Source organism: Phascolarctos cinereus, unplaced genomic scaffold (genome assembly GCF_003287225.1).
Source record: "Phascolarctos cinereus isolate Bilbo 61053 unplaced genomic scaffold, phaCin_HiC Scaffold_5;HRSCAF=322, whole genome shotgun sequence".
NCBI classification, from domain to species: domain Eukaryota; kingdom Metazoa; phylum Chordata; class Mammalia; order Diprotodontia; family Phascolarctidae; genus Phascolarctos; species Phascolarctos cinereus.
In genome coordinates this window covers 278,686,262-278,822,502 of record NW_027555958.1, presented here as the reverse complement: position 1 = coordinate 278,822,502, position 136,241 = coordinate 278,686,262, and the positions used below count along the sequence as shown (strand labels likewise).

The following is a 136,241-nucleotide window of genomic DNA, read 5'->3' as shown; positions in this document are numbered from 1 at the left end:
GAAGAAACTGAATTAGCATGAAACATTCAGAAATTCAGGGAAAAAAATAAAATTGTGTATAGCTATATTAAATGTATGCAGCAATAATGCAGGAAATTCGCTAAAAGAAACAAACTATAGAATTAGAATATTATCTAAACCTTCCAATCAAAGGCAGTGAAATTAAAGTTAAAAAAATACCAGGTATAGTTCACACTTGTAACCAACAGATACTAACAGGAATGATGCTAAAACTATGCAGGAAAAGTAGTGGATTGTGTGCCAAGTATGCTAATTAGGTGAAAACATACAACCTTAGTCACAGGAATTATTTACTACTGGAAACCGGGGTTGGGTGGGGTGCAGAGTGTGTTCCTAAGGATGTAATTTTGGTCTGCTATGTCTGTAACAAGATAGCTTCGGGAGTTGATGTGTATAACTTGACCTCTAGATCATATATGATAACTGTGGGAATCAGATAGTTTTGTTGATGCAGGATAGTCTCAATCATACAAGGGCAATTCTGTAGAGGTCAGCTTGTTTAGAGGTAGTTAGATAGTTCACCTCACTGGGTACACTCATGAGTTATTGCCAGAAATAGGGTCTTTGGGCTGGGGAGAAAACTGTCAGGGATAGTATTTTGAGGCAAGGGAGAAATATGGGCTTGGAATTGAGGTCTGAGTACAGGCACCCAAGTGCCCCATCATTCCCCCTTTAAACAGATGGGACCCAAAATCTTTTGGGGTAAGCACTGGGAGGAGAAAGTGAGGCTGGTGACTTTGGACAGCTCTCCCTCACTTAGATCCAATTCACTTGCAAGTCATGGCATCATCTTACTGATATCATGGTCCTCCTTGAGAATGAAGGAGAAACCACACACAAGTCTTGCACAATGTATTGTCTTCTGCTATTAGGCAGCTAGGTTATACAATGGGTAGAGCAGTGGACCAGGAAATCAGAAAGATTTGAGTATATAATCCTGCCTCAGACACTAGCTATGTGACCCTGCATCAGCCACAATTTCTTCAGCTGTAAAAGCAGAAAAGTAGGGATAATAATAGCATCTACCTCTCAGGGCTTGTGTGAAAATCAAATGAGAAGTTTGAAAATCACTTTTAAAAATCTTAAACATATATACTAGCTATTATTAGAGTAGGGAAAGTGATGTTTTCTTGTGTCTATCTCTAGCTGTAGTACAATAGTAAGTCCTTAAATGCATGCTCTCTCTGTCTGTCTGTCTGTCTGTCTTTCTTTCTGTCTCTCCCCCTTCCCTTTCTGGCCTTCCTTCAGTTTCCTGTGCATTTTTTTTAAGGCATCAACCACCCTTATAATTTTTACCTCCCTCCTTTCCAAATCTTCCTCTCCCCCATTAAAAAAATAAAAGAATAAAACTTGGTAACAAACACACATAATCAAGAAAATAAAATTCCTGCATTGGTAATGTCAGAAAAGGGGTAAGTTGGGTGATGTAGTGAATAGAGCATTGGTCCTGGAGTCAAGAGGAATGAATTTCAAGCCAGTCACAGACACTTACTAGCTGTGTGATCCTGGGCAAGTCACGTCACCCTGTTTGCCTTGGTTTTTTCACCTGCAAAAAGAGCTAAAGGAAATAGCAAACCATTCCAGTATCTTTGCCAAGAGAACCCCAGGAGTCGCAAAGAGTTGGACACAGCTGAAAATGACTAACCAACAACCACAAGTCTGAAAATATTTGTTATTTTTATTTCATCCCCTAGAGTCATGGTCAATCACCATGTTCATTAAATTAAATCTTTCAAAGTTGTTTTCCTTTACAATGTTATATAAGTTAATTGTCCTGATTTTACTTGCTTCACTATGCCACTAGATTCTGTAGTTGGAAGAGATCTCAGTGACCATTAGTTATTTGAAAAAAAATCCCTCTGCCACAAACTGAACAGGTAACCTTTGCTTAAAGATCTCCAGTGAGAAGGAACTTGCTATCTCCTTAGGTTACCATTTCCACTTTTGAGAAGCTCTAGGTGGTGCAGTGGATAGAGTGCCAGGCCTGGAGTCAGGAAGACTTATCTTCATGAGTTCAAATGTGGCCTCAGATACTTACTAGCTATGTGACCCTAAGCAAGTCTCTTAACCCTGTTTTCCTCAGTTTCCTCATTTATAAAATGAACTGGAGAAGGAAATGGCAGACTGCTTTAGTATCTTTGCCAAGGAAACTCCAAATGGGGTCATGACTAGTCAACTAAACAACAAATGTTAATAAATATTCTTATTTGAAGATAAAACTTTTCTTGTGGAAAAGAGGGGTTTTAATAAATTACAATCTCAACGTAAACTTAAAGTGGGAGCCAAAAGCAATGAGGCTACTTCAGCCTGTGTTAATATAAATATTTTGACCAGAAATGGGGAGATTACGGTTCCACAATTCTGTTTTTCTCAGACCAGATGTGGAATACTATGTTCAATCCTTGATAAGACCTTTTAGGGAAGTATATTGACAAGCTGAAGGATAATTGTAGAGTGATTAGACTGGGGTTAGGGAATCAAAAGCCATGTAAAAACATGTTCTGTTCTTAACTTGTATCTTAGTACTGCAGCTCAGGACTCACCATTCATTGGATTCCATCTTGAACAGCTCTCAATAATTATTTCTATGGCTTATGACCCACTCAGGATCTCCTCTGGGAATTTCAGAATTTGGGTTTGGCTCCTGTTTAATTCCCCATCAAGAACAAAAATTGTTTTCAACTCCATTGCAAACAACAAGGCTAACAAGGCATGGACTATGAGAAAGGTTTCATTTAAGCGAACAGAAAACAAACAAAAAAATCACACCTCAGTCTGCTTCATATCCTTTAGTGGTCCCACCTACCCCAGGGACTCTCATAGTCCATATGATGCATAGGCCTAGTGAAAGGATACTTTCAGGTTCTTCCTTCAAGCCTTGACTCCTTTTTTCCTGAGGGATCACATGGACATCTAGTGAAGAATGATGGCTGAGCTCTTCCTGTCTACTTTTAGTGGATGGGTCTGTCTGCTGCTTTACTTTCTCTGCTACTCTCTCTTCTTCAGATATTTTTGCCTCTAGTCAGTTATTGTCTGTCTCCTTTTAAAGAATCAACTCAAATGTGTGAACTTCTTTGAGGTGCTATTAACTCAGTGCTTTTCATGGTCTTGTGATACTTTTCTACTCAAAGTCATTACAAAGGACAGAACAGTGGGACAACAAGTACCCAGAACAAGGGAGAGTTCATGCTTTTCAAAGAGCTTGTCTAGTTCAGGACATTTCACACCTTGTTCAGGAGACAGTAGAAGGTTAAAGAGGTTCATGCAGTATACCCATACATATTTATTTAACATTTTGTTTTTCTGAGTCCCAGAGCAAAAAGCTAGGATGAATAGGTAGAAGTTGCAGAGGTAAATTTAGATAATTTTAAGGAAAAACTTCTAGTAGTTAGTGTTACCGTGAGGTGGAATGGACCACTTTTGGTGGAAATAGTTATTTATACAGTACTTTAAGGTTTTATAGTATCTCATTCAAGCTTTACAACAACCATGTGAAATAGTTACTACAGTTATAATTTCTATTTTACAGATCAGGAAACTGAGGCTCAGGAGGTTAAATTACTTGCCTTTGGTCACATAGGGCTATCAAGGGTGGGAGGCATGATTTGAACCCAGATTTTCCTGCTTCTAAGGTCAGTGCTCTATCCACTGTAACATGCTGCCTCTCTGTAGCTTTCTAAGTTGTGAGTGTCTTCATTAGTCCAGTGGATGCAGGTTGACCATTTATCAAGAAAGTTGTAGAAAGGATGCTTGCCTATATACACATTTGCATAGATAGGCTCTGAAGTCCCTTTGAATTCAGAGATTCTATCTATACCTCTCTGAGAGGCAGCTAGGTGGCACAATAGATAGAGTACAGGGCTTGGAACCTGGAAGACTCATCTTCCTGAGTTCAAATCCAGCCTCCAACTTAATGGCTCTGTCAGTTAACCTTGTTTGTCTCAGTTTTCTCCTCTGCAAAATGAGCTGGAGAAGGAAATGGTGAACCACTGCAGTATCTTTGCCAAGAAAACCTCAAATGGGGTCATGAAGAGTCGGATATAACTCAATAAATACCTTTTGGAAATACAAAAATCAGTGGTTGAGAAAGGACAACTTTAATTAAAAAAATACTAAGGTAAAATATAATATGTCCATTATTCAGCAATTATAAGTGCCAAGGAGCCTGATCCAATCAGCTGGGTATTAAATTGGTACCACTTTGAAGGTAAAGGTACCTTTTTTTTTTCTTTTTTCTTTTTTCCATATGCTTTTGAGTTGAAAATTTTTCTCCCTTTTCCTCCTCCCCATCCTCCCCAAGATGGCACACAATCTGATATAGGCTTTACATTTACATACCCATTAAACATATTTTCACATTAGTGAAGTTGTAAGTAAAAATTAAAACCAATAGGAGGAACCATCAGAAAGATGAAACAAAACTCAACAGAAGGTAAAAATAAGTGATAGCAATTTGACTTCCATAGTTCTTTCTTTGAATGTGGACAGCATTTTCCATCCTGAGGCCTCTGGAGATGTCTTAGATCCTCATAATGCTGAGAAGGGTTCAGTTTAACAATCTTAGTCATTGCATAACGTGGCTGTTATTGTGTACAAAGTTCTCTTGGTTCTGCTCACTTCACTCAGCATCAGACCATATAAGTCTTTCCAGGTTTTTCTGAAGTCAGCCTGTTCATCATTTCTTATAGCACACAATAGTATTCCATTACATTCATATACCACAACTTGCTCAGCCATTCCCCAATTGATGGGCATCCTCTCAATTTCCAATTCTTGGCCACCAAAAAAAGAGCTGCTATGAATATTTTTGTACATGTGGGTCCTTTTCCCATTTGTTTGATCTCTTTGGGATATAGCCGTAGAAGTGCTATTGCTGGATCAAAGGGTATGCACATTTTTGTAGCCCTTTGGACATAGTTCCAAATTGTTCTCCAAAGTGGTTGGATCATTTCACAACTCCACCAACAGTGTATTAGCGTTTCAATTTTCCCACATCTTCTCCAGCATTTATCATTTTCCTGTTTTGTCATGTTGGCCAATCTGATAGGTGTGATGTGGTACCTCAGAGCTGTTTTGATTTGCATTTCTCTAATCATTAATGATTTAGAGCATTTTTTCATATGACTACAGATGGCTTTAATTTCTTCATCTGTAAAGGTACCTTTTAAAAATTGGACTGCTATAGCTCAATTGTACAACCTTGAACGTTATGTCACTGAGTTTCCGTTTGCTTGAAAGGCTTTGTTTTTACTTATAACAGGATAGCTCTTTTCCCAAGTAATTGGTAGAATTGGTTCCTTTGTGGTTTTAAAGACACAATTTCTGAGGCTTTGTGACAAAACACTCTGAGAATTAATGAGAGATATCTTATAATGCTTCTAGACAGACAAGGGACTGTTGTAGTTATCCCAGCTAAATATAGGGCAAGGCTTAGAAACTGAAGAGAAATGTAAGGAGTCAGTCAGCAACGAGAATAAAACTCAGAATTACTTATTTCCTTGCTTGTGCTTTTGACATGCAAGGCTCCTTGCCTTTTCTACAATTTTCATAAGCATGATTTGTAGCTTGGCTGTTGTGTCCAATTTGTTATTACACTGGATTCATGGTAAAAAGCAAACCTCAGATGCTGGGAATTTGATCACAGCTGTCTAAGCAATAACACATCCCAACTGCAGTTACTAAAAGATCTGTGAATTCTTTTTGCAATATTTTTATCATTTCCCATGGAGAGTGAAACTTGATTAAGAAAAGATACTTAAAGGAAATATAAAATAAACACTGGAAAATTAGGTTATTTCCACAAGGGCACAGATTTCATAAACTCAATATTGTCTACTTCTCTTTTTTCCTCTTGTAAAACACACTGATAACTTCAGTAAAGATGTTTATATTTGTTTAAAACATATTTTGTTTGCTTACAGATTTAGGAAGTAAAAGGATCAAACCCCTTTAAAAAAGCAACAGAGAAGTGGGGCAAAATTACCAGAGAATTATATTATTTTCATCTAGGAGGGCCTCTGAGAAGGGTAATTGTAGTGAATTGCAGAGGAACAAAAAAGGTATATTTACATTTTGTGGAGGATCTTAGGGAGTTCCTGAAGAGTTTTAAACTGGAAGTGCCTCAATGAAAAAGAACTTTAGTTGATCTTAATATCTATTAAGAGGCCTTAAGACTGAGAAAGGCTGACTCAGTAATTAGCATCTACTTATAAACTTCCTGCTTGATAAAAACTAGTGCCTTGAACGCATTAGGTTTTTGTTCTTGCGTGCCCAGAGTCACATAGCTAGTAAGTATCAACTGTCCGACAGACACTGTATTTGAACTCAGGTCCTCCTGACTCCAGACCCAGTGCTCTATCCACTGTACCACCTGGCTGCCCCCTGAATGCATTAGTTAACAAAAGATGTCAGAAATAGTTTAATAACACTAATAACAATTTTCATTTAAATAGCCCATTACAATATACAAATGTGCTTTGTTCACAACAATCCTGTATGATAAGTATAGCAAATATTATTATTCTTATTTTTACAGATGAAGAAATTGATGCTGGAAGACAATTAGCAACTTTTTGGGGCAGCTAGGTGGCACAGTGGATAGAGTACTGGGCCTGGAGTCAGGAGGACCTGAAATCCAATTCATCCTCAGACCAGATACTTGACACTTACTAGCTGTGTAACCCTGAGCAAATCACTTAACCTCAATTGCCTCAACAAAAAGAAAAAAAGAGAGAGAATTAGTAACTTTTCTAAGTTATGACAGTGGGAAGTGTTTATTCTTACCTAAGTCTTTTTGAACCAAACTGGCTCCTTATTTACAAGCAGTTGTTAGAAATTTAGGGTTAAGAATACACTAGTAATATGAAAAAGGCTATTTTGTTTTAACCTTGAGTATAAGAAGTTTCTTGTTGAATGAAATTTAAGCTTATCTGGACTATTTTATGATAATATTTCTGTATAGAAAGTACAAGGGAGTAGACCATTCATGATATTACTGTTATTAACATTTCCTGAGTTTGGGTGGTGATAGGCTCTAAGCCACAGCAGGGCAGTTTATCCAGGAAAATTGCAGCCATGGAGTCCAATAGGAAGTCTGTATAGGAAGGTCTTAGATCAGTGTAGTTTGGCAGTAATGACTAGGAGGGAGCCAGACAGTCAGGAGGTCAACGTCCATGGAGGCTAGGAGTGGTCATTCAGATGAAAGTATATTGTTAAGGGTTCTGTAGCTAGGCCAGAGCAGAGGTCCAAGCAAGTACATACGTCGTATCGAGGAACATCTTGTGGAGGAAAAGAGTCTTGTCCCAGTAGGTGTATAGGGCATGGTATCTAGGTACTGTAGTGTTTGGCCCCAGGAAGAAATATAGTCAACCAATCAGTGTTGATGGATCTGGCAGCAAATACCAGGGAGCTGGCTGTTGAGTCTGTTTTAGGGTCCAAGTTTCCTTAAGTCTCTGGAAAGAATGGCAAAAAAGTAGACTATAGGGGCAAGTTAACATAAGAAGGACTTCAGCACCGAGGAGATACCAAGACAAAGAGCTGATAGAGGGCATGGTCCTAATGAACAGTTATTAGAGCAGGACAAGCAAGTGACAAGGCTGACTGTGCTGAGTTGATGACTGACCTATATGGATCTCTAATGTCAATGTCCTCATCACTATGATAAATGTTAGAAAGTGGTTAATATCCAGTCAGAGCAGCAGCTGCATGAGAAAGGGGTGGGGCCTATTTGAGCTCTGTAGCCCTTCACTATTTTTCTTAGGGTGCCAGGAGGGTACTATGCCAGAACCAGAAACATAGTTGAAAATGATCAGACAAAAACAGAAATGATTTGAAGGCCATAGCTAGGCTGAAGCTCCTAGTGGACAATCAGGAATAGGACGAAAATCAAATATTGAAGAATCTCACAGGAGGAACAGAAATGTAAGGGATTCAATTCAAGAAATAATTAAGTGTTTATTAAGTCCAAGGAGTTATGCCAGTCATGAGAGAAGAAAATACAAAGAAGAAAAATACCCAGCCCCTTCAAAGACCTTACTCACGCTATTACTTCTTTTTTTGGGGGGTGGGGGTGGGGGAGGGAATTATGGTTAAGTGACTTACCTAGGATCACAAAGTTTGAGACCATATTTGATTTTAGGGCCTGCTGACTCCAGGGCTGGTTCTGTATCCACTGTGCCACCTAGCTACTCCCACACTATTAAGTTCTTAAAGGAAGTGGCTCTTTGGAAGTCAGTAACCAGATATGTGGGTCCTAATTTCTCCTTCCGTAGGGGTTGTGTTGATTCCAAAAGCTAGTGGGGCTAAGTGGCTAACCATATTTCCATAGAACAAATGTAACACCTTTAGACTAAACCAATCATGTAACATCACGGAAATACACACATTTTAAGGCATAAATGTTAATTGCTTTTGATAAGAAAATAAAGCAAGATGCCAAATGGCCAGAGCTGACAGTGGGAGGATATTTGGAAGATGGATTGTAAGATGAGTAAGATTTTAAAGCTACCACTATTACACAATAAAAAGGGAACACAAAATAAGGAATCTAGTTCTTAAGAGTGCATACAGAAAGAGTTTGGTAACAGTGACTTACTCTGCATTGGGGAATATATATTTTGGATGATACCAGATGAACTACTTACTCAATTGTAACACTATGGTAATATAAAATCAAAAGAGGTGGACTCCTCATAGAATCACCTTAAGAAATTCTAAGTGCACCAAGATACACAAAGGCCAATACTTGAAAGCTAAGAATGTCTTTGCTAAGGTGCACTTATGCATAACTCATTGGCATATTCTTGCAGAAATCAGAGGATGTAGAGTTAGAAATCATCTGGTGTTACAGGCCCTACTTTTTTTTTTAACTAAAAGAACTGAGTCTCAGAAGACTTTGGAGAGCAATCAGAAGACTTTGGAGAGCAATTTGGAACTATGCCCAAAGGGCTATAAAAATGTGCATAGCCTTTGACCCAGCAATAGCACTTCTAGGGCTACATCCCAAAGAGATCATACAAATGGAAAAAGGACCCACATGTACAAAATATTTATAGCAGCTCTTTTTGTGGTGGCAAAGAATTGGAAATTGAGAGGATGCCCATCAATTGGGGAATGGCTACACAAGTTGTGGTATGTAATGGAATACTATTGTACTATAAGAAATGATGAACAGGCTGACTTCAGAAAAAACCTGGAAAGACTTGTATGGTCTGATGCTGAGTGAAGTGAGTAGAACCAGGAGAACATCGTACACAGTAACAACCACATTGTGCAATGACTAATACTGATAGACTTAACCCTTCTCAGCAATACAAGAATCTAAGACATCTCCAAAGGCCCCATGATGGAAAATGCTATCCACAAAGAAGAAGAACTATGGAGCTTGAATGCAGATCGAAGCATACGATCTGCTATTTTTTTCTTCCATTGTGTTTTGTTTCCTCTTTCTGGTGGTTCCTCCTATTAGCTCTAATTCTTATTTACAACATCACTAAGGTGCAAATATATTTAATAGGAATGTATTTGTATAGCTTATATCAGATTGTGCACTGTCTTGGGGAGGAAGATGGGGAGGGAGAGGGGGAAAAATTTGAAGCTCAGAAGCTTATGGAAGTGATTGTTAAAAAATTTAAAAAAAGAACTGAGTCTTGGAAGACTTAGGTGACTTGCCTAAGGTAACACAGAGGTAAATAATAAAGCCAGAATTTGAACCTGTGTTCTCTGTTTCTAAAGCATTGGTACTTTCCATTGAACTATGCAGCCATCTACAGAATTTAGAGAAGAAGGGAAGTGAACAAGTATGTGTGAAAACAGCTTATTTCATAATATGAATAATGGCAGAAGGGTTATAATACATATAAAATATGAGTAAAATTTGAAAGATAGTTCTGGGTAGTAATTGTTGATTTAAGAACGCTATGTATTTGACAATCTGAGCAAGAAATAAATATGAAGTTGGTTATTTCCTATTCCTGAGCATTTGTTGAAATTCTACTCTTGGCAGCACCCATTTTTCCCTAAAAGGGAAAGAATCCTCTTTCTGTTTTAAAAAATAAAACAAACAAACCCCTACAGTGTGAAGGATTATCCCCAAATAACTCCAAGTCCTACAGTATTTTATTCCTTCATTACGTCTCCATTGTGCTCCTACCATTCCACTGGGATTCTTTTGGAGGAGAAAGATGGATGATGTTTCCATTCATTTGTTTATTCAAGCGGAATAACAGATGCTCTCAAATTGAAGAAATAGTTTAAAGAACCTAACAAGAAATTATAGTATCTGTGGAAGAAACTGGAACAATGTGTTTATTATTTAGGTTTTCATACATACAAGCTCCATGTTATTTCTTTGCTGTGTGTGACATTTAACAGTTGGCCCTTGAGGGCTTCCAGAAATTTATAAAAAAAGTACTCCTTCCCAAAACTTTATTGTCTTGCTTTTTCCCCCCACTGGGAGTTTTCAAATCTTTATCCTTTAGGACATTATATTTATTCCTTGTTTTGTGTCTTTTTTGGAGTCTCAGTTCATTTTTCCTTTTTTCTTCATGAGTCCCACTCTTTTTTATATTCTTGAGAGTATGGCATCTACCTATCTTTTTTTTTCTAGCATTCTTGCCTTCTACCTTCTTTTCTTCTTTTCCAGGTATCAGGCCCCATCACTGTTTGTCCTGTTCTCCTATCCACTGATACTGCCTTCTGTCTATTGTGACCACTGGGTCTGGAAGTCTTCAATGCCTTCCTTTCAGAAGTGAGCATCACATGGAGAGCAAATCTCACTGTATTCCTGCTTCACAGAGACTCCGTGTGGAGACAGCCATAGCTAGATTTATGCCTTCCTTCCCTTTTCCATGTGGAAGACTCTTTTGTCCCGCTTGGTTTTGTACCGATACACTTCTATTTTCCTAATTTCTCCATGGCCAGGCTAGGTGAGTTCAGTGCTGCTGCTCTCTCCTTTAAGGAGTTGACATGAGGAAAAGATTAGGTCACTGTCACAAAGGGACAGAGTAAAAACCGCAATAAAGTCAAGCCAAAGTTTGAACTCACAGGCCTATCAAGGTCAATTGCGCAGCTGGCTGGGTGTGGGTAGAGGAAATGGCCCTTCATATAGCCCTCTGTAATTACTTTTGTAATGTGACTTGTAAAGAGTGTGCCCAGACGAATATTCCCTCTCTACATCTAGATGACCACATGTGTGACTCAGAATTTAGTTATGTTGGAAATGAATTCTCTATCTGCTTCCAAACTTGCAGTGATCCAGATGTGCTGGTTAATGTTTAATAACTAGCCCCCCCCTCAAAAAAAGTAAACTTGACAGAGTTTTATGTTTGATCTGCATTATTAACATTTTCTCTATTACTTTAAGTAACTTTAAGCAACAGGTAACAAAACAATAAATCAACCTTGATTTGTAGTGAGGTATAAATGCTAAGCTGAGAATTTAACAATTGGCTCTTGAAAAGCCCTGTGAACTGACTCCAGTATACTACTGCTGAGGGCTGAAAAGATATGGTCTTTTGGTATATTGTGGCAAACCTTGTATTTCCCTTGGTTCTCCCCCTGCCTTGTGTTAGTGGTAGAGGGATAAGGTGCAGTATCAATTGAAAAAGAGATCTAGCTTCTGTCTCATTCTCATGCTTCAACTCTCCTATGTAGTTAGTAGTGTATTCTGTCTCTAGACTCCTTATGAGGGAGGTGGAGGAATGGGATATGTGCTCCTTTCCCCAACCCTGTGCCTGCTCCCAGATGGAACATGGATTCAATTACTTGAGCATCTTCCTGGATTCCTGTCTACCTTTTCTACTTTATGATTTCTGTTCCTCAATAGGTGACTGAGCATCAAAGTCACAAGGTGAATGTGTTCAGGCTTGGGAACAACCATGAGAATTTAAGAGATGGAGACATTATAAGTTGCTTATGGAAGAGACCCATTCAAGGGGAGAGGAAAGAATTTCTCTCTCCTCCTTTCCCTTCTTCTCTCCCCTGTTGGCCATATAGCACTGAAAGAGACCTACCTATTCAACTAGCAGGACATTACATTTGACAAGAGACACACTCCTAACAGATACAGAGAGGCAGTTACCAAAAGGAGGAAATGGTTCAAGAATGATGACTCCTGGAAGCAGAGAAGAGAGTTGGACTATGAAGAGAAGCTGATCCTGAGTCCAGCCTGACAACCCTCAGCAGAGATACTATATACAAGGGGAACTGTGTGAGGACCCTGTTAAGAGAGGCCCTGCATTAGCAGTAGCTGTGAGTTATCTTTGCCATATGTGTATCCTACATGTATGTCTCACTGCCATTGTGCTCTATTTGAACCTCTTATTAACATGGGCACTGTGCATATTTTGGGAGAGTGCACCCTAAATTTATAGGAGAATGTTTTATAGCTGCTGTTTTTACTGTGCCATCTTCATACATGCCTTTGCTAAGAGCTAATTTTGCCTAGTGGTTAATTGTTAATGTGAAGCACAAGGATGGGGGCTTATGAACTTCAGTTTTTAAAGGGTGATGCCACAGGGTATACCCTTGAAGGCTGAGAGTAGTAGAGCTACTCTCTGGGCATCCAATTTGTGAATGCAAGTTGAGAGAGCATCCCAGATGTGATGCTACTTTTTAGAAGCCTTTATATTATGTATAGGTGTTCTTTTTATTCTTGCTGTAATTTGTTTTACATTCCTAAATATATTTCTTGTTGTTTAGAAATGATAGGAAGTAAGGGAGGATTAATTAAGAGCCACTACGTGCCAGGTACTGTGCCAAGTACAGTTAATGTAATCTCATTTGATCCTCCCAACAAATGTAGACAGAGGTTAGGTAATTTGTCCTGCCACATTTGAACTCAGCTCTTCCTGACTCCAAGCCCAACTCTCTGTATATGGAACTACCTAATTGCCTAAAGTCAAATAAGAGTTGGAGTTTTGTCATTGAAAAGCAGCTATCTACTGTTCTACATTATTGGAAATTGTCATGTCTACATAAATAAATTCTATATCGTGGAGCATCATCATATTAGGACTTCACTTCCTTAAGAGAATTAGGAATGCAGGAGGAAAATTTTAACTTGATTATCTCAAAATATATATATGGATCATGGGGTAGGGGGAGGAAAGGGCATGTCATAGTCCTTCAGGCACAGTAGGAAACAAACAAAATAACCATTTTACATGGCAAGTGACAATAATTTGGTCCAGATGTTTAAATAATAAATGGTAAAAATTTTGAAAATAGAATATGCCACTTGGGATTAGAAACTGAAGCTCAAATGGGGTTTTGACTAGCCAGAAGTCACATGATTAGTAAATAGGAAAACCTAGACTTTTTGAGTTGAAGCAAAATTCTCTAACACTCTAGTGATATGGTTGGTTTATTTATTTTTTTGGGTATGATATTTTTTAAAGAATCATATTTCCAACACTCTGAATGTTTAATAATTATCTAACAATAATATACTTAATGTTTGAATTCCTTTTTACTTGTAATTATTCTTGCTAGATGTTCCTGTTATCCCTTTGGCAGAAGGTGCTGTTTTGTAGTGTTCTTCTATTAATGGTTGAAGTCCTAAACTTCACAATTATACTTCAGTACTATGATTTTGTTCTTGTGAGTACTCCCTCCACTGATGCAGATCTCAACCTCTTTTACACTTTAATAGATTGTCTTTAAGGTTTACTGTGACTTAAAACTTCATCATCATGTTTTATACCTGTAAGTAAATCTTTCCAAAATTATCTGACCTGGCATGACAGACAAGCATCTATACCTGGGCCTATACTCAAAGCCTTTCTAGCTTGGTAGGACCTGAGAGAGCTCATGTGCTCCTGGCTGGATCCTTTAAAATCACAGAATTTGAAAAGTGCAAGGGACCTCAGCAGTCATCTAGTCCAATCTATACCCAAAAGGAATCCCCATTACAATATGCCCAATAAGTGGTCATCCAGGCTCTTCTTGAAGACCTTAAAGTAAGGAGAGCCTACTATTCTTGAACTCCTTTCTAGTTCTAGAGCTGTGATCCTGGTATCCTATGACCTCCTGAGGCAGCTCAGTCCACCTCAGGAAAGCTCTAATGGTTAGGAAGTTTTTCCTGACATACATCAAGTCTAAATTTGCTTCTTTTCTACTTACACCCATCGTTACTGGTTCTGCCCTCTCTGACCAAATTAACAATTTTTTTTCACCCTTCCAAATGGCAGCTCTTCAAATACTTAAAGACAACTATCATGTACTCCTTGATTCTACTTTTTCTTAATTTAGCCTTTCGGCTAAATTTCCCTGGTTTCTTCAACCTATCCTCAAATGAAATGGACTCAAGGACCTTTACCATCCTGGTCACTGTCTTCTGGACATCTGAAGCTTTTTAATGTCTTTCTTAAACTGTGATGCCCAGAACTGAACATAATATTCCAGAGAAGATCTGACCAGCACAAATTACCATCAAGCTATCTCCTCCTTATTCCTGAAGCTATGTTTCTCTTACTTCAGCCTAAGATTGCATTCTTTTTCTGTTTGTTTATCTTATTATGATTTTTTGGTGACTGTATTACACTACTGATTCATATTGAGCAAATATTTGTACCTTTTTTTTCAGACAAACAACTATCTAATCACGTATTTCCCTATAGTCATCTAGGACATAATGAGACTATCTGAGAAAACTATCTTTAGTGGAGGAGAATTTAATTAATCCTCAGAAAATTTAGGAGTAAGACCAGCTGTTGTATTTTTTCTAAACTTGTTGAGCCTTATAAAAGAAATTATATTTTAGTGGCCTCTAAATAAGATAGTCACATTAGTGTAACTTCAGTATTTGCCTGTGGCTCTATTTTTTTTCTAAAATCTTTGAACTGCCTGTGTGTAGCAAAAAAAAAAAAGCAACACCATGAGGCAAGATGAAAATGGAACTCTGATAGTAGATATATGCATGTATATTATACACATATATATCTTTCTCTAATTCTGGAAATGTTGCCTATTATGACACTGAAGTTCATTTCTCCTATCTGCACAATACCCTAAATATATATTTATAACTTTTGCCCAGCATTTCTGCCATCACAGTAAAGCATTCCTGTTCTCTTTAAGAAAATAAGATATTTTTGATGTATTGGTATTTTTTAAAAATTTCTTGTAAGGAGAACAGGGATGTTTTGCTGTGGAGACAGAAATGCTGAGTAAAGGTTATCACCTCTGCCTACCCACTTCCATCATTCTTTAGTGCCTCCTTAAGGCTTCTCTAAGCTCTAAGGCCATCATCATGGCCTTTAGGGCATTGCCACATTTGAAAAGACAAATGAAAAGTTGTGTTTACATTGGTCCTCAAAGTAAGAAAAACTCAATAAGAGATATTGGATCCATTGTTGGGATGGGTGATGAAAAGGGGGACATAGCCAGTAGAGAGAAGTGAAAGTAATTTACCCACCTAGATACAGTGAAGATTGAGGACCTTTCTCTGAGGGGTGTAGTAAGGTCTTGACAGACATCTGCGGGACCCTTTTGTGTGTCTAGATTTTTTATACCACTAAGAAAAGAGCTGAAAAATATGTTGATTAGGATCATATCATAAATTTAGAATTAGAATAGATGTCATCTGGTCCAATCCCCTCATTTTGAGGAGAGTTGAGAAACTGAGGCCCAAGTGTATTAAGTGATTTGGCTAAGATTAAGTTATTAAGTGGGAGAGGTAGGTCTTTCAAAGCAGGTTCTGTAACTCTGACTTCAGGACTCTGCACCACACTGCCTCCCCCAAAACATGTTGGCCTGGGACAGCCTTACAAAATAGTAATACCATCCTGAGGAAGAAACAGGAGTGGTAGTAGCAACTAGCAATTTCAGCAGATGGTGGCATGTTAGGAGAGAAGCAAATAATAACTACAGATGGAACGGACCCGAATTGAGCCAAAGTCGGTTGCCAGCCCTGTGAGAGATGTTCCAGATAAAGTGCAGCCCTTCTGATTCACAGAGCATGCATTTCTAGAGAAGTGCTTCCTTTTTCTCATCAGTGAAGAAGTCTGTGGGAGGCTGTTCCTGTGTGTGTGTGTGTGTGTGTGTGTGTGTGTGTGTGTGTGTGTGTGTGTGTGTGTGTGTGTGTGTAAGAGTGTGTGTGTAGTGAGGGGTAAAGGAGGAAGGGGGGGTACTTTGAATGATCTCATTCCTAGATTTTGTTATTTACTTTACTATTTTGTTCCAATTTCTGTGCAATTGATTTTTGATTCCAGCTGGGCTGATAGGCTGAAAATATGACCTGACTTGTATTTGTATTATTATGATTATCTGAAATATCCCACACTGAAACTCATGTTGCAAGGTATTCCAGAGTCAGGAGTAACCCCTGTTACAATTTATTTCTTGATCAACTTTTGTTTCTGTCTTTCTCTTGGCCTCTTTTTCTCCCTGTCTTCTACTATGGATACATACGTTTCATCCGTAGTGCGAAAATCAGTTTGGCCAAGATTATTTACTGGATATAAAATGTAAGGAATCTCATCAAACAGTGCCTCCTTTAAAGGGGCTTCTAAGACTTTACTCAGAAGGGAGCACTCTAGTCATAGTAACTGTAAAGGGGCCAATGCTTACTCATGTTGAGGCAAAAATATCTCATTGTGGCAGCCTGTTTGAATACCTGCTGTTCCACTTGGATTTGGTCAATCAGTCAACTAACATTTATTAGGTCCTTACAACATGTGCAAGATACTATGTTGAGGGATAGGAAAACAAAGGTGAAACACACACAAAAAACATAAATTCAGTTCCTTTAAATTTTCACTTTTAACTATGGTTATAGTTAAAAGGGCCCAGTTGAGATAAACTCTTGGTGGACCCAGTCTCACAGTTTTGTGATTTTCTACAGCTTTATTCAGCAGCATATAAGTAGGAACAAGGGCAACAGATAGTGGGAATCATTGAAGGCTGTGGTTTGGCAGGGCAAGATGGGTGATAAGATAAATGGGCAAGGGACGAGAGAAATGGAGAATGTGGAGCTAAACTGTTTCATCAAAAGTTAAATTGGGGAAGGGAAGACAGTATAATTAGCACAGGGATGATGGGCCTGGAAATGAACTGAATGGGGTAGAGAGTTTGGAAGTCAGTGAAGACAAAGAGCAGCATTTGGAGTTGAAAAATAGAGGTAGAGGTTGAATGACAACAGATTATGACAGAAAAAGGATTTTCAGAGTTCACCAACATGGATATTGAACACTTGTGGGTGATAGCAAGATCCAGAATATGACCATCTCCATATATAGATATGGCGAGGTGGAAGAATAGGTCATGGAAAATGAGTAAATTGAGGAAGTATCAATGTGTATGTTGAAGTCCCCTAGTATGAGGGCAGGAGTTAGGGAGGAGAAAAAGACTGTGAACCGGGCATGCAACTCACTGAGGAAATGGACGTCTGTAGACAACCAGCTACCCAGAATTTTGAGTGTTTGATAAATAAGGATTGAATGAACCTTAAAGGAGGAGAAGTTACTGAGTGATTACGGTTAGGGAGAGCCCAGAAGTGGCAATGGAGAGCAAGGAATATGCCAATGCCCGTACCTGCAGCGGTGAGGAAGAGAGGCAGTATGAGTTAAAGTTATGGAAAAGGAAGCTAGGGAAGCTGTGTCATTAGCAGGGAGCTAGATCTAAATGAGTGCAAGAAGATGAAGGAAGTTAGAAAGGGAACCAGTTTGAAAGAGAAGTGAATTGTTCATTGTCAATTTGGCAAGAGCTCTCCAGGTGATTACACCAATTATATTTTTATCAGTGAGTTGCGTAAAGGCATAGGTGACATGCTCATTAAATTTTCAGATGATGCTATGCTGGGGAAAATTGCTAACACAATGGACAATATATCCAGAGTCCAAAAAAAGCCTTGACAAGCTCAAACCGTGGATTGGATCTAATAGGATATAATTCTATATGAATAATCTTAAAGTCTTAAGGTTGGGTTCCAAAAATCAACTTGACATTTCCAGGAGAGGGAAGGAATGATTAAAGAGAAGTTTGTCTAAAAAACATCTGGGGGTCTGATTAAAATGCAAACTCAATATGAGTCAACTGTGTGATTCAACAGCTTTGAAAAAGAAAAAGTGCTCTTGGACTTCGTTGGGAGGAATATCTTCTAGGACCAAGGAGATGATAATCTCTTGCTACTCTACCTTGCCAGAGCTGACAAAATGTTATGAGCACCACAATTTAAGTAGGACATTGCTGGAGAGTGTTCAAGGAGGATAGCGAAATTTAAAAAAAAATGAGAAAAGAAGGAGTATCTTACTACCATAACCCAGACTGTTCTACAAGGCAGAAATCATTTTTTAAATTTTAAATTAATTTATTTTTAACATTCACTTAAAAAATTTTGAGATCCAAATTATTTTCCTCCTTCCCAACCCTCTCCTACCCATTGAGAAGTCAAGCAGTATGATATTAATTATACACTTGAAGTTATGCAAAACATATTAGTCATGTTGCAAAAGCAAACAAACAAATACGCAAACAATAAAAAGCAAGAAAAAAGTGTGTTTCAGTCTTCACTCAGAGTTCATTGGGACTCTCTCTGGAGGTGAATGCCATTTTTAAAAGAAAACATTCAAGCTATCACCAAGTATATTTGGAAAATGTTCCAAATCACTTATAATTAGAGAAATTCAAATTAAAAGAACTCTTAGATTCCGCGTCACATCTATTAGACTGTCAAAGATGACAAAAGAAAAAAATGACAGATGTTGGAGAGGCTACCAGAAAACAAGTACCTTATGTTGTTGGCAGAGCTATAAATTGGTCCAGCCATTCTGGATAGCACGTCAACTCAATTCAACAAACATTTATTAAGCACTTATTGTGTATCAGGCACTGTGCTTAGCACTGGAAATACAAATAAAAAGAAGAAAAATGAAAAGAAAGAAAAATTACTCCTGATCTCAAGGAGGTTATATTCTAGTGGGAGAAGACAGCACCTAAAAGGATGAGGAAGAACAGCAAAGTACTCATCAAAGGACATGGTTGAGAGAGTTTGGAGAGTCAGGGGTACAGCCTGGGGAAGAATGAAACATGCTTGTTTGGGCATCCTTCTTAAAATGGAGATTCTGAGAGGAAGCAGCCAATCAGAGGAAGAGGATGCAGGGATGAAGAGTACTTCCAGTGTAAGAAGTTCAAAGGTAGATAAAAGTTACAGGGTGACGAGATTTCTGTGGCGTGGTAGAGAAAGTTTGGGTAATTGAGAATGCAGTCTGGAGAGAAATGAAGACAGTAATTTGGAATCTGCCCCCAAAGTTACTAAACCGTAGACGAAGATACACTTTGACCCAGTTATACCACTACTAGTCCTATGCCTTAAAGAGAAAGAGGAAGAAGAAAAAGAAACATTTATTTATAGAAGCTTTTTTCATAGTAGTCCAAACTATTAACTAAGCACATCTCTTGGGTTATGGCTAAACAAATTATGGTCTATGAATGTGATGGGATATTATTGTGTCAGAAGAAATGATGAAATGGATAGTTTTAGAAGAAACTGAAAAGACCTCTTTTAATTAATTAAATTTAGTTAATTAATCTATTTTTAGTTTTCAACATTCACTTCCATAAGCTTTTGAATTTTAAATTTTCTCCCCTTCCTTTCCCTCCTCTCTCCCCAAGATGGTGTGCAATCTGATATAGGCTCTACATTCCTATTAAACATATTTTCACATTAATCATGTTTTATGGAAAGACCTCTTTGAACAGACTAAAATAAGCAGTGCTAGGAGAACAATTTGCACAATGACAATAATATTTTAAAGAAAAACAACTTTGAATTACCTTAGAACTCTGATCAGCACAATGGCGAACCACAAGTCTAGAAGATGGAAGATGAGAACTGTCATCTACCTCCTTCTAGAAAGGTGATGGAATTAAAATGAAGAATGAGATATCTCTTTTGAATCTTTTGCTAAATTATGTGTATTTGTTATGACTTTTCATTATCTTATTGTTCGGTTGGAGGAGGCAGTGGGAGGAAGTGATTATAAATAGTTAAAAAAATAAATTTAAAAAATGAACTTCATGAGAATATAAAGCAATTTCCAGGACTGCTAATTGGTTATTTTATGTTCTACCTTAACTTTGCACAGTATAAACACTTCTGGTACACTTCAGTTTGTAAAACAGCCAGGCTTGGGCCAATCCTCTTGTGGGTGGCAATCTTCTTTGAGAGTACTAGAGCTATTGCTGGGGACTTCTCTTTTAGCCATTCAGATCCAACCTGATGAGACCTTTGGCTTCTCAAACTCCCAAGAGGACCTCCCTGGCTGGCCATGTATGTTTTATGTATGTCTTGATACTCATTCACTTAACATCAGGAAGGAACAAACAAGAGATATAGCTCAAACTCCAGCAAAGCTGAGACTTGCCTAGCCTGGGCACGTGCTTTAGATACCATATGTGCACCATTGCATGTAGAATGGAGGAGGGCAAGCTACCTCTTTCCCTCTACCCACTTCCTCCCCTGCTCAGGAAGACACTTAAAACAGCCCCCGACATAATTCATAGCCATAAAGGAAGAGAGAGGCTGAAGGTGCGGTGATATCTTTTTATAAATCCACTGACTCATCAGGTATTCCAGCTCCATAGTCAGTATGAGGATTCTGTCATCTCAGAGTAAAGTTGTTCAGCCTGGAGTTATATGTGGTTAGAAGCGGTCTCCAAAGCTTCGCAGTGGTCAGCTGGAATGAAAACCCTGCACATACTCCACAGGATAGCTCCTCGAAGTCAATTGAACCTCACAATATATGCATACATCCTTTCGTTACATTTAATTCAAAAATCAACGTCTCAGAGATAAATATTTCTTTTTAGCTGTGCGGCAAGGATGAAAAGGGTTAATTCACAATTGTGCGTCTGTTTGGTTTAGGCAATTATCCAAAGCCAGTTGAAGACTGAATGTAATTATGGGGCAATCATTAAGGTCTGGCATTTTCGTTCATTTACTCTAAACCATTTAAAGGAATAAGTGGGGACTGTGTTTTGTTATTTTTATTAGCATCGTTTGCCTGAAGTGCAATTGAATCTTAGATTAAACTTCATGCAAATTGTCCTCTTCTTTTATTGGAAGCATGCTATTTCTTTCTCGCTAGTCATCTTTCTCCTTTTTTTTTTCCAATCTGCACTATGTCTGATTTGGCCATTTGTGTTTGAAAAATTATGTTGGAGTCTCTGTGTTTTTAAATTTTAAATTATGTGACTTTTTCCTTGTGCCTGGAAGAAGAGAACCTAATGAACAAAAATGGGATTTCTCTTTACAAGAATGCCGTGCTTAGCCAAACATCTGTAACTGCTATCTCCCTGCAGAGGAAGTGACTGGGAGAGAAAGAAATGGAAAACAGCACCAAAGTCATCATGTGAACAGTATATTTTGGCAGCTTGACTGAATTGAGACCATAACCCCCCTTTCAGAAAGAAGTCTGAGGAGGAGTTCTTCAAAAAAGGCAAACTTTTAAAGCATTTTGTAGAGGAGACTGTGAAGGAATTTGGACTGTTCTTGTGGATATAAAGAGACCAGAGGATTAGCATTTTTCCTAGATTTCTTGCTCCAAATTTCCTGCAAGTAAGTTAAACTCTATTTTCTTGTTTTATTTGCATAATGACATATTTTGAATAAAAATGGCATAAAGATGATGTAAGGAAACATCTACACAGATATTTGGCTGGAAGTTATAAAAATCAGTAATTTATGCAAGAATCACTGTCTCATTATTTGATATTATATGGATTAAAAATGTGGAAAAATAACTAATTTTAAAATGATCAACTAGGAGTATACACATGAACTTAGATCTTGGCTATTGAAATGAAATTTGCTAATGTATCTATTAAAGCAAATTCATCTGACTTATGAATTCACTTACAATTCTGACTGATTTTTTAATTTATTTTTAAGATTAAAAAAAAAAGACTACCACAGTATTTGGCAGCATTCAGGCAGGCTGCTTTTCCTTTCATTGTGATCATCATTATTTTACTGACTTTGAAAGTAGTTCACTGAGATCTGTAAAGAGATTTTTCTGTTCAACAGATTGGAAATATTTTTATTTCCTCTGTTTCTCAGTCTCAGCATAAAAAGACTAGATTAATCTAGTCTAGAGTAATCCAATATTTATTATTTTCAGATACCAGGCATCCAGTCTGAAACAGAAATAGATAGTTTTTGTTATTATTACATAGTTACACAGTTATTATTTCTAGCTGACATGACTTCCTCTGAGGTTTCTTGAGGTAATATGATATGGAGGGTTTTATGATTTCAGCTCTGGAATTTTCATCAGAATACAAAGAGCAAAGAATTACCAAGTAGAAGCAGGTCTGTTAAGATGGAAAACTACCATTATTTTGCTAACTCGTTTCATGATTTTAGTGTTTGTTTAAATACATTTTTGCCTAGTGCCTGTATACAATTGGGAAGGATCATTAGCTCTCCCAGACCCTGAGTACAACCTATTACTAATACACTATAATAATAATTTACTAACTGGTCACCTAAACTCTAAAAGTTACTACTCCACCCAGAATGAAAACTTAACTCCCAGAGGAAATACTGCATGGCTAGAAACAACATTGAAACACTGTTTCATTCCTGCAAGATTGTTTTCTTTTCCTTAGTCAAAAACTTGCATTATCTTGCATTTTCCAGTTTTGTTTTTCTTTTGGTAAAAGTGAGAAATTAGGTAATGAAGAAAATGATTTCAATGTCACTGTGTGAAAGAATTCTGACCACTTCCCTCCCTCCCCCCGAGCAAAACATCCCACAATAAAAAGTCCCTTGAGGGATAAAGTTATTAATGCTATCTAGGAATCATTTAGAAAAGTCCCTCCTCCTATTTTTGTGGTTGTGAAAGATGTCCTACAAAAGATAGAGAGCAAATATTGTCTTCTAGGAAAAGATTTACTCATGTAATTGTTTCCTGTTACAGTTTGGGGGGGTGGGCAGAAGGGCAATAATGTTTTCCTTAAGGCCACATTCCATTCCATTGACTTTCTCTTTTCCCTCTCTTTCTTAATAAACAGGCAAAAATGAGTGAGAGACAGATAAGTGTGTGTCAGCAAACTCAGGCCCTACTGCATACAAACTTTCTTAAAAAATGGAGGATGAAAAGAGAAAGCTTATTGGTATGGTTCAAAATATGTTTCTACTCATCTATAAAATATAAAAATGTACTCCTTTTGGGTTGCATGTATCCTTTTCCCTGTTTGCTCTCTGTTTCTAATGAGCAAACTGGCTTGTTTAATTTTGGCTGTGCTATAATGATAAATGTTCCAGAACAAGATTGTGTTTATTAATTGAAGCTACTACCAATTAAGGAAATCTAATCTCTGAAAAATAAGGCACTTAAACTTAAGAGTACATAACAACAGTTTCCCAAGTTATTAATCTACCAGGCACCAGCATTTCATTAAATTTTTCCATTTAGCAAAAGCCCAAAGCTTTGGGGCTTGCAATAAAGATGGTAGCAACACTTAGCAAGTGGATTATGGTTGAGACAATAGTTATGAAAAGGGCACATGATAATATTGACTAGCAGAAACTGAGAAAGTAATAGTTTAACAATAACCTTTCTAAAGTCATGCATTTTAAAAATAGAAAATGTTTTTAGTTTATGAGCTGTGAATGACTAGACACAATGAGATTCTTGGCACACTATTGAAATATTAGTTGCAGGTCCTGGTCACTGTGTCAAAGATCTCTGTTGTTTCAGAAACAAAGAGGTTTCAAGCAGAAAAAATGCAGCAGTCCACTTACTGGTGGAATGTTTCAAAGGCAACAGCATTCTTTTTCTAAGCTACTACTACATAGTTTATGATCCAATTCAAATACTTTGGCAGTAGTATTAAAACAGATTCTATACTTTCAGTCTCAGTGAGACCTTAGTGGAGTTATTGCTGCCATCTTCATGGTCAGTACATACATTTTAAAGAATCTATAGTAAAGAACCAATGAAATTGATAATAGGCAGAAAGAAAAAAAAAGACAGCAAATGGAAGCCACACTTCCAATAAAATATCTTCCTTGCTTTTAACAAAAGTATTATAGTGTATGTTCTCAATCTTTTGTTGCTTTTCTGTGCTGTATTTGTATCAGTATATTTCACCTTAGAATATGAGCTCCACGAGAGCAAAAATGATGTTTCTTTTCTTTTTTTTTTTTTATGTTTCTTTTAAAATTAACTTTTGTGTACAAGTTCCTAGTTCAAAATTAAGCACACTAATGAATTAAATGGATTGGTGGATCCCAACCTGGTTGTGGAGGGTGCCTGCTGGATTGTGGGGAGGGGTTTGTAAGTAGTCTGACAATCCATATGTACATCAAGCATTGTCATTTTGATCTTTATTTTTTTTTCTTTTAGCTTCAAGGTAATATGCATCATGACTCAGTACAACAAATAAGCAAATATATCTTCTGTATGCTGAATAAATCATGGGATCATAGATTTAGAGTTGAAAGAGACCTTAGAGAACATTGAGCAAAACCTTATTTCTTACATATGAGAAAACTGGGTCGCAAAGATATTAAGTGACTTGCCCAGGGTCAGTCAGCTAATAAGTATCTAAGGCAGGATTCAAACTTGGGTCTTCCTGACTCCGAGTCCAGTGCCTGATCCACTATACTATGTTGCTTTTGTATGATATCATATACACAAATATGGTTATTTTTCAAATGTATTCAGGTGCTGTTGTGATTAATAAAGTACAAATTTGTCCAAAAGTGTATCAGATGGCATTAGCTGTCAGTGTGACCTGAGCTGCCAGTGTCTTGGCAAGATGTAACTTTCTGTTTGCTCTCTTTCAAGGGCTAGTCTTTCCTTTCAAACCCAGATCACCAAGAAAAACCACTGGTGGTTTGAAAATGAAAATACCTTCACTCATTCCTTGCAGTCTGCTCTTTTACCCACTCATGATTTATTTCTAGTGATAACTGAATCCTGAATTCGTATGTCAGCCTTGTCCAGTCTAATACCTCTTTCCTACTTTTAGCTCAACTGCTTTAGTCCTCAGATCAGCTCCTGATGACCAAACAACTTTATTCTTGAAAATCTTTCTCTCTTAACCTCTTTTTATTTGTAATCCTTAAATAATATACACATGGAGCTTAGCATTTAAGCTGGACAACTGGATTTTGTGGTAGGCAATGTATAGTTAAATTCAAATAACAGTTAAGAATGAGACAAGTTAGCAACCCAGTTTACTGAAAGAGGGAGGAACTATTTTTGCTTATATGTAGAAGAGGTCCCTAGGAGCCCTGGCTCAGGCATTCCCATTGGGTTGAAGTACAGGATCAGTCTAATATTTCCTGGTAGACGATCATGACATCTCTCGGCATGCTGCCTTCTTCTGTGCTCAGCTCTCTAAAACTTTCTTCCTGTTTTCCCAATGCTCTCATGTCTCCTTTTCCCACAACTCCTTCTTTTCAAAGGAAGGATAGGGTAAGTCAGAGAGTCAAGGTCAACCCCTTTCCCAAATCTCTTTGTCCCAAAGCATGGATGTAAAAGTGTTCTTAAAAGCTAACATGAGTTAGCTTTTCCCCATTATTTATTTTCGTAATGAATGGATACTAGCTGTACAGTACAATAAATAAAAGGCAATGTAATATGATGGAAATGAATGCTGATTTTAAGTCCTATTTCTTCCACTTACTTCCTGCATGACCGTAGCAAGTCAATTAACATCCAGGCCTTACTTTCTTCATCTTTAAAATAAGGAAGTTGTACTAGACTATCTCTTCCATCTCTAAATCTAAGAGACTACTGCTGGTGGGGGGGGGCATGTAATTTTATTTTTTAATTTTTAAAAGAAGCATTCATCCTGGAAAAATGTTGGGATCCACTGAAAAAGATGTTTGATTATAAATGTCCTATTTTTTATTGACCGTAGTCAGTTTTTTAAAAAAAACGTTTTCTCTTGTGCTTTGTAGGAATGGCTCATCTCGTTACTTCTATTATTGTATTTATTCCTCTTTTCAAAATATAATCAAGTTAATCACTTTTCTGAACTGTCTCCCATGCCCCTGGGTCGAGTAGATAAGTTTAATGACTCTGACTTAGTAGTGGCCTACACACCGATCTCCAATACAACCCAGAAGATCATGGATAAAATGGCAGCTGCTCCCTTCATGAAAGGTATGTTGTCTACCAGTTTGAGGGTAATATCTGATATCATTGTTCAATTTTTTCAATTCAATTCAACAAATACTAATTAAGTACATGACAGATACAAGGCACTGTGCTAAGAACTAGGGATACAAAATTTTTTTTAAAAGGCGTTGCCTATTCTCAAAATTACTGGGAATGTGGCTACAACATGTATACCATTAAATGAAAACAAGGTGATTTCAAGAGGAAATGAGCCTGACAACTAAAGACAATCAAGGAAGGGCTTCACAGAGGGCATAGGGGTCTGAGCTGAACCTTGAAGAAAGGTAAGGAGTCAAAGAAGTAAAGATGAAGAGGGAGTGAATTCTAAGCTTGGGAAGTGCTTATACAAATGCCTAGAGGTGGGATATTGAGGCCTTGTAGCTGCTTGTGGGTGAAATATACTGGAACATAGAATGTGTGAAGGGGAATAATATAATATAAATCTGGAAAGGTAAGTTGCAGTCAGATTGTGAAGAAGTTTAAAAGCCAGGCTGAGGAGTTTATGTTTTATCAAGCTGATGAGGAGGTACTGAAGGTTTTTGACTAAGGGGAACGACATGGTCAGACCTATGCTTTGGAAAATGATTTTGGTAGCCATGTAAAGGATAGATTGTTTAGGAGACAGTCTGCAAACAGAGACAGAAGTTAAGATTTTTTTTTAAATAATAATCCAGGTGAGAGACAATGAAGGCTTAACCCTCAATGGTGAGTATATAAGTGGAAAGGTGAGGCACTGTGAGAGAAACAAAAAAGTCAAAGATGATTCTTAGGCAATGAATTAAGTTACTAGGAAGATGGTGATGCATTCAACAGAAATTTGGAAATTGAAAGGAAAGGAAAGGTTAGTAGAGAAAATAATGAATTTTAATTCAGACTTGTTGAATTTGATATGCCAACAGTACACCTAGGTAGAAATGTTTAGTGATTAAGAGAGAGAAATAGGGAGGCACAGTATTAAAGAACAAAAACAAAATGTGCGTGCGTGCATGCGTGTGTGTGTGTGTGTGTGTGTGTGTGTGTGTGTGTGTGTGTGTGTGTGTAGGTTGGTTAATGAATTCCATGGGAATCTCCATCAGATTCTTTAGACATCTTCTCTTCGATGGCATTGTTCTTTCTGCCTTCAGAATTTTATTTCTGTCATTTCCAGGCTGACTTTTTTTCCCATCAAATATCATTTCTCTGAACCTTTGAAATTTTTTCTTCTCAAATCTAGGGTGCATGTCAAACTGTATCAGGCTTTCCACTCTTTCTTAATCACAAATTTCAAGATTCAGTTCCCATTATTTTCATCTAGGTTCCTATAATTTCCACCACTAGCAACCAGATCATGCTTTTTGGTAGGAATCTTGTTGGTAGAACTTCCCCTGATTAGTTACTCTACCTTTTGTGGAATGGAATTCTTTAAGGTATCAAGAAATCAATCAATCAATAAGTATTTATTTCATACTCACTATATGCTAGACACTATGCTAAGTACTGGGAATACAAAAAAAAAGCTTTGAAAAAAAGGTATCTACCCTCAGCCTACTTTGTGGAAGAGACAATATGTAAATTCACTTCACACAAACTACATACAGAGTAGATGGAAGGTAAGGTTAAGAGAGAAAGACTAGCCTCTGGGAGGATGGGAAAATGACTCCCAGTGAAGGTAGCATCTGGGCTTGAAGGATACCAGAATGATCAGGAATATTGCTTGGAAGTAAAGATAAGAAAACAGGGCATTTCATGTGTGGAGAACAACCGGTATAAGCACAGGGAGATAGGAGATGGCAGGGACACTGCCATGTCTGGGGAAGAGCAAGTAAGCCAATAAGGCAGGATTGTGTTGCACGTGGATAATAAAATGCAAGCTGACTGGAAAAGGAAGGAAGGTCCTCCTTGTGAAGAGCTTTAATTGTTAAATATTTGTTCCTCTAGATAATAGAAAGCCACTAGAATTTTTTGAGCAGGGAGGATGTGGTCAGACCCATACTTTGGGAAGATCACTTTGTTAACTGTGTAGAAGATGAATTGGAGTTGGGAGAGATTTGAGGCAGGGAAGTCAGAAGACATAGCAATAGTACCAGAATGATTGTGTTAGTGGAATGAAGGGGGCGTATACAAGAGATTTTCTGAAGGTAAAAATGACAAAACTTGGCAACAGATTGAACGTGTGGAGTCAGTGAGACTGATGAGTCAAGGAAAACAATAAAGTTGTAAGCCAGGTGTCCTGGAAAATCATGGTGTCCTCAACAGTAATAAGAAAGTTGGAAAGAGGGAAGGGTTTGTGAGAAAAATAAGTTGTTTAGGGCATGTTGAGTTTGAGGTGTCTCTGAAATGTTCAGTTTAAGATGTCCAAGAGGCAGTTAGTGATACAGCACTGTAGTTTCAGGAGAGATTAGGGCTGGATACACACACACACACACACACACACACACACACACACACATACACACATTTTAGAACACCACATTTGTATATTCACATGTATGTATACATACACCTGCGTGCGTGAACCTATATGGACATATGTATATGTATATATAGTACATGCACATACATATATGCATACCCATAAGACGTTCCAAAAGTCTTAATGTAGTCTTAAGTTTTTAAAGTTTAAATTTAGGTTTGACAATTAAGACCATTGGTAACTTTGGAGAGAGCAATTTCAGTTGTATGATTAGATCAAAAGCGAGAATGTATAGAGTTTAGAAGAGGGTGAGGAGAGAGGAAGTGGAGGCAGCTAGGATATCAGCAGTCTCAAGTGGAATTACTGAATATATCAGCTGCTCTGATTTGGGCAAAAAGGATGATCCTTCAGACATTTGGATAATTGAAGTCCCCCATTGCTACTAACAACATATCCCCCCTGCTAGTTTTGTGATCTGCTTTCCAAATTTCCCATCTATCTCCTCTTCTCTCCAGGTGGTTTGTAATATCATCCAATGAAAATATTGATTCTGTTTTTTGCCTCTGTTTATCTTTGTCCAAATCCTCTCCACTGTATTTTCCCATCTTTGTTTTCTGGAATGAGTGCATTACATGAGTGTATCTTCTTAACATATAATACTACTCTATCTACCCCACCCCACCTCCACAATCCTTTTATCTTTTGTCTTTTTTTTAAAATAAGATACAACCTTTCAGAGTCATATTCTTGTCATAGGTCCCATCTTACAAGTTTTAGTGATACCTATGATTTTAAATTTCTCACTAGCTCATTTTGCTCATTCACAGATTTTATGCTTATATATATATATATAACATATATATGTATGTGTATATATAGTATGTATGTATTATATTTTGCATTCAAATTTTGCTAAATAGATTAATTATCAAAGTGTCTAGGTCAGAGGATTTTAACCTTTTTGTATGTCAAGGATGCCTTTGAGAATCTTGTGAAACTTATTTACCCCTTCTCAGAATGTTTTTAAATGCATAAAATAAAATAGATAGGATTTCGAAGGAAACCGATTATATTGAAATATAATGAAAAAAAAAGTTCATAGACCTCAGATGAAGAATCCCTGGTCTATATAATATAGAGAATTGCATCATTTTCATCTCTAACAATGAAGGCTTTTCCCCCCTCAGTTTGGTGGTATCCAATTTATGAAAGTTCAGTGCTCAATTTGTTTCAATTCAACAAATATTTATTAAGTACTTACTATATGCCAGGCACTGTGCTATGTACTGGTACTTCTTAGACAAAATAGAAATTGTCAAAATTAAAATGTTACATGGAGGGAAGATTTGGTTTCTCCCTATTCTCAGTTAATAGGATATAATAGTCATAGGATATAATCACAGAAAATGAGGTGTTAATGTGTTAATAAGGTATCAGCATTCTGTTATCTTTTTAGAAATATGAACTCCTCTTTCTAATTGAGTCCAAAGGGGCAATGCTATTGGTGATCAGTGACTGACTACACCCCTTAAAAGATATTGTCAAGCAGATAAGGTCAGTTTAGTTCAGAGATGTCTCATGGAGTGTAATCCCTGCAGAGAGAGGAGGTTTCTTTCTCCTCCCATCCAGAGGCCATGGCGACTAACAGATGATCTACTTTCCCCAAAACCCTATTCAGCAGTTGAAGAGTCAATTGCAGAGTTTGAGTCACAATTAAGAGAGCAAAGACATACATTCTCCAGACAGACATATATATATATATATATATATATATATATATAAAGAGAACAGAGGCTCCTTTGAGGAGCAGGAATTCTGGCAGCAAAAAAGAAAGCTATCTGGGTACTCAAGAGAGAGCTAGACCTGACAATTGAGATCCTCTTTAAGGAATGAGTGTCCCTTGGGTGCCCAGCAGAGACTTGGTACCCAGCAAGGAGCATTGCGAGGACTCTGAAGGAGAGAAAGGACATTGAGACCCAGCAGTGAGCTCCCTTGGCCATATGTGTTCCCTCACTACCATTATAACGTTCTAAGTTTGAGCACTCTGTCCTCATGGCCACTGTGTATTTCCAAGAGGACACCCCAGGTTTATGGAGAGAATGTTTTATGCTTATGTTTCTTCCTATACTTTGAACTAATTGTATTTCCTGGATGACTGTTAATGGAAAACACACACATTTGTTATTGTGAGCAAGACTTTTAGATGTAGGAATCAACATGGAAACCTATGACCCAAGGTAGTTAGTTACCACCTTTTGAGGACCGCTTGAGAATGAGTGCGAGTTGGAAAGTATAGGAGTGGTTGGATGCAGACTAAAGAATAAATACGGGGCAGCTGGGTGGCGCAGTGGATAGAGCACCGGCCCTGAAGTCAGGGGGACCTGAGTTGAAATCCGGCCTCAGACCAAACACTTGACACGTACTAGCTGTGTGACCCTGAGCAAGTCACTTAACCCCAATTGCCTAAAAGCAAAAAAAAACAAAACCAAAAAACAAACAAACAAAAAAAAAGAATAAATACAACATATACTACAAATAAAAGAAATACAAAGTCACTTTGGTGGTTCTGGAAGAATCAGCAAAGTCCTCTTGGAAGAAGAGTCCTTTGATGTGAAACTTGAAGGGAGCTAGGGTTTAAAAGAAGCAAAGGTTAGGAAACAGAGCATTCCACATATGAGGGATAACATATGTGAAGACTTGAAGATGGGAAATAGAATGCAATATATAGACCAGTTTGGCTAGACAGAAAGTGTATGAGGAAGGCTAAGTCTAGAAAATTTAGGCTGGAGCCAGCCTATGAAGGGCATTAAATGCCAACAAGAGGAGTTGGTGTTTTAGACAATAGGGAGTCACTAAACTTTTTTGAGCAGAGGAGTGATGCAGTCATCCTGCTCCTTTACATATATCACTTTGGGATCTGTTTGTTGGTGGCTTAGAGAAAGGAGAGACTGGATTCTGGAAGACCATTTTGGAGGCTGTTTATATAGTTTACATGAAAGATGAGGAGTCTCTGAATAGGGTGGTTATGGTGTGAGAGGAAAGGAGGGAACAGATGTGACAGAGTTTTAGGATAACATAGGTTCCTGCCCTACCTGTGACATTTAGTTGTGAGACTTTGGGCAAGTCTGTTAACCTCTGTGCTCTCAAGCAATGCTCTCGGATTCACCTACTAAGTCAACAAGCAGTTGTTAAGCACTTATCATGTGCCAGGTACTCTGCTATATGCTGCTGAATTATTGTCACAGAAAGATTGTGATTTTCAAAGGCAGAAAGAGTTGTTATATCAGGAGTTACAAAAAAAATCACATATTCACATATAAGCAAAGGCAAGAAAACATGGGTTAGTTTTGGATGTTTCAATTGAAAGTGTAATGTTTGAAATCTGTATCTTAATTAGGAATTTTTAAAATTGGTCAAAGTTCCATGTTATCAGCAATTATGTGACAATTTAGTCAAAAGAGAGGGAGGTTCTTCAGGGTATTCTGCAAATGCTGGAATCTGTAAAGATCAGGCCATGACCTCTTGTGTAGACCTGTCTAGTAGGTAAGTTAATTTAATTCCTTGGTGATAAATTGTTACAAAACAGTAAAAAAACACATCTCCCTGGTTGAATCTGTTAGTAATATTTGTCTCTCCCACACCATCTCTTCTGTCTAGTGTACTCATTTATTCTTGTTTTGGGTCTGTGCCGTATGGAAGGAAGTACGTCAGGAGTCTTGCATGATCTATCTTGGTATGATACTAATCAGGTTAGTTTTGTTCCCAATCCTTTTCTTTGTCTGTTTTCTAATCTTTCAGTGTCTAAGGATGGATTTTCTCATGATAGGCAATACATGTTTGTTTAATGAATATCATAGTAGCTCTTAAACCAGGGCCCTCTATAGAGTGAAGTGCCTGGCCCACCTTTGGATGATAATTCTCTTGTTTATGGCTCAAAATCTTGGGGGGAAATCTCTGTAGTGTAAAGCTCTACCTGGTTATCATCCTGGTTATAGTCTATCTGAAGGAGCTTTGCTGTAACAAGTAACATAGAAAAAGAATAAAGAACCTCTCTTCTTTCTCTCCCTCCAAATTTAGCTTACTGTGATGCCCATGTTCACCAAATCTTCAGATGAGTGTCTTCAAGAGTCCTGATCTTAACAGAAACTGAGAGCCTCTATCAAGACTACTTGTCCATGAATTTTGCTACTATTCTATTCTTCCCAAATCAGTTAGTTATTCCACTCTCCACAGAGGCTGTTCCAAACATTTTCATCTTTCCTCTAACTTCCTGCAGTGTAACAAAAGGCTTCCCATGGTGATCTCAGCTGAGGATCTTGTCTCATAAGGAATAAAAAAAAATGAGACCATTCAATGAAAGTTTCCCCCTTTCCCTTCATCTCACATAAATCTTCACTATCCTCCTTCACTCATTTTCCATGGAGATGATCCTTCTCCCTGCAAAGCAAACCCCTCTGTAGGTACTCTTGATCCTATCCCCTTTTGATTCTCCAGCAAACTGGCCTCACTATTCTCTTCACCATCTCTTTTCTCTTTTATCTTGCCTTGTATACTGGCTCCTTCTGTGCAGCCCACAAATATGCCCGTATTTTCTTCCATCCTAAAAAACAAAACAAAACAGAAACCTTACTTGATCCTACCATTCCTGCTAGCTATCATTCTATATGATATTTCTATTCTCCATCATGGATAAATTCCTTGAGAAAGCGTTTAGTGCCTCCACTTCCTCTCCTTACAAAACTCTCTTCTAAATCTCCTGCAATCTGGCTTCTGACTTCATCATTCATCTGAACTTGACCTCTCCAAAGTTACCAGTGACTTTGTAACTGCCAAATGAAAGGACTTTTTCTCAATTCTCATCCTTCTTGACCTCTCTGCAGCAATTGACACTATTGATCATCTTCTCTTGGATTTTCTGTCCTCTTCAGGTTTTCATGGTGCTACTCCCTCCTGGTTCTCCTCCTATCTGTCTGATTTTTATTTTTATTCTCCTTTGCTGGTTCTTTATTCTTGTTTTGCCCAGTCATAGTGGGTATTGTCCTGGATATATATATTTTTTTGCTCTATACTATCTCATTTGTGGATCTCATCAGGTCTAATAGGTTCAATTATTATCTTTATGCAGAAGATGCCCAGATCTATATATGTAAATGTAACCTCTCCTGACTTCTAGTCTTGCACCACCAACTGTCTATTAGACACTGTAAACTACATGTCATCTAGACATCTCATAATCTTATGTCCCTCTGCCACCCCCCCCCCAAATACCTCTTTCCTCTTTCGTATTCCCCTACTATCAATGAGGGTACCACCATCCTTCATCCTTCCAGTTACTCCAAGCTTACAACCTCAGGTTCAGTTTTAATTCTTCACTGGCACTCACTGCACTTATCTAATCTGTTCCCAAATCTTGGTTCTAATTTCACAAAATCTCTCATATGTGAACCCTTTCTCTCCACTCATATAGCCATAATCCTGGTTTGGGCTCTCATCCTCTTTCAACCTCTCACTTGAACTGTTGCAGTAGTATTTTAATTGGTCTTCCTGCCTCGTCTTTTCCCACTCTAATCCATCTTCCACTCAATTACCAAAGTGATTTTTCCTAAGTGTAGGGGTAATCATATTACCTTCTTTCTTAATGATCTCCTATTACCTCGAAGATTAAATATAAATTACTCCATTTGGCATACAACCCAAACTGCTTCCTACACTTTACTTCCCTCCACATACTCTATGATCCAGCAGTACTAGCCTACTCAAGGTTCCTCATATTTGTTGCTCCACCTTCTGTCTCCATGGCTTTTTATTGGCCACCCCTAATAACTTACAATGCTTTGCCCCTTCACCTCTGACTCTTGGTTTCCCTATCTGCCTTCAAGACTCAGCTCAAGTCCTATCTACTTTAAGAGGCCTTTTTCATTCCCCTCCCCTTCCCCCACCACCTCACTGCTGCCTCCTCCTCTTAGATTACTTTCCATCTACTTTATATGTATCTCAACTGTAATTGTTTGCATGTTGTCTTTCCAATTAGAATGTGAGCCCCCCCCCCCTTTTTTTGTATCTTCTGCACTTAGTTTAAGTAATACCTGGCACTTAGTAAGAGCTTAGTAAATACATATTGACGAATTGGCTAATGTTTTCCATATGGTTCTCTCATACTGAGCCCTGATCTTGGCTTCCAAATGCTCCCTAGACTGTTGTCTCTTGTCTCTTTTTGAATCCCCTGGTATCACAGATATTCTGCCTCTCTTGTCTTTTTGTTGATGGCTTACTCGCTTGCTGATACTTTTCAGCCAAACCTCATTTTGATGAGTCATTTAAGAGAAAAGTTTTGGCAGTCTCCTTCTTGAAAGATCTATCATGATTGAGCACAGGGCCTAACGAGACCCTCTACAATTCGCATGGGTTTCACAATCTTACTTTTTTGTTCTTGCTACCAGCTTTTCAGATCTGGGTTCTGATTGATGTCAGCTCAACTCCCTATAACCATTATCCATTTAGTTTTGCTAGCTGGTTTTGAAATCCGTGTCTGTGCCGTTTCTTGTGGTCTGGACACTCTAATTATGTTTTGCCTTTAGTCCATTCTTTCTATTGCTGATAAAGGCTGGCACATTCTTCTATTCCTGGATTCCTATAATTGCATCTCTAGGATCCTTGCCTTGGTTCCTATTTCCTGCTTGATCATCTCCAAGAAAGGGACCTCTGCCTGCCTGACTCAACAATACTACCTGTCTCCAACATACTAACTGAACACTTATGGAGGCATACAGACCATTTGTTCCACTTGACTGATTTCAGTGCTCCAGGCTCCAAACCTAACTTGTTCCACTGGACTTCCATTGTGGTCAGTTTAATTAAATATCTGTTTATGAAATGCTTACGATGTATAATGGGAACTATGCCAAGGGTTAGAAGTACAAAGACATAACAATTTCTACCCTGTTGGAAGTTGTTTTCTCTTGGGGGATATGATATGTATGTAACAACATGAATCAGGCACTGTGCTAAGTGTGGGGAATACAAAGAAAGGCCAAAACACCATCTCTGACCTCAAAAAACTCACCTTGTAGTGGAAGAGGCAAACTTTTGTTGTCTACAACTACAAACCAAACGATGTGTAGTATAAATGGGAGGTAATTTCAGAGGGTTGGGGGGAGGGAGGAAATGAGGACTGAGAAAGGCCTCCTCCAGATAGATGTTGAGATTTGAGCTGTATCTTGAAGAAGTGAGAAGGGAGCACATTACACACATGTGGGACAACCAATGAAAGAATAAGTGGAATCAGAAGATGTAGTGTATAGTTCAAGGCACGGCAAAAAGGCCAGTGTTGCTGGATTGAAGAGTAGGTGGTGGTGGTGGGAGTGGGGAACAGGAAAAAGTAAAGTATAATAAGGTCAGAAAGGTAGAAAGGGGCCAGGTTATGAAGATCTTTAAAAGATAAATAGAGGATTTTATATTTGATCCTGGAGATAATAGGGAGCCTTTGGAGTTTATTGAGTAGGGAGCTAATATGATCAGATCTGTACATTAGGAATATACACAAAATGAAAATTAAAGAGAAAGAGTACTGATACATGGAAGGGGTGTGTGTGTGTGTGTGTGTGTGTGCGCGCGCGCGTGTGTGTGTGTATGTGTGAGATCAGGAGGCTTAAGAGTGAAGATAACATCTAAACTGAACATTACAAGAAGACAAGAATTCTGAGAGGTAAAGGTGATGTAGGAGTGTATTCAAAGCATGAGGAAGGATAGGGAGAAGGGAAGGGAGTAAGCATTTATGTAGAGCTCCTGCTAAGCTCATTTGGTAGGTGGGTGCTATTATCGTTCCTTTTTGGTAGTTGAAGAAACTCATTCAAACAGAAGTTAAATGACTTGCCCAGGGCCACAGAGCTCGTAAGTGTAGGAGGCCAGATTTGAATTCAGGTATGCCTGACCAAAGTAGGCTAGGGGGCTCTATCCACTGTACCACCTAGCTGCCTCACAGTGAACACTTTGCCTCAATGGTCAGAGATAGGAGATGGAGAGTTGAGGTTGCAGAACAGCTGAAACAGAGGGAGTAATGCAGTGGAATGAAATAAGTTTGGAAAGTTCTGTGGGAGTCAGATTTTAGAAGGCTTTAAGTGTTAGGATAAGGAATTTATATTTTATCTTGTTGACACTAGGAAGTCACTTTAAGTTTTTGAGCAGAGAAGTGACTGGTAGAACCTATGTTTAGGAAAAATGATTTTGACAGTTGTGTGGAACATAGATTAGAGGGGAGAATGAAGTTCCGAATTTTTTTTTTGCTAGGCAATGAAGTTAAGTGACTTGCCCAGGATCACACAGCTAATAAGTGCTAAATGTCTAAGGCTGGATTTGAACTCAGGTCCTTCTGATTCCTGGGCACGGGCTCTATCCACTGCACTACCTAGCTGCCCCCAAAGTTCCAAATTTATGGACCTTATGTTCAGCCTGCCTATTTAAAACCTACTTTAAAAAAATCTTGGTCTATCCCAGCCTGAGTCCTGGTCATTGGATCCAGTTTAATAAAATATACTTTGTAATATCTCTTCTCCTTGCAGCTTGTATAATGAGATGATGATGCCATATAGTATATATGCTATAGTATATAGTAGTGCTTTACAAATATCTCATTTTATCCTCACAATAACCCAGGGAGATAATTGCTATTATTATCCTCATTTTGCATAGGAGGAAGCTGTAGCATGTAAAGGTTCATTGACCTGTCCAGGCTCACACAGCTAGTAAGTGTCTGAGGCTGGATTGGAACTCAGATCTTCCTGACTCCACATTCAGTGTTCTATCCATTGTACCACCTAGATGCCAGATTATTTGTATGACACATACTCTTGTGATTCTCAGTGATCCCAACGGGCATGCCCCTTTCATCTCCAGAACTAAAACTTCCATCAACCTTATGAGTTTGCTGGCTGAAGTCCAAATTCTAGCTGAACAAGTCATTGCATGTGTCTCAGTCCTGACTGTGGTATTAAAAGTAATTATATTGGGTTAAGAGATTCTTAGAAAACAAATAGAATAGTTTAGTGGTGTTAGTGGTGTTAGTACTGCTACTGTGCCAAATTTGATATTTTTGTACCAGGGGAATTGCTTAGAAAAGTGTGAAGGTACCTGGCAAATATAGGACTTTTTTGATTTGTTACTGTTATTTCAAATGTATCATACTCTGAATTATTTTGTACAAAACTGAATTAGATTGGCATATCTATGTGACCAAAGTTGGTTCATAAGGTTGGCTGATTGAATATTTAACATCCATTTCCTATGTACTCTTACCAATCCTAGAAAATTAGAGTCTGAAGCTCATATTCAGGGCCTGCTGTTTAACTTGATTTGTTTTAAGAAAGCATTTTACTTAAAACAATTGGTTACAACATTCTTTCATTTAGCAATAATCTAACATGGCTAATTTTTCTTGCAAATGTCAGGAAGAAAAATCATTGGGATGCCAAATCAAGAGGCAATGGATGCGATAATTCCAAAAAATTATTCCGAAATGGTGGGAATCATCTTCACAAATAATTTCTCCTATGAGTTGAAGTTTAATTGGGGATATAGGACACCTGTTTTGAAGGAACATTTAGACCACTCAGGTAACTTTCTCATTAGAAAATCATACTGATCCTTTCTCTGTGACAGTATATTACAAATTATAGCTGAAGATAAATGATAGAAATTATAATATTAACAGGGAAGTATAATATTTATTTCATTCATTATCTCAGATATGATGTTTCTTGTCTAAGGCAAAAAAATGTCTGTCTGCCACAGTGGAATTCAATGAGTAATTGGTTGTTGAAAGAGCAATTTTTCTTGCTAACTCCATCTTTTGTTCTTTAAACACTATAATTTTTTTTTACCATTTTCTTTTTTATTAGGAACTTAACAGATATCAACAAATGAGAACCTTTCAATATACAAAGAACAGAAAAAGGGGTTGAAATCAAAACTGTGAATACTTATCCATAGTTTTTAAAGTGTATATTTAATTTAATAGTAACAAACTGACCTGCTTGCTGGACTCCATTTTGCTCTCTTCTGTGTATATTTCTAATTCTTTTTTTTGCTGTTCTTTTCTCTTTTTTGAGTCATCATCACTACCCATCATCTCCTCCCAACCCGTATAACCCATATTCCCTTTAACTTATAATCAATGTATCTAATCAACAAATTAATTTCTATCTTACTTCTGGTGTTTGACTTTGAAAAAAATTGTTCTCTCTGTATCATGGGCTTTGAGATAATTTTTAGATACTTTTGAGCCAAAGTAAAAGGACTTCACTCCCTATAATGATTAGCTGTGCTTTTCCTTCTCTTAAAGCTCACTGTTTTGAGATGTTTGGGGAAATCACATGTTCCCTTACAAGCTACTGGGAAAGAGGTTTTGTTGCTTTTCAAGCTGCCATTAATGCTGCCATAATAGAAGTAAGTGCATAATTAAAAGAACCTAATGATTAATATGAATTAGTAATATCAGAAGCATCAATATTTTGGTACAACAATAATAGCCACCTGGCATTTATGTAACACTTGCTATGTACCAGGCACTGTGCTAAGCACTTTACAATTCTAATCCCATTTGATCCTCACACAACAACCCTAGGGGATAGGTGCTATCATTATGTTAATTTTACAAGTGAGGTAAGTGATTTGCTTGAGGTCACACAGCTAGTATGTGATGGAGGTCACATTTGAACTCAGGTCTTCCTGACTGCTGGCCCAGCTGCTCTGCGCCACCTAGCTGCCTAGCTATAAAGTACAAGGTTATTCTAGTAGAAAGCATTTTAGATTTGGAGTCAGAGGGACTGGTTTAGCATCAAAGAGTCATAGATTTAGAGCTGAAAAACACCTAGTCCACTAGGACAGATGAGGAGACTAAGCCAAGAGAGATTAAATAAATTGCTGAAAGCAGCTAGTAAATATTTAACAACCAAATCTCAAAAAAAAAAAGTTCCTTTGACACGCTTTTAAGTTCAATGAACTTCGTTACTGACATTTTCCTCCATCACTTTTTTTTAAAGGCAGTTGGGGTTAAGTGACTTGCCCAAGGTCACACAGCTAGTACGTGTCAAGTGTTTGGTCTGAGGGCAGATTTGAGCTCAGGTTTTCCTGACTTCAGAGCTGGTGCTCTATCCACTGCGCCACCTAGCTGCCCCTGCTACATCGCTTTCTTAACTCTAAAGCATCAACCAAACAATAACTTGAGCCTTGATTCTGTAGTGTTTGCCAGTTTCTGAGATGTAAATGCTCACATTGAAAATGTAATAATCACTGTTGATTTGACTTTAGCTCACCAAGGTGATATAGGTAGTAAGTGGTTGAGGTGGGATTTGATCCTGGGTTCTCTGCCCTCAGATGCAATTGAACTTTCCACTGTACCACAGTGCCTCTATTTAAGGTAGGCCACTTACTGCCTATGTGGCCTTGAGCAGGGTACTTAATTTCTCTGGGCCTCAGTTCCTCATCAGTGAGCTGAAGGAGTTGAAGTGATTACCTCTGAAGTCTCAGCCAGATTTTTCAAAACGGTATTTTATTTTTCCAATTATATATAAAGATGATTTTTAACATTCATTTTTTTTTTTTTGGCAAGGCAGTCGGGCTTAGGTGACTTGCTCAGGGTCACACAGCTAGTAAGTGTTAAGTGTCTGAAATCAGATTCAAACTCAGGTCCTCCTGACTCCAGGGCTGGTGCTCTATCCACTGCACCAACTAGTTACTCCTTTAACATTAATTTTTACAACATTTTGAGTTCCAAATTTTTCTTCTTCCCTTCTTTCCCTTCCATTTTCCTAAAATGATGAGCAATTTGATATGTTAGATATGTTCAGCCAGATCTTTGCAAACAATCTTATGATATACGTGAATGATCTGATGTTTAAGGAATGCAGCATGTATGTGACTACTAAAAACAGAAAGAATTAACAGGTTGTGCAATTTCTTGATATCTGCTACTGTTCAATATAATGATTTTTTTTGTGTTAACATTCTAATTTAGATTGCTACAAATCATTCTGTGATGGATATGCTCATGGCTGTATCTGGTATAAATATGAAGACATTACCCTTTATTGCCCAAGGAGGATTTCTAAATGAGATCTTTATTTTCTTCTGCATAATTTCTTTTTCACCATTGATATATTTTGCATCACTCAATATTACAAGAGACAGAAAAAACATTAAAGAGTGGATGACGATGATGGGTCTCCAAAGTCCAGCATTCTGGTAAATTAATAATTTTATCTATGAGCGGCACAAATGAATGATGTATAGGAACCTGGCTCCAAAACCAGAGTTCTTGTCTAATTAGACAATACACATATATTAAGCACCTACTATGTGCCGGGCACTGTGCTAAGCACTGGGGAGGCAAAGAAAGGTCTCTGCTCTCAAGGAGCTCATAGTCTAATGGAGAGAAAACCTGAAAACAACTATTTACAAACAGAGCTATGTACAGGATAAATTGGAAATCACCAACAGAGGAAAGGCACTAGAGTTAAGGGGGAATTGAGAAATGCTTCTTGTAGAAGGTAAGATTTTATGGGAATATAAAATATTGTTATAATATTATGTATTATATTAAATTTTATGTAAAATTATTGTTAGAATATCATTAATTTAAATTTGCTCTATTTGTTATTTCTTCATATGTACCTCCCTGGATTAGATGGCTCTCCTAAATATTTTTTGGGTTGGAGACAAGAAATGATAGTAGAATTTTTCTCTACTTCTTTGAGGTAAAAGAAAGAATGCAGTGCTTACTCCGTAGTTAAAGGAAATGTGAGGAAGGCAAATCCATATTAAAGTGAGAGACTAGGAACCTGAATGCTATCGGCAGCTTAGGCCTTTGGAGGCAAGGGCAGCTATATTTCCCTTTTAGTTGTCTTATCTCCAGTGCCTCACCATTGCCAACTGTCCTAACCTACGTCTTGCCACTGGAGTCAGATGCTCTGGAGGAGAGAGTGAGGCTGATGATTTCATGTAGCTCTGCCTCACTTAAATCTAATTCACTTGAAAGTCAAGATATCACCCTCATGATGTCATTAGTCCACTTTGAGAATGAAGGATGAACAGTAATAATCCAATGCCTCCCAATATAGAACTGCAACATAAGGAATAATAAGCTTAAAAAAGCAAGCAGGCAGGAAGGCAGATAGGCAACACATGTGTATTCGGCCCTTACTATATGCATTACCTGTTGTCAGGGCAACAGGTTCAGTTGTTCCCACTCAGAGAAACCCCAAGGAATGATTGAGATCAGCACACAGGATCACCAGTTTAGAGCTGGAAGGGACTTCAGAGGCCATTGAGTTTAACTCTTTCATTTTGTAGGTGAGGAAAATGAGGCCCAGAGAAGTTAAGAAACTTGCCCAGGATCACACAGGGAGTGTCAGGGCCTAGTATCTGAACCCAGGTTCTCTAATTGCAAAACCAATGCTGTCTTCAATAGGTGACGATGTAGGGGGTAGGTGTCTAAGGTGAGATCTGGACCCTGGTCTTCCTGGCCTTAAGTCTAGTGCTATCTTCTCTTCCTGCTACCTCTAGTCCAATCCCTTTAAATTAACAGAGGAGGAAACTGAGGCCCAGAGAGGTTAAATGACTTTGCCCAATATCACACAGGAAGCAAATGACAGAGGAAGGTTTGAATTCAGTCCTGATTCCAAAGTCAGTGTTCTTTCCATTGTTACCTCCAAAAAAATAGTGGCAAGACATTACATATCACAATATTGAAACATTTTTCATAGGCAACATTTTTTAATCAGATTAAGCACATAGAGCAGCTCCTGTACTCAGTGGTTTCCCATTTCTACATTTTCTCTTATGGAAGTTTTTCTATCTCCCTAGGGTTTCCTTCAGGGATGTTAAAAACCTATGAGTTTTTCTATTTATTTCCAGGAAAAAATAGCTCTCTAGAGATTGGCTTCATTGATCTATGTCTGTGGGAAAGAGTCAGGAGCACAATCTGGCTTGGTCAGATCACAATGGGAATGATTCCCTGCTGACATCTGGCTCTGGGCTCTGCTAGTTCAAAGCATCCTCAAAGGACTATGTAAGACTTTTTTTCTTCTCATGAAGGAAGATTATTACCATACCACAGAAGAGTCAGTCCATGACAGAGGTTGTTGGTATACAGGGAATTGCCAGCTCAGTGAAAAACTACCTCTACCATGGCAGATCATCACTTTCTCTGTGATCTATAGACTTAGAGAGTTGCTGGGGTTGAGTGACTTCCCCAGGGTCACACAGCCAGTATGCCTGAGGGGGCCCCTGGACCCATGTCTTCCTGGCTCTGTGTCCAACTTTCTATCCATTAAGGAACACTGTTTCTCAGATCCTCTTGTATACGTGACCAATTTTTATTATAAACTGAAAATGAGTTGTTAGTGGAGTGGCACTGTGAAAAAAAAAAGCCATCATGATACAATGACATACATTGATGCTTCAGGGACCTAAGATAATCGGTCTAAAATGTGCTTCTGTTCTCATACTCTGCCAAATGTAGTATGGACCATTTTGAGACATTTGAGTAAGGATATGGGAAAACTACTGGAAGATCTGGGTATAGTGAAAAGAAAGTTAGATTTAGAGTCAAAATAACTCAAAGGATCATCCCAAGCCTGTCAGTTAACTACTTGGGATTTTTTTTAGCTACAAGAAACAATTTCCTACTGCTATGTCACCTCAACTAGGTCCCTTCACCTCTCTGGAGCTCAGATTTCTTGACTGTGTCACATGAATTTCCTTATCAATTTGAACTAACTAAAGTGAATAAGCCAGAACTAATCAGAAACAGGTTTTATTGTACTTAGAATGCGGCACATCCCACTGGTGGTTGAGAAATCTGTCATTCACAATTTAGCAAGAAATATCTATACGTTATATAAAACAAAGAAAGACTGCTATTCATTAAAATGCAGGTGGCCATACAAAGAAACAGTATACTTGTTAAAAGGAAACTTCTATCATTTGCTATGAGAGTTATCTTCTTAGGGTAGCTAGTTATATACTAAATCCAAGAAAACTGACTATCAGGTCAGACAAGAGAGGAGGATGTTCTCAGGACCCTGGAATCCTCCCTTTATCAGTTAAGTCTTTTTGTACAAATATGGGAAGAAAATATGCTCCGAAGAGCACAAGCCACCGTGTCTGGTTTTGCAGTTTATGAGGGGTTATATACAGCAAAATGGTGAGCACAGAGCAAAATGGAGTCAGTTATGTTCTTCTAGAAATTAATTTTCGACAAGTATAAAGTGAGGGGATTAGGCCAGAGTTTCTTAATCTTTTTTCAGTCATGGACCTCTTTGGCAATCTGGCAAATCCTATGGACCATTTCTCAGACTAAATTTTTTTTAAACAGATTGTTAAAATGTAGTCTTATGAAAAAAACCACAAATGTTGAAATGCAGTTATCGAAATGTTTTTTAGATTAACAATCCAGGTTATGAACTCCTGGATTAGATGATCTCCAATGTCTCTTCCTGCTATAAATTGATGATTTTATGCTTCTTTCCAGGTTTAAGATCCTATGAGTCTATGAAAAGCAAAATTAAAAAAAGTTAAATTTTAAAAAATGAAAGGATGGAAAATAGGACCTTTTAGTATAGGGTAGAAAAATTTAGATTGGTGGCTACTTTGAAAAGAGAAATCTCATGGGTTCTTTCATTGTCTGATATGAACAGCATGTAAACAGTTTTCACAAGAAGAGAAGAGATGTCTGTCCACATCCACAGAGGAATTAACAAAACAGGCTTAAGTCAAAAGGGTAGAGATTCAGTCTAGCCATAAGAAAAAAGGTTTCTGCTACTAAGAGAAATTGTGGAGTCTTTTCCCGGCAGTTTTCAAGAGAAAAATTATTTATCTGTCCTTGAGAATAGATAGAGTTATTTCATGGGAAAAAAAAGGAACTATGATGAAGTTCTTTGATTTTACATTTCACTGGCGTGTGGAATTTTGGAATAATGCAATGTCTTTGCCTTAGGCTTTCCTGGGGTTTGCTGTATGCTGGCTACATCTTTATTATGGCCACATTTCTGGCACTTGTGACATCTACTCATCTTGTCATCATGACTGGCTACTTTGTGTTATTCACCCTTTTTCTTCTATATGGTTTGTCTACGGTAAGTTGCTGAACTACATGTTACTTTCCCTACTTCAGAGTCAACTATTTGAGCGAATAATAACATCAATAAAGGCTGTTAATGGAATCCGCCTTTTTTTTTCCTACTTGACACAATTGCTATGAGGACAATGATGCATGAACTTCAGATATGAGCTGCTTCAATTCTCTGTCTATTAGTTTTTCCCCACATTCTTTTAAAAGTATAGTAACCAAAAAGTTACATAGTCCATTTGGCAGAGTATGACGGTGAAAAATTATTTTATGCAAAGTACCTGGGACTTTGCAGCAATGTTTTCCATTATCTTAGGCTAGCTTTAAAAAAATAAAAACAAAAGCATGTTGACTTTTTTCCACATTGTAATTCTAATAATGACATGTATGATACTTGTGGTTAAAAATTGATTACCATTTCTGAATAAAAGGACTCAATAAACTGTTGCTCAGTGGATAGAGAGCTGGATCCAGAGCCAGAAACATTTCAAGTGAGAAAGTCTCCGTAGTTATAAGAACTTAATAAATGTTTGTGACAACAGAGGAAGACTGCCATATGTAGGGAGAGGGCCAAAGTGTAGTGAGGCCTACCTGTGGCAGGTCGTTATTGTGTGGCTGAAAGGGAGGTAGAATACATATATCTATCCTTCTCCCTCATCCTTCTCCAACAGAGATTTTAATTCTTGCTGGAAGAGAGAAGTAGGAATTTGGGGTCAGAGGCCACAACTCTGTTCTCAAAGAATGGGGGTACTCGGCTAGAATTATATTTTCTGCTAGGGGATATGATCAAGTTCCATCTAACCTCTGATTGCTTTGTCATTGTGGGGGAAAGGAATACAAGTTCTATATCCAGAGTTTGATCTCTTTGCCACAAAATACTAGCTCCACAACGAACACACATAATGAATAGTAAAGAAATACAAGTATCCAAATTATAGCAAAACAGGAATCAGAGGTTTACGTAGGAGAATATACACCAATCAATACAGAATGAGGGAGCTCTTCCACTGGGAGCAAGATAACTCTGCTTAACCCAGGGAGAGGGTCCTGGATCTTACCCAAGGGGAAACACCCCAAAGTCTTTAGAGTAGCAAGCTGGATATAGGGACATGATGGAGATTGCCTGCTTCTCTTCCCAGAGATGTCTTCCTGTGTCTTCCCAAAGTTTTTTTCATCAGCAACCTGAAATGAGATTGCCCTCTTCCATCTCATCTCCTCTTTCAAAGCAGGGAACCAGAAGCACCTGAAGCAACTTGACTTGAAACTTGAAGAGTCCCAAGGGGAACTGCCCAAGAACTGGTGCTCTCTTGTCAACCCTTTACAGCTTCTGACTCAGGGCAAGGCATTCATCTCCACCAATAAAGAGAGAGTCCCATACCAACGGGCCTTGGGATAGGGACTACATGTTAATTTTTTAATACAAAGATCCTTATTACGTTGTACCACTCCGTTGCTATTCAAAGACCAGATTGCCAAATAAGATTATTCTCTTTCAGATAGCTTTTGCTTTCCTTCTGTGTGTATTGATAAAGAAACCTCTGCTAACTGGACTGATTGCCTTCCTCCTTACTGTGTTTTGGGGATGTTTGGGATTTGCTGCATTGTACAAGCAACTTCCTCCCTCTTTGGAATGGATTTTATGTCTCCTAAGCCCCTTCGCCTTTAGTGCTGGAATGGTGCGGGTAAGTCTAATCTGAGCTATGAGACATCTTCATGCTAAAGGTTTTGATTCTTGACAATTTCCATGCTTAGCCTTTTAACCATTAACATTTTCCAATGTTATTCTGACTTTGCTGAAATAATGAGACAGCTTAAGAGGGTTCATTATTCACACTAAGCAAGACTTATCTATGAGCTATACCAGTAGCTCTCAGACTATTTGCTTGTGGCATAGTATTCTTTGCTGTAGAAATCAAGGCATGTGGAACGGTTAAATTGGTAACATTAAGGGAGAGCCAGGAGACGTGCACACGTTCAGTTTCTCTTTAATGTAAGAAGTAATTTTTGTTGAGTTCTGTAGGAGTTCAAGGTCTGATGTTTTGAGGTCAGTGGATATGTATAATAGGCAAGGTTTTGTGTGTGTGTGTGTGTGTGTGTGTGTGTGTGTGTGTGTGTGTGATACTATATTTGCCATACTTTGCATTCTGACTAAATAAAATTTACATTAAGCAAAATTATTTAAACCTTTCCTTTTATCTGAGATAATATAACATCTAAAATGTTATGGCATACTTAGCAAAGCTCATAGCACCCTTGTGTACGTGAGACACCCTTTGAGAACCACTTGTTCTTGAGCAACACTGGTCCACCATGTGCCTTGTATGTGCATACTTGATACAAATGTTTCATTGGAGGGAGGATGTAGCAGAACAGGGCCTTTGTAGAGGCAGCCTATGCCTCTGTGTGTACTGTGCGATGATCGTAACTATTCCCATCAGGAACTCTGTTTCCCATATATATCCTAAATAGTTCAACCTGATGACAGGGGGCCAAGACTTCTTTAAGAAGAGAGTTGAAAAGGAACGCATAAGCTTTTATTAAGCACCTACTATGGGCAAGTTTACTGTGCTAAGTGTTTTACAAATATTTTTTGACCCTCACAACAACTTTGTGAGGTGGATGCCATTATCATCGCCATTTTATAGCGGAAGCAACTGAGGCAGACAGAGGTGGAATGACTTGCTTAGGGTCAGAGTTGAACTCGTTTTCCTGACTCCAATACACTAGGCCACCTAGTTGCCTCATAGTTAGAAGAGAAGTGCTAATGCAGGGCCAAAAGATACTCTTAGTAATAAATACAACCATCTCTGTCTTGTTTCCTTGGCCTCTGCTAGTCTAGATGGCTAAGTTATCACTTGATCTGTAAATATTTAACCAGGTGAGAGTGCCCCAGATCCCTGTGGGTAGCCTACTTTCATCAACCCCTATCCCCCAGTGCCATCCTTACCACTTTCACTGTTTTGGCCAGTGAAGGACTAATCTGGTGCTAGGTTAAATTTAAGTCTGTTGGTTTGGTTTGTAACATACCCCTGAAATAACACACACACACACACACACACACACACACACACACAAATAAAAGAAAAAAAAAGTAAATCTCTTCCTAACACCTTGAAGCCCCATCTCTGCCTTCCTTAGTCACAGGATTTGACAGTTTTCTGTCAATGGCTGTGTGATTTTTTTTTAACACACAATCAGGTGTCAAAAGAAACTCAAGCACACAAAAAAGTCAAACTTCAAATAGCCAGAGGCAATGTTGTTTGGTTTGGTTAATTTTTTTTCTCCCCTCCACTCTCAGCTGGTCTGAAGTGATTGGAAAGGAAATGGATGGTGAGAAGGTTAAAAAAAAAAGAGGTGAAAACCTAGCAGGAGTTTACTCAGCAGTGTTCTGAGGCAACAGGGGGAGAAAGAAATTCTGGCCTGGAACTCTGCTAGTTCTCATCATGGTGCCCCAGGTAGCTCTCAGTTTGCTTAGCCTGGTGGAGTGCATCTGCTCCAGATGTTGAACCCCTCTATGTCCTCAGATCCTCCATTCCTCTGCTTCCTCCAGTTTATAGCAAGTCCATGAATAGCCTCTCAAAGTGATCTCATTTCCGTTCCTGCTCTGCTTTCCCCTGCTTGCAATCCCTGGGATAATGCACCCCTGTCCTGCTCTTTGCCACATGGCAGGAAAAACACAGGAGTCTGGTTGCAAGCTTCTCCTTATTCAAAAAAAAAAACCCAACAAAAGCTAAGTTCATGAAAAGTCTATGTGCGAGTCTCTCCAAAAGCAAAGTATATAGAAACCTGAGAACATTTAGAAATGTATGCCCAACACACATTTCCTAGCTTACTTAGGTCTCTATGATCCCTTTACCATAACCCTCCTGGGAGGTGTTAGAAAGCTTGGCTATATTTTGAATTCCTAAGGAATGATGCTATGTCATTTGTGAGGGACTGTCACAATGAAGACAGACAAAGTAAGGGGTCCCTAATCATGGAAGTCACCAGGACCAGACCATAGAATTAACTAGACAAGTAGGCTATTGATGAAACTGTGAGGGAGTGAGGAGCAGAGCTATTAAGGTGATATACTGTTTCTCCCAGTTTCCAGGTGGGACTCTGGATAAAGGGAAGCTTCCTTTCCAAACTTTCCCCAGAAACGAGGAGATTGGGAGTGCAATCATTTGGGTAGTAATCTAATGATTATTTGTTCCAGTTATGTGCTTTTTTAACCCCTACCCTCAATTCTCAGTTTGTAAACTCTTTCCCTCTCTGCCCCTTTTCTTCTGGGTCTAGTATTGGCCCCTTTAGGACAGTTATAGCCTAAATTAACTGCTACCCGCAAGAACTGCCTGAGTACTTTAGGGAAAATTACACCCTTGCTACTTTTCTTGAAATCACTTCCTGGCTGTAGCAGGCACACCTCAGAGGGTGGGCTTTAGGATTTGGGGGCAGTGCCCAGAAAATAAAAGATCTGCCTCTTCCCTTTTTATATTTTGAATATGTCAGAGTGAGTCAGTCAAGATGGGCAGGCACATAGAGCTTGTGATCTGTTTCCCAGTTACTTCATATATTCTCTTTATCCCTACTCCCAACATGCCTGTTTTCCAAGCTTCCATTTTACTGTTGAAGTCTTTCTAGTTACTCAAACTACCTTGGTGTCACCACCACAACCTTGGTGTTATTTTTGACCACATATGCAATCAGTTACTAAATCTTGATGTTTTTACCTGCGCAATGTCTCCTGAGTCCAGCCTCGTCTCTCTACTCACATAGACACCATCCTAGTTCAGGATCTCTTCACCTGCCACCTGGATTATTAATATAGCTTCCCAGTTGGTCTATCTGCTTCGAGTCTGTCTCTACTTTAAACCACCCTCCATAGAACCGCTAAAGTGATTTTCCTAAAGCTCATTTGATCATGTCTCCTCTACACTCAATGAAATTGACTTTGGAATCAAATATTTTTTCAGTGTTATCCGATCATTTCAAAATGTGTATTTTGTGTATAAGTTTTAAAATGTGTATTTATAGTCCAGTAGTATGTATATGTATGATTTATTTAAAAAATGAAATATATAAATATTGGGTGTGCACATTCAAAACTTTTTTTTTGCCAATGGGGTCTATGAAGAAAAAAGTTTGGATACCACTGACACAGGGGTCCCCAGTTTCACAATGGAGTGGGGGTTAAAACCATAATTAAAGTACACTTATTTATGATACTCCATGTTGCCCCCAGGAATTTGTGACTACTGCAGAGTGATGGAAAATAAGCTACACTAATGTGATGTTTTAAATTAAAACCCAATTGCATAGTCAAAAATCAAACCTGATAAATGCACAAGGTTGATGGTTCTGAAATTTGCATAATCACTGGAAAAGCCAGCAGTGGACTATCAGTTAAATATTTTCAGGAGTTTTTATTTTCCCCTGTGTCATTTACTTCTTTTGGAACACTGACTTCCTCTGTGATTAGGATTGCTAACAATGAAAAGTTCATTTTAACTGATCAATGAAGTTGATTGTAAAATCAAGCTATAATTCCTGCTACTGACAACCTTAATTCTGTTGTTCTCTTAATTTTTTTTTAATTTGTTTTGTTTTCAGATTATCCTCCTGGATTATGACTTAAGAGGTGTTACCTTTCCTGATCCTTCAGGAGACTCATATCTAATCCTAGCAATATTTTCCATATTGCTTTTTGATATTCTTTTCTATTTGGCATTGACATTGTATTTTGACAAAATCTTGCCTAGTAAGTATGAATGTGGTTACAATTCAATTTAAATTAATTTCAAAACTTCACTTTCTTTCTTTCAAAGTGTTTTCTGAAAATTTGATGTTTCTACATATTAAGAAATATTTTCCATTGCAATGGGATGTTAGTATCATAGATAGAATGATTTCTCGATTTAGAGCAGGGTAGATCACCTTGAGGAAATTGCTAAATTCTTATTTGTTTGTTTTTTTGGTGAGGCAGTTGGGGTTAAGTGATTTGTACCAAGTCACACAGCTAGAAAGTGTTATATATCTGAGGCCAGATTTGAACTCAAGTCCTCCTGATTCCAGGGTCGATGCTTTATCCACTGCACCACCTAGCTGCCCCTAAATTCTTTTAATTATTCCAAACATCTCCTTGAAACAAAGGCCTGTCTTTTTAACATCAGTATTCTACTGACAGTGTTGTAAAATTAACAATGATAATAAATAATAATAGCTAACATTCACTGTGCTATAATTATTTCTTTATAATTATTATCTTATTTGATAATCATAATAATTGCTATGCTATAATAGGCATACAAATGATACATAAATAAATATAATATATTAATGGAATGTGATAAAATAAGTACATAATATAAATTATTATTATTATTATTATTTCTTTTTAATTATCTCATTTGATATAGCAGTCCAGGGAGGTAGATGCTATTATTGTTATTACCATTTTACATATGAGGAAACTGAGGCAAACAGAGATTAAATAACTTGCCAAGGTTCACCTAGCTAGTAAAGTGTCTAAGGCCAGATTTGAACTCAGATTTTGCTAACTCCAGGACTAGCACTCAATCCACTCTATCCCCTGGTGGCTCAGTGTTTATATGGCTGAAAGTCATGGAGTGCTATAGTCTCTGAAGAATGAAAAATGAACAACATGTAGTCATCTAGGTGGCACAGTGGATCGAGTAGCAGGCCTAAAGTTAGGAAGACTCATCTTCCTGAGTTCAAATCCAGCTTCAGAAACTTATTGGCTATGTGATGGGCAAGTCACTTAATTCTGTTTGCCTCAGTTCTTCATTTGTAAAATGAACTGGAGAAGAAAATAGCAAATCCAGTATCTTTGCCATAACAGCACTGAAAAATGACTGAAATGGTTTAATGGGCAAAAAAGAGGTTTACGGTGGGTATAAATAGGCTGTGAGGCATTATAAACCAATTACAGAGGAGAAGTAGAGTAGAAGGTGTTAGTTGTATGAACAAAAACTAAGATAGACTGATTTCATGATGAGGGTGAGGGATAACTGATGGACAATTTGTGTCTTACACTAATATCTTCCAGCAAATTCTTGGACTTAGGGAGGGATGAGATCAAGGATGGTTGACCTTGGCAGGAAGAACCACAACTTTGTCAGAGGTTTCTGTGAAGGAGCAATGAATGGGTGGTGGTGGTGGTGTATGTCAAGGAATTTTGAAGTACAGAATAGGGGAGAATAGTAAACTAACATAGATGGTGTCTATTTTCTCAATAGAGTAGGAGGGAGGGAAGATCTTTCCTTGGGAGGGAGGAGGCAAAAAGTAGTGAACGAGGCTTGAGAAGATTTGAAAAAGCCATCATTATTTTATTATTCACTGCAATTACGCAATAATAAGTAGATGGCTATGCTGCAGAGAGGATACAGTTGAGTTTACTTGTAAACCCAAGTCCCAAATGGATCTGCAACTTCATTGATGTGGTATTCCCGGCAGTGGTATAGATTGTAACCCCTCCATGCTAGACTATCCAATGTGGTTCATGTCCATTCCTCCCATAAGGCTGCTGCTGGGCATGCACCCCAAATGCTAGGAGGTTGCATTACTTTATCTTGACATTGTGATCATACCAGGAAAGTTTTCCATCAGCTATCCCTCACTCTTCCCATGTGACAAGCTTTCTTTCTTATTTGTTTGTACATATATTTGATGACAGCCTTTAATGACAGTTCCCCTCCCTAATTTATTGTTTTTGATGTGTTGCAGACACCTCACACTCACTATGTACCTTTCTGCTGCCCTTTAAGTGATACTCAGTTTCAATTCCTTGGAATGTTTCATGACTCACAATCATATAAAAATATCTGTAAAATATTAGTATTTAAAATATAGGCCATTGTTTCAGGGAGAAGTTTGGGAACCGTTGAAATAACTGCAATTTCCTTAAAGCAATCTCTTAAACCATATGTCTAAGATTACTTACATACATACAGACAGACACACATACATACATGCAACCTGATCGACAAGTTCTAAAGATTATCGATTCAACTACATGCATAGTTCAGACCATAGGCATTCTTTATACTTGCACTCTAATTTTTCACATGTGAATAGTTAGGGCAACTTATCTTTTCAGTGGCTATGGATCTTTTTCAGAAGTGTCTGGGGTTTCAACTTTCTTGGGAACTCTTAAACATGCATGAAAGGACCATTTTAAGGAATGCTACTTTCTGACCTATGCTTAGAAAACAGAAATAAAAATGAAGAAGTGAGCCAGGAAGCTGAGATCCATAAACTTCTCTCTCAGGACACCTGGGCAAATTTAGGCAACTAGCAGTGTCAGCATTTTCTTCTTTTGGTGGGCTAGAGATGGGCAGGGAGGTCAGGGCTAGGGAGACAGGAAAAATTCTTTCCCTTTTGCTGCAATCTGTATAGAAGTACAAGGAGATACAGTCTGGGAAAGGGGGGTGAGACATTTTATCATTCAATCTTACAGGCAATGGGAACGTTGATTCTTCTGATGAGTCATTGCCCCTCCTATCCCCTATATGCCACTATAAAAGTACAGTACACTATTTTTCACAAACTAGATTAATTGCATTTCATTTTCTTGAAAACTCAATAATGTCAATTAAAAAAAAATCCTTATGTTCTCTTCCTTCTCTGTGTTTCCATCTTGAACTCTATCCTGGCCAATATCCCTAGATTGTAAAATCCTTGAGAACAGATGTTGTCTTTTACCTTTCTTTGTGTCCTCCAGTGCCTGGAACATGATAAATTGATTGACTAGCTAATTAATTTCCTGGATCATTTTATACATTTCTATTTTTTAGCATTTCTCTTGATTTGAATAACTTTTATCCCCAAGACAAGATTACCTCATCCTTAAAAAAAAGAAAGGGACCCTCACTGCACCTTGGTATCCCCTAAAACCTACTGCTCTACATTTGTCTTTCTTTTCACAGCCAAAATCCTAGAAAAAGTTGACTACCTTTGTTTTTTCCATTTCCTTGCATACTCACTTCTCAAGTCCTTGGAATTGGGCTTCCTATTTCACTACTAGAACTAAAAGTGATGCTCTCTCTAAAGTTATTGTACACTAAATCTTAAAGTCTTTTTTCTGTTCATCTCCTTTTTTCATCTCCCTACAGATTTTGATGCTGTTATCTATTCTTTCCTCCCTGGACTTTTGTGACCCTTCTTTGGCCTGGTGATATCCTTATTTCTCTGTCTCCTTTGCTTAGCATGGCATCAAGCACACTCTGCTCCCTAAGTATATGAGTGCCCTCCAAAGCTTTATCCTAAGCTTTCTTCCCTTTTTTATTTTCTTTCTCTTTATGGTGTAGTTGATAGAGTTCTGAACCTGTGGTCACTAGACCTGACTTTGAATTCTTCCCCCAGTGTCACCCTGGGCCAGTCACTTAACCTCTCAGAGCTTCATCTATAAAATGATAATAATACCTACTTCACAGGGATGTTGTGAGACTCAAATAAGTTAACATATTTAAAGTTCTTTGCAAACCTTAAAACATCACATAAATGTCACTTATCATCATCATCATCATCATCATCTTCTTCTTCTTCTTCTTCTTCTTCTCCTCCTCATGCTTCTCCTCCTCCTCTTTTGATGGGGTTTAGATAGAAATTGTCCTGGGACTCTGCATTATCCTGCTATTTTTAAAAAATGGAATATTCTACAGACTATTGTACTAGAAAATAAAATAACTGCTTTTCTAGTTGCATAAAAGTGTTGGCATATTTCATCATCCTCAGGAGGCTCACTGAAAGCATCCTTGGTATACAACTCCAGTAGTAGACAGGCCTATAAAAATAATATACACCTCATCCTAGTCCCACATGATTTTGATCTACTCAGTTTCGTTGTCATATTTTGAAAGCTTTTTATTCAATGTAGCTAAGTGATCATTAGTATTTGGCATAATGCTAACAATGAAAAACACCTTTTTTTCTTTTACCAATAATTATGATTTCTATTATTAATGTTATTAATAATCTTGTTAGCTACCATAACTCAGTTATCTCTATGCAAATGACTCGTAGATTTTTATCTCTAGTGCTAGTCTGTTTCCTGAATGCTAGTCTTTATATCACCAAATGCCTGTTGAATAGCTACAATTGGATGTTCCATAGCAGCACAAACTCGTCTTGTCCAAAATGGAACTCTTTATCTTCCATGCTGTGTTCACTTCTCCTCCAAATGTCTGTTTCCATTGAGGGCACATCATTCTGTCAGCCTCCAGCAAATTGGGAAGACCCTCTATGGGGTATCTGAGGGCAAGAATCTTAAAGGATGAGAAGGTACAGTAGTTGTTGCTGTGGAAAGAATGAGCATATCACTGAGGCTAATGATCCACTGAAGTATTACTATACTTCAAGGTTAATCAAGAAAATTTCTTTGATGAATTTAGCTTAATCGGCTTACAGGGCACTGAACCTTTGTTTGGGACATTTGATTGACATCTCCCCACTCAGGGAATGGATGGGATGTGCCCCTGACACTTTGTTAAGAAGACAGAAGATAACTCCTTATTAGTCTCTGGAACTAGGACTGCCTGAAACCCTTTAAAAATTTATTTTTATTTTTATTTTTAGGCAATTGGGGTTAAGTGACCTGCCCAGGGTCACACAGCTAGTAAGTGTCAAGCGTTTGGTCTGAGGCTGGATTTGAGCTCAGGTCCTCCTGACTTCAGGGCCAGTACTCTATACATTGTGCCACCTAGCTGCCCCCTGACACCCTTTTACTTTGGCTTAATCAATTACTATTCACAAAGGACTCTTAAGTTGCTTTTCCCTTCCACTTCTTTTTCTAAGAGAGTACAGCAGATCCAGGGAAGAGGCCTTATCCCATCTTCAACACTACCACCATGATTAAATGAATGGCTTAAGGCAGAATCACATGGGAGCTGCCTGTACTAACCTAAGCCCGTATAGCCCAAGAGGAGAGTTCCTGGACATGTTTTACTTTTCTTCCTCCTCTTTCCCCTCACTCCCACTCTTATTTCAGGTAGAACCCAAAGACTGAAAAGTGAATTCTTGCAGCCTAAGAGATGGCTACAGATGGAGGAGGGGTAGAATTTCTGGGAAGAATACATATGTATTATTATTCAAGTGGCCCTAGAGAGAAAGTTAAGGGACTGTTCAGTTGTTTCAGTTGTGTCTGACTGTCTGTGACCCCATTTGGGATTTTCTTGGCAAAGATACTGGAGTGATTTTCCATTTACTTTTCCAGCTCATTTTACAGATGAGGAAACTGAAGCAAACAGGGTTAAGTGACTTGCCCAGGGTCACACAGCTAGTAAGTGTCTGGAATCAGATTTGAACTCAAGTCCTCCTGACTCCAGGCCAAGACCTCTATCCACTATACCACCTATCTGCCCCATTTACACCAATTACCCTAAAAAAATTGTGGGATCAAAAGGAATATTAAAATAAAAAGTTGTATGTTATGAGATGTGAGAGATCAATATATGCTACCTTAGGAGAGACTGCTTTAGTTACTGTGATTTGACCCATCCAATATTTAATTCCATCCCTATTAGATGAATATGGACAGCGGCAATCTCCCTTGTTTTTCCTTAAGTCTTCATTTTGGTTCCAAAAGCAAAAGGCTGTTCATGAGGTTCTGGAGAATGAAATCAACCCTGAGCATTACTCTGATTCTTTTGAACCTATATCACCAGAATTCCATGGAAAAGAAGCCATCAGGTAAATATTTTTTTCAAGCATACAAATTAACACCACAGGCTAATAAGCTAACCAGTGCACTACAGCCAGCTTTAAATGAAATTGTGAAGTATCCATGCTATATCTTTCTTCTGAACTGGTCTCCTGAAAGCATACTTGGTGCTTTCCCACCCCTATTTCAAAAGAAAATTTCTCTGAAATATATGGATTTTATTATTTAAATTTATTATATCTGTGTAACAGTTAAGCACAATTTTACATAGACCATGATTATAGTACATTTTCTTTCTATTCAATTTCTGTCTTTTACCTTGGTTCTTCTTTTCTTCTGCTCTCTCTTGTTTCTTACTCTGCCTCCTATTTCTTTTTTCTAAACTAACTTTTTTCCCTCTTTTCTCTTTCCTTCCTATTCTTTTTCTTTCTTTCTTTTTTTTTTTGAGATCTGAGTGTAAGAGAGGACCCTGAGAAATAAGAGGCCGGCTTAAATCTGAAGGGAATATTGCAGTCATGTGTATCTTTATTTTATATTTTATTGTATACCATTTTAAATTTGATTTAAAAAATTAAAAGTGTTTTTTTTCTTTTAACAAACAACTTTAAGGAAATGAAATATCTCATTTGGTAGTGTTATCTTTTTTAAAGTACTTTTGGGCAACTCTAATAAGAAATTCTTCTAAAGTGACTATTACTCCTTTCCTCCAAATTGTAAAACTGAACCTGAGGAAGACAGGACACTCCCTTGATCTTCTATCGCATAGGAGGTATGGGATCCTTCTGATCAGTGCCCAATTAAGGGATTGGATGATGCCGACCATACTGTCTTCTCAAATTAAGACAAGTTTTTTTTGGTTTGTTTGTTTTTTAGTTTCTTGAGGAGCAAATAACTGTTTCAGAGGCTAACAACCTGGACAGGTTCTTTCACACTGTCAGTTTTCTCCCAATATTTATCTATTATATGATTCCTGGGAATAGAGGGGAATTTAGGGTTATCCCTTCCCTGAGACTTATTTTGAAATTATTGGGTTCCTTTGGACACAGGACCAAGGAGGCTAAGATATTTTTGTACCTTACATCTCTTGTGCCCTCTACCTCCCAATTCATCCCTCCTTATCTTTAGCTGAAGATTTCCTGAGAGGTAAGATTCCCAGGGGCCAATCAGGGTTTAGTGGTTTCTTTCCTTCCATGGTCTCCTCCATTCTCTACCCTCAGAAGTGAGACTTTGAATATTCTATGCTTTACACTGAGGATGAACAAAAAAAAATTTTTGTGTGTATGGAGACAACAATAAAACCGCATTGGGCTGTTAAAACAACAATAACAACAACTTAATGTAAGGAGAATGATTAAGAAAGTGTGAAAAGCAGACCAGAGGGAAAGGATAAAGGAAAAATAGATGAAAGTGGGCAAAGAGGCCCACATTTCCTGGGGCTCAAGATTTCTCAAATGCTTAAAAGATGAATTTATGTCTCCTCTGTTCTGCAAAGCCCTCTAGGACTACTGCAATCCATATTAATCTCTTCCTACTCTAAACAACTAAGTGATAAGTGTACTTATCATTTAAATTATATGAAGCAGAATGTAAGAATTTAGGAATAATAAAAATGGACTTTTATCTTGTCATATCCTCTTATGTGAATAATTGTAAGCTGATTGAGAGCAGGGACCATTTCTCACACTTTTCATCTATCTCCTAAGATACTTAGCACAGTTGATGAAGTAGATATTTCTATTGATATGTACAAAATTGGCATAGAAATAGGTATAGAAAATAGAGGTTAATGGTCACTTTTCTAGACGAAGTACAACCAACGGAGTTCTGGTAACAGTTTCATTTGGAATTTTTATAAATGATCTGGAAGTAAAAATTCTCAGTGAAGTACACAAGTATGTCAATAATGTTAAGCTATTCTGATGAATGAAATGCTATACCAACAGGAATTATTTATAAGAACTCATGAAGAACTATAAATTATTGAAAAGTGGACAGATGAGCCTTAATTTAGACAGATGTAAAGTAATATTTACAGAGAGAAAAAATATATATTAAGATTATGTTTTCTAAACTGTGGTTTATAACCTAAGAAGAATATCCTTGAAGTCATTGATAACTCAACTGAAATCATCCACTGAATGTATTGTTGTGGTCAAAATTTTGGGCTTTGTATGAAAGAGTTAGATTTTAAACAGAACTTTAGCCTATCCTCATATAGGTAAACCTTAGAAAGAAATGTAAATTTACAGAAAGAATAGATTAGGATATGATTTATTTTGTATCTTGAAATTTCTCTGTATTTGGCACTCTTTTAAGTAGCAAGTCAATAAGTACAATTAACATTTTGATTTAAAAACACTATGAATATGTGTTTTCAGGAACATCTCTCTTGAATGAAGCAAGGTACAGCTTCTTAAAAATGTAGTAAACCTGCAACAAACATAGAACAGAATTAGAAAAGACCCAAAAAAAGGGAATTAAAATAATCAAGAAGAAAAAATAATTTTCATGTGAGGATAGAAGACCATTAAATTAGAATTCTTTAGTTTAGAAAGATGTAAACTGATTGAAGACCTATCAAATATGAAGGGTACAGAAAATCCTTTCAACTAAAATCGTACTCTTGTGCCTCATTTCAATGTGGAGGAAATCTTGGATTTTCAAAGACTGTACCTGCAGAGCAAAATTTTGGCAAATCCTACCAAGCTAGAAGGGTTTCCCTTGAAGTAAACTAGTAGTGATTGTATGGTTTATTTATTTATTTATTTATTTTTGTTTTTTTAAAATCTGAGGGCCAGATTAGTGAAGTGCTGAAAAACTCATTATGAGAAGTTTAGTCATTGGATGGTAAAATCTTTTGTCTGTGTACCTCATGAAAAGTGTGGAGGCATTTTAATCTGTCTTGGTGGGGAGAGTAGCCAACCTGATGAAATCATGCATCTTTTGAAATATCTATGTATGGATAATATGAATGCAGACATGGCTGCTAAATTGTGAAACACTAAAATTAGGGAGTTACTTTTTGAAACTTGAAAAAGTTTGTTTTAATACTAACATGACAATTCTCCTTTGCCTGACAAGTAGTAAATGTGTGGGATCATTTGTATTAGATGATCTCTAAGGTCCCTTCTAGCTTTAAATTTATGAGTCAGTGATCTCCAATAGGTTGTAGCATGAATAGTGTTGTTTAACCCTAGGATTGTACTGGTAAGTAAAAATGTGGACTCTGATGAGGATGAGGTCTAGATCTAAGACAATCTGCCTCATAATAAAACCAAGTGAAACCCGTGGGGGAAACAGATTCTCTGAATGAATTCAGATGGTTTTATCTTCATATATAAATAATACAGATTTCTAGATGGACAAAGATGAGCCTTCACCTCCAAGAGAGCTAAGTTTACCCTAATTAGTCAAGGACCTTTAAATGTTAAGAGAGTTTTTTCCTTAGATTAGACCATTTTTTAATGGCTATGCTAGAGTCTGCTGCAAAAGGCTCAGGAGAGTCAATTGTAAATTTTCTATGTGAGTGTTTACACTTCAGAAATTGGCAAACATTACAAATCAGGGCCTGATTTATTGTTTAGTGAATTATCTAGGCTTGAGAAAGTGAGGGAGAAAATATCAATAATGCAGATTAAAAATTAATTAATTACAATTTAATATTTTATTTTCCCCCAATTACATGTAAAAGCAGTTTTTAAACATTTGTTTTCAAAATTTTTGAGTTCCAAATTATCTTCCTTTCTCCTCCTCTTCCACTGTGAAGGCAAGGAATTTGATAAAGGCTATACATGTGCAGTCATGCAAAGTGTATTTCCATATTAGCCATGTTGTGAAACAAAGCACAGTCTCTCCACCCAAAAAAATCAAGAAAAATAAAGTAAAGAAAAAGTTTGCCTTAATTTGTATTTAGAGTACATCAGTTCTTTCTCTGGAAATGGATAGCATTTTTCATCATAAGTCCTTCAGGATTGTTTTGGATCATTGTATTCCTGAGAATAGCTAAGTCAGTTGCTGTTGATCATTGTGCAACATTGCCGTCACTGTGTACAATGTTCTCCTGTTCTGCCCATTTTACTCTGCATCAGTTCAAATAAGTCTTCCCAGGTTTTTCTGAGAGCATCCTGCTCATCATTTCTTATAGCACAATTGTATTCCATCACAATCATATGCAACTTGTTCAGCTATTCCCCAATTGATGGATATCCCATCAATATCCAATTCTTTAATGCAGATTAAAATTAAAAGTGTGTCATGTGTATATTTGCTGTTTTTTTGGGGAGGGCACTAACTTTGGAGTTTGGAAACCTTGTTGCAGAATTCTCAAAATACCACATGTGAGAAGTGCAGCTTTTGTTTACTCTGCCTATCTCTTAGGTTACCTCCGAATTATGTTATTTATACGTCACTTTTTTAATTAGTATATGCTATGTGATCATGAAACATTATTAACTTTTCTTTCAGAATCAGAAACATTCGAAAAGAATATAAAGGAAAACCTGAAAAAGTAGAAGCTTTGAAAGGTAAAGAGGAAAATTTCATTATATATAATGTATCAACAGTTGATTGCTTACATAGATTTAAATTTTTTCTCTTCATAAAGAATAATGCAGGTACCACAAGCATTGTTCCTCATTCCAACTTATCATATATATTTTTACCTTCTTAATGAATTATAACCAACTTGTCATGTTTACAAGAAGAACATTTTATGGCCATCTCTGAAACATAAGTAGGGCATGAAATTCTGAACCCTTTTTAGGTTTCCTGTAGAACTATTCTGTAACCTCAAAACTGCCCTTTTTACCCAATTGGTTTTTTTTTCTTTTTGGATGGGATAGTTTGTCTAAAGTACTTTTAGCCACACACTAATTTCTTATCGACAACTAGGTGGTATAGTTTATAGAGTACCAGTCTTGTAGTCAGAAAAGCTTAAACAACTCTTCTGGAGTTTATATTTTCTGTCAAGAGCATAACTTTGATGCATACTACCTCAGACACTTACTAGCTTTGTGAACAAGGGCTAGATAATTAGCCTCTGCCTGCCTCAGTTTCTTCATCTGTAAAATGGGGGTAATAATACCATCTACCTTTTAGGGTTGTTGTGAGGTTCAAATGAGGTAATATATGTAAAGCACTTTGTAGACCTTAAAGTGCTATATAAATGCTAATATATACTATATATACATATATACAATATATAATTACATATAATTTTATTAATAGAGATTATATATAATGTAGGTATGAGATATATAATTTTGTTATAACAACTAACATTTGTAGAGTGCTTTATAAATATAACATAAAAATAAACATCATCATATATGCCAGACGTTATGCTAAGTGCTTTATACGTATTATCTCATTTGATTCTCACAATAACTGGGAAGTAGGCACTGTTATTATAGCCATTTTATAGATGAGAACATTGAGGAAAGCAGAGATAAAGTGAATTGCTCAGGTGATTGAGGTTGGATTTGAACTCAGGTCAAACTCCAGGTCCAGAGCTGTATCTACTACACCATATGCCAATGAGAATAAAATGAAAGTGAAATCCCCTTTCATTTCAATTCAGTAAACATTAATGGAATCACCTACTACGTGCAGGACATTGAGTTAGGAATACAAAAATAAAAACAAAAATATTTCTTGTCCCTAAAGAGCTTCTACACAAAATAATGAGGCAAGAGTTTTTTTGGATGTCAGGCAATGTCACTTAAGTGACATTAAATTAACAACTAGTGGAGGTGGATGGGAACAGAAAAAGCCATATGTGTATTTTAGCTCAACCTTGAAGGGACTTAGGGATTCCAAAAAGCAGAGCTGAAGAGGCTGGGCATTCCCATTCTTGCTGAAAGCTTTACAAAGGCATGGAGGCAGGAAATGGAATGTGGCTGGTAGGAAATTAAAAGTAGGTGAGTGTCTGAAATATATTATGTGAAAGGAACAGTAATAATAAAGATAGTTTGGAGGTCAATTGTGAAAGACTTTAAAGTTCCAAACAAAAGAATTTGTATTTCATCCTAAAGGCAACACAGAATTCAATTCGATAAGCATTTACTAAACACCTACTGTGTGCCCAGGTACTGTGCTAAGTACTGGGATACCAAAAGAGGCAAAAGACATTCCCTGCCTTCAAGTAGCTTAATCTAATGGGAGAGACAACATGCAGACCAGTATATACAAAGCAAGCTAGATACAAGATAAATAGATAACAGGGGAAGGCACTGGGATTAAGAGGAGCTGGGGAAATCTTCCTGAAGGAGGTGGGATTTTAGTTGGGACTCAAAGGAAGCCAAGGAGGTCAGTAATTGGAAAGGAGGAGGGAGATCATTCCAGGTATGAAGAATGACTAGAGAGAACGCCTAGACCCAAGCAATGTAATGTCTTGTTTTTGGAACACCTAAGAGGTCGGTGTCACTGGATCGAAGAGTACGTATTGGGAGAGAAAGGGATGAGCTTCTTGAGCAGGAGAGTGACATGATCAGGCCTCTGTTTTAGGAATGTTAGTTTGGCAGCTGTGTCTGTAGGATAAATTGGAGTAGGGGCATGGGAGAGTGGTGTCAGCCCAACAGAACCAGCCTCTAACCTGCAGGTGGCCAGAGCTGAACAGAGCAGGTTAGAGACAAGAGGGTCAGGAAATGAACAGAGGTTTAACTTTAAAGTGAGGGCAATGGCTTGCAAGCAAAAACATATGTGCTGGGGCCCTGACCCTAGTGGGGGGACACCCAAGGCAGCATGGGTGAGTGTGGGTGTTACCCCTTATTGAGTGATGTGTAGCCCTGACAATGAGGGGTAACGGCGACAGTGTGACAAGTTTGATGACGGCAACATGGATTATAGCAGGTGCTTGTCTGAGCTCAGGGAAAACTGGTACTGGTCAAAGCAATACATTAATTATATGATTTTGCCAGAGGGTGAGTGCAAAGGACTGTTGTTATGTCAAGCTTGTGGGGGCACAGCTTGCTTGCTGGGCCTGAGCTCTGGAAAACAGGGTGTCTGATTGAACATGGATTAAGAGGTTGGTGTAAGGGATAGAAAAGAAATGAGGATGGTAATGATATGAGTTTAAAATTTTTTTTTTTCAGCAAGGCAATCGGAGTTAAGTGACTTGCTTAGGGTCACACAGCTAGTGGGTACCATGGGTCTGAGGCTAGATTTGATCTCAAGTCCTCTCGACTCCAGGGCTGGTGCTCTATCTACTGTGGCACCTAGCTGCCCCAAGTTTAAAATTTAAAGTGTAAAATGCTGGAATCTTTCAAGTCCATCTTGTCCAAATACATTTATGTCATTGCTAGACCAAGGCGTTAGGGCTTCTTTGTCATTAAATAGCTCTGACTACAGGCTCAGGTGGGTATTAGGGTCAGTGTTGTGGGAGCCTGACCTCTAAAGACAGGGGTCAGGATCTTTTTTTTTTTGTCTTGGCGTCTTTGCCTCTAAATTCTAGTTATTTATGCCTTTACACCAGAGGCCTTGGGAATATCATTTAAAACTTATATTTGGCTTATGTCAAAGGCATAGTAAAAAGAGTATGAATATGTTCAATGTACAATGTAGGTTGCATATGGGGCAGCTGAAGCTTAAATGTTTTGGCTCACTAAATAATGAGAAGACAGGACTCATTGGAAAAGACCTTGATGTTGGGAAAGATTGAAGGCAAAAAGAAAAAGAGACAGTAGAGGGATAAGAGGGTAAATAATGTCATGGAAACAACAAACATGAACTTGGACAGACTTCAAGAGATAGTGGAGGATAGAAGGGCCTGACATGCTGTGGTGCATGGGGTCACAAAGAGTCAAGCATGACTGACTGACTGAATAATAAATTGATTTCTTCCTCACAGAAGATATACTAAAAACATAAAAGATTACTAAGTGTACATTGACAGAGAGACATTATTTTTAAAACTATTATTATAGTTATTATTATTATAAAATCATAGTTATAGTTATTATTACAAAATTACAGTTATAGTTATTATTATTATAAAAACTATTATTATAGTTAGCATTTAAATAGTGCTTTAAAGTTCAGAAATCCTTTACAGATATTATCTCATTATATACTCACAACAACCCTTGAAGGTAGATATTGTTATTACCCCCATTTTAATGATTAGGAAACTGAAGCAGATGGAGGTGTAGTGGTTTACCCAGGGTCACACAGGTAGTAAGTGTGTGCAGGTTTGAACACGTCTTCCTGTGTCTAGGTTTAGTGCTCATATATTAAAACATGAAACATTTTGAGGGATTGCTAAACAACCATTTCATCATCACCTTATTTCTGCCCTGTCCAAGCAATACCTTCAAAGTTTACATCTTCCGGCAAGCAAGAGCATTGCTTTAATACTTACTCTTATCAGTGGTCATCTTCCCCTCCAAGAAGAAAGTAGTTGTAGAAAACCTCCCCCACTGCCGATCAGTTCTGACTGTGGGACCTAGGATCTCTCAAACACATAAGGTGTGTAGAAACATCCATCTCAGGATGACTATTTGGTCACCTGTGTTCAGGTAAAAGAAACAAAATAGATGAGGCATTTATGGTTGAAAGGTTCAGGCTGGCCTAGTCAAAACTAATTTTCTTATGGGCATATTTGAGTAATTGCTGTAGCTTTCAGGAAAAGAGAGACCATCTCCCTCACCTCACAGGAAATCTGAGAATTCTAATCCTTCTATACAGTAGAGAGAAAGAAGAGATCACGAAAAGAAGTTGTTTTCCTATGAAAGTCTACTGAGTGAACAACTCCTCATGACTCAGTGGTCAGTCCTTTTTGATATAGCTGGCACTTCAGGGGGCCAAGGGATTGTTATGCTATCTCAGAGTACTTTGATGCTGAACACATGTATCCCCAGAAGTAGCCCAAAGAAACTCAGTTTAGGTACGTGCAAACTCCTTGGGATGAGTCTAACTTTGTTCTGTTGTTATAAAATAAAACTAAACAAAACAAAAAAAATGAGACATCAGAGAAATGCAGAATCAGTTTAGTTTGTCCTATTCCAAATTCCTTTATCTCCCTTTTCCTCCACTGTCCCCTACCGCCCTCCCCACACCCCCATGCCCAAGCCATACCTAGTGTCCTGGAAGACACAGAATTCTGTCTGGTTCTAACATCTCAGATAGAAGGTAGATTCTTCCTGTTTTAATTTCAGGTTTACTACTGGATATCTATGAAGGCCAGATCACTGCAATACTTGGTCACAGTGGAGCTGGGAAATCCACCCTGTTAAACATTCTTAGTGGATTGTCTATTCCAACAGAAGGTGAGAGAATCATTTCCCAAAGGAAGACTGACTGATAAATCAAGAGATCATGTAGGAGCTAGTAAATAGCATTCTTCCAAAGTAGATGCTTGCCAGAAAGTATTAGAAATTTCTCTAAGCTGTACTTTTACTGAGTAATGCATTCTTCAATTGGAAAAAAAAGTGTGTAATTTAATAATTCCATGGGGATGGCTCTCTTCAGTCAGTGGGTATTTCTGTGAAAATTAACATTTGTGTAAATACCATTTTTTGTCAGTGATGTAATTATTAGTATTTGTAAAATAACCCATTTTTAAAAAATCTGTTAATAACTTAATATAGTTTGGAAATTGATACATCATTTTTACTTGATTACAATCTAAACAAAAATGAAAACAAAAGTGAAGCAAAGTATATTATCACCAGCTACTAACTTGTTTTTAACTCTTGGTTTTAGGCTCAGTTACAATCTATAATAATAGACTAAACTTTATCCGGTACACTGTCACCTAGATATTAACTTGTTTTAACTTTTGTTTTCAGGTTCAGCTACCATCTATAATAATAAACTGTCTGAAATGGCTGACTTGGAAAAAATAAGGAAGATCATTGGTGTTTGTCCACAATGCAATGTTCAACTTGACTTCCTTACTGCAAGAGAAAATCTCAGACTATTTGCTAAAATAAAAGGGATTCACCCACAGAACGTGGAGCAAGAGGTATATGAAGATGAGGAAACTTGGCTAGATGGATCCTTATTCTGGACTTATTTGTGTTCTATCATTTAAAAGCCATTAAATGTACAAAATTTAGAAAGAGAAGTCCTAGGAAAGTTCTTTTATATATAAAGAACAGTAAATTAAAAAGTAGTTCACCCAAAACATTTTGGGTTTTTTTTTAATTTAATATCCTTTCTTGGTAGGTACAGCAAATTTTAACACAACTGGAAATGAAAAATATTCAAGATACCCTTGCAGCAAATTTAAGTGGTGGACAAAAGAGAAAGCTGTCTTTTGGAATCGCCATTTTAGGAGATCCTCAGGTAAGTGGTACCAGACTTTCAAATGACTGAGACTGATGTACTTGAAACTATTAGTAATAATTCATCATTTTTTTTGTGATTAGAAATAATCAAAAAGGGAATAAATAGCAAAATTGAATGTATCTCCTCTCCACCCCACTCCCAATCTAATAAGTATCTGAGGACTGATATGAAGCTTAAAATATACATTTTAAGGATTGTTCTCTGAAAGAACTTGCACATGGAATGAAAAGTACACTGTCTTACATATATTGCTATTGGCATTTAACATGTGTTAAAGTTTATTGGCATTTAACAAGTATGAGACTCAATTTAAATGTTTACATGAAGATTCTTTTACATGTGTTCTCCCTTTACAGGTCTTGCTATTGGATGAACCAACTGCTGGACTGGATCCCTTTTCAAGGCACCAAGTATGGAACCTTCTAAAGGAAAGGAAATCAGACCGTGTGATCTTGTTCAGTACCCAGTTCATGGATGAGGCTGATCTCCTTGCTGGCAAGTATTGCTTTCCTTTCACTATTATAATCAGGAATTGGACAGGTCAAAGAATGACAGGCATTGTCTATACTGGTAATCAAAGTGAAATGGAACAAGAAAGTCTTGCTTCCAATCTATTTATGTATTTTCAGTTTTCACATATTACCAATAGTGAAATTTCATTCCCACTAGTAAGGAAATTTGATTCCTACCTCCTAAGTTGGAGAGCAGTCATACTGAGGTATCCAGATATTAATGAAGTATGTTCAGTTGAGAAATAAAGATATTTCAGAAGTATCCAAAGAAGAGAGCATAGCAAAGTTGAATTTTTTTTTCCTCAAAAAATATTCCAAGTAGTCAGAAGGACATGCCCAAATTTGAATGTTTCACCTTAACTGGGTTCCAGGTTCTATTCTACATTTAAAACTTTAAGCTGCAATCAATATGTTGAATGTAGAGGGAGTATTATTTTTTTGGATCTGTGAATTACCTCTGGAGTAACTCATGGAGGGAAAAAACCTCTAATCTAGATCTCATTTGCTTCTTTTTGCTCAGATCGGAAAGTGTTTATATCCAATGGGAAGTTGAAGTGTGCAGGGTCTTCGTTGTTTCTGAAAAGGAAATGGGGGATTGGATATCACTTAAGGTACAATGCTTATGGAAAGTGTGGGTTCAAATCTAATGTAATCATATGTAAGGCAGGTATTTGATGGATTTTTTTTTTTAAAAAGATGTAAACTACAAATGAGAGACTCCTTTTGAAATATGAAACACATAGTTTTTAACAAAATAGATTTTTATTGATATCTTCAATTTATCAAACAGCTAAATTTCCCCTCTGTATTTGGCCTCTCCCTCCAGAAAACCATCTCTTACAACAATTTTTAAAAAGGGGGAAAAAAGTAAAACAAATCAATACATTACCAAAAAGACCCAACCCCTGACATCATATTCAATATTTCATACCACTGGTCCTCCCTATCACTACAAAGGAATGGGAGGGATGTCTTTGCATATCTCTTCTGAGTCCAAGCTTGTTCTTTGTAATTTTGCCACATTCAATTTCAAGTTATTTATTTTTTAAAGAGCATTCTATAATTTAATCTATACAAATATTAAATGTATTTTTAGTATATTCACTCTCAAAATTATATGCATTTGTAGTTATTTTGAATAAGATTTCTCTCGTAGTGATGCTTAGATGTTGTAGTCATATAGAATATAGAAATATATATATATAATATAGAATATTGAAATGATACTAGTTTTATAAGTTTATTTTGTAGCCTGACTTTATTGAAGGTAGTAATTGCCTTAGTTTCTTCCATGATTCTCTAGGATTTTTAAATTAAACTACAATGTTGTAAGCAATCTGTTAAAGTTATATGCTCTTTGTTTATCTGTGCATCCATAATTTCTTTTTCTTGGCTTATTGCTATTGCTAGCATTTCTAGAACTATGTAGAATAATAGCTGAGTAAATGGGCATCCTTGATTTACTCCTTTATTTATTTGCAAAACTTCTGGTAAATACCTATTCACATGAGGCTTACTTTGGGTTAAAGATGGGTACTTTTTGTGATACTGAGTTAATAGTTTGGGTTTTTTAAATTTTTTTAAAAAGTTGATATTGTACATTGCTAAAGACTTTTTATATGTTCACTGAGTTAATAGTTTGGGTTTTTTTGTTTTAATAATTACATTTATTGTTGAAAGTTGAAATACCCTGGTATACCACTGGTACAAATGCAACTTAGACATAATGAATAATTTCTTGGATAAATTGCTGTGATATTTAAAATAATTTCATTTAAAAATATGAGTTGAGTAATGACACTCACCTATAGTTGTCTTCTTCTCTGATTTACACATTAGAATCATGCTTGTCTCATAAAAGAAGTCCAGTCTAGTGATCTTGGAATTTGAGAATAATTTGAATAGCATTGATATTAATCATTCTTTAAAACTGTAATCAAATTGTTCTATAAATGAATCAGAAATATGAATTTTTTAGCTAGTTATATTTCTTTTTCTCAGATTTAGGATCTCTTTTTGGTGTTCTTTTAGGATTCTTTATTATGTTTTTAAAGGTTATCCTTTGTTTTATATTTTCAGTTTTGTTGGTATATAATTCTTCATATTAAGTTCTGATAGTTATTTTTATTTCTTCTGGTTTACCTTACATAGATCTTGCCCACTTACTGCTTCTTTCTGTCATGCTTCACTTTTTTTTTTAAAAGAGTATCAATTCATCAGGGAGATAATTATGATAGAAGCATTTCCTTATGGTAGAAATTTCCATGTGTCCCAAATTGTGTGGTCTAATCCTTTCTTCATGTTCACTTTATTTCCCATGTGCCATGCATCTCTTCTTTGGGTACAGACTCTCCCCCCCTTCTGGTTACTGATTGTCCTTAGAACTTTTATTTCCCTTCTTCTGTGGTAGGGTATTGTTTTTGGTTGCACAGCCCTCTCAGAAGTGGTTTCTCTGTGTACCAGCTCCCTGCCGATTAAACACCTTATAAGGTTTGTATCTCTCATTACAGAATATATCTCTACTTCCATGGAAATGTTCTTCAGTGGGACCTTCTGCACTCAAATGGTTGATATCTTTTCTTTCTTCTTGTTTTAATCTCTCTTTTGTTCGCCTCACCCATTCTCCTCTAGTCCACGTTCTTGCTATGAAACTTTTATGAGTTATTTTCCTTATGTTGTTTACCCATGGACTTGATTAGGACACCTCATATATTCTCCTCTATCTACTACCTTCCCTTTTTCCGACTTTGCAATTTAATGCCACCAAAACACTCATTTGTCTATGGGGTGGTGGTTATAATTTATGATGGTTTAGTCCATGGTGCTTCAGGCTTGTTCCTCCACTGTCCTTTTTTCTTCCTTAAACTCTGCTTTTATCTTTATCCACTTGTGTACTTTAGAAAGAAATCTCTGATTATTCCCTTTAATTTCTTTTGAAACACATAGGAGTCTTTAACTTTCCAGTTTTTTTTCTTTTAATGGTTTCAAGAAATGGAGGTAATTTATTTTATTTCGTGTACTTTTCTTGGTAGTTATATTTAAATAATAAGTTGAACAATCTGATCACATTTCAGTTTTTCCCCCCACGAGAAAGCTTCAATTGCTTTTTTTTTTTAACAAATGGTCATTTTTTTTTTCTTTATAAGCTCATATTTTCAGGGTATGTTATTTGAGGTTGCATCTTGAGCATCTTTGCTTTTTTGTAATATAACATTCTATTCCCTTCTAATTTTCCAGCGGGTGCTGAATAGTACCCTTTCCTTTATATTTGAATATCTTTCTACTGGTCACTTGCAGAATTTGTTGTTTGTCGTTGGAATTGTTAAATTGAATTATTTTATGCCTTAGAGTTTGGAGTATATATATTTTATATTTTTTTCTGGAGGTAATCTGTAGGTTCTTCCAATTGGTGCTTTGCTTTCTAGACAGAAATTCTGGGCAGTTTTCTGATGTTATTTCTTGCATTTCAGATTTTTGCTTTGTAGTGGTTTTCTGGGAGGTCTAAGTTATTTCTACAAATCCTGTGTCTTCTAGATTAATGGTTTTTGTTTGCATAGAAATCATGTGTACTTTTAAAACATGATTGGTTTTTGCTTCTCTTCTTCCAGATTGTCCTTTATTTTAGCATATTTGTATTCCCAGTCTGTTGTTCTCTTTTTCACTTCTTTGGAAAGATTTGCCCTTATGGATTCAGGTTTTTCTGTTTTTTTTTAATTATTTTTTACCATTCAGGCCACAAATTCTGTCATTTGATCCCTTTTAGCTTCTCTAGAGATTCCGATTTCTCATTAAAGAATTTTGAAATATCTTGCTACAGTTACATTATCTTTAAGAAATCCATAGGTTCTGTGTTTCATCAGGTGTTGGCTCAATTTATTTTGTTGCAATAGTTTTTTAAGAGAGATTTGTAACTTTTGAATAGTTTGGTATTCATCTTCTCTCCTAATGTTAGTGTCTTTTCTGTTTATTAGTTAGATTGTGATCTAGTTTTTAAATTGAATTTTCTTCCTTTTGAAATATTTGGTGCCTTTAAACCCATTTCTCACCCCTTCCTCTCCCACCCACCCATTATTCTTCTATTGCTCATTTTCTGACTTCTCCTTCAGGTGTGTTTACCCTTGAGCTTAACTGTAGAGCTGTCTCAATCTCTTCCTACATTGAAGGGATTTACTTTTCATTAGCATTGGTCCTTGTTCTAAATAAATTCTCGGGTGACATGACTGGCTCCAGCTGGATTTCAGTCTCCTTTCCTTAAGACCTATGCAGTCATTCACACTGGCCCTCAATCCTAGTTGTTTAATTCTCTGGCTGGGCTGAATGAGCATCTGCTGCTTTTTTAAGGACCCTGGGAGGGGTGGGTGAGTATTCTAGGCAGAGCTGCTCAGTTCTTATCTTATTACTATTTTCTCTGCCAAGGAGAATGACACGGTGTACATTTAATTCAAATTGTTAACACTAATTATCTCAATAAATTATCTTAATAGTAGTAGCATTGAAGAAAACTTCCAATGACATATATATTTTGCTACTTTTTCCTCCCCAACATCAGTTTGCATAGGAATGATTTATGTGATCCAGAAAGAATAACATCACTTGTCAAACACCACATCCCTGATGCCAAATTAGCAGCAGAAAGTGATGAAAAACTTGTATATACATTACCTTTGGAAAGGACAAATAAATTTCCAGGTAATTTTCTACATGTATATAAGACGAAAAAAAATATTATCAATATTAATCTACTAATTCCTGACATTTTATAGGTTTGGGTTTATAAGGCACATGAAACTGGTTACTTACTAGAATTACTATGCCAGAAATTCAGACAGTCTGGCACTAGATGAGAAGAGGAGCATGGGAAATATTATCCATGGTCTGTATACCAAAGGTTCTCATAGATGTAGTTATACAAATACGTGAAGGATCACAAATATGTGGAGAAGCAATTTTGGCAGTGTGGAGAGCTCCTGATGAGAAGACTCCCTCTACCTTCACAGATCACAACTCATCTATAACTTAGGAGATAAGTCCTAGTGGGTTGTTGGAGGCCAATGGAATTTAAGAGGCCTGCCTAGGATCACACAGCTAGTAAGTGACAGAAGCAGAATTGGAACTCAAGTCTGGCACTATATGCATAATGCCATGCTAAGTCTGAAGGGCCTTGGTAGACTTGGCAAACTGAGAAAACGTATTAAACATATTTTGGCACTTAATTATGCTTTTACTTTGAGAATAGAACTCTTTATTAGAAGAACAAAGCACACATATTAGCTAATCATTAATTAGGAAAATTTTAAATGTGATAGACAATTTAGAGCAAAATTCAAAAGTTATTGACACTGAAGTACAATTATATCCTAAACTTATAACCATTTTTGTTATTAATGTAAAATAAATGTCAATAAAGTCAACTTCAGTCATTGATGAATCTTAATTTTTTTCCTTACATTGCTTTAAATAAGGTCATTTAACTCTCCCTTTCACCTGTAATATCTTAATATCCAATCATTATAAAAAGTTCTCCTGTTAATTGAATTTAATTAATTTTTCATTAATTGAAATTAATGGTCTCCTTCAGGGTTTTTTTTTTTTTAATACCTTTACCTAACTTAGAGAGTTGTCTTAGGGACTATTTCATGCCAATGCTAGGAAAGATTTTAGGTTATTTTCCCTAAATTTCTGTTCAGGGAATCAGAAAGAAAAAGAATGATCAGAGCCTCATATACTCTGCATGCTTTCTTTTTGACTATCCTTATCTGCACTAGAGATTTTTCTCCACCTGATGACTCTTAAATTATTATCTTTCCCTTTTGATGTTAAAAATTCAAGTTGCTTCTAATTTGTTATAATTGCCCTCCAACTATCATTAAACTAAAACTAAATACCTCTGTTCTTCAGATATTTTTTTTTCTTATTTGAGCTTAGTCTTAGTGAATTCTTGGCTTTTATCATGACAGTTTTTAAAATTAATTTTTATACTTTGTTTTTACATAATAGACATTTCCCAGCAGACACTTAATCAATCCCCCCTTTCTTTTAACGTAGAGCTCCTTCCTGAAAACCATTTAGGAAAAGTTCCAAATAGCTGATTGTGATTTAGACTGATAGATAAGTACTTAACCTTTAAAATACGTTTAAATGGAATCTAAAAAGGACTTAAAATGAAAAACAATTTTTTCAAGTGGGGAAATAAGCATTTAGTATCTGAACATCTGACAATAACAGATGATTTGAAGGATAAAAGTACTTAATTTGAAAAGTTTGCCTTGGATGAATGTTTTTGCATGTTCAGATTATCACAAAAGTTATTTCAAATCCTTCTATGGTATATGGTTTTGAAAAGAGTACTATTTATTATCAGACAATAATTGATTTTATTATTTTTAAAATCTGTAATTCTTTAGACCTTTACAGTGACCTGGATAACTGTTCTGACCAAGGGATTGTGAACTATGGTGTTTCTGTGACAACTTTGAATGAAGTATTCCTACAGCTGGAAGGAAAAACAACTGATGAATCAGGTAAAATAAAAAGGATTTCAGTCTCCTTTAGGAGAATCAGTAAGGAAGTTATATATAATCTACTATACATAAATTTCTTGGCAAATTTCTGCCTAGAGCACATACCATTTCCCAAATATTGTTGGGCATGTTGGGAAGTACCATAGTTGTTTTAGAAATGGATCTAAGCAATATTGTAAAACAGGTAATTGTCTTTAGTGCTATTCTGTCTCCTCTTTGAACTTGTTTCTGTTCTGAATATCTTCCTTCTCTCCCTTGACTTTTAGGGCACTCATCCAATGTCCCAGTGCCCCCTCCACTCCATAGCTGTCATGTTATAAAAAATCGAGTATTGATAACAAATATTTCAGTGTTAAGGATGACAAAGACATTTGAATTTTAATGTGGGGTATAAGGTAACAACTTAACAGGAGGAATCACAAATTGTACGTTAGGTATCAGTGACAGAGGAGAGAAATGAGGAGGTGTCTGGAGACAGAAGAATAGTTTCATTATCCTTTTAAAAATCACATAATAGTAAAAAATTAAAAATAGCCAACATTTATCACACTCTAAGATTTGCAAAGTGCTCTCTATACATGATCTCATTTTATCTTCACAATGACCCTGGGAAGTAGGTGCTGTTATTATCCCATTTTACAACTGAGAAAGTTGAGTCAGATAGAAGGTGACTTGTCCCATGTTCTCACTGTTATTAATGTCTGCGATAGGATTTGAATTTTGGCCTTTATGACACTAGATTGAGCCCTCTATCCAATATACCACCTAACTTCCATTGCCACAATTATGTCTTAGCCTAACTCTAGTCATGATATTACTTTCTGAAATCAATCAATCAATAAGCATTTATTAATTAGTAACTATGTGCCAGCTGCCATGTTAGGTGCTGGGATACAAATACAAGCATGAGATGTCCTTTGCCCTCAAAGATCATACATCATACTGGGGGATAGAACCTGTTAATAAATGATTAAGTATAGAATGCATACATCTAACATTGAGAGCAGCTGCATCTAGGCCTACAGTGGCAATGTGCCACTGCCTGTCCTTATAAGAGGACTTAACGCATGTAGTTTGGATTGACTTTAGTCCTAAGCTCCCTATTTTCAGTCTTTATCTCATTAAGTCTTCTATTCTGGCATCGTTGGGCCAGTTTTACTTATAGTAAATTAAATTATTGGTCTAGGACCATGGATAGAGGGCCACCCCAAAAAAGGTACAGTATAAATTAGGTATGAGGCAGGTAACTTATTACTACACACAAAAGGAACGTTAAATACAGGACACTTAGAAGCACACTTTTGATAAGAAACAAAATATTATTCAGTGACTTATAACTACTGTTAAAAATGGCCAGGGGAATGATACTTAAGCCACATTAGAACATGAAGCAGCTTATAGGACTGCTGATTAGGGATCTTACATTTCATCTCAGGTTGATACTGTCCAAACAACTGCCAGTTCATATCTGCTGGTAAAATGGTCAGGCTTACGTCAATCTTCCTCTTGGTGGATGTCCTCTTAGATTCAGAAGATGCTCCTACTGTCAGTGACTATAGCTCTGATGTTACACTCAAAAACCTCCAGATCCTTCTGACTCACAAAGTCACCTGCAAGATTTGAGATAAACATCTTAAGGTGGATGCTTAGTCACCTACTCAGGAAAGGAAACGCAAAACAAATAAATGCGGCTGGGGGTCCAGGTGCAAGCTAATTCAGTGGAATCTCATTGTCTTAGTTGTTCGGTCACAGCATCCATGATATTGGGATGGAAAAAGGCCAGTCCTTCCCCACCCGTCACTAAAAGTCCTCAAATTAAGGGGCAGCTAAGTGGCACAGTGGATGGAGCACCGGCCCTGGATTCAGGAGGACCTGAGTTTAAATCCGGCCTCAGACACGTAACACATATGGTTTCCATATCACACTGCTAACTCATCTTGAATATCTAATCCACTAAAACATTAAGATATATTTTTTTCAGAACAACTTTTGTCTAACCGTCCCTTCCCCACGTTATACTAGTGAAGTTAATTTGTTTGCCCAAGTTAAATATTTTACATTTATCTCTACTGAATTTCATTTTATTTGATTCATTCCAATCATCTAGCCTGTCCATATCCTTTTGGATCCTGCTTTTGTTATCTAGTGTGTCCTTCTCCATTTTATGCCATTAGCAAATCTGATGAGCATGACATCTATGCTTTTTATTCAAGTTATTGATAAAAATATTACACAGGACTATGCAAAGATCACTGGCATATTTATTCTGCTGGAGATGTCCTGCCATGTTAATACTGATCCATTAATAAATAAATACACTTTGAGTCCAGCCATTCCACCAGTTCCAAATTCATATGATTATATTATCACCTAATCAATATCTCCCCATCTTCTTTACAAGAATAATGTGAGATACATTATCTAAAGCTTTGCTAAAATCTAAGTAATCTATGTCCAAAGCATTCTCCTCATCTACTAGTTTAGTAGTCCTGTCAGCAAAGCAGATGAGGGTAGTCTGGCATGACTTGCTCTTGATGCAGCAAAGCCGAACCTTTGTAATCACTGTTTCTCTTTCAGAATTTTCCTCAGCCTTCTTCTTAATGATCCATTCTAGAATTTTCTCCAGAATCAAGGTTAAACTCACAGTTCTACAGTTTGTGGACCCTGTTCCTTTCATTAATTGGAAGATGGGAACATTTATCTTTCTCCAATCAATTGTGCTTCTCCCATTTTTCATTATCTTTCAAACATCACTGAAAGTGCCTCAGTAGTCACATCTACCAATTCCTTCAGGACCTAATGATGTCATTCATCTTGACCAAGTAACTTGAATTCCTCTCGGGCAGCTCAGTGCTCTCTTACTTCTCTTGGGTAACAACTCTTTGTTTGTCGTGTTCTGTCATTTTGTCATTTCCAGTGTCAAGGTCATTCTCCCTTGCAGAGGAAACAGAAACTAAGTAAGAACCGAGAGGCTCTGCATTCTCTCTCAAATAAATGAAAAGACAGTTATCACCATCTTGTCTACCTTAAGTAAATTTGTACTTCTATGGTCTTTTTTTCTCTCGTGATAACAATACAAGGAAGCAAACGAATGAGCAACAAATTTTCACAGCCTAACCCCATTCTAAACTACAAAAGAGATATATACCATATACCATATGCCAAATCATCACAAACTCAAGAGCTGTAGGAAGAGCAGCGCTACCTAGATCAGTGGTCTTGCTTCCAGCCTGGCCCTCAAAGGCATCAGCAAGGCAAAGCCCCTTGTGAAGAAAGGATCCACCATCACTAGTACTGTCATTGATAGACCAATTGCCACTGACAGGTGATCTTAAGATCCATGGGAAAAGCAGTACTTTTCTCCACTCACCCTGATGACTGAACCTTGTTTTCGTCCTGTCTCCTCTAGCCATCATCCAGGGAAGCAATTCTTGAAAACATTTAACCTGTCAATTGCTTCTAAAAGTGCTGCTGTGCTTCTAAAAGTGCTGCAGCTTCTATCTCCTTAGTAGCCACAACTACTGAAGTTCTGGAAAAGATAACAGGATCTCATACCAGAATACGTGGCACTTGGTACCAATGTTTGGTGCATTTTGGTTCAATGTCAGATACAGGTGTGGATTTATCCATGGAAAGATATATTACCATCTGTTTTGCTGCTATGCTCTAATGACCATGGGGTCTTTCCTTCTGACTTGCAGCAGTTATATACATTGTTTCTCTTTATTATTATGTGAGTTCCTTCAGATTGGAGAAATGCTTTTCTACTAAGTATCCCTAGCACTTACTACAGTGTTTTGCGCATAGTAAGCACTTAAAATGCTTTTTTCATTCATAACTTCATCCATTCATCATTCTTCACACTATTTTTATAGGACCTTTTGTCCATTCTGTTACCTGGCTTTGCTTTTATCTTCTGTATATTTCTTGTTGTTGTTGTTGTTGTTAGGCAGTGGGGTTAAGTGACTTGCCCAGGGTCACACGGCTAGTAAGTGTTATGTGTCTGAAGCCGGATTTGAACTCGGGTCCTCCTGAATCCAGAGCTGGTGCTCTATCCGCTGTGCTACCTAACTGCCCCTGTGTATTTCTTTTTAAAATTTAAATTGATTGGTGAGTTTCTTGTGCATCTGCTGAAGTCTTTTTAGACATATCCCATTTTCTTCCTCATTGGAATTGTGCCTCTTGTGTCTTCAGAATTTTGCTCTGGAGCATCTTCCTCCTGGGTTGTTTTTCCTGAAGCATTTGAATCCCTGGGATCCCACCTGACTTTTTAAAGTCCCAACTAAAATTCCACCTTCTACAGGACACCTTTGCTGATCTCCTCTAATTCTAGTGCCTTTCTTCTGTTGATTATCTTCAATTTATCTTCCATTGAACTCATTTGCATATAGTTGTTTGGATGTTTTTTCCCCATTAGACTTCTCGAGAGCAGGGATTGTCTGTCTTTTGCCCTTTTTTTTTCATCTCTAGCACTTTGCATAGTGTCTGGTAAATAGTAGGTGCTTAATAAATGTTTATTGACTGACTAGTTGGCCTATATTTCTTTCCTTACAAATCTGCTTTCTCAAAATCTATAATTCACCATCACACTATGCCCGAATTTCCTCTCCAACAATTAGCATGGTTGTGTGAGTAAAAGGAAGGGGATGATTCTGAGAAATAATGTGATGAAAGAATAGACAAGACAGCAACTTAAAAATGCTGATCCTATGAATCTGAGAGAATAAATAATTTCCCCAAATACTTGCTTAATAGATATACAGGCTTTAAGGTCTGTAAGGGAGCTTAGATATAATGTAGGCCAGTCTACTCCATTTTACACATGATTAAACTGAGGCTCAGAGAAATTAAATGTTTTGTTTCTGGTTGTTTAGTGTGTAAGAGGCAGAGCCAGGATTCAAACCACTGTCTTCTAACTTCAGCATTTTTTTTTTTTGGCAAAGCAATTGGGGTTAAGTGGCTTGCCCAGGGTCACATGGCTAGTAAGTGTCAATTGTGTGGGGCTGGATTTGAACTCAGGTACTCCTGACTCCAGGATCAGTGCTCTCTGTGCCACCTAATGGCCCCCTCCAGCATTTTTTCAACTGAGCTACAGGTTCTACTTGAGAAGTAATTTGCTAATTTATCAGAATTGAGCTCTCTAAATGAAATTTATGTGCACATAAAATATCTGAAATAAAGTCTTCAGAGTCATTAATTTTTTTTTCTTTCAATTACTATGAATCCTCTAAACACTTTTAATATTTCTAAAGAGGTACCTGAAGTATACTTAAAATAGGGATAGGAGCTAGAATTGTGATTTCATCATCCTAGGGAACTCTAGATTGAGAATTTTTTCTCTACCAATACAGATCAGCACCTTTTCTGCAACTTGTATAGTCTTAGAGAGTTGCCTGGAGCACCAAGAAGCTAAGTGATCATGCAGTCAGTATGGGTTATAGGCAAAACTTGAACCCAGGTCTTCTAACTCTAAGGCTAGTTCTTTGTCAACTACACCATGTTGTCTCTCTTTTACTTATAAGGTAGCTCTTTATCTTAATTTTACTCATAAGCTCTTTATCAATGGCTTTCTTGATGTGTCCATAGATTCTGGCATTTGGGGACAGGATCAGACCGAACTAACAAGAGATGCTGGGGGTTTCGTTGAATTGGAACAAGCCCTCTCCTCAGTTCCTGAAATGATCAACGGGATGGCTCTGTGGAGGAAGCAGGTCTGTGCAGTAGCAAGGATTCGCCTCTTAAAGTTAATGCATGAGAAAAAAGCTTTCCTGTGCCTGTGAGTATCAAAGAACTTCACATTTGGCAAATACATTTAAGACAGATTCAAGCCTAAAAGGAAGGAAAATCATACAGGAACTTCCATCTATCCATCTATCTATAATCTCTTTCAGTCTCTCTATATTATCTATCACCTTTTAAAAAAAATGAACAATTTGCAAAAAAGAACATTTATATTTTTAATATTTTTAACAGAAATAGGTATTGTATTTTTGCCAAAAACCTTTTTTGTACCTATTGATACAATGAGATTTTTGTTATTTCTAGTTTATTATGGTCTGTCATGTTTATAGTTTTCCCAATACTGAAGCAACCCTGCGCTCCTTATTTGAATCCAACCTGATCATAGTATGTAACCTTTTTGATATACTGCTTTGGACTCTTTACTAATATTATTTGTTTTTTGCTTGAGTATTCATTAGGGATATTGGTCTGTAGTTTCTTTTTTTTGTTTGTTTTCTCTCTCCCTGGTTTAGGTATCAAGACTATATTTGTTCATATATGGAATTTAGTTGGATATTTTCTTTTCCTACTTGTAAAAAGAGTTTATGTTGCTTAAAGACTACATCTTGTTTTTATTTATTATTCCCCAGAACACCCAACACAATACATTATTCATGGTAGGCACTTAAGAAATGTTTATGGAACAAATGAATAATGAATCCTAGAACCTCAGTATCCACCCTATCCCTTTCCTTTGGTACCTGGAGGCAAAATTATCTAATAGCCAGGGGGTCCCAGTAAGTTTTAGAAAGTTTCAGAGGTAGATGTTGTTGTTTGATTGTGTCTGACTCTTCCTGACCCCATAGGGGTTTTCTTGGCAAAGATACTGGAGTGGTTTGCCATTTCCTTCTCTAGTGGATCACTTTTTGTCAGAAGTGGATACTTCCTGCCAAAAAAGTAGAACTGCTCAGCCACTTATGTTTAACATACTTGATGTTGACCCCACTTTCTCCTGTTACATTTTACCCATGACAGAGTTCTCAAATCTCTTTCTTTTGCCGTTAGCTTTAGTCCTGAGTGTCCGTGTTACTCCCATTTTAGAGGCCCCATGATTAGCACCACCATTACATTTAGCTACTTAACAATAGATTATTAACTTTAGCAAAGGAATATTTGCTTAAAAAATATAGCAGGAAAAAAATGAAAACTTTTTTTTTTTTTGCTAGCATCTCAGGGGCATAACCACAAGGATACCCAGTCTGGACAATGGGTGATTGGGCTCACAGTTCAGTTCAGTTCCAATATAACATTAGTCCTACCAAGTTTAACTCCAAAGCTGGATATTTAGGAGTCAATACTGGGTAACTGTAACATCTGGCCTGGATTCCTGAATGCCCAGGTCCTCATAGCCTGCACTTTAAACGTATTTTGGAAACTCTGCCCTCAGTACCTGGAATAGAAAAGAATTAATGAAAAGGCCAAAAGCCTAGGACTGTTTTTTGGGATTACATAGCTTAAGGGAAAAGGGAAGAAGGCAATTCTCAGATCCTCTCCCCTTACCACATGTGTGTGAATGAAGGCATTCATCCTCAGATAGGAATACCACCAAAAACCACTTGACTTTCTAAGTCACCTGCTTTAAAGACACTGACCATTATGGCTATACTGACAATGGGAAAAAGGCTGCTGTTATCTATGTGGAAGACCAATGTTGACTGTCCACAAATACTCCAGGCCTCTCGTCTTTTGGAACCAGGTCCCTAGCATCATCATGTGGATGACACAATCTTAGGCAGTTTAAGCATGTGCCAGATCTTCCTTATATGTGTACTACTAGATTATGAACTAAAAAATCTTCAGAGGCTCCTCAGTATAGGTTTTTTTTTTTTTCACATTACCAGCTCTGACTCTGTTCTATTGTTTCCCTTGGGAATGAACTCTGACATGGCCCCATATTTCTGTTTCAGAAAGGAACTGCCCCACCAGACCAGGTGGGGATCTGAAATGTCATTGGAACAAGTCAGAGTTACAAAGTAATGGACTTTTCCCTTTGTGTGTTTTTACCTTCCTTCCTTCTATGTTTGCAACTAGCTGATTTACCATTTTAGACAGCACAATAATGATTATGGAATAGGGATAGGGACAGAGTCTGCGATTTCCCTGGTAGTGGGAACTCTCTGGTGAGGAAACTCCTTCTATTAACTTAGGTTCGGAACTTTTCTGTGTTTTATAGAATGAGAAGTTCTTTAAAGCACTGAGAGGTTAAATGACTTGTTCACTGTCACATAGCCAGTATGTGTCAGAAGTAGAATTTGAATCCATGTTGGTCTGGCTCCAGAATCAGCTCATTATTTACACTGCTATGCTTCCTCTCTTGGGGATTATGGTTATTATTAAATGTGTTGGATGAACTCATGTTCTTATCCGTTTTTATTGTATCAGCATGTCAGTGAATTTTAAAATAATTTGTTGATTGCCTAATTGTTTCTAAATGAAACGTGCTTGAATGTTGTACAAAACAAACACTGCCGTCCATAACATTATTTTTCTTCTATTTAGATTATTGGTGTTTGGAATTGGTTATTTCCCTTTCATTATGGAAAACATACTGTATAAAATATTTCGTCAAACCAGTTCTTGGGGAATTTCTCCTAACATGTATTTCCTTTCTCCTGGACAACATCCACATGCTCCTCTCACTAGCCTATTGGTTGTCAATAACACAGGTAAAAAAAAAAAAGTATTATATACATAATATATACACACATATATATTCATGTATATGCATATATATGTGATTGACATCTATCCTTCTGTTTAATTTATTCTTAAGAAATAATGACTGTGAAAAAATGAAAATATCCATTCTCATTCAGAATGCATAAAATATCACTGATGAGGAAAGGAAAAATTGCCTATTTAACTTTTATGCTGGTGTAGGGAGGGGAGGAGTTAAAGCACAATGGATCTGGGTTATGATTAATTATATTTTCATATTTCACTTGGTTCAAATCTCTACTCAGAAACCCAAGAAATTCTCTTGTCTAGACAGACCCTGCTACTAAAGGCAATCATGTTAGTCATAATATATCAGAGTATTGGTTTATTAGGAAAGATGCATTATTATATTATGTAAAATAATGGTAGCACCCCCCAGATTCTACAGGATTTCCCCAGTGCCACTTGTAAGAGCAATATGAGAGTCTTCTCATGCTTACAACCCTTTGGTGTACACTGAAGCTGCCTCAGGATCTCCAATGCTTCTTTCAACTATAAGCATTGGTTTCTACATCTGTTTCTAAAGTACTGTCTTCTGCTGCCCTCAGCTAAATTCTCCTCCTTATTGCCTCCTCCTTTCCTTGGCATCAGCTGTCCTGTCCGTTAGTGGAATCTACCACTGTCTTTGGGTATCTGGTGCAAATAAAGAGAGTCTAAAATTTTCTCTCCCGGTATGGTAGGGGGCTATATAGTTCTATCCATTGTAACTTTCTCTACAAATCTCATAACTCTAGCAAAAAAGTGCTAAATCAGGTATTACCCTTTTTCATGGATTATCTCATCTATATATGCAGAGACCCATCAATTGAAATTCCTTTCAGTCCCTGCATACAGTGTAAGACTTACTCAGAAGCATGTCCTTTGGGTTCCCCTTCACAAAGTTACCTCTCCCTTTTTCCTTGTAGCTTGATGTTTTCCATTCCACTTGAAATTACTGCAAAGTCTCAGATGCGAACCTAGGGCCATAACATTGGCTTGAAAAATATTTTGATAACTGCATTTCAATATAATTGGTTTCCTTTGTAATGTTAAATGTTTTATTTTATGCATTTAAAAACATTATTTTGAAAAAGACAATAAAGACTTTGCCAAACTGCCAAAGCAGTTCATGGTACCAAAGAAGATCGATAACTTTTGCTGTAAAGTGACCTAAATTCCATTCTAATATGTCTTCTAATTCTTGAGATCAGAGATGGATATCCAACTCCAAAAGGACAATGTCTTATCTCTGCTATGAAGCATTAAGACTTTGATAAGGGATAATAAGACACTGAATGTTTACCAACTCATATTGTCAACTCAGTGGATAGGATTATTCAAATCACATTAGGAAAGGCTGTCTCTAGGCAGCAGTCAAAATGTACATGCCTTTGGCATAATTCTCCCAAACTGGTTGGGGTTAGGGGTAATGGCAAACCTAAAAAAAAAAAGAGATAATAGCAGCCTTCCAGGAAAGTGTGGGTGGCAGGAAGATAAGCTCAACTGAACCAGTTACATAAACAATTTACTATAATCTGGGAGAAATGATGGCCCTTTGTAGAAAAAAGTGGAATTAAAGTCTTCCCTAAGATTTTTAGATAATGGAAAATAAATAATGGTAAAACACAGAGAAATATAGTATACAAAAGTCATTTTGACACCCATATTCAATTGAACCTGCAACTGACCAAATTAATAGGAAAGAAAGATATTTAGAAATTAGATAAATGCTATTCATTTATAGTGGTGGAACATTTCTGGGTCACAAATTCCTTTCTACATACATTATTGAAATTTCATTAATTACTGATCTCTGGAAAAATAAATCTTAAGAATGAAATGTTTATTTGTACAGGGCTCACAATAAACCTTTTTACATTCTAGGAAATTTGATATTTCTATGTATCCACTTAAATTGTGATGAGTGTAAAACAAAACTATCTTTTGGGCTGCTTTTTCATGATTTGATCCTGTCTTCTTCTATTTCCTACATGTTAGGGTCAAACCTTGAAGATTTTGTGCATTCATTGAAGCATCAGAATATTGTTTTGGAAGTAGTTAACTTTAGAAATAAAAATGGTATAGAAGATCCATCATATAATGGAGCCATCATAATCTCCGGTAAACAAAAGGTATGTTCTCTGTTCCTCTGTGTGTGTGTGTGTGTGTGTGTGTGTGTGTGTGTGTGTGTGTATGTGTGAGTATGCATGTGTTTAACTAAAGGGTTTAAGACAGAGATGGGAAACCTGCAGCTTTGAGGTCACATGTGACCCTCTAGGTCCTTAGGTGCAGCCCTTTGACTGAATCCAAACTTCACAGAACAAAATATCAACATGGCAATTCATCTAACTTATATTTTATTAACTCAGACAAAACAAACACCTTTGTCATTTTTTAAAGATGGTAACATATTCTGCAAATTAAAAAAAAATTGTGAGACACTCTTGTCCATAACAACAGAAATTATAACAGTAACTGCCACCATTTCCACCTCTAAAAATCCAACCCATCATCCATTTCCCAAAGGGAGTGGGCCTTGTCCAAGGCAATGTTAGGGATGCAAGCTAAGGTGATACATAAGAGTATATATTCGGGGACTATTATGATAGTTGTGAAGGCCTGACAGAAATACTGAAATGCTAGCAAATTGGGCTATGAAGATACCATTTATTGGATTATCACCTCAGTCAATGTGAAGCAATTGATCCTAGGAGTTAAAGAAATACGTGGCTTAGTTGACCTTAGACAAAATCATTTCAATGATCAGATTGACATGAAAGATAGCTGGCAGGTATGGCACTTTGTGTTCTGATGTTACAGAAAGGAACAAAAATCAGAAATACCCATATCTCACATGTTAGAAACACTTCAATACAGGTAGTGTTCTCCACTAAAGTGAGTAAACTATGAGTATGCTTGAAATAAACTGAAAATATGACTGTTTTCATTATATGCCGGCATCTTATAATAACAAAATTAGAAACAGATATTAAAGGCAGAATATTCTTATTGTTGTTGTTATTGTTTTTTGATAGTACCCTCAGCTCCAAGTCATACAACAAGGTATTACTGACAATAACACTAGGTAATGTTTATATCAGAGAAGTTAGTTGGCACGGTGGATAGAGTGCCTGACCTGGAGTAAGGAAGACAAATTCAGCCTCAGACACTTACTAGCTATGTGACCCTGGGCAAGTAATATAACCCTGTTTGCCTCAGTTTCTTCATTTGTAAAATAAGCTGGAAAAGGAAATGGCCAACCACTCTAGTGTTTTTGCCCAGAAATCCTCATGAAGAATTGGACTTGACTAAAACAATTGAACAACAACATTTATATAGTGCGTACTATGTGTCAGGCATTGTGCTAGGCACTTTTCAATTATTTGATCTTCACATTTGATCTTCACATCAATCTTGGGAGGTGGGTGCTGTTATTACTCTAATTTTGTAGATGCAGCTAACAGAGGTGAACCAGAGTTGAAGTCAGGTCTTTCTGACTCCAGGCCAACAAAGTACAGGATAATCATAGGAAATAATTTCATTCCTAAGCCTAGGCTAGGCTTAGGATCCTTTTATTAAGGGATTTGTTCAATGAAGTTTGGATTCAATGAAAGGGGTGCATTTAAGGATCCAGGACCATGTGGCCTGGAGGCTGTAGGTTTCCCACCTCCGCTAGCCAATCAATAAATAAATTAATTGATAAAACATTTATTAAGAGCCTACTATGTGCCAGACACAGTGCTAAGTGATGGTGATTCGAAGAGGCAAAAAACAGTCTTTGCCCTCAAGGAGCTTACAGTCTAATGAGGGAGACAATATGTAAACACACACACACACATATACACAGCAAGCTATAAACAGAATAAATGGAAAATAATTAAAAGAGGGAAAGCATTGAAATTGAGAGGTGAGGGAAGGCTTTCCATGAAAGATGGGATATTAGTTGGGGCTTAAAAAAAGCCAGGGAAGTGAGTAGTCAGGTGGATGAAGGAGAACATTCTATGCATGGAAGACAGCCAAAGAAAATGTCTAGAGCTGAGAGTTGGGGTGTCTTGATTTTAGAGCAGCAAGGAGGCCAATATCATTGGATCAAAGAGTATATGGCAGGGAGTAAGGTGCAAGAAGACTAGAAAGGTAGGAAGGGTCTAGGAAATGAAGGGCTTGGAATGCCAAACAGGATATTTTATTTTTTCATGGAGGCAATAGGAAGCACTGAAGTTTATTGACTCTAGGTGGATTGACATGGTCAGCCCTGTGTTTTAAGAAAATCACTTTAGTTGCTGAATGGAGATGAGATTAAAGTGAAGAGAGACTTGAAACAGGCAGACCCACCAGCAGACTATTGTAATAGACAAAATAGAAGAAATTAGGAGGAGGAATTTGAAGGAGGAAATGCTGGAGAATGTGGGAAAATTTAATATCTTCACTTGACACAAGTTATATCAAGTAATGAAGTGTATGACAAAAACGATGCTGATGCCTCAAATGATGTTGAAAAGGAGATGAACATACTTTGTCTGGTATTTCAAAATTCCATTTTTGAGTTTGATACTATTAATGTTAACTTTCCAGTAGACCAGTTACATCAGGACAGAATAATTTATTTAAAGCTACCATTTATTGTAGCCATTATGCATTCTTCTACAATATTGTATAAAAAGTGTAAAAATACATCTGCACCTGGGCACAGTAGGATTTATGGTGGTCATTACTATAGCAAGAACTGTAAGAAGAAAGTAGAACTATCAAATTATACCCCTTAAGAATGAAGATTAAATACCACAATGGGAGAAGTGACTTGAGTGTATCAAAAAGACTTATGAGTATAAAGAGCAAATTATTTATTCAGTAATTATTGAATAAATTACCCAAAAGTGTGCTGACACTTATACTGTCTTTTCAACTGAGTTCTTCACTCATGACTTTTTCTTACATATTATAGATATATAAAAATAGACCCCAAATAGAGTAAAAATGCTAGATTATTTGATTTCAATGTGTAAAACTCTTCTCTATTTAAAACATGAAACCAACACAATAATATTAAAAATTGTTATAAAACATGATTTTTTTTCAGGGAGAAAATTTAATTGCATCATAGTTCTGCTTAGCCTTAACTATTATTATAGCTCCTAAATAGAACCAAGTATGACTTCTAAGTTAAAGGAGTAGAACCAAAGCATCTTATTAATTGCCTAATGTACATTGATGATATCAAATTATTGAGTTCCACTGCAAAAACACATTAAATAGCTTTTTCATTTCTTAGAATCTTTTCTCAATGATATTAAAATGTCACTTGGTCTCGATGAGTGTAAAATTCTTAATGTATGCCAAGGAAAAGCAGAGACAGAAAGAATATTTTTGGAACAGGATATCACTTCACTGAATAATAGTGAAGCTGACAACAAATACAACCATTGGATTTATTAAATGAAAATCTTGATGAAGTATATGAGGCATCTAAGTTCCAAAGGTAGAATCAAAAAGCCCTCCTTGAGTGAAATTCACATGAACTTAGCCCACAATATGCTGACAAGGAAGAGCTGAACAAATAGTGGTCTGATTTGTTTATGGAAATTTAAAGGTTTATGTTGGAAGAAATTACAGAAAGGTTGTCCCTTAAGGAGTCTGGACTTGGGCATGAATACAGATTATACAAGGAATTGATAGAAACTGTGTAATATGCTGCTTTAGACTGTAAAAATTTAATACCTACCCTACAAGACATGGCTTGGTGACTAGAGCCCTCCATCACAAGTTCACTAGCTTTCATTGTCTAATAGGTGACAAACCTTTATATTACAACTACAGACCTCAAAATTACCTAGAGAGCTAGACCAATAAATTTTATGGCAAAAGGAGCATCATCACAGACATATTTATTACCTACAGTGGGCTAGACATAACATCAATACATAAAAGTTAGGGAAGTCATTTTAAATAGATGTTGCCATACCAAATACTCCTAAACTCCAAGCTTTAAGAAATGAAAAGTGTTAAAATTATAGGGACTTTTCAGAAAGAAAAAATAAAAATTATGTGAGAATAGGACAAAATGCTTATTATCTCCATCATCCTGTTTGTTGCTGGGATTAAATTGAGGATGAATTTATATTTTAATGCTTTTTGTTCAACTTCAGTTTTTTTTTCTACCTGGGCAATAGGCCACAGAACACTAAATATGATGTAATAAAAGCAGGTTAATTATTTGTTCTAGAGCTATTTCTATCTTCACTCTGTCAAACAAAATAATAACAATTTTTCTATAATAACAATTTTAGTAATAACAATAACTCACTTTTGCATCTTTATAAAGCACTTTCTTGCACAACAACTCTGTAAAATAGGTCACATATATATCATATTTCTGAAGAAAACATTTAAATGTTTGAATAATGAATGAGTGGGATTTCAACCTTATTTCACAAACTCAAACTATAATAAAATGTTTCAGTTTGTTAATACATATTGTTAATAGTAATAGTTACTAGCATTCACTGATAAAATGTTAATTTTATCTACTAAAATATCTACTTTGAAGTGTACGAAAATAAATCACCTAAAATATCTTCTATATAATCACATTTGTTTAAAAATACTTTTTTTTCAACTTCTCTGTGCCTTAAGCAATGAAAAGAGTATAAACAGGTATTTAAAAGGTAAATTTGCTATGGCTAATTCTATAATTGGTTTATGTAAACATTACCTAACTTCTCAATACCAAAATGAATGTATCTAGGAAAATAAAAGCAATGTGTAGGTGGTAAATAAATTTTGGGGAATTGTTCATATTTATTAAAATAATTATGCCCAAAGTTAAATTTCTTTTTTTATTCATTCTAGATATTATCCCCCAGAGCTCCAGATAAATTTTAAGACAAGATTTTACTAAAACAATGGCAAATCAAATTGTAGATATGCCACTATAAACATTAGGAGCTGTTTTTTCCTCTTAGGACTTTTACTCTGTTCAGACAATGAGGTGTAATCATCAACCTTTTGCAGGTCAGAGATATTGATCTCTGGTTGGTAATGGAAAGCCTGCTATCTGAAGCCTTAGGCAAAAACAATTCATAAATTATTTTAAAAGACCTTGTGTATATACATCATAACAACTGAGGCCATTGAGCTTGGAAGATCATACCTTATAGTTTCTTCCACTCATATCTAATTTCTACTCAGAAAGAAAAGAGAAAACAAATTGCATTAATTTCTTCTCCATTTCATACTTCAGTTTAATCTCAAGGAAATTCAGAAAAACAGCAACTTTGCACTGAATTCAATACAATGACAGCAAATTATATTTTAAAAATAAAACAATATTTAGCTTGTCTACTACTACAGAAGTATAACCATAATAACTGAAAAAAATCCAATCCATCATAGATCTAGCCTTTCAGTGTTCCTGTTGGATTTTTTTTTCTTTAAAGAAAAATTGATCAACTCCTTAGGGAAAAAATAGGACAAAAGTATCAGAATTTGTTTTATAAAATATTTTTTCTCATTTTAAACTAGAAAGTCAGTTTTCTCGTATTTTTAACTGGAATTGGAGGGACTTAACCACCTCTCAAAGAGGGGATTTTGTAATATTTTGTAGTGGGGGGTTTGGGTAGTATCTTCCCCATGAAATTCAAATCTACTTTCATGCCAAAATATTGCCATCTATTAGACTTTCAAGATATTGCTACTAAAGACCATTTAAGGCAGTATGACCTTAACTTTAATTTCATGGAACCCTGATGTTTCTAATCATATGAATTAGGACTTTTATGAGAAAATTTTAAGACTGGATATATTTTTTCTAAAATATCAAATTTAATTATATATGAAATTCCATGAACAATAATTTTTATTATGAAAATAGGTTAAATTTCTTCTGTGTTCCTTGTAAATTTCTCCCCCTGATTTCTCTTTATTCTAGAGGATTTATAAGTCCTTAGCATTGCCCCACTCTGATAAATAGTTAAGATTTCCATCCTTGTATTTTTAGACTCAAAGTGTTCCATAACTCAATTAGTTTGAAAAGCAGAGATTCAAAATATTGTTTTTCTGCATCCATATAAAGTAGCCATTATTCCTGATATCAACATTTGTTGACAGTTTCAAAGTCCTGAATTCTTGAACACAAATAGGGTGTGTTGCTAAATGTTGTTAATGCCAACATTAACCTCATTCAGGACCTTAGCCAGAACATGGTGATTTATAATGTTTTCATGTATCATACACCAAAAACTTTACTTTAAGAGCTCACATTTATCATTCTTAAGCATTACAGGTTTTCAGTTGCATGCAATACCAAGAGGCTGAACTGTTTTCCTGTTCTCATGGGTGTTATTAGCAATGGGCTACTTGGAATTTTTAACCCATCAGAACATATTCAAACGAAGAGGAGCACATTTTTTCACGTAAGTATAGTAATGCTTCATTTATCCAGCACTGTCAGTAAATATAATGTTTTAGATGGTGACTTTTCTCGATAAATGAAATCTTTATTAGCCATGAAGTATTTTCCACCTCCTTATTAAGAACTTTTAGTGGAAATCTTTCCAAAATGTATAATGTACTTCCCTACTTTATTAAAAAGAGTATAATAAACATAATTTAAATTTTTCATGATTACTTGGTTAATCATAAATCACAAGTTCCAACAAATTTAGGGTAGTTTAGAGAATTTAGAGAAGAATTTAGAATAATCTAATCCAACTTTATTCTTTTAAAATTTAACTTTTGTTGATTTAAAAAATTTTTATTTTGTTACCCTAATTTCCCCATTATATCCCTCCCTACTTCCTCTTCTAGAGAGTTATATCTTAAAAGACAGAATTGAAAAAAAAATCAGTTTGGTAAAGCTAAGCCAACAGATCAATAGAATTATACATTATATATGTATATATTTATATACATATACATAGGTGCACACACACACACATTCTCACACACACACACACACACACACACACACACACACACATACACACACAAGCACACACTGTCCCTTATCTTTGCACAGTTTAGGGACTTGTTAGATTACATTTCCAAATTGCTTTCCAGAGTGGTTGGACTACCTCACAGTTCATTGGTGTGTGCCTTTCCTCCTATAACCATTCCAAGATTTGATACCCCACCCCCCTTTATTCATTATCTTTGCAAATCTGATGGCTGCTAGGTGGAATCTCAGAGTTAGGTTAATTAGCAAATCCTTTGACCCTGTTTCTACTGAAGATTCTCTTGTTCTTATAAATTGAAATTAGTCACTTAGTCTTTATTTGCCTCAGTTTCCTCCTCTGTAAAACCTACTTCTCAGGGTTGTTGTGAGGATAGAATGAGATAATAATTGTAAAACATAGCATAGTGCCTGGCACATGGTGATCTCAATATTATCATTATTCCCTATATATCTTGAATATATAGAGAAACTTGATACAAAGATTTCCCTACCATTATTATTTCCTTTCTTAGCTTCCCTCACATTTATAAAGAAGAAGGTAGTAAAAGAGAAGGAATATGATCACCATCAGTGATTTCTAACAGAGTTGATCTGCTTCTCTTCCAATGCTTCTCTAGGAGAGTCACTTAACCTTTCTGATGCCCAGTTTCCTCGTCTGTAAAATGGAGAAAATAATAGCTCCTACTTCATAGGGTTCTTGTGGGGATCAAATGAAATGGCATACATAAACTGTTTCACAAATTTTTAAAGTGTCTTATAAATGTGATCTTATAACTTATAAATAGTAATATTACTATTAATTTTGATTTTTAGTTAGTTTGTGATTGAACTGTTTTCCAGGTGAGCTGTTTTCCTACAGTGTAGCACAAAATAAGTGCTTTATAAATGCTTGTTGACTGATAGCAAATACCTTACTTTTAATCCCATTTTTTCAATCTTTTGATTCTACCCCCCCTGCAATATTTCTGTCTTATTGATTTCTCTTTGGTCTCTTCTAATATTTAAGCTTGACCACTTTTTTTCTAAGGTGTTTATTCTCTTTTAAATTCTTTCTTCTATAAATATAATTTCTTTTCTTGCTTTATTTCTTCCAGGTATTCACGTATTCCTGTGGAAAATTTATTTATTTTTTTCCTTTGAGTGCCTTCTTGCGGTTGTTATGGAATTATGCTATTCTTTTAGGTTGGATTTTGGATACTATAATATTTCTTTATAATGGGTGGTCTCTTCTTCTTTTGACCAAGGAGGTCAAAAAAGTAAAAAGAAAGTTCTCATATATACCAAAATATTTATTTCAGTTATCTTGTTTCATAAGTGAGGAAACTGACAAAGAGAATTTGGCAGTTGCCCGAAGCCATGTAGTTAATAAGTGACAGAGCCAGATCTCTGTAATCCACTTTCTTGAGTAACATGTTGGCCTCTGCAGCCAGGAGCTGAATTTTAGATTCCTTGCTCTGGGTCAGAGCAACAGCACTGTGCATTGTTTTTTACTCAGGAATGAGTCTAAGTCCATTCTCTGGGAGAGACTATGCTATGACCTTATTCTCTTCTAGGGGTCTGGATCTATAATCATTGCCCATTGTCCCATCCTGGTCACTTGCTTTTGTGTTGAATTTGTGATCTTCTATTGGAAAGATGACCCCCTACCCCAGCCCCGTGATTACCTCTTGGATTCCTAATCACGACTTAGTTTGATGGTAGTCTATTATTATTGGGGAGCTAGACTACACTCCTTCTTGCTACTCCGACATCTTGGGTAGCCTCCTACAATTTTAATCTTTAAAATTCATGTGTGTGTCTGAACTCTAACATTCTAACATCCCTGTCATATTCTAATGCCTTAAATGAATCCAGAGCTATCATGAGGTTTAGAACTAAGGTGATGATAGTAGTAACAGAATGGAAAGTGTGTATCCAAATGACTTTTCAAAAAAGAAAATCATAGGCTAGGTGGAATATAAAGGATGAAGAAGGAAGGGTCAAAGATGACTTAAGGTTTCTTACCTGAAATCAATCAGTCAGCAAGCGCTAATTAAGTACTTACTATGTGCCAGGCACTGTGCTTAGTTCTAGTTTATAAAGACAAAAGTGAAATAGTCCTATTCCCTCAAAGAATTCATATTCAAAAGAAGAAAAGTTGTGTAAATAACTATATGCACATAAGAAATATGTAGAATAGAGGAAAAGTAATGGAAGGTAATCTGAGGAAAGCATAGGCAGCCAGGAAGACTGGTGGAAATCTTTTGTAGAAGGCGGGATTTGAGCTGTCTCTCTCTCTCTCTCTTTTTTTTTTTTGAAAGGCAATTGAGGTTAAGTGACTTGCCCAGGGTTGCATAGCTAGTAAGTGTCAAGTATCTGGTCTGAGACCGGATTTGAACTCAGGTCCTCCTGACTCCAAGGCTGGAGCTTTATCCACTGTGCCACCTAGCTGCCCCTGAGCTAAGTCTTAAAGGAAGCCTAGGAAAAGGTCAGGTGATAGAGCATTCCAGGCATGAGGACAACCTTATGTTGGTCCAGAGCAATAGCCATAGGGATAGAAGAACACTGCTGAGGGCTGATCATGTGACTTTCTCCCATTCTTGGGCTCTAGCAGGGTATTTAGGTTAAGAGATAGGATCACCTCTCCCTCTTTAATTTTATTAGAATGCTTTATCTGAATCTTTTCTTTGTCCTTATTACATTCTACCTTATAGCATCCATATTTATGTACATGTTATAGGCTCCATATTAGAATACGAGTTCCATAAAGGCACAAATTATGTTGTTTTTGATTTTTGCATCTCTAGCACCTTGGAACAGTGCCATGCATGCACGAGAGCACAACTGTGGTCATTTTTGGTTCCTGAATTTATTCCTTTTGTCTTGGTAAACCTCTATGGAAGGAGGATGGAGGCAAATGTGATCTCTGAGTGGCTGTGTGAATCTGCAATCACATACTTAGGTTGCTCCAGAGCCTAGGCATGGCACTTATGAGAAAGGGGAGCTGAGAGAGGATAAAATTTGAAAGAGTTGTGTAATTGGTTCTACAGGCAGAGCTCCTTGTTTCCATTGGTAACAGAGGTGAAGCCTTCTCATGGGAAGCTGTTTTTACCCTTCTTCAAGTCTCCTCTATACTGAAGCCTCAGCTAAAATCCTATTTTCTACAAGAAGCCTCTCCCCATCCCCCTTCCTGCTAATGCTTTCCCTCTGTTGACTATCTCTTTTCACCCCTATTTTGTTTGTGCCTTGTTGTTTCTGTTTTGCCTCTCCAACTTAGGCTACAACTCCCTGAAAGCAGGGACTTTTAAAAAAATTCTCTAACATTTTAATCACAGTTCCTGGAACACAGTAAGTGCTTAATCAATGCTTGTTGACTTGATCTTCCCCAAATGTAACACTTTTTGGACTTTATGATAGAGAATAAGTTGTATAACTTTGAGTATTTTTACTCATTTCAATAAAAATTTAATAATTATTTATAGCTTTTCTGATTTACTGCTCACTGTTTACTACCTTACAATATTTATTCTTCACTTTTCAGGATGATGTATCCATAGGGGTTGGCTTTATGGAGGCATCCTTTTTCTGTATGTTTATTGCAACCAGCATTTCTCCTTACATTGCAATGGGCAGCATCAGTGATTATAAAGTAAGCATGAGTAATTAAAACTTATTTTTTAATAATTGTCACTGTAATATTTTATTGATTTTCTCCTTAAACAATCTATGAAAGTTCATTTATGGCACACATGTCCAGCTCTCATTTACATCCTTTCATGAGTGTGATTAACATTGTTTTAAATAGCTAGATAAAGGGTTTACTAGTCAGATTTTTAATGCAGAAAATTCTCTCTACTTGAAAACTACAATAAAAATATACCATCTTCAGAAGGAATCAGTTTACACAACCCCATATACTTATTCATGAAATTTCTTAAACTGTCACATATCTATTTTCCATCCCACAGAATTTCAAAGTTGACCGACCTATTGAAATTCAGTATCACATTTAAGAAAGATTAAGTGACTTTTCCAGGGGCACAGAGGTAATTAGTAGTAGAGCTAGATTTAGAGCCCAAGTCATCTGATTCACTGCACAAAACTTCTCCCCATTATATAATTTAGCTCATTGTAGAAGGAATGTCTCAACCAATGGGTCATAGAGATCCAGAATGAGAAAAGAGGGAGTTACTGAGATCATGCTGAGCAATGTAAAGACCTGTATCAAAAGAATACGTGTCCAAAGTTCTTAACATTAATTTAGGGAATAAATGAAATAAAAGCTTTCGCCTTCAATGTCCCAGTAGGAACCAAGAGATTCACATCAAGCAATGAAGCAAAGTAAAGGAGTAGGGAGAATAGATGAGATACAAAATTTGTTCCAACAATGCCTTTTGCATCTCTCTCCATTTCTGCATTCATATACATCAGCATGATATTAGTTCAGCCAGAAGTAGCCTCATAACTGGTTTTTCTTGCCTGCTTTATCTCCTTTCTTTGATATATCCTTCATATAGGTGACATTTTCATTCCCTAATATGTAAGCCTGACCATGTCACATACTTCCCACCTCCTACTCAAAAACCTTTAATAGTTCTCTGAAGGTTAAGATACAAACTCTTCTCTTCTAGAATTTAAGACTCTCTGAAAACTAATTGCAATCTACCTTTCTAGCTTTTGTTCACATTATCTTTTGGACTGTATCTGATTCTTCATTTTGTCCTGGACTCTCTGTGATTTGATGAAAGTTATTCCCTTATGCCTAGTATGAACTTTCTCCTAATCTCCAACTATTGAAATCCTTTTGTTTTTTCCTTCAAGGTCAAGCACAGATACCACCTACTCCATGAAACATTCTATGATCTCCCACATACTGCTACCTCCCCCTCCCCACTGCCATCAATCCTGGCTAGATGTGATCTCTTCACTCCTCAGCACCTCACACTTCCCCTAAGTATTTCCCTCCTTTTTTTTCTTTCCCCTGACACTTTCTACCTTGTATCATGCTTATTTGTATACATGTCTTATTCTATACCTCCCTCCTCAAGATTATAAACTTTTTTTTTAAAGTGAGACAATTGGGGTTAAGCGACTTGCCCACAGTCACACAGCTAGGAAGTATTATGTGTCCAAGGCTGGATTTGAACTCAGCTCCTCCTGACTCCAGGGCCATTACTCTATTCACTGTCCCACCTAGCTGCCCCAGATTATAAACTCTTTAAAGGGAAGGGCTATGCTATTTTGAATCAGTCATACAGATTGGTCCATATAATTTGTTTAAGATGTATGCAGCATTATTTTAGAAATGAACATTTTTATATAACTGACATTGTTTAACATTTCTCTAAACTTCAGTTTTCAAAACCACTTTGTATCTTTCTGTTTCTCCACCAGATAAAGGCTCAATCTCAGCTATGGATTTCAGGGCTCTACCCATCAGCATACTGGTGTGGACAGGCACTGGTGGATATTCCTTTATATTGCTTGATTCTCTTTTTAATGTATGTCATTAACTACCTTATAAATAATACAGATGAGGGCTGGCCAACAGCTTTAATCCTGTTTGCTCAGGTAAGTCATAAAATTTATAGGACAAAGAAATTTTCATTAGAAAGTCTATAATTTAAGACCTGTACAATCAAATAAATGTTCAATAATGTTTATTTATCATATAGGAAAGAACTGGAGCATGCTTGTATTATACAATTATTGTTTTAAAAAAAATCAGTCACCAAGTTTTTATCAAGTGCCTACTATGTGTTAGGTATTATGCTGACAGTATAGATACAAAGACAAAATGGTTTCTACTTTCAAGCAGATTACATTCTAACAGAGGAGACAACATGTAGGTATAGACAGAAGCATGGATAAGGCAAGGATAAAAAAAAATTCAACAGTAGAGAATAGAGTGAATTAGTTAACTAAAGGGTAGAGACTGGGAGGGGAGGAGAGTGTAATTAGAATAGGAGTAATGGCCTAGCAAAGTACTGAGGGGTAGGAATCATGGAAGCACATATGTGCATGTTTCAAGAGTGTGACTATCCTGACGTGGAGCTGAGTTGGAGTAGCAAAGTAAATCATAGTAGTTGAATAAATTAATGAAATGGGAGATTATGGTATTTGAAGAAAAAATTTATATACTGAAGTTGCCTAATATATGGGCAAGGGTTGGATTGGGAAAAAAAAAACTACAAACCAATATTGAATTGAGAAAGGAGAAAGAATGACCTGGCAACCAGTAAATAATAGCCACCATGATCTAGATTGGGTGACAAATCTGTATATTACAATTGTCAAAGGATGAGAAATACCTGAGTGATGTTGGCAGAAGTGAAGTCTGCAACTGTCAGTAGGGAGCAAGGAGCATTCTAACATACCTCCTAACCCTCCAGAACCAGTGTGTCATATCAGAACCAAAAAGGAGAGAAGATGCAGCTTCACTCAGATGACCCTGAATTGCTGGCCATCATTCACAGATAGGCCTCTGTGATCGTCAGAAGATATGAGGAAATTAAGCCTAAACTGAAAGGAAGCTTGTTAATAATAAAACTGGATTTCCACATGGCACAGTGGAAGGGGCATATAGATCTGGACTGGGGCATTGGAGACATAGGGTAGAGATGAATGGAGATTAGAGAATAGAAAGTAGGATTTGGGAAGTTAGGTTTTGAGGTTTACTCATAGTTATTGAGTGATTCTGTATTACAGTGACTGGGATGGTAGGGTGGGGAGGAAGTTTGCTAACCACAGGGATAAGTATCTGGGTGGAATTATCATTCCAGGTCTGGGAGTGGTCTCTGTGCCACTTCATGTCAGTCTTGCAGAACTTTTCCTGGCACATAGTTCTTAGAATTTGACAAATTTTCCTGGACAGCATTTGCCTTTCTAGTACTTCATATAATTTTCTGTTAATTTCAGATCATGTGTACTATTGGTTATGCAGCATCTGTTGTGGTCTTCACATATGTGATTTCATTCATTTTTCGTAAGAGAAGAAAAAATAGTGGCCTTTGGTTTTTTTGCTTCTTTATTGTAAGTACAGAACACACTGTATATTAATTTCATTTTTTTGCCTGCAAAGCTAAAGTATATTTGCAATGAACTACACAAATTAATATTATTTCATAAAATATTTGTATTACAGTTGGATCATTTTACAGCCTCTGATTTCTATCTCTATCTTTACCTATTCTCTTGGTATCTCTTCATGTCTTGCACTCTTTTGTTTCATTGAAAAGAATAGAATCAGAATTTTAGAGAGCTGGACAGGACTTGAGAAGTTATCTAATTCAGCCACTTTTTGTTTTAAAGACAAAGAAACTGAAAAAAACAAAGGTATTAAATTTGCTTATCCAAAGCCATGAGGATGGCTAGTGACAACAAGGTTTAGCATTCCAGAGTCTTTAGAACTTTAATCAAGTGCATCATACTTTCTCTTATGTCTAATTATGTAAGAAGTACTCATGTTGATTTATGATTGATTCATCCTCATTGATTTATACTCATTTATTCATACTCATTTTGTAAATCTCTTTATAATTGTGCTTCCAAAGGAACCTGAGACAATTTACATGTTTCTGTATAAGCCTAAAGGTGATTCTTAATTGGAGAAGGGAATGTTGAGTGTAATGTAACACTGAATACTTGTAGAAGGGATGGAGGTGGTGCCAAAACTTTTTGGAAGAAAAATATATATTTTAATAACCTCTTCAGAAGAGAACTATGGAGAGAGAAAGAAAGACTTTGGAAGATGCAGATGTATAGAGGAAGCCAGCTCCTCAGTATATCTCTGATTTCCAGTTTGTCTCCTTATAGATTTTGGAGACTTTCCCTTGGATTAAACCAGACCCTCTCTTTTTGTTGTACTGAGATCTCATCTTATTCTCATTCAAAGAATTTACCCACTCATATATTTTCTAGTATATTCTAATCTGATTTATGCTTTTGTGTACTTGGATAAATAGGCTTATTTGTGACCATTTATGATATTTTTGGGTTTTTTTCTGTAACTAGAATTTTATGGGATTGGGCAAATAAGGAGCTAAGGACTAATGACCAGACAAATATTACAATTTTCTTGTGGGTGGGTTTCCACATGTAAGTTTTGTGTAAGTATAAAAAGTCCAGGGAAAGTCCAACTCATACTCTACTGAGTCAGATTCCGAAAGTAAGCTACTTCTCTGAACTGTCTCCTAAAAATTGCACTCAAGGAAAGAAGGCATGATAGTGAGACAACCAGAGTATTTTGCTGGTCTTCTTGCAATGTCAGAAGAAAGTGAAGAAATCTTCCCGCTATGGCAAAATTGTGGGAGGGTATGAACAGGTTTACATAGGATGGGTAGGCATGCATGGTTTGAGTTTTAATCTGCTCCATTAAAGTCAATGTATTTGAGGAATTTTCTTTGCAAGTTAGTACAAAGGACTTCTAGTTTCGTTCCTAGAAGATAAGTATAAACACCAAATAAGACTCATGCTTTTGGTTGAAAGTCTACAAGGCACTGGTATCAGTGGCATATGATTAGTATAACAGCCTTTAATTTCTACTCCCCTCCTCAACTTATTTCATAAGTTCACAATCATAGGGACCAGATAAGTCTGTAACTTAAGACTATGACTCTGGATGGGGCAACAGGGTAATGCATATATGATAGTCAATTTGCAAATACTATCTGTTATAGTGGGATGATAAGGTTCCTTGAAAGTAAGGGGACTACAAGGGAATTAGGCTTCTATTCCAGAGGATGGTGGTGGTAGGACCATGTTGTCAGGGAGCTCCAAATATCTTGTGGAAATGAGGAGTATAAATGATATCTAAATGAAGCTCAGAGGACATGATAACCAGGATGGAGATCATCTTATAGATAGTAGGCTCAGAGCCCTTGATCATCTGCCTATCACTTTAATATCAACATCTCCTTTGGTTGCAGGAACCACTTAGCCCTTGCAAAAATCACATTGGTTTATTTCTCATAATCATAGCCAAAATGTGAAGCATGCTGCTCTTGAAGCAGAGCTGTAAAAGATGGGTATTTCTTAGAGTCATTTCATACAATCACAGAATTTGAGGGAACTTAGTGGCCACTGAGTTCAACCCATAACAAAAAGGAATCCCCACTATACCATATCCAATAAGTGATCATTAAATCTCTCTTCGAAGAAATGGAACTCACTATCTCTTAAGATGGCCCATTCTTTTTTGGGTCAGTTCTAATTATTAGGAAGTTTTTCTTGGCATCTTTCCAAAATTTGCCTCTTTGCAACTTTCACCTAATGGTCTTGCTTCTACCCTGTGGAGCCAAACAGAGCAAGTCTGATTCCTTCTCCAGATGATAACCCTTCAAATACTTAATTGCACTTCTCTCCTTCTCACTGAACACAACCAGTTACTTCAAACAACTCTCCAATAGCAATGGACTCAAGGCCCTTCACTATACTAATTTCCCTGCCCTGGGTATACTTTGTAGTTTATCAATGTTCTTCCTAAACTGTAGTGCCTAGAACTGAACACGATGCTCTAGATGTAGATTGATGAGGAAAGAATATAGTGGGGTTATTACTACCCTGTTCTTTAGAGCTATCCTTTCTTAATGCAGTCCAAGATTGTATTAGCTTTTTTGGCTGCTATGCTAAGACCTTCAGATCTTTTTCAGAACAACTACCATCTAACCCAAGCCTTCCTCATTTTATACTTATGAGGTTTGCATGTATGTCCAAAAGTAAGATCTTACATTTGTCTCTACTGAATTTCATCTTATTAGATTTAGATGAAATGTTGAAAAAAATCACCTGATCTTTTTGGATCCTTGCTGTCCTGGATTCTTCTATGTGGCCATCCCCGTCTCCAAGACACATCCTTAAGATCTTTCTACTTACATATCTAAAGTGTCAGTACTGTAGCACTTACCCTTCTCTCCACTCTCTTCCACCATCTCTACTACTTCTCATTTAGTTCAAAGGTACCCCAAAGGAAATACCATTTTCTCTTTTTATGATTTTATCAGCAGTAGTAAATTTAATCAATCAACAAGCCTTTATTAAGTGACTGCTATGTGCCAGGCCCTGTTTTAGGCTCATGAAATACAAATACAAAGAAGAAAACAATATTTACTCTCAATTCCTTAAACCACATGAGTTGAAGCAGCTTAGGAGAAATTAAGCCTTTCTATGAACTAATGTGGTGTCTCCTCAGCCAATGGTTCAGAAACTCCCCATATTTAACTCTTTAATGTAGTTTAGGAATTTTTCAGTGAATCAGTGTTTATTAAGTACCTATTGTATGTAGAATTCTGCTAACTTCTGAAAAAAATAGTAGCAGAAGTTAATGAAAAGGTCCCTTGAGTCCAGGATGGGATCACACAATAACTTCTGCCTGCTTTAATATTTTCTAAGCAGGAAGAACCTTTTCAGTTCTTTTCCTACTCTAGTCTACCTTACACTACTCTACTGATGCCCCCCAGGAATAGGGTTGCCACAGTTGCTTGTGTTATAAGTAACTCTCACACTTCTCCAATCAATCTTAGCAAAAAAGTTGAAAGGTGATGTATCCCCCAAGCTCAAGTCCCAATTTGGCACCACTGCTCAGCCTCAAACTCATGGGTCACTGTGCCCCATTCCTATACCTAGGCTTACCTCATATCCTATGTAGTTATCCTAGTTCCTGGCTCTGTCCCTGTCTCCAAGCCCTGAACTCTCCCCTGGAGGTCCCCTCTACCTAAATTTACTCTAACCCTTCTCTTTGACTTAGTGCCTCCCAGAACTTTGCTCTGCTTCATTCAGACCTTTGCTTTTTTTTTTCTTCTCGAGGTTACTCCAAGCTGTTCTACCAGATGCTTTGAAATCTCCCCTCCTCCATCCAAAGAATATGCCTCTCATTTGTAACATTCTTCTAGTGGCGTCTGTTCTATCTGATGTCATGTATTCATGGAGTTATAACTTTTTAAAAATTATGTATTCATGGAATTAATTAATGACACTAAACAGTATATGTCCATTTATACTTTGTAAATAATTGAAAATAGTATGTAATTCTAACCTATTTGCAATTTTCTTTCAGATCTCTATGTTCTTATTTGGCATCCTATTTTTAAATAATTTTGATTTACTTATCATGCTCCCTTGCATGATATTAGTGCCTTTGTACACATTGGTTGGCTGCCTAATACTTTTTTATGAGGTAAGCAATGCTATTACTTGTACTAGGATATGGAAATATATGGCCATTTGAAAAAGCTTTGTTCCATGTGGGGAAATATGCATTTTATAAAATCTTATAATTTTATAAAATATTGTTTAATTCTAACTTTGAGCAAGGAATAATGTTAGAAGAGGAAGGGAATAAGCATTTATTAAATGCCTGCTATATAACATATACTTTAAAAATATCTCATTTGAACAGCCCTGGGAAGTAGGTGCTATTATTACCCCCGTTTTACAGTTGAGGAAATTGAGGCAAACAGAGTTCAAGTGGCTTACTCAGGGTCACATAGCTAGTAAGTTTCTGAGGCTGGATTTGAACTCAGATTTTCCTGATTCCAGGCCCAGTGCTTTATCCACTTCATCACTCTAGTTGCTTTACAGAAGAGACATATGAAGTTTGAAGTCTCCTAACTTAATTAATTGCCTTTTCTTACTTATAAGGCTAAGCTCAAATACACCTGGAAAAACTCCGATGGTATATGCAGATCAATGGAGAATCTATTTTTTGTTTGGCAGATAGTAGATACTTCATAACTTTTAGTTAATATTATTGTTATTCCAAGTTGAGGAGTTTATATTTTGTCCTAGAGATATTAGGGATCCACTGAAGATTTTTGAGTGAGAGAAAGACATGTTTAACATGATGAAGTACAAAACATGCTGGACTTGGAATAATGAGACCAGAGTTTGGATCCTATATCTACTACATACTACCTCTATGATGATAGGCAAGTTCCTTAAACTCTCTGGGACTCAATTTCCTGCTTTGTTGAAAGTGGAGGCATTGGACCAGATACTATCTCAGGTCTTTTCTAGCTACAGATCTATAATCCTTTGAGACATCCTTTAAGATTGTTTCATAGCTTAGAAAATTATTGCTAGATTAGAGAGTTACTATTAGCTGGTAGTTCAATTAAGAGACTGTTGTAGTCCAAGTAAAAGATGCTGAGGACCTAAATGGTAACTATGAGAAAAAAGAGAAGAGGATGAATTTAGAAGAGTTTATGGAGGTAAAATGGGCAAGAAATAGTTATTGGCTATAGGAGCAGAGTTTCAAACCTGGGTGACTGGAAGGATGATGATACCCTCAACAGAAATAGAGAAATTTGGAGGAGTGGGTTTTGGGTGGAGGGTGGGTAAGATAACAAGCCTTTTTGCAGAATGTCTCAAGTTTGAGATGTCAGCAAGACATCCAGATAATATTCAACAAGCAGCTGGTTAATTTGGATGATAATGATGATAATCAGGAGATAGATGATAACATTGATTGGTATGAAAAATAATTTTCTAGAGATCGTTACTGAATCCATGGGAATTGGTGAGGTACCAAGAAAGATTGTTAGAAAGTAAAGAGAACGGGACACAGGACAAAGCCATGGAAAACACCAATAGGAAGGGTATATAACATGAATGATTATCCATTAAAGGGGACTGGGAAGGAGGAAATGCACAGGTAGAAACCATCAGTTTGAGAATAGATGACAGTGCGTTATTGAACTGGTTGACTTTAGGGTCAAGATTGCAAAGAATCTAATGTGAGGCCAGAGCAATAGTAGTGGACCAGGAGAACCGTAAGAATGACTTGGGTTCATGGCAAGGATAAAGGACAGGGTTAAAAGGAATCAGACAAAGGAAGAGGTGGAAAGGCAGGAGGCAATGGTCAGATGAAGGAATTTCAGAGTTGTAGATCCTAGAGGTGGAATACGTATGCTTAATGGTTAGATCAAAAGTATGACCATTGCTGTGTGTGATTGAAACTGAGTAGAGGTACATGTTGTGGGAGCTGAGATGGCAGACTGTTTGTGAAGGATATCAATTTATGTGTTGAAATTCCAACTATGTGGCCTTGGCTTGAAGTAGATAGGAAAACTGTTAATCTGGTACTTAATTCTTTGAGAAAAAAAGGGAAGTGCTCATAGATAAGTGTCACTACCTTCTTAGGGTGATAGAGTTGAGGTCTCAAAGGAGGAAAAGTTGTTAACTGATGGAAGCAGGGGAAAGTTCTTTAAATGAGAATAAGGAGCAATTTGTATGACCATTCTTCCTTCTGACCCAGCATATCTAAGATGGAGAAGATGACAAAATGGGGATACTCTAGTGTTCAGTGGGAGTGTGAATGAATTTATCAAATTATTTTCTGACATATCTCACAGAGGAGATATGGCACTAAGAATCTAGAGAGGAGGTGGCATTATAAAGGTAGAAATAGGCACAGAAAGAAGAGCGTAGAAGCACCAAGGACAAACCTCAGCTATTCCACAATTTTGGCCAGGGATAGCCTCACTTTCCTCATTATTTCAAAAGTAAATGTATAATGCCTGATTTAATAGGAAAGAAGGAAAGAAAGGGGAAAAGGGAAAAAGAGGAAGAGATAAAGCAGGTAGAGAGGGAGAGATTGAAACTAACAAACAGACCCATTGAGAAAACAAAGGAATATATCTTAGAGAATACTCTTGCCTCCACTTTTGAAGAATGCCTTTTTCCTAGAACACAGAGGAAACTCAAGCAGAATAAGAGAAGGAATTTTGCTATATGTCCTTCTTGTTCATTTAAATATAGTTGACCAACAAATGAACTTCCATTTGGCCTTTGCTTTCTTTTGACAGCTCTCTTATAGCTATTCAAAAAATCCTGATCACCATGAAGATGAAATAAATGGAGTCAGTCAAAGCAGCCTCTTAGTACTTTTAATAGTAAGAAGAACTTTCTTTTGGGGTTTGTATTCATGGGAGGAGGGGAATAATATTTACCAAAAAATTATTTGGTTTTATTTGAACTATGTAAAGCTTGTAAGCTTTTTGCAAATGTTTTAAAATCCATGTGGATATACACTGTGTCCTAAATTTGTAAGATTTTTGTTATGCATATATGCTTTATAAAAGACAAAGCATTCCCATTCCCTTCCACCCCAATTATTTAGTCTCACTAAAATTCTAATGTAATAACCCATTTTAGCATGGAAATGACCTTAACTTTGTGATACTCTGCTAAGTGGAATGAGAGCTCTAGGAAAGACTTTAAATATGGGATTGGTGTTGTAGAAGGTTATTGTAGCTAAGTGTATCTAAGTTTATTATTAGGTTGTTCTCTGTGTAATGCATTTCTCTAAGAACATCTAAAATGAGTTGCTTTCTGCATTGGTGGAAGGAGTATCTATACTTATTTCATACCTCAAAAATCTGTGACTTTGTAAATCCTTTTGCTTTTTTTGTCATATTGTAACTAATGGTGGTTTTCTTTGTTTCTTGCTAGCCTTATCTTCATTTTATCATTCTCCTTTTTGTTCTACGGTTTCTGGAAATGAAATATGGAAAGAAATCAATGAGAAAGGACCCTGTCTTCAGGTAGACAAAAACATTTAAACCAATTTAAATATTAAATGTTTGACTATCACATTAAGCACAAAGAATCCAATTTAAAATATTTATTGGATGCCTATTGGGAACAGCTAGGTGCAAAGTACCTAAAGTGCCTGTTGGAGCCTGAACCCAATATCTTTGACAAGAAAACCCCAAATGGGGTCACAAAGAGTCAGACATGACTAAAACGCCTGAAGAACAACATTATTAGGAAGCTCTGTGGAAGGTAGTATGTTGGATATAAAAGAAAGATAAGGAATTGTCCTTGCTCTTAAGGAACTTAAATCTAATGGAACAAATTCACTGATATAAGCAGAATAATTAAATCCTAAAGTATGTGGTACTATGACTGGTCAGTGTTCAAATCAGTGAAATCAGAAAAAAAAGTTTCATAGAAGTGGTCGAATTCTACTCAAGAAATTGAGCAGGAAGAGAAAAAGATTTTTTTTTTTAGGAAGGTGGTCACTGCAAAGGCACAAAGGTAAACAGTGGTGTGACATAGATTATAGGAAAATTAAATTAACTAATCTTTCTTTTCTCTTTCCAGAAAACTTTTAGTGAAGCTTTAAGCTACACGTATAAAAATATATACACATAAATAAGAGGCTTATTTTCCTGAGTTCAAATCTGACTTCAGACACTTATTCTTTCCGCTTGGGCAAGTTACTTAACCCTGATTGCATCAGTTCTTCATCTGTAAAATGAGCTGGAGAAGGAAATGGCACACCGCTCCCATATCTTTGCCAAGAAAACTCCAAATGAGCTCAAGAAGAATTGGACATGACTGAAATGACTGAACAAAAACAAAATGAAGGCCTGGGCTAGGGTGGTAACTATGTGAAGGAAGACATGACAAGCTTTTGCAACTGATTATGTTGGATCTAAAAGTAGAGTCATAGATGTCACTGGAGTTGCGAATCTGGATTACTAGAAAGATAGGGGTGCTCTTGATAGAAATAGAAAAGTTCAAAAGAGGGATGGGTTTGGAGGAAATGATAATGGAATGAGATCTGCAACTCATTCTGTCCCACCAAAAACAAAGAAGAAAAAGTGGAATTCTTATTGACTGATTACTTTCTTAGCAGAGAGAGCTTGCATATTGAAGAGTGCCTGCTATAGCCACAATATAGACCTGGGGAGCAAGAGATGGATGTGTTAGGGAGGAAGTAGATTTTCCCAGTGGTACCTGAGCAACTGCTTCCATGGGTGCCTGAGTCTGGGTTAGGTTACAACTGACGTCAGGGACTAGAGGGGGAAAAGTTGGAAGGTTGTACAGTGGCAAAAAGGGTAAGTTGGGAGTAGAGTTGGATTATATGAAATGAAATGTTGTATTAGTATGATTGCATTGGAGACTAGTCCCATGATTTGCTGGCAGGGGAAGAGGAAAGTGCCACCATTTTCCCACATCCCAATTGTTTGACCATATGTATCATGAGCTCATATCATGGTTCCAACTTTTGAGACCAGTAGTGTAGAGAATGAAGGAAAAGGAAAGTTAAAGATGATTGAAATATTTTAGGAAACTATAAGAACATTGTGGTACCACCAACAGAAATAGGATAGTTGAGAATGGAAATTGGTTTGGTGAGGGGCAATGAAGGAATGATGAGAGGCTTTTTGGTTTGTTTGTTTTTTCAATTCAATTAAAGGAGCACTTTATTGGAACTACAGTTTTCTTGACACTAACTTTTCATTTGAAAATCATCATCCACACAGCTGCCAAAATTGTTATTCAGTCATTCAGTCATGTCCAACTCTTTGTGACTCCATGGACCATAGCATGCCAGGCCCTTCTATTCTCTGCTATCTCTTGAAGTCTGTCCAAATTCATATTCATTGTTTCCATGATACTATCTATCCATCCATCTTATCCTCTGTGTCCCCTTTTCCTTTTCCCTTTAATCTTTCCCAACATCAGGGTCTTTTCTCATCTTCTCATTATATGGCCAAAGTATTTTAGCTTCAGCTTTAGTGTTTGACTTTCCAGTGAATAACATAAATTAATTTCTTTAAGTATTGATGGATTTGATCTCTTTGTTGCCAAAGTAATTTTTTTTTTGTAAAGCAGAGAACTGACTCTATTACTCTCCTTAAAACAACAAGAACAACAACAAAAAAACCCCAACAACACTAGATGCTCTAGGATTAAATTCATATTTCTGTTTTTATCATTTAAAGTCCTTCACAATCTTGCTTGTTGCCTTGTTGGCTCATTGACTTTTCCATCTGATTATATGTTACTGCCCACTCACGCCCTTTGTGATTTAGTCAAATGGCTGTACATAACACTTTATCTCCTGCCTCCATGGCTTTCCACTGGTTGTTCCCAAATCTTGGAATGTTCCCCCTCCTCATCTCAGCTTCTTAATATCTTTAGTTTTCTTCAAAGTACACCTGAAGGTCACCTTCTACATGAAGCTTTTCCTGATCTCCTCCCCCTGCTTCTAGTGCCTTCACCCCCTGCCCTGAAAAGTGACATAGTATTTAATAGATAGATGTTCATTGTTGTTCAGCCATTTTCAGTCATGTCCAACTCTTGGATAAATACTATGTATTTACATTTGTACATGTTGTCTCCTACAGAATATAAGCTCCTTGAGGGCAGGGACTGGTGTTTTTGTCTTTGCATGACCATTACCTACCATACTGCTTGGTTCATAGTAAATACTTAATACATGCTTTTTTGGTTGGTTGATTGACTGATCTTTATGATGTTCTCTGTAGAATTTCTCCAAGAAGTAGTGAAGCTTTTCCAAACCAAGAAGAACCAGAAGGTGAAGATGAAGATGTTCAGGCAGAAAGAGCAAGAACTGCAAGTGCATTGGCTGCTTTAAACCTTGATGAGGTAAAATCAAATGAGTAGATATTCCTTAAATTATTTATTTTTTTCTTTTATGTATTAATTTATTCGAGTTTACCTAGATTTTTCATTTGGAAGATCTTACTCATATCTTTTGTTTTTCATGATCTTTATCTCCAAATAGGTTCCCATCTCTGCCCATATCCTTTTTGCTTAAAGAACTGTGCCCTGTAACAAAGAATAAAAACAGGAAAGAGAAGCTTGTTAACCAAATATGAATATGTATGCTGTGTTCCACATCCATAATCCCCTGCCTTTGTAAATAAAGAGTGGAGATGTATTTTCTCATCTCTTTTGTGGGGCCAATCCAACCAACCTTGTTTGTAAAATTTATGTAGCATTCGGTTGCAAGATTTTTTTTCCTTTCCATTTCCATTTCTGTAGTCATTATGCACAGTTTTCATGGTTCTGCTTACTTCATTGCATCAGTTTATATAAACCGAAGACATATTTCTCTGAATGCTTCATATTTATTATTACTTATAGTGCAGTAATATTCTATCACATTCATGTACCACAACATATTTAACTACTCCCCAAACAATGGGGCATCTACTTTGTTTTCAGCTCTTTGTTACCATGAGAAGTGCTAGTATGAATATTTTTGTATATATTGGATCAGATGTGGGGAACCTGTGGTATTGAGGCTACATATAGCCCTCTAGGTCCTCAAGTGCAGCCAAACTTCAAGTTTGGATCCCATCAAAGGACTGCACTTGAGGACCTAGAGGGCCACAAAGGACCTCGAGGCCATAGGTTCCCCACTCCTGTAGACTTTTTCATTTTGTATTTATCATTCTTATAGTATATGCCTAACAATGTGATCTATGGCTCAAAGGATATGGAAATTTTATTCACTTTCTTAGTATAATTCTAAATTACTTTCTGAAATGGTGAGAAAAAATCACTGCTCCACCAACAAAGTACTTGTACTCCTGCATCACTTCCATAATTGTCTATTTCCAATTTTTGTCATCTTTGCCAATTTTATGGATCCAAGATGAAACCTCAGAAATGTTTAGATTTCTGTTTCTTTTATTATTAGTGATTTAAAGCAATTTTTCATATGACTGTTAATAGCGTATAATTCTTTTTAAAACTATAAATATATTTGGACTACTAGATTACTTTGTCTTGAAGATTTGAATTAGTTCACTATATATCTTGGAAACTAGGTCTTTATAACATGTATTTCACAATACAAATTCCCCCCCACAATTAATAGCTTTTTTCCCCCTTATTTTAGCTGTGTTGAGTTTGTTTGTCCAAAAGATTTTAATTTCATGTCATTGAAATTAATATTTTACCTTTTGTGAGTTATTCTATCCTTTCTCTGATGAATTCTTCCTCTAGCCATAGCTTTTGACATCAAATTTTTCTAATTTTTATATTGTGACTTTTGCCATTCATGTTGCATTCTGAGCTTATTGTGGTATTTGGAATAAGATATATTTCTAAACCTAATTTCTGCCAAATAGCTTTCTAGTTTTCTTAGTAGTTCATGTCAAATTAGAATCCATCTTCAGGTGTTTCTGAGTTTATCTAACATGTAGTTATTGAATTTGATTGTCTCTGATTCTTTTTAACCAGTTCCAAAATAGTTTTGATGATTACTGATTTATAAATGCAACATGAGGTCTAGAAATACTATTCTCCTATTTTTTATTCGTAATTTCCCTTGAGAATATAGATTCTTTGTTTCTCTAAATGGATTTTATTACCATTTTTGTAGATCTAAAAGTACTTCCACCTTGGTAGTTTGGCTAAAATGAAATATGTCTTTAAGTCAATTTAAATAGTGTCATTTTTATTATCCTGGCATACCCCAGCCATGAGGAGCAAACATCCTTTCAGTTATTTAGCCATTCTTTATTTCTTTAGCTTTATATTGTATCTGTTTTTTCTTTTAATATGCCTCAACAGGTTGATTCTCAGATATTTTGTGCATTTCATAGATATTTAGAATGAGATTTCCTTTTAAATTATTTTCCTCTGAATTTTAAAAATACATATATAGTAATGCCATTTATTTGAGGGAAATCTATATTCTCCTTCTTCACTGAAGTTTTTCATTATGTCAGTTGTTTGTTTTTTTACTGATTCACTGGAGTTTTCTAAGTAAATCATCATGTTGTTAGCAAAAACAGAGAATTTTTTTCCTCTTTGCCTGTGTTTTATGCCTTTAATTTCATTTGTCATATTGCTTTCACTAGCATTTCTAGAATCATGTCAGGTAAAGGAGATAGAAGGCATCCTTGTGTTTCTCCTACATTTATTGTGAAAGCTCCTAGTATTTCCTCATTATAAATTAAAATAGCTTTTGGTTTTAAATAAATGCTTTTTTATCATATTAAATGTAACCCTCTTGTGCTTTTTCTTTGTACAGGTTTTAGTTTAAATGAATGCATATATTGATATGATCATGTACTTTGGGCTTTTTTGTTTTTGATGTAATTAGTTATGCTAATTGATTTTCTTAATTTTGATTCATCCTCACATTCCTAGTAAAAATTCAATTTGCTTGGAGTGAATATTTTTTTTGGGGGGAGGAGGTATATTAATTAGTGAAGTCTTTTTGCTAGGATTTTCTTAAAATTTTTGAATTGATATTTATTCCTTATCTTGGCCTATGCATGTTTTTTGTTATAAGTATTGGGACTTTATCCTATAAATGGAATTTAGTGTAAAATATTTTCTTTTTTAATTTTTGAGAATTTGTTTAACATAGGTATTAATTGCTTTGTAAACATTTGATAGCATAGATAGAATTCACTTGTAAATCTATCCAGACAAGGGTCCACTTTTGTAGTTTCATAATGGCTAATTTTATTTTACTTTCTGAGAATAGATTGTTTAAAATTCATTTCATGATCTCCTGTAACATTTAGATGGATAATTGAACATGTTGTTAAGTAGAGTTGATCTTCTGGTAGCTTTAATTTAAAAGTTTACTAAGTTTTTCTCATTCTTACACATATGAAAGAACTCTACTTGATTTTGAGTAGGTATTCAGAGCCACTGAAATGAAGGAAGTAAAGAACAAAGGATTTTTTTTTCTTTTTGAGAAAAAAAATTGCAAGTACAGTCATACTTGCAATATCCAAATAAGACCTTGCAAATGGAAGGATTTGAAAACCATTTGTTATAAGGAATGCTGAGTATGAGCTAAATGTGTGATTTAGCCTTTTCTTATACTTAGATATTACGATGCTTTAGTCAAACTGAATTGAATGATTCTTTAAAGCTGGACATTATGGTTGTGTAAAGATGGGAAGCTTCACACAAAACATGCTGCTATTCCTTCATAAGGGAGGAAAGATATACTCATTGATTCATAAGTACACAAAAATAAAAATGACATACCTTTTTAGACATGAACAATGTGTTGATTTTTTTGTTTCACTATGCTTATTCACATAGTAGAAGTTTAAAGTGGTTGCCTACCTCCACAAGAATCCTAGGTGGGGTAAGTCATCCCTTTACCTGCTACTGGCCCATTTTCCTTATTCATTCTTACCCAGAGTTCTAAGGCAATAAAGGGGTATGTTCTGACACTTCCACATTAAACACTGTAATAGCAACATCTTTCTCATTAAATAATTAGTTTTGTGTCTCTATCACATTAATAAATTGTTGATTTGATATATTGGAGAAACCTCTTTCCATAATCATTGGTTCATCTCGTTTTCTATAACCCCTCTAATCTTCTAGGCTTAAATAAACACAAATTATTTACTAATCTTGTAACAATCAATAAAACAAATATAATTTGTATTTTTTCAGCTGTGAAGATCACAGGCTAAGTTACCTTTTACCATCATTATAACTAAATGCCAACTTTTTAGTTTTAGAATGACTGTCCTACTATTCAGTTCTCTCTTAGCAAAGTCAAAGTTTCTTTGCAAGATGATAAACTGAGACCTTAGGAAGGAGGTTCTCTTAATTCTCTTTCTCTCTGTAATTCACTCAGTCTCTCTTCAGCCATGACAGGAACAGTCTCTCCAAAATGAGAGTTTAACTGTCAACCTCTTGAGGTTCTATGGCTGCCTAAAAACCATATCTTTAGTTTCTGTGGGAGAAGTTATCAACATCAATACATTTGTTAAAAAGAACGGCTTCTGGCAGTTCAAGAAATGAGATTGGGTTCTTGACTTCTCCATAGCATTGCAAAGTCTTGATCACCTCTCCTCCTGGATACTCTCTCCTTTCTGGATTTTCACAACATTGCTCTTTGCTGGTTCTCCTATTACCTGTCCAACTGTTCCTTTTTAATTTCCTTTGATGGTTCATCATCCATGTCATATACCCTAACAGCCCCAAGGTTCTGTCCTGAGCCCTCTTCTATTTTTTTCTATACACTTTCTCAGTTGGTAACCTCCATCAGCCCCCATGGCTCAATTATCATTTCTTTCTTTTCTTTTCTTTTCTTTTCTTTCCTTTCTTTCTTTTTTTTTTTGAGTGAGGCAATGTGGGTTAAATGACTTGCCTAGGGTCACACAGCTAGTACTATCAAGTATCTGGTCTGAAGCCAGATTTGAACTCAGGTCCTCCTGACTCCTGGCCCAGTGCTTTATCTACTGCACCACCTAGCTGCCCCACAATTATAATTTCTATGCAGATGACTCCAAGTTCTATATAATCAACTCTAGGCTCTCTTCTGAGCACCAGTCCTGAATTGCCAATTGCTTATTGGACATTATGAACTAGTTGTCCCATAGCAATCTCTAACTCAATGTATCAAAACAGAACTAATTACCTTTCCCCCCGAAATCCATCACTTTTTGGAACTTCTCTATTTCTTTCACAGGTACCACCATCCTTCCAAAGTCACTCTGAACTAGAACCTGAGCTCCATTCTTGATTTCTCATTCTCATGCATCCCACATATCCAATCAGTTGCTAAACCATGTGTAGCGAAAGTTTATGGTTTCATATACAATTCTTTTTTTTCTTTGTATGTTGTTCATATTTGTCTATGATTGTTGAGTTAATAATAGCAAAAACAAAAGTAAAATCAATAAAGAAAAATGTAACTCTCTAAACATGCACTAGGACCTTGCAACTTAATTACAGGTTTTTTTTGGTGAGACAGTTGGGGTTAAGTGACTTGCCCAGAGTCAGTCACACAGATAGTGAGTATTATGTGTCTGAGGCCGGATTTGAACTCAGGTCCTTGACTCCAGGGCCAGTGCTCTATCTGCTGTGCCACCTAGCTGCCCCTACAATTTTTTCAACAACTTAATTACATGTTCCCTCAATGGAAAATATGATTTGTTTGGAATAAAAGTTTGGAATAGTTTGGAATAAAAAAGGGGCTATCTGAGATAGTACAATACCCTTCTGAAATTTAATGAGTAACTAACTGTCTTTTTCAGAAACCAGCCATTATTGCCAGCTGTCTGCGTAAGGAATATGAAGTCAAGAAGAAAATCTGCTTTTCAAAGAGTAAGAAGAAACTGGCCACAAGGAATGTGTCTTTCTGTGTTAAAAAAGGTTAGATATACTGGTCCTTTTTAAAAAATACTTCTGATATTTGAGGTTTAGACTGTCTGAGGAGAAAAATGGTGGTGGTGGTAGTATGAGTACATGTTGGAGGGCAGAGTGCAGAAGCTTGTTAGCTATCTTAAACATTAAAAGAGTTCACATAGAGAAGAGAGTTTGATCTATTCTGATAGGCCCCTAGAAGAAGAAAAAGGAATCATGGTAGAAATTAAAGGGAGTCATATTTCAGTTTAACATAAGGAACTTCCTGAGAATTAAATAAGGATAATAATTGAGCCTCTCATTTCCTTGGCCTAGCAAACTCCCAGGTGAGGAAATTCCTTCTACCTATGCAGTCAGCACTATCCCAAATGAGAATTTTCTAAAATACTGAGTGATTAATAGCTTTTTCCAAGGTCATATAGTTAATACAGGGGTATCTAGGCTATATTGTGGGTAGAGTGCTGGGCCCAGAGTCTGGAAGACCTTGTTCAAATCTGGTCTCATAAAACTTATTAATTATGTAACATTCAGCAAGTCATTTGACCTCTGTCTGCCTGAGTTTCCTTAATGGTAAAATGGGAAGCTTAATGGAACCTACTTTACAGGGCTGTTGTAAGGATCAAATAAAGTAATATTTGTAAAGCGCTTAGTACAATGCCTGTTGAAAAAAACGTACTATTCCTTGGGTTAGGAAATCATCCTATCTATGTGTATACTCAAAATAACACGATGGATTTTATGAACTTGATGTCTGTTCACAAAGAAACTGAGTGAGTAATGATTTCAGAATGTGTTATCAAATTTAAAAAAAACTGTCTAATTAGTGAATATACAAATTATGAAGACCGAGGGCCCAATTTCTTCCAGGTGAGGTTCTGGGACTGCTAGGCCACAATGGAGCTGGCAAAAGTACATCTATTAGGATGATAACTGGAGAGACAAGACCAACTGCAGGAGAGGTAAGTGAAACAGAAGGAAAATACTTTGGTAATGACCAAAAGAGAAGATTTTAAATATCAATGATAATCTTTTATATAAATAGGTTTTCTTACTACTGTTTTAGAGTGATTTGGATAGTAAATAGGTAGATAAGTCAATTCACAGATGATTCCCATAATACCCACAGCATTTAACAGAGGGTAGGTTCTACATCTCCTTTAGTAGGTGGAAAGATGTTAAGAAGCATCATCACAGGACTCTGTCAAGATAAAGACATATCCATTTGCGTCTATGTACAATTGGAATTTATTTCCCTTTCAATGAATATTATCTTCATTGTTTCCTGAGGTAAATCTTAACCGAATTACTTATTGAGCATTGACAGGAAGTACAGCATTTTGTAAAGTCCTGAGAACCATAATAATATTTGCATAGTGTCTTTCAGTTTTTTGAGATTTCATACACACTATTACTTTTGATACTCACAACCCTATGAGTTAAATGGGATTAGTATTGTTACTATACATTTTGTGCATAGGGAAGAAGAGGGAAGGGAAGTAGAGAGAGGCTATACCCCTTGTCCTAGGTCACATGGCTAGCAAATGGTAGATCTAGAGTCAACCTCAATTCTTCTTGTGATCTACCTTACTGCCTACCAATAAAAAGAATGATTGAATGATAAATTCTTCCAGAACTTATATTTAATATAGGAGAGAATAAATAAATAATCAGCAGAGATATTCTTGAACATAAACAAGAAGAGCAGTAATCTGGGTGCTGTGCTAGTAGTTAGAGAATCATTGCTGTTAAAACAGAGAAATACCATTAAATTTATTTTAAACGAGACCAGAAATATGGTTTTCAAGAATAATGGAAAATAATGCTTTCATTCATGAGGGAGAGTCTAACAAAAGCCTCAGAGACAGAAAAGCAGTGCTAGGCAAAGCAAGATTGAACAGTAGGGAAAGTGTTTAGTTTGGTTTCATTTTATTTTTTGCTTTCTTCTCTATGGGAAAATAAATCATAAACCACTTTTGTTTTTCATCCTCTTTGAGAAACAGAAGTTTGTTTCTTATTTTATTTGTTTATTTTTCTTGATAAATTTATATTTGAGAGATGAGTGAATTGGAGTACTCTTTCCTTCTCATGGCCATGTCCAAGCTCTATCTCTACCACCATCACTTGGTTACCTCTCCTCCATATTTACCACCCAATAAAGATTTCAGTTGTTGTTATCTACTGACCTCCAGTCTCTCTGGCCCTCAGTGCTTTCCCAGGACACATCTCTATTGGCTCTATTCTCCTCTCTTCCCCATCCTGACCCCTTGGGGAGCTAGCTCAACTTTGTTATCTTTCTCTCTCAAGTTCCTTACCCCCTTATCACTGACCTTTCCCTACAAAGCCTCAGACTTGGATGACTCACACAATTTCATGCCTTTGCTCCTACTTATGTGGTGCTGAATGAAGTTGGAGAAAGTCATGAAACTTTGCTGACTGGGTCTGCTATAAATTTATGCTATGTAATCTCAACTAGGACATCACTGCAGTGAAGCAATCCTACACTTCCCTAATTGATTCACTATTGCTCTCGTCATAGCACCTTTTCTAAACTTTTTATCCCTTATCAAACCTCTCATGGTTGTCTCTCTCCTTATTATCCTCTCAGCTGAGAACTTTGCTTCCTATTTCACTGAAAAAAATGAGGCCATTCACCAAGAGTTCCCTCTTTCCCCCTCCCCTTGAATTACTTCACTAAGGTGCTTCCCTCTCCTATATGCCTTCACCCTTATTTCACATGAAGATAGGGCCCTTCTCCTTGCCAAAGCTAACCCTTTTACATGCACAAGGGATCCTATTCTGTCTGTCTTCAGTAGATTTCCTCTTCTATCATCCCTACTCTCTCACTAATCTGCAATCTCTGTCTACTCTTGCTTCTACCTATCTGTAAAAATGTCCATTCTCCTCTATGCTCAAAAACACTCTCACTTGATACTTTGATCCCCACTAGCTCTCTTCTTTTCTTAGCTAAACTTTTTTTTTGAGAAAATTGTCTATAATCAGTGCCTTTATTTCATATCCTCTCACTCTGTTCTTAACTCTGGATTTGGGTTTCTAAGGTCCTCATTTACCTGAAAATGCTGTCTTCAAAATTACCAATTATTTCAATCACCAAATCTAATGGTCTGTTTTTGATCATCACTTTCTTGATCTCTCCACAGCCTTTGACACTGATGATTGCTTTCTTCATCAAAATGTTCTCTTTTTTCTAGGTTTTGTTGGCATGACTCTCCTAGTTCTTTCCCATCTGTCAAATTACTCTTCAGTCTCTTTTACTAGATCTTCACCAAAGTCATGCCCTCTAATCTATCCTAAGCTCTCTCCCAGGCCCTCTTTTCTTCTCCCTTGTGATGAATAAAAAAAATCCTGAGAAACACAGTTTCTAGGTAATTAATAATCAGTTTTTAATTAGACTAGCTAATAATCAATAAATTGATGGTCATTGATTTCTCTTAGTAACCAAAAACCCCAAATAGAGAGACTGAATGCCTTAAATGTTTTTTGAAAAGGAATGCCCCTGACAGGAGAAATCAGCCTGCATTGGTGGACATTTAAATGAGGAGGTGGACTAAATGTCTTCAGCTCCTCTTGCTAAGAACATGGCTGGATCATGAGACTCAGCTGCCTCCACCCATTTAGACAGAGGAATCTATTTCCACCCACAACACTCTAACTGGTTTTCTCTTTCATGAGTTGGGTCACCCTAAACTCCAAGGGATGCAAGAACATGGGCTTTATTCCCTAAGAGTAAGAGTACACCTAGATTAGATTCTGTTTACACTAAATAAAAGTAAAATCTCCTGATTAGGTGAGGTACTGCCCAAGATAGAGGAACGTGTACACAGAGGATTAGGGCAAACTCATCTATCAGCATGTCCTTCAATGAGAAAATAAAAAGACTGGATCTTAATTGATAATGAGTTATTAATGTAATAGAAAATAATAATTTCTCTCACCCTCTATACTACTTTGCTTTGTGATACCATGATGTCCCATAGATTTAATAATTACTTCTATGTTAATGATTCCAGATCAACTTTCGTAGCCCTAACCTCTTTCCTGGCCTCTTGTCCTCCATTTCCAACTACCTATTTAATATCTCCAACTGGATGTCTTGCAAACATCTAAAACTCAACATGTCTAAAGCTGAACTAGTCATCTTTCCTCCGTTCTATACTTTTCTATTACTTTTGAGGATATGCCCATCTTCCCAGTTACCCAGGATCACTACCTAGTTATGATCCTCAGTGCTTCACTCTCTCATCACTTTCCCATATCCAATACATTGCCAACTTCTATCGATTCTACCTTTATACATCTTATCTCCACTGACAATACCACCATTCTGGTTCAAGGCCAAAGCTCTATCTACTGCGCCACCTAGTTGCCCTCTTGTGTATTTTCTTCAGAGCTAAATTATTGCAGGTTTTTTCTCCCTTCATATAAAAGGTTTATGAAAAAAAGTGTATAGAACACAAGCTGCATGCAAGGGCTGAACATTGATTGTTTTGCATAGGTGGTACTGAAGGGGAACAGATCATCCCTGAGTCAGCAAGGTGTTAACACGATCAAGTTCCTTGGGTACTGTCCTCAGGAAAACTCACTGTGGCGAAATCTTACAGTGAGAGATCATCTGGAGGTGTATGCTGCAGTGAAAGGGATGAAGAAAGAAGATGCCACGATTATGATTTCACGGTACAATATGGAGGGAAACTCTAGTTCTGTGTAAGAAGGGACAGGGAAGAGTATGGCCATGGAAATTTTAAATACTGTTCTCAACTTCTCATAAGTCATCAGACATGGACTAACACCTACTTTCCTATATCTCAGTTCAGAGATATTTTAGACAAACTAGTACGATATGAATCTGGAAGTATGAAGCATTGATCAAGGGAAATTGGAAAGATATGATTAAAAACAACACCAATAATAAAAAAAAATAAATTATAAATGCAAGTTTTTTTTTTTCCATGGAGTTTCCAAGAAGCAACAGAACTTTTTTCCCTGAGTCAAATAAGCTTATGGTGATTATGGCCAGCTCTTCTATATCATAATTACTCTATTTTTTTTTATTACATTCTCCTGATATTCCTTGTTGATCAGTGTGACTGATAAAACATTCTGCGTGTTTCTCCTTCAGATTAGCAAATGTTCTCAAGTTACAAGAGCACATGAAAGTTTCAGTCAAGGAATTATCAGCGGGCATAACTCGAAAGGTGTGTATTGGGTTTAACAATATTTTAAGTGCTGCATTATGAGTATGGTAGCAAATATTGTTTTCTTCATTTTAGTTGTGCTTTGCCCTGAGTATCCTGGGTAATCCAGCTGTTGTGCTTCTGGATGAACCGTCAACAGGAATGGACCCAGAAGGACAGCAGCAAATGTGGTAAATAGTAGAAGCCTTGTACAAATATGTACTTCTTATGGAGCCTATGACAATTAGTCCTCAAAAGGGCTATTTCCTAATACAATTTATATGGTCAGACCTAGGGAAATTAATATTGTTCCTTTCATTTCCTATCTAATTTTCATTCAGAAAAAAATACTTCATCTAAAAGTCCAATAAACTTTCTAAAGATTTCGTTGAATTTCTACATTATGCTAATTAAATTTTTTCTACTTTCTACTTTTTAAAAAAAAAATTACTAATTTAATGCTCTTCTCTTTTCTCCTAATGTGTCTCTTCCTGAAAGAATTCTCTCATTGTGTCTTCTCTCAGTGTTTTTCAACCCAACTCCTCCACTCCATATATTTAGAGTCATCTAACATGTGGCTCCTTTCCTATCCCTACCATCTTCCTCCAAAATCCGCCCCTTAATGTAATCTTAATTCTTCACTATGTCTGTTCAAATTTATTTTGACAAGTTCTCTGAAAATATCTCCATGCTTCTTATAGTTGCAATCACTTTTTTAAAAAAATTAGATTTTATTACTATTTCACGCACACAACCCATATATATAATATATGTATATATACACACAGACATTATGTATTAAATATATTTTGTGTGTACATGTTTATGTATATATAATATCTATGTAAGTATAGATATAGTTACATACATATGATATATGTATGTGAAACTATACTGAGCATACTTCTATTTATCAATTCTTTCTCTGGAGGTGGATAGCATCTTCCTTTTTAGTTGATTTGAGTATTTATAATACTCAAAATAACTTGGTAGTTCACTATTGTTCTTTGAACAATATTGTTGTTACTGTGTACAATGTCCTCTTGGTTCACTTTCTTAACTCAATTTCAGGAAGGTGATTCGAGCAACATTCAAAAATAAGGAGAGTGGTGCTATCCTGACTACACATTACATGGCAGAGGCTGAGGCTGTGTGTGACCGGGTGGCCATTATGGTGTCAGGACAGCTAAAGTGAGTGAATGTAATGGTAGAAGAATATGACAACACAGTGTAAAGGAAAATTTCTTCAGGGGAGGAAGAGTGTACAAACCTAATTATTTTGTGAACAGTTGGATTTCCTCTTGACTTATAAGTGAAAGCTCGTCCCCTCCACTCATATACCAGGAAATAATAGCAATAGATTAAGTTGTAATTGAATATATATGTTTTTTAACTTCTCTTTCTCCTTTCTATCCCTCTTCTTTCCCTCTGTTTTTCCTTCTCTGCTCCTCCTGCAGATGCATTGGTTCTATCCAACATCTGAAAAGCAAGTTTGGCAAAGATTACCTACTGGAAATAAAAGTGAAGGAACCTGAGCAAGTTGAGGCCCTCCATGCAGAGATTCTGAAGCTTTTCCCACAGGCAGCTCGGCAGGAAAGGTAAGAACAACTTTTTTTTTCCTTTGGTGGGAATGTAGACTTTAGCCTGCCATCAATTATTTTTCCTTTGTGGTAGGTTTCGGTGCAGTGTAGATCCCAAGGAAGAGATCCAGGAAGCAAGGGCTTGACTTTTCAGGCCTCAGGAGAACAAAAGAAATAAATTAATCCAGAATGCCCAAATCTCAAATTTGAAAACTACCTTTGTTTTTTAAAATATTTATTTATTTTTAACATTAGAAATTTTTTTTGAGTTCCTAATTGTCTAATTCTCTCCCTCTTCAGTCTCCTCTCCCACCCACTGAAAAGACAAGCAATGTATCAGTTATACATGTGAGATAATGCAAAACATATTTACATATTAGCTATGTTATGAAAAAGTAAGAAAATAGAGTAAAAAAAATATTCTTCTATTTGCATTCAGAGTTTATCAGTTCTCCCTGGAGGTGGATAGCATTTTTCATCATGGGTCCTTTGGAATTATTCTTGGATCATTTTATTGATCAGAGTACCTAAGTCTTTCACTGTTGTTCATCCTTACAATATTGCTGTGATTATGTACAATGATCTCCTGGTTTTGCTCACTTCACTCCACATTCTTAAACCATGCCTCTTGTCATTTGTTATAGCACAATAATATTCCATCGCAATCAAGTACAACTTGTTCCTCCTTCTTTGAACCAGTTCTGATGAGAATGAGGTTCAAGCATTACTTGCTACACCGGCCCCCGACATTTTTCCTTCCTTGCATGCTTCATTTATAGCCTGAAGGATTATACTTAGTTTTGCTGGGTAGGTTATTCTTGGGTTTAATCCTAGCTCTTTTATCTTTCAGAATGTCATATTCCAATTCTTCTACTCCTTTAACATGGTAGCTGTTAAATCTTGTGTGATCTTGACTGTGACTCCATGGTATTTGATTATTTTCTTTTGGCAGCTTATAATATTTTAACCTTGACCTGGGAGCTATAGAATTTGGCTGTAATATTCCTGGAAGTTTTCATTTTAGGCTCCCTTTCAGGAGGTGATTAGTGGATTCTTTCAATTCTATTTTACCCTCTGGATCTAAGATCTTGAAGCAGTTTTCTTTTATAATTCCTAGAAATATGATGTCTAGGTTGTTGTTTTTTTTTTATCATGGCTCTCAGGTAGTTCAGTAATTCTTAAATTATTTCTTCTCAATCTCTTTTCCAGGTCAGTTATTTTTCTGATTAGATAATTCACATTTTCTTCTATTTTTTCATCTTTTGACTTAATTTTTGTTTTATTTATTTTTATTTTGTTATTTCTTAATATCTCATGAAGTCATTAGTTTCCACTTTTTAAATTCTAATTTTTAAGGAATTATTTTCTTCAGTGAGCTTTTGTACTTTCTTTTCTGTTTGGCTAATTCTGCTTTTTAAGGAGTTCTTTTCTTCAGTGAATTTTTGTGCCTCTTTTACCATTAGACCAATTACGTTTTTTAAGGTGTTATTTTCTTCAATATTTTTTGTGTGGCTCTTTTACCAAGCTGTTGATTCTCTTTTCATAATATTCTTGCATCACTCTCATTTCTTCTTTTTTTTCTTATCTTTTTCTTTAACTCTTCCAAGAATTTTTGTTGTGCTTTTGTCCAATTTTCATTTTTCTTTGAGGTTTTGCTTGTAGCTATTTTCATATTGTTCTCTTCTCACGAGTTTGTATCTTATTCTTCACTGAAACCATAGTAGCTTTATAAAGTGGGATTCTTTTTTTGTTGTTTGCTCTTTTTTCTAGCCTATTTCTTGACTTTGAGTTTTATGTTAAATTGGACTTCGCTCCTCTGAGGGTAGGGAAGCATCATTACAAAACAGATTTGTGTGTGTGTGTGTGTGTTGCTATTTTCAGAGCTAGTTCTTGGAGTCTGCAACTTTTGCAGGGTTTTTGAAGTGGTGTTATGTTGGGAGAGGTGTGTTCACTGCCCTCTTTGTCAGTGCTCTGGGCTTTACCCAGGAAGGACTCCTGTTCCCCTGGAGCCATAAGTGCTGGGTGCTCCTCTCTTCTATTAAACTGTGACCAGGGCTCCTGATCTCTTGAAACCAATCCCAAGTGCTCCTCTGCTCTGGCACTGCAACCCAGAGCCATGTAGACAATGGAGCTGTCACATAGTGCCTAGTCCTACACCTAGGATCAGCTCAGGGTCCCTTGTAATCTCTTTTTGACTAGCTGTGTAACCCTCCTTTTTGTCTGTGGTATGAGAGCTGCTTCGGCTACTGTCACAATGACCTGCAAGGTCCAGAACTGTCAGTACATCCATATGTTCTGGGCCAGCCCCCAACTGCATGTAATCAGCACTGTAATATCTCCTACCACCTCCTAAGTTATGTTGGGCTAGAAAAATGTCTCATCTGACCCATTGTTGGCTATGCTGCTCCAGAATTTGATTTGATGAGTTATTTTAAAGTTATTTGGAAAGGAATATTAGGAGAATTTGACTGGTTTGCTACCTCCATTCCATCATTTTGGTTCTACCTTTGAAAGCTACTTCTGTAGTGAACTAATGCAACCGACACTTACACTAAGGACCCTCTCTACAACATCTCTGAAGAGCTGTCATTTAGGTCTACATAAAAACATCTGAGCGGGCGGAGGTGGCGGCGGGAATCCACTACCTCCTGATGTGGCCCATGTAACAACATTTGAACTGCTCTTATTGTTAAGAAGCTTTTCCTTCTATTAAACCTTTCTGTAGCTTTTATCCAGCTATTCAGAGCAGCTGTTTTAAGAGGCTGATCCTCTGGACATTAGAAGGCAAAAGGCAATATCTCTCTTCAAGAAAAACAAGAGATTGGGAAAACCTTATGGTTGTAGTGTGTAGGGCCCTAAATAATAATTCTGGTTGACCTGAGACAATGGTGGGGTGAGGAGAGGTGGCCTAAAGAAATTATCTAGGATTTGGGGACATAAGGCCCAATGGGAGAATACCACCAGTCCCAGAATACTACCCTTAAAAAGAGAGATAGAGGGTGCTGCCCACCAAGAATATGTTTGCAATGTGGCAGACTACCCAGCCTCAGCAGAGCAGAATAACAGTTGCCAGGATCATTGTGGGTGCTAGCCAGGTGGAGTAAAGGCAATTAATTAATGTTGGCATGGGGTTTGGAGAGCAAGATACAAGAGGCCCATGAAGCATGGAAGGATTACTGGGAGAACTAAGTCTAACCCCACCCCCAAACTCTGATTGCTCCATCCTGTTTACAATCCTGTTAGACTGGAAGGTGGTTGGAGAAGAGAAATAGAATGGAGAAAAGCTAGGACCTGGGGGTAAAGCACAAAGTCAACTACATTTTCGTTCCAGTGTGAAGTGTAACATAGTAATACATTGTACATTGATGAATGTTAAATTGGGAGATTTGTATCAGAGTATCATCCTACTGCTTATGGAGAGAATGTTGCACCATAGACATTTAAAATCAAATTACAAATATAAGAGTTTTGTTCACTTATTTTTTTTTTAATTTGGGAGCAGATAGCCTTACTATGTGAATAATAAACTATGACAACTAAGCAGATGTGAATTATAATAGCTCAAGTACTTTCCTTATAATCCTGTGATTACAATCGTCAAACTATGCCTTATTGCATGTCTAGCACCTTTTCCACTACACCTTTCTGTTGCCTACCTTTGAAATAGCTCCCGAGTGTTTTCTATAATTTCAGGATATTTCCATTCCCTTTGTGGTAGATCTTTGGAAAACACTTTTGATTGGGATCAGAGGAGGAATTGTTGGGTAGGAATAAAAAAAAGAGTGAAGTGATTTTGGAACACTGACCAACTGAGGGGCTTTGGGAAGAAGAGCTGAGCAGGGTGTTATAGCTGGGGGCTTTGAGCAATCAAAATTCTGAGTAAGAATCAGCTCCTGATTGGAGGGGAAGAGGGCAGAAAGTTAGAGATTAGACAAGGAGGTGAGAAAACCTGAATCTTTGTATATGTGAATTGTATGAGTTTCATACATCTATAAAGCTAAACCTTTTTTTAATAGACAGAAAATCATTACCAACAGTGTTGTGTTTTTTCAAGATGTTAAAATGAAGAAACAAACCTTACTTTATCTTCTTCCTAGGTATTCCTCATTGATGGTCTATAAATTGCCTGTAGAGATTGTACATCCTCTATCTCAGGCCTTTTCCAAATTAGAGGCAGGTAAGAGTGATAATTTAAAAAATGAGATTCTGTGTAGTGGATAATGACAAAACAAAGATAAAAACAATGATGAGCAGAGTTTCTGGCATGTAGAAAGTGCTTATTCATTGATGATGATGGCATTTACATAACACTTTAAGAATCATAAAATGCTTTCCCCACAGCAATGCTATGAGTTAGATAGCATAAGTATTATTATCATCATCACCAAGGCCGATAATATCTGACAGTTAGAAGGTGTTAGAGCGTAAGCAAAATCAAAGCAACAAAGTGCAATAAAGTATAATTTTTTAATGTTTTTTTTAACATTTTATTGCAACAAAGTGCAATAAAGTATAAGCAACTGAGGCAAGTAATAGAATGATAAATTTTAATGAAATTAATATGAATACAAAGAACATTAATATAATAATATATAATTGTGTCTCAGATAATGTTAATATAATTACATAAATATTAATGTTGTCAAATATTATGTTATTGTGCTAATGATATTGATAACATAAAATTACTTATTATATTGATAATATAAACATTAATATCTAATAAAACAAAAATCAGAGAACCTATGTTCATATTCTTACTCAATACTTACTATACTAGTATGACCAGATACAAGGTACTTAATCTCTCTGGGCCTCAGTTATCTCATCTGTAAACTTAAGGCGTTGATTGGACTTGTGATAAAAGGATCTGTATTTTAACTTTTTCTGTGCAAGTCAGTCAATTAGCATTTATTAAGTGCTTATGGGATGTTAGGCACTGTGCTAAGCACTGGGAACACAAATACAAGTGTTTGAAAGAAAGGTAATGACATTTTCTAGCTGTGTGACTGGGGCAAGACACTTAACCTCTTCACCTCATTACATTTATTGATAATCAGACAAGATGATCATGAAGATCTCTTCCAGTTCTAAATCTATGATCCAATGACACTAAGAGGAGAGTGGTAGAATTTTAAGCCAGTCTGGTGCCATGTTTTGAGTTGACAGGTGTCTTTCTTTGCATGTAGATATAAGCTTAAGCAGAATTTATCACTGAATCATATATTGCCTCAAGACAGAACTTCAATCATGAGTGGGTAGGGCTTAAAAATCAAAGAAATCTCAGAAGAAAAAGAATAATAAAGAGAAAAAAAAACTTGGCATCACGCCTTGGATTCTGTACAAGAAGGAATTAGTAGCAGTGTTATAACATAGCAAATTATTTATTGTTTAGTCATTTCAGTCATATCCAACTCTTTGTGACTCCATTTGGGGTTTTCTTGGCAAAGATACGGGAGTGGTTTGCCATTTCCTTCATGTGTGTAAAGCGCTTTAAAAATCTTAAACTACAATATAAATGCCAATTGCTAATTATATCTTTATTAGTTATTTCTTACCAAAAGCTTTTATTAACTGTAGCAATGCAGATTGACTTAGTATAAGCATTCTTATTAGTATTAGCATTCTTATGTCTCAGGGAAAGCAGGATTTTCTGTCATTAAATCTATGTCTCTATATAGGTAATACTGAAGATTTTTTTTATTGCATATCTGCCCTTTATATTGCATCCCTGACAGCTAATTTTGGCAATCTGTGTCTCTGATTTCATCTCTGCTTCAAGGAAGTTGGTGACAGTCTAATTAGAAGATGGAACACATACTTATTAAAGAATTAAGCACAAAATGGGCAGCTAGGTGGTGCAGTGGATAGAATGTTGAGGCTGGAGTCGGAAATACTTATCTTCCTGAGTTCAAATCTGGCCTCAGGCACTAACTGTGTGACCCTGGGCAAGTCATTTAACCCTGTTTGCCTCTGTTTCCTCATCCGTAAAATGCATGGGAGAAGGAAATGGCAAACCATTCCAATATCTGTGCCAAGAAAATCCCAAATAGAGTTCGGGAGAGACAGACACAACTGAAAAACAACTGAGCAACAAGACGCAAAATGTGAAATTATCTATTTATTTAAAACTTCAAATGTAAACCAAACACTATACTTTCTTTAACCATATAATGACTTTTGCATCATCCTGTGCATTTTGTGTTTATGCTAGGTTTTTTTTTTTTAATTTCAGAGGGAAACATAAATTTCTGATATTTTTTTTTGTTGTACAGCTAAATCTACCTTCAACCTGGAGGAATATAGTCTCTCTCAGTCTACTTTGGAACAGGTATGTGTATGGTTTGTTTTTGTTTTTGTTTTTGGTCTTAATTTACCACATATCATTAATACCTCCCTTTTCTGTTCACCTGTGGATAGAATAGCCAAAATTTTTATTTCTTTTTTTTTCTTGCTCTTCTCTTTTCCTTTCCCCTTCAGGTATTCCTTGAGCTCTCAAAGGAACAGGAGCTTGGAGATTTGGATGTGGAATTGGATACAACAGTAAAATGGAAACTGCTCCCTCAGGAAGAGCCTTGAAGGCCTAGACTGCTTACATTTATTTTCAATTCCATGACTAATTTTAGACCCATGAATTTGCATTATTAAGCCTCTATATCATTGCAGGAAAAGTTAACCAAGCATTTAAAAATATTTTATATTTTTACTTAGTAAGTAATTAAATGTTTTAATAACTTTTCTGGTTAGAGTAAGGGAAGGAAGGCTTGTAGTCAAAGCAGTCACCATCACTGACAATGGCATTGACTGATTTGAGTCCAGTGTGCAGTGGTTTCTTGCATATTTGCATACCTTCCTAAGTAGATTTTCTGCAAAATATAAATAAACTATAGATTTTATGGGATTATTTTACTATGCGTAGCAGTAGTGGTAATGTTTCTTATAGTGTGTGGGGTAGAAGGTGAGAGATTGATGAGTAGAGCTAGTTACTACCTCTTTCTAGTTCCCACCCTTATGTGAATAGTGCCCCTCTTTCCTAACTTGTCTCTTTAGGCTAGACTTTTCCTATAGTCAATGCCTTGTGCTCTGCCCCTTTGGAGGTGTTTTTCTTTCAAACCTGTAACAGGAACAACAACAACAACAACAACAGAATGTTCTTGAGGCAACTACCTCAGAAGGCTAGTCCAGTTCACTTACAACCCCTCTGCCCCCCACAACCAGAACTACCTTGGATTCATTGGTTCTAGATATTGATCTGGATTTATATGTTCTTTCTGCTTTGGGGAAATTAAAAAATATCTATCAATAAAATCTCTTTTGTTGCTCCAGGTCTCTGAATTTCTGTGCCAGAAAATACGTCGTAGCATTCCCAAACTCTATCAATCTCTTGTGTAGTTCACTGACCATTTGCCACCTTCTCAGTTGTATTTATTTCAAGGACACAAACAAACTCCACTAAACAACCAAACTGTCTTAAAGCAGTGGTTATCGATGTGTTGTCTAGGGACTCCTGGAGATGCCTGAGACTTTTTTGGGAGAGTTCCTGAGCTCAAGTTAATGTCTTAACTTCTAATACAGTGGATATTGATAGATATAACCCACATAAACAAAAGCTCTTTGGGATCCTCACTAATTTTTAGGAACATAAAGAGAAGACCAAAGTTTGAGAAATGCCTACCTGAAAGTTACAATAAAAAATAATTTTGATACAACATCACAATAAATTATTAAGGAAAATTTGCCTGAAGTTCTAGAACAAGAAGGTAAGGCAGAAGTAGAAAAAAATCCACTGATCACCACCTGAAGAGATCCCAGGAGGAAAACTTATAGGAATATCAGCCAAGTTTCAAAGCTCCCAGGTTAAGGAGAAAATATTGTGAGCAAAGAAAAAAAAGCCAGGAAAAATATAAGGTAAACCTTGAAGACCAATTATAAGGAATGCAGTAAGATCAAACTGTTTACTTCCTATATTTAAAAATGTTATCAGTACTTTTATGACTGTCATCGTTATATGGATACTTTGAAAGAAAGGCTTGGGCTGAGCAATGTATGAGGTGGTGATTCTAAAAAATGAAACAGTAGAAAGAGATAAAAAAGAGTAATTAACATAAATGAGGCATGAAAGGAAGAACTGATACAGAATAAGCAAATTGGGGTGGAGGACTGGTAGTGCTAGAACATTACTCTCATAGGATCTGGGTTAAAGAGGGAACAAAAAGGTATAAAGTCTTCTAAATTTAGAAAGAAATAAGAGGGCAAGGGGATAGGATAAAGGAGGGACTTTTAGAAGGGTGTATGGAATAAGAATTAAGAGGGGGAGGGGATAAGGGAGAAACTCTAAAAAAGTTACATAGATTAAGGTGGAAGGTAGGGGAGAGGATAGGGAGGGATTGCTAGAGAGGTGGGCAGATTAAGGAATAAGAGAGCAAGATTGCAGGTAGAAATAAATTAGATGAGTGAAGAGTGATAGGGAAAATGGGGTGAAAAGGATAGTGAGGAAAAATAGGATGGAGGGAAATATACAAGCAATTATAATTTAGAATGTGAATGGGATGAATTTCACCATGAAATGGAAAGAGAAGAATGGATTAAAAATCTGAATTCAACAATATGTTGCTTTCAGGAAACACAATAAAAATGAGAGATATACACAGAGTTAAAATAAAGGGCTAGAGTAGAATTTATTATGTAGAAGAAGCAGGGGGTATTAATCAATAAAGTTAGAGCTAAAATTAAAAGAGAAAAAAATTAAAAAAGGGGGAAATAGGGAAACTATACTACCACCGATATTATTCAATACTGTTTTAGATCAATTAAAATAACTAGGCAGTATAAAATACCTGAGAATATACTTGCCAAAACAGACACAGGAACTACATGAACATAAGCATAAAACAATTTTATGCAAATAAAGTCATATTTAAATAACTGCAGAAATATTTATTGGTCATGAGTAGGAAAAGCTAATATAATAAAAATGACAGTTTTGCTTAAACTAGTGCCATTTCAATTAAATTACTAAAATTATTTTACTGAGTTAGAAAAAAAGATAAAAACAATTTATTGGAAGAACAAAAGGTAAAGAATTTCAAAGAAACTAAGGGGAAAATGTAAAGGAAAGAGATTCAGCAGTACCAGACCTTAAACTATATTATAAGTCAGTAGTATCAAAGCTATTTGGTACTAGCTAAGAAATAGGAAGATAGATTAGTGGAATAGAGTAGACATGCAATACACAGTAGCAAAGGACTATGGTAACTTTGTGTTTGACAAGAGTAAAGATTAAGTTTTTGGGATAAGAATTCATTGTCTGTTAAAAATTGTTGGGAAAGCTGAAAAGCAGTCTGGCTGGAATTGGGCACAGACCAAAGCATTAAACTATTTTTTAAAATAAGGTCAAAATGGATACATGACCTAGATATAAAGGGAGATTTCAAGAAAAGTAGAAGAGCGTGGAACATGTTACCCATCAGGTTCATGAATAACAGAATATAAAGAAACAAGAGACAGAGAGCATTGTTGAAATGTAAAATGGATGATTGTGATTATTTTAAATTAAAAAAAAATCTTGTATAAACAAAACCGATATAACCAAGATTAGAAGGAAAGCAGAAAATTGGGAAAAACTTTAATGGACAATCTCTTACATAAAGGTGTAGTTTCTCAAATATAGGAAGAACTTTGTCAAATTTATAAGACTGTGAGTCATACTCGAATTGATAAATGGTCAAGGGACCTGAACAGGCAGTTTTTCAATGAAAAAAGTCAAATATATGTATTTTTTCATATGAAAAAATGCTTTAAATCATTATTGATTGGAGAAATGCAAATTAAAACAACTTTGAGATATCATTTTCCACCTATCAGATTGGCTAAAATGATAGATGCTCTTCATTTGGGGGATAGCTAAATAAGCTGTGGTATATGCTTGTTATGGAATACTACTGTGATGTAAGAAATGATGAGATGGTTGGTTTAGAAAGACCTGAAAAGATCTAGACCTATGAAAGGAGATGCTATCCACCTCCAGGGAAAGAAATGACAAATAGAAATACGTACTATATGGTCTTACACATATGTATATGTGTGTGCATGTGTAAGTTTATAGGTATGTGTGTATATATATATGTGTGTGTGTATATATATATATATATATATATATATATATATATATATGTTTATATTCACATTTAATTGTAGCCTTCTCTAAGGTAGGGAGGAGAAGGGAGAGGAGAAAAAAAAGAAAAATACATAGCAGAAAACAAAAGAAAACCTAGAAGGAAGAACAGAAAAGCTAGGTAGCTTTGAAAACAATGTGTAGTATTTATTACATAGGTTTTCTTGAAATGGAGATTTATTGTTTTATATTGAATCCTCTCTGGAAATGTTATTTTTTTTCTCATTTTATGTTCAAGTTTGAAATGAATAAAAAATTTTTAAAAAGGTTTAAAATGGAGTATAATAGATATAAATCTGAAATGTATTTTTATATATTTATATGGATTTGTCAATGGTTGAACAACCAGGTGGGGCACTGATTAGTAAATAGGTTTCCCCATAGAGCTAAGTCTCTTGCAAGCTACAAGACTGTCCTTGACCCTGCTTTGTTCAGTGTTTTAATTGGTAATATGAATAAAGATATGTACTTAGCACATGGATAAAATTTTCAAATGACATCTAATGACAACTTGGAGGAAGAGCTAATTTAGTAGATGTTATAATTGGAATCCAAAATGATCTTGACAAAAATATTTGAAAAAAGTCAGCTAAGCAAGAACAGAATGGGGGATACATGAATTCATGTGATGTACAAGCTCAATAGGAATCAATTAGAGCAACTTGGCTGAGAAGAAATGCTGATTCATTCTTTTTGTTGAGATAATAGAAGTATGGTTTCCAGAACAAGGGAGCTGTGTTGTGCTCTGGTCAAATCACATTTGAGGCATTATTTTTGATTCAGCAGATTAAAAAGCCAGATAATCTTCAGAGTAAGGTAACTGAGATGGTAGTAAGACTCAAAGTCATGTTACATGAAGGAAATGTTTCAAAACAAAATAGGCTTCTTCATTAAGAAATTAGTTTCCCAGCTCCCTATCAATCAAGGTTTTTGAGCAGAGGTCTAAATGTTTACTTGTTTTGGATATTCTGCAAGTACTTCTGGGAGAGGTGAGTAGGGTGATGACTAACTTTTGAGCAATTTTATGAATTTTTTCTCCTAAGCACTCAAGATACTCCTATATACAAACCATGGAATCTTTTTAGGTGTTAATCTCTGATAGCAGACAATAGATCAGTATAACGTATCAAACATCAAACTGCCTCTGTCAGCCCATTAGATCTTTCCTAAAACTTTTATAATGTGCTTATTCTCTCAATTTGTAACTTGGCATTGCATTTCTTGTTTATCCTTCATGGGCCAGGTATGGAGGAAAGGAAAAGAAAGGGGGGCACAGTATCACTGTGCCATGAACAGCGCATGGAGCAACTCAAGAATAATAAAGCATGGCTCTTATCCTCTGTGAATTTCCAATTTAATTGAGTAGGTGAGTGATTTATACCTGGGAGTTTCATCTCCTCAATAAATTATAAGGTCACTTAGGGCAAGGACCATGTCTTATCATAACTGAATGTATTTCTGTCCAAGTAAATGTAACTTAATGTGCCCCATACGCATGGATGTGCTGGAGCTAGCTTATATCACTCATGAACCGATTGCTAAATCTTCAGTGTATTTACACCTCAGAAATGGGCAAACCAACAATTAGGGCTTGATTTATTATTTTGTTTATTGTCTAGATCAGTGGTGTTAAACTCACACAAAAACAGGGGCCACTAAACCATGCATGAGGATCCCTCCTGGCTGCATATTGACTTAGAAAACCAAATATTAATATTAACTATGCTTTGTTGTATGTTATTTATTGTTCAGTATTTCTCGATTATATTTTAATCTGGTTCAGGCAGCACTAGGAGTGTTATGGGCTATCTGCTCTGGTTTGACACCTCTGGTCTAGACTTAAGGTGTTTTATACCTCTAGTTTAGAGTTAAAGTGATGGAGAAAATGTTAATCATGAAGCATGAGCTAAAAAATTTGCCTCGGATTTTTTGTTCTCCTCAGAAAATTGGTTGTTAAACATTTAACAGCATACCTTTGCCTATAACCATGGTATTCTTGAAAAAGTAGAAATGTTTCTAGAACAAATCTCCTATAAGGAAATCATCTGATTGCCATTTAGTAAATAAATATTTATTAAGAACCTGCTATGTGCCAGGTACTTTGCTGAATGCTGAGGATAAAAGAGTCAAAAGACAATCCCTACCCTAAATGAGCTCACTATCTGATAGGGGAGAGCAAATAAATCTGTGCAAACAAGCTATATATAGGATAAATAGGAAATAAAAGGAGGAAGGCACTGGAATTAACAGCAGTTGGAAAAGGTTCCTGTAAGAGATAGGAATTTAGTTGGGATTTGAAGTAAACTGGTGAAAGGAGGAGATGGAAATGAGGGGGAGAACATTTTAGTATGGTGCTGAGAGATGGAATGTTTTGTTCATTGAACAGAAAGCAGGCCAGTATCACTCGTATGATCAGACTGAACATGTAGGAGAGTCTAGGTTAAGAAGAACTTTGACAAACAGAGGATTTTTCATTTGATCTTAGAGGTAATAGGGAGCTATTGGTATTTATAGAGTAGGAAGGTACCATAGTTAGACCTGTGCTTCAGGAAAATCACTTTTGTGACTGAATAGAGGTTGGATTGGACAGAACAGAGACTTGAGGAAGGCAAACTCACCAGTAAATTATTTTAGTAGTCCAGGTATGAGATGATAAGGGCCTGTACTAGGGTGATGGTGAAGAGGTCTAGAGGTTTTGGGGTGCTGGGAACCCCAAGATCACGGTACCAGGCCCTGCCTGAAAGAATTCAACTCAAATCTTCTTCCAGCCAGAGGATAAGTTTATTAGTGGTAAATAACATAGACCAGGCAACTAACGCCTGTGAGGACGAGCAGGCATGAGAAAGTCTCAGCCTTTTGGGCTTGAGATTCTTAGCCTCCAATGAAGGCCAGGGTAGATCTTATATACTAAAGTGACTTTGGGTGACCAGGGGAGGGTCTGGGAAAAGGGTGTGGGTGAGAATTCTGATTGGAAGGTCTGAGAGATTGAATAGATAATGGGAATAGATGATGAGATCAAAAAGGTGGTGCTAGGGCTTTCAAAGGGAGATAAGGGCTGGGGCCTGTAGACAAACAGGAATCAGATTCCCTTTGAGGCAAAGGGCAAAGACCTCAACTTGGGCCATACCCCATCAATAGTAGTGTCAGAGGAGAGATGAGGGTGTATTTGAAAGATGTTGCAAAAGTGAAATCAACTTTTCTTGGAAGCAGATTGGATATGACAGGTAAAAATAGCTGAGGATGGCACCTATTTTGTGAGCTGGAGGGCCTGGGAGGATGGTATTGCCCCCTACAGTATCAGAAGGGTAGGAAGAGGGCAGGGTTTAGGGGAAAAGCAATGATTTTGGGTGGGACATCTTGAATTTAAGATATATATTGGACATCATGTCTGAAAGGCAGCTGGAGATGTGAAACTGAAGGGTCAGCAGAGAGGTTAGGGCAAGATAGATAGATTTGAGAATCATCAGCATAGAGATGGTAATTAAATCCATAGGAGCTGATGAAATCACCAAGTAAAGTAGTATAGAGGGAGAAGAGAAGAGAGCCCTGAGAAACAACCCAATAAGACACTCAAAGTTAGAATGCATTATCTGGATGAGGATCCAGCAAAGGATCCAGCAAAGGGAGTGCTCCAGGAGAGAGTGGTGTACCAAAAACCTAGAAAGAAAAAAATATCGAACAGAAGGAGATGACTGACAAGGCCAAAAGCTGTGGTTAAGGAGATTGAGAATTGAAAAATTAAATTTGGCAATAAGGAGATCATTGGTAATTTTGTAGAGAGCAGTTTTGCTGGAATGATGAAGTCAGAAGCCAGAGTGTAAGGGATTAAGAAGAGAATGAGAGCAGAAAAAGTGGAAGAACCTATTGTAGATGATTCTTTCAAGGAATATGGTTGCAAAGGGCAGAAGAGATTTAGGATGATAATTAACAGGCATGGAAAGATTAAGTGAGGGTGTTTTGAGGGTGGGAGAGACATGGGCATGTTTGTAGGCAATAGAGGAGACAATAGACAGAGAGAGATTGAAAATAAGCAATAGAGTAGGGTTGACAATGGTGGCAATCCATTGGAAGAGTTGAGATAGAATAGGATTGCTCAAGCAATCAAGTCTTGGTAGGGAGTAAGGCCACTTCATCATGTGAGATAGGAATGAAGAATGATAAAATGGCAAAAGGCTTCTGAGTGATAGGAGATAAGGAAGAAGGGAGAACAGAGAACTTTTTAGGAATAGCACACTGTATAATATTATGCACCTTGAGAAATTAGCAAATTTTTTTTTTTAGTTTCTTCCAACCTTCTGTTGTCCCTTTCCTCTCTTTTGGAATAACTATTTAAGGTTCAGTCAGTGCAAACTCCCTGAATAGGTCTATGCAAAATGGCTGCACTCTTCTTGTTCTACTTATATTAATCCAAATATATAATTTCTCTTTATCATCATTTGTTAGTTCTAAAGGACATACTTCATTCATTGTATTGAATATTTTTGGCCTCACTATCCTACAGCTTGGCTGTCTTTATCTCCCTTTGAGAGTTCTAGAGGTAATTCTGAGGGATTGATCTAATCTAATATTATTGCTCTCTGTCTTAATTTGTGGGTATGTTTTCACCACTGTTAACTACCAGTGACCAGTAACCCAGTTCCATTTAACCAATTAACATCAACTAGCATTTGCAAAGGGATATTTATTTCAAAAATGTCACAAAAGAAAAGAAGAAACATTTACTCCCTGAGACTTTGTAGGCACAATTTCCCCCTTACCACCTCAATCTCTGGGCAGAGTATTCTCAAACTCAATGCTTTTTCTACATAGCATTGTCTTAGATTCAAATTATTTTTCACTATTTATTAACTATGATAATTTGGAAGTCACTACATGTTTCAGAGTCTATTCCTTAATCTAATAATTATAATGGCTACCTCGCTTTTCTAGGCTAATTGTATAAATCAAATATGATAACTTAAGCACTTTGCAAGTCCCAAAGCACTATAAAAATTCAAACTATTATTAATATAGGCAACTAGATGGTGTGATGGATAGAATATTGACCTAGAGTCAGGAGATCTGAGATCAAATCCAGCCTCAGACTTACTAGCTGTGTGACTCTGAGCAAGTCACTCAATCATTGTCAGCTTTAGTTTCCTCAACTGCAAAATATAGATAATAATATTACCTTGTTGTGTTTAGCACAGTTCCTGGCACTTAGTAAAAGCTTAATAAATGATTATTTCCTTTCATTATAATTATAACACTTGTCTAAGTTGAAGTCAAACCCCTATATGACACTCTTATAAATTGTCTTTTCATTGAATTATAGATTTATTAATTGTTTTCTCTCTTCT

The 136,241-nt window shown here is 36.6% G+C and overlaps 1 protein-coding gene across 1 annotated transcript; it reads left to right on the top strand.

Annotated features, from left to right (window-relative positions):
• The first annotated feature begins 20,754 nt into the window (after positions 1–20,754).
• LOC110219340 (ATP-binding cassette sub-family A member 10-like) lies at positions 20,755–128,055 on the top strand. Its single transcript, XM_021002591.2, has 39 exons — positions 20,755–21,577; positions 23,035–23,136; positions 25,937–26,141; positions 37,992–38,156; positions 38,885–38,988; positions 40,559–40,785; positions 44,540–44,678; positions 46,168–46,353; positions 50,264–50,411; positions 56,194–56,359; positions 60,795–60,853; positions 65,483–65,593; positions 66,116–66,291; positions 66,495–66,614; positions 66,974–67,112; positions 67,650–67,740; positions 71,679–71,818; positions 73,534–73,650; positions 79,237–79,426; positions 81,931–82,097; positions 84,127–84,260; positions 90,399–90,536; positions 94,599–94,706; positions 96,452–96,628; positions 97,976–98,089; positions 102,111–102,230; positions 104,860–104,946; positions 105,506–105,597; positions 108,337–108,457; positions 113,848–113,965; positions 114,824–114,915; positions 118,470–118,648; positions 119,094–119,169; positions 119,245–119,339; positions 120,220–120,339; positions 120,606–120,746; positions 124,826–124,905; positions 127,004–127,059; positions 127,209–128,055. Exons 2-39 carry the CDS (start codon positions 23,041–23,043, stop codon positions 127,305–127,307), a joined length of 4,893 nt encoding a protein of 1,630 aa, XP_020858250.1. The 5' UTR covers positions 20,755–21,577; positions 23,035–23,040; the 3' UTR covers positions 127,308–128,055.
• The last annotated feature ends 8,186 nt before the right edge of the window (positions 128,056–136,241 follow it).

Excerpts from the sequence above, each read along its gene's own strand:
- LOC110219340 (XM_021002591.2), top strand. The coding sequence starts at position 23,041 with ATGAGTGAGAGACAGATAAGTGTGTGTCAGCAAACTCAGGCCCTACTG. Across the intron at positions 46,354-50,263 it reads TTAGTGCTGGAATGGTGCGG|ATTATCCTCCTGGATTATGA; the intron begins GTAAGTCTAATC and ends TTTTGTTTTCAG. Across the intron at positions 71,819-73,533 it reads AAGGACAAATAAATTTCCAG|ACCTTTACAGTGACCTGGAT; the intron begins GTAATTTTCTAC and ends GTAATTCTTTAG.